This window comes from Musca autumnalis, unplaced genomic scaffold (assembly GCF_047663935.1).
Source record: "Musca autumnalis isolate F117 unplaced genomic scaffold, ASM4766393v1 scaffold_5, whole genome shotgun sequence".
NCBI lineage: Eukaryota > Metazoa > Arthropoda > Insecta > Diptera > Muscidae > Musca > Musca autumnalis.
The window spans coordinates 207,076,384-207,218,170 of NW_027412088.1; the positions used below are offsets into that span (position 1 = coordinate 207,076,384).

The 141,787-nt window shown below is 37.3% G+C and overlaps 1 protein-coding gene across 3 annotated transcripts; it reads right to left on the bottom strand.

The window, feature by feature from the left end:
• Window positions 1–20,104: 20,104 nt before the first annotated feature.
• On the bottom strand, window positions 20,105–119,986 carry Cbp53E (Calbindin 53E). Of its 3 annotated transcripts, none has more exons than XM_073988303.1 (12): window positions 119,687–119,986; window positions 75,520–75,613; window positions 75,159–75,447; window positions 74,930–75,015; window positions 69,924–70,013; window positions 64,401–64,487; window positions 64,017–64,157; window positions 57,340–57,395; window positions 52,268–52,313; window positions 26,926–26,982; window positions 21,712–21,783; window positions 20,105–21,507 (listed from the first exon to the last, which is right to left on the bottom strand). In XM_073988303.1, the coding sequence occupies exons 3-12, from the start codon at window positions 75,334–75,336 to the stop codon at window positions 21,361–21,363; spliced, it is 960 nt and encodes a 319-aa protein (XP_073844404.1). In that variant the 5' UTR covers window positions 75,337–75,447; window positions 75,520–75,613; window positions 119,687–119,986; the 3' UTR covers window positions 20,105–21,360. The 3 variants fall into 3 exon arrangements, with proteins under 3 accessions (XP_073844404.1, XP_073844406.1, XP_073844403.1); XM_073988305.1 differs by having other exon boundaries at window positions 119,511–119,986; XM_073988302.1 differs by lacking the exon at window positions 119,687–119,986 and adding an exon at window positions 89,574–89,775 and having other exon boundaries at window positions 75,159–75,613.
• Window positions 119,987–141,787: the final 21,801 nt, after the last annotated feature.

Consider the following 141,787-nt stretch of genomic DNA (forward strand, 5'->3'; position numbering starts at 1 on the left):
CCTTATCAGCGTGTCGCCTCCGGTTTTGAACAGCTCGGCTGGTAAGCCATCAGCTCCTGCTGCCTTATTATTCTTCAGCCGACTTTTTCTCCCGATACCTCTCTCGTGCGCTACGCGTTGCTACTGATTGTAGAGTAGCCCTATATGCCGCATTTTTCTCTTCGGTAGCAACACGACACTCCTGGTCATACCATGGATTCCTTGGTGGAGGTATCTGGTATCCAAGTATGGATTTTGCGGCTGTTTGCATGGATTGGGCAATATTTTGCCATTGTGCTGATATGTTATCGGGACGAGGAGTGCTTACATTAAGCAATTGGGCTAATTGAGTGGAATATGCTGTGGCTATCTGTTGTGTTTGCAGCTTACCGATGTCCAACTTCCGCGTTGTATCTGTTCATAATTTTTTCTAAGCGCTCGTAAAATATATCTATGGTCTGTTCGTCGTTGTCTTCAGTGGGAGCACTGATGTGAAGCTGGAGACCAGATGTTTTAACCGCCGACCAACTACAAATCCGCAACCAAACTCATGCTCATGGAGCTATAATACAGTGCGTCACCTTTAGGTGTTGTACTTTTCAAGGGGTTTGCGGGGTTCGTCAACTTTAGAGGGGTTTGGTTTTCTTTTCTTTCGTTTTTTCATAGTAGGCTGTTTTTTCTAGGGGAGGATTACTAATCCGACGCCCAAACCCAAGTTTTTAACGTTCTTATGGGTGAACGCGCGGCACATGTTAGCTCACTACCTTTAACGGGTGTTAAAGGCAGTTCCCCAGGTGATACCACGGGAAGGTCAGTGTCCACTTGAGATGAAAGAGGGACCAAGATAAATCCTGGGCTTTGCCATGTTAAAGCCGGTCAGGACCGTTCCTTGGTATCTTCCATCCCCTACGTCACCCAAAAATAATTATGTTTACGTATTGTTGTGTGTTTAGGACGAAGGTCATTATTAGCGAATTGTTTAATTAATTTAATTAATTGATCTGTCACGACATAGGGGGAGTTGTATTGAGAAATGATATGTAGCGAAGTCTCAACATGCTACGCTCGTTTCCTCAGCTCATGAGGCATATCATATGTTAGTGGCTAGACATATTATGTATGTGAATGTGGATAACTTATATTTATGGTTCGTTTTGTGTATACTGTATTGATTGTGTATATCAGTGGAATAAGAGGCCACTGGACCTTTTGATACCTACCACACAATTGTAAAAAATACCCTGGAAACTTCCAAAACTACCTTTGTCATCTACAAAATTTGTATTTATTTTTTTTAAATTTGGGATCTCTTTATAGTACTACCACTTCTCCTGTTAATGTTTTGCACATCCATAGGTTGAAGGCTAAATACCTTCAGTCGGAAAAAACCAAAAATATTACTTGCATTATTTTGTATTCCATCTACTACCAAATGTAAAGTCATAATAGCTTAAAGTTAACTTAACACGAAATGGTTCAGTAAACGTAACAAAAAAAAAAGAAAAACGAATGAAAGAATACAACAACGTGATTTATATTTTACCACCTTTTATGGCTTTTGTCAAATGTTGTTAAGACATGAAAGTCAGCTCAGGCAGTTTGAACCTTAAGTGTCCTGCCTCTGACGCGGCAACATGTGTGGCACAATGACACACAAGTTACCTTTAATCAAAAAAAGCAAATTTCTCTTGCTCTCTCTCCTGGCACCATGAAAAAGAAGAAAAAATGAAAAAATACTGAAGTCAAATTGAAAACGGTATGGAAATTAGGAAACATCTGCATAAAAAATACGTGTTAACACAACTGATATTCACAATGAGGTAGGTATGTAGAAAGGCTGTCAGATAGCTAGCTATATAATATGTATGTGTTTGCAAACGCTGACGGAAACGGAAGTTTGTAATATCATAAAATGTTACATTGTCAGATATAAATTTCTAAAACACACATTTCGTTTTGATTGTAGACTGTTTTCTTAACAAAAAGTGGAGGGACAAATAAACAAAAATTCTTAAGAATTTAAACTCCAGTGCTTCTTTTGCATTTCCTTGTTTTCAGCCTTCTATTGTTATGAATAACTTATGCAACATAATTTCCATTTTTCCGTATTTTTTGATGATATCTTAATGCCGGAGTTTTTCATTCTGGGAAACTATGGTATGTTGCGTTTTTGTGAAATATTTAATGATTTTTAATTCATATTTTTTGTACATTTTTGAAGTTCCTTTGAAGTTGTAAATTTTTAATGATCATAATGAGTATTTGTTGTTTTGTTATTCGCCGTTTAAAAGAGAGAACAGCCTTTTCAAAGTGAGTAGAAAAAGGCTGATTAAGTATGTATAACCGGCCCTATGCTCCACAGTGGTGTGACGGGGTAAAAGTGACACCATATCCTACAAGTGGTACATAAATTTCAGAACAAACAAGTGAGAAGGTCGACTTAGCTTACAGCTAAAAACTGTAAGCTTATGACTTGCCAAAAAACATCGGAGTTATGGATCTGAATGTACTATGAACAGATTCCGAATTTTAAAAGTAAATAGCATATTCGGAGATGAAAAAAAAAAATATTTTGGAAGTATACCGCGGGCTGGAGCGTGATTTTTTAGGTGTTTGAGGGGTAGGTATCAATCAACCCAGTATACAAAAAATAAAGTTTCTCATATAGCAAGAATACTACTTGGGCGGAGTATTTGAAACATTCGTACAATAATCGAGAGACGTATGGAGAATTAAATTATAGTGTTGTAACAACGGCCACAAATACTACCAAAAGCTTTAGTGCAAGAGGTGTATAAATTAGTGGCCCAAATATTGGGGTCCATTTCTCAGGAAGCATTGGTGGCCTAAAACTGCAAAACTGTTGAACTTTTGCGTATGAGGTACATATTTAAACGAATGGAACGACGAGGTCTATATTGAAACTGGATCTAATTATTATTTTAGTATTTTAAAGCTTTTAGTCAATTTTCTCAGGAAGTGTGAACTTGCTCCCGGAAAAATTGTTCCGTCCGGTACGGACCGGGAGGACAACCCGCTTAAAAATAAATCAATAAATCAAGTGCCCGAATGAGTGGATCGATGTGACCCACAATCAAACTTGATCTAAGTTTTGACAAAATATTACGAACTAATAAATTTAGACCAAATCAATAGTTATAGTGAACACCACACAGATACATGATTTTCATCTTTTAAATAAAAAATAAACTGTAAAAGTCCATTGTGGAAAAAAGAAGTTATGTCCGTTTTAAATTGAAAATCCAAGAAACCCCGTTTTTCACTACATTTACCGTTATAAAATCAAAAAACGAAGTGACCCAATGAAACCAAAGGTATTTTCGTCTTCCTTAGACTCCCACAAAACTGAATATATGCATCAGAACCCCTGCAAAAAAAATTTTGTCAACTTTTGTAGCACAGTGTAATCAGTCAAGTTTTCGATACTGTGATTAGGCTCTTAGAGAGCTACTGTTAACCAAACTGTATTCCGAGAGTACCCGAATGTTTCAGGACCGATATCAAGTCCGATTGTCACCAAGCTGACAGCATCCAAATACTTCAGAGCCGAGGCACACAATCGATTACCACCGACAATAACAGCCCGATGACCTTCGAGCCGATCATATTCACTCGATTATCAATTAGCCGACCCGATGGTCGAACCGGAAAAAAAAAATCCGACTACTACCGATCACAATCGTAGATCGAACCGATCATATTAACACGATCTAATCGAACATAACAACCCGATTGCCATCGAGCCATCGAGAGGACTACAACAACCAGATTGCCATCGAACAAACAACAACTACTCGATTATCATGTTCATATTGCATTCATATTCTTGACACATTATTCGGTTTGTGGGTCCTTAGTTCGACCCTGGCAGCAACTGACCTTACCTCAGCCCTAGGCAAAACCACTCCTATTAAGGTACATTTTCACACGCCTTTACGCTTAGGTTTTAGAGACAATTTATCCATGTCCGTCCGCCTATTTGGCTTGCTGGAGCCCACGATAACTCTCGTACGGATAAACCGATTCGATCTAAAATTTGGCCTTCGTAACATTTTGTCCAAACTTACATCAAGTAATACAAAGTTCCCCCACAAAATTTCAAAAATTTTCGGAAAAATGCAGTTTAAGATCCGCTCTCAACTCGTTTTGATTTTTTTGCAACAGGCTGTTGTCAAAGCCCCTATTACGATGGTACCATTTTTTAGGGACATATCCATGCTCCCTAAGAAAATGGTCAGAAAGCTGTAAAAAAGCCTTCGGCCACCATGTATAGTGGGTGAGGCGTACGGCAACTCTCGAACCGGATACTACGTTGGTCCAAACTTTGTATATCGTAATATTGCTGTGAATCTTAGATAAAAACACTGTACAACAAAATTGAACTTTTTTTTAAAATTACATGAAACCCCGCATAGATAATGAAAGAGGGCAGAAGTAGCTGCCATCATTATAGTATATAGGACCATGCCGAAATCATAGATTTTAGGAATCGTATGTATATATTCACTGGACAATAACCGTAGACTATCCCCGCATTTTCACATACAATATCAGGAACCTATGACTTATCCTGGTGACGTTATTTTAGTTTATAGTACTAAAATACGTAATTTTACAAAGTCCGATCTGGGTTATCAATATTTTCCCTATATACATTCACCATAGATATTCACAAAAACAGTTTGAATCGAGCAGACATAATCTTCTGAAAGATTTTATAATGAAAAACATCAATAAAATATATTTGGTGGCCGCAGATAACGAAAATGTGAATAAAAACGGTAGAATATGGTCCTAAATCATATATAAAAAGCGAAAGTTTCTGGAGATGTTAAATATTATAGCTACAAAGTTCTTTTATTCAGAGACTCGTAATGAAATTTGATTTGGAACATTTCTTCTTTTGGCACAATCCCCAAAAAGTGAAGTATTTTAGGGGATTTTGACTCAGTATGGAATAAATTTTAATTAAGAGTCTAAAAGTTTAACAAATAATTTCTACATATAATATGTAATTTTGTAACGTCATTTTCTTAACAAAGTATTTTACTTAGAAATATAGTTTGGTCTGGGACTTACAGTGAAATTTTGCGTAGAATATTTCTTCTTTTAACACCTTTCGTCTAAAACTAAATTTCATGTTACTTTCATGCATCAACTTGAAAAAAGAACAAAACAAATTTATTCAAAAAATATTTGGGTATTTTGTTGGCAAACTTGATGTATATATTTTCTTGATATCTATTGTAAATACATATTTCATTTATTCGGCGACTTATACATATTAAAATTTGATGGAGAATATATTTGTCTTTGACGTCTTCTATCTAGAATGAAGTTTTGTGCGACAAAACTTAATAAACTCAGATAAAGTATTAATAAAGTATTCGGGGACCTGTTTGATCTGATACGATCACATTTTAAAGGAGCTTTTAAACGTTTTTGAAAAGAGGACCAAAATTATAATTTTCAAAAAATATATATTTATTTTTATATTAAAAATATTATATTTTTGAAAATTATAATTTTCAAAAATATAATATTTTTTTGTTTTGTTCAATATTTATTTTGAAAATTATGAGAAATTTTGTTGTAGTTTTTTGTGGGGGTTTTCAGCCATTTGTTAACCGTTTTAAACAAATAATAACTTGTTCGAAAGATATTATTCACCCCTTTAAAAGGAAGAAATCCATTGTGAAATAAAATATAATTTAAAAAAATTAAGTTTCAGTGTTTTATTTAGAAATACACTTAAAACTAGGAAATAATTTGTCGCTTAGCCTCAATAAATATAATGAAAACGCCAATTGTGGGTATTCTCACTAGAAAGAAGGGCGATTGGATTCTTGCCGTGAGCCTCGAAAATATTTCAGTAGTGGAAATATTTTCCTCAAGATTCATCCACCAAGGAATAATGGAAAGAAAACAAGTAAAAAAGTATCAGTCGGCTTTGCCGACAGAGATATACCCTCAGCCTGTGTATATTGAAACATTTACGTATGTATTTAGTGGGTTTTAAAAATTTTGGACGTTGATTAGGATTAAAGATCAAAAGTTTTGCGGAGGAAATACTAAAAGGAATGGATCGACATTGATCGTTATGGAAATGGATCTCCAGCCACAACATATGGTGCTATAGGGGGTTTTTACACTTTCGGGCTGTTTGCTTAAGAAGTATGGACTTGCCCCTAAAAAAACTTTTCCCTTCGTAATTCAGGCAGCGAATGCAAGTTGCTTCAACAAAAATCAAAGTGATTCGATATAAGGTCTTAAAGTGAACTTATCCGAAATTTTGTGTGGGAGGTACCGGATGGAGTGGACAAATATAGTCCATATTTGAACCTGATCTATATCTGGTAGATATATTAGGATGTGTAAAGTATGGACCAATTCGGCCACTCCCTTCAATAGTTACCGTACGAACAATTTTTCCGAACATTTTTGAACTTTTGTGGGGGAGGTACCTGAAGGAGTGGACCGATTTGGCTTATCTTCATACTTAAACTATGTTTGGACAAAATATTACTAAGGACATATTTTGGACCGAATCGGCAGATCCGTTCGAGAGTTATTTTGAGCTCCAACCACCTCACACGGTGTCATAGAGGTTTTTTGCAACTTTCATGCTATTTTCTCAGGAAGTATGGACTTGCCCCTGATGGTACTTGTACCGTCGTATGGAGGGCAGTGAATACATGTTTCTAAAACAAAAATCAAAGCGATTCGAGAGATGGCCCTAAACTGCAGTTTTGCGAAATTTTGTGTGGGAGGTACCCGAAGGAGTGGACCTATTGAGACCATATTGGAACCTCATATTACCCTGGTAGAAAGTTTACGCTATACAAAGTATGGACCAAATCGGTCACTCCCTTCAAGAGTTATCGTGCGCACAAATTGTCCGAACATTTTCGAACTTTTGTGGGGGAGGTATCGGATGGAGTGGACCGATGTAGCTCATCTTCGAACTTAAACTAAGTTTGGGCAAAATATTACGAAAGACAGACAGACAGACGGACGGACATGGCTAGATCGACTCCAAATTGTCTGAAACACATTTCGTCCAAACATACTTGGGGTCTAAAACCATTATTTCGATGAGGCACATTTTCATCGTATCAAAGTGTATATACCCTCCATAGCCTAAAGGCTGAGGGTATAAAAAGGAAAGAAAATTCAGTGTTTTAGGATTTTGGATATAAGAACAGTAATGGTCTTTATTGAATTCGTTGAAATGGAGCGACTTCTTACCAAGAACAACGTTTTATTTGAGAGATTCCATCATAAGAAAGAATATATTTATTGAGGCTGAGCGACAAATTATTTCCTAGTTTTAAGTGCATTTCTAAATAAAACACTGAAAATTAATTTTTTTAAATTATATTTTATTTAAATCTTTTTGACCACTGAGAACTAAATTTTAGTCAATTTAGGCCGAAAATTTAGATAAAAACTTTAAAATGCCTGAAATCGTGTAGTACCGTTATATAAAGGCTATATCAAAACCTGGACTTATGGTGGGGAATTTTCTGTACCATTGGGGACTCCAATTGCCAAGTTACAGCCAATTCTGGCTATAAATGAAGATAAAATCCATAAAACACTTGAAATCGGGTGGTACCATTATATGGGGGCTATATCAAAACCTGGACCTATGTCAACAATTTTTGATGGAGAAGTTTCTGTACCATTGTGGACTCCAAATGCCAAGTTACAGCCAATTCGGCCTCAAAATGAAGATACCGCTATAAGGGGGCTATACCAAAACCTGGACCTATGTTCACAATTTATGGTGGGGAAATGTCTGTATCATTGGAAATGCCAAATGACAGCTAATTCGGGCAAAAATGAAGATACCTGAAATTGGGTGGTACCGCTATATGAGGGCTGTAGGAAAAATTGGGCCCATATTCATGTATTGTCATCCTAATCTGAAAAGTGTGCAAAGTTTCAGTTCGATTGGTCAATTGCAACTCTATCAAAATGGGGTTACCAGAGTTGAAATACAATTTAAATAAAACACCGTTAAACACTATAAAATGGACCAATATTGGTTTTGATTCCATATTCATGTATTGTCATCTAAATCTGAAAAGTGAGCAAAGTTTCAGTTCGATTGGTCAACTGCAACTGTGTTAAAAATGAGTTACCAGATTTGAACTAAACGGACCAAAGCAAGTTAAATAAAAAACACTGTAAACGAGAAAAAAAGTGTCAGTCGGCTTTGCCGACAGAGGTATACCCTCAGCCAATGTGAATTGAAACTTTCATCTACGGACAGATAGAATATATTTAGCGTCTCTTTTTGGCCCTTTTTCAACATTTAAACTTGCCGACAAAAATTTGTTGGAACATTTGTGGGGTACCTCCTTAGGGAGGACCGATATGGGCCATTTTAGAAGTTAAATTAAATTTTGACAAAATATTAAGAGATCCAAAGTTTCGTCCAAATTGGTTGCACCATTCAAGTGATATCGTCCTAACATTTTAGTGAAATTTTTTAAATATTGGGGAGAAGTACCGGAAATTGGGGACCGGTGTTGCCCCATGAAACTAAGTTTGGATAAAATATGACGAAGACGAGAGCCACATATGGTGACATAGGGCTTTTTACACCTTTCGGGATGTTTTCCAAGAAATATGGACCTGCTCCTGAAAAAACTTGTACCGCCGTAATGGTGGTAGCGAATGCAAATCGCTTCAACAAAAATCAAAGTGATTCGAGAGCAGGTCTTAAAATGAACTTATCCGAAATTTGGGTGGGAGGTACCCAAAGGAGTGCACAAATATAGTCGATATTCGAACCTGATCTATATCTGGTAGATATATTAGGATTACATCAGTTGCTCCCTTCAAGAGTTATCGTGCGCATATTCTTTCCGAAGATTTTTTAATTTTTGTGAGGGAGGTACCTGAAGGAGTCGACCGACATGGTTTATCTTCGAACTTAAACTATGTTTGGACAAAATATTACGAAGGCCAAATTTTGGACCGAATTGGCAGATCCGTTCGAAATTTATCTTGCGCTCTAACCACCACACGGTGTCATATCGGGTTTTTTGCAACTTTCAGGCTATTTTCTCAGGAAGTATGGACTTGCCCCTTATGAAGCTTGTACCGTCGTATGGGGGACAGCGAATACAAGTTGCTATAACAAAAATCAAAGCGATTCGAGAGCAGGTCCTAAACTGAACATTTCCGAAATTTTGTGTGAGAGGTACCCCGAAGGAGTGGACCGATTGAGTCCATATTTAAACTTCATCTAAGTCTGGTAGAACTTTCACGATGTACAAAGTGTGGGCCAAATCGGTTAACCCCTTCAAGACTTATCGTACGCACAAATTTTCCGAATATTTTCGAACTTTTGTGGGGGAGGGACTGGAAGGAGTGGACCGATATAACACATCTTCGAACTTAAACTAAGTTTGGGCAAAATATTACGTAAGCCAAATTTTGAAACGAATGGGTTGCTCCGTTCGAGAGTTATCGTGCGCAGCAGCCAACCAGACAGACAGACGGACGGACATGGCTAAATCAACTCCAAATTGTCTGAATCACATTTCGTCCAAACATACTTGGGGTCTAAAACCATTATGTCGATGAGGCACATAATGCTGAGGGTATAAAAAAGAAGATATGTCCGTTTGAAATAGCGTCTTGGTGGCACAACAGAAAATATCAGATGTGGCAATTGTTATAAATAAGACTTCATTTTCGCGAATTCAACAGTGTTTAACATATAACAGTATATTAAACAACAATGTTTGCTTAATAAAATGAATTTAATATCCCCAAATGTATAACACTGTAAATTATCAATGTTAACACATTTGCTTTAATGTAAAAAAAACTCGTCTTCCACACAAAATGAACACTAAAAAGAAATTTTGCAATTTTTGTGAGCTCATTTTTTCACTTTGGTTTTCTGGAATTATTTGTTGGCATACATTCGGTTTGTGGTTTGGTCTTTTTTTTATGTTACCATATTGCTTTGAGCTTTTTGCATGCGTGCGTGTGTATGTGTCTGTATAATTAACAACAATCCATACCGCCAACCAAACCTAACCAAGCAGCCCGCCAAACAACCAACCATCTGCTTCTATTTGCTTTTGATGAAAATTTCATTAAGAATATTTCATTTTAAATGAATTGTTTTGTGAATACATGTGCGTGTGAGTGTGTGTGTTGGAGCAAATATTTAAATTATAATCTGCTGTTTAACAAGGCGTATGATTGATATTAAATGACTGTCATTTATTATGGGAAATTTTGCTATGCAGGAAACATTATGCATGTAGATGAGGGTTTATAATTAATATCATTATAAAGCCATCAGAAATTATATGTTTGGAGATTGGAGAGGAAAATGCAAATGTAAAATGCAACGGGGGGAGTAAGCTTCTGATTTGGGAAAATTAAAGTGTTTTGCATATAAATTATAAAGTACATCAACATAAATTTAATATGTGACAAAGCTACAGTTCATGCTTGAAAATTTATTTTTAGGGGCTTTAACTGTATTTCCAATTTGTTCTTGCTTGAAACTTCATATTTCTCAGACGTCAGGCATCTAAAAAATTTCGACGGGAAATGTCATTTATTGCATTGTTGCAGGACTTGCAAAAATCTAAAAGTTTTGCAATTTTTTTAATTTCCCTTGAAAAATTTGAAATGTTTTACAAGTTTTTGAAACATTGTTTATTATGTTACATTCGGGCACTCATTACCCATATTCTCAACAAAAAAGGCGAATGCAAAATTCATTAAGCAGTCCACAGCATTCTTTGTGGCAATGGATTTTAAAAAACTATTGTGCCAAGTATATTCCTATGAATTAATTTTACAACATATAAAAACTTAACCCTTTCTTTTCGAGATGCTACAATTTCTGGTAAAAGATTGTAGAAAATTTATTGATTCCCATTTGCTCATTCCCTATACTTTGGAGTTAATCTATCATGCCTCAAAAGCCAGGAAAACAAAAATGTAATACGAAAAACTTTTAAATTGTAACTCTTTAATTTTTTTCTATGGATACAACGGGACATTTGTTGATGTATCTGTGCCTAAAGAGGTTTTTGTCATTATATTATTTCCACTCTATAAACGTCTACAACATTCTTCTTCTCTTCTCTCTTCACCCTCAATATGCTAAGCCATTTTCATACATCAGCACTATCGGATAAGTATATCAAAACAAGTAATGAAAAAAAGAAAACAATACAATAGAATTTCCATATTGAAACATCAATATAGAAATTGGCAGCAATTTCAAGCCGTTTCCTTCAACCTCTTTCACAGGACATTTGTACATAAAAGGATTTCTTATTTCAATTTAGACAAAAACTCCATTACTTGTATTTGGCCTATTGACAATATTGACGGGTGTTTGTCAAGCGTTTTTTGCTTGTATAACTATTGTGAATGCAAAATACAATTTCATATTGGTTTCTTGTTCTTATTTTTTTCAAAACAAGAAATTCACTGGCAACGGAGCATAAAAAACAAACCAAATAAAAGAATATCCAAATGTAAAAAGGCATGGAGAAAATAACATACATTATGTTTTTTCCTTTGAAGAAAATGTTTTCCTAATACCCATTAGATGATGTATTGAATGTAAGTTAAATATAAAGGCGGAAATATAAACTGTTTAGGAAAATTGTTTGGAACTACAATTGAAATGCTGACCTATTAAATATTTATACAAAAGTTGAAGGGTTCATCTCATTTATTAAAGTAAGAGGAAGTTTGAAATTTGTATAGCAGCCAAATATTGGTACGAAGTCCGCCTTTTATTATTATTATATTTATTTATTTGTTTATTTATTTATTTTTTTATTTCTTTATTTATTTATTTATTTAATTATTTATTTATTTATTTTTTGTCTGAACTGACAAGATTAAAAATGTTGGTTTCTTAAAGCAGACTTATTGGTTTTGATAACCACACTCTGTCCTCTGTCACTCTGTCGGATAGTGGAATGCCCACTGGATATATTGAGGGGTTGGCAATTAAATAGCCGCTGACAACTCAGAGGATCTGTGGAGAGAGTCTAGGAGTAAATATTCGAGTGCCTAAAAGCCTCAGATCGTGGGTACAGGCATTGATTGGGTTGGCAATGTACCCTAAGAAAACACACTGCTATGAAAAAACGAAAGAAAATACCTTTGAACCTCTCTTATGTTACCGACCCCCGCAGATGTCTTAAGTGATATAATCTGTGAACCTGCAACTGGAATTATCGTAGGGCTTACGCCCTAACGAATGTACTTACAAAGTGTATGGTCGGTATTACTGCTTTTAGGAAGCTTCTGACATACATTGTTTAGACGTTTGTGGGCCTTATTATTACACTGACAGACCCATTCAACACAGTCTACACAAAAAAGAGTATCCTTTTTATAATGCAAGATTACCACATGGACGGGCTTTTGGATCATTCGGGCCATTGTCGAGAGAAGCATGAAAAATAAAGCTATCGAGTTGTAATGAATACAACATAAACTACTAAGAAGTAAAAAGTCGTTAAGTTCAGCCTGGACGAACTTTTTTAGCCTCTACCATAAAATATGTTTAACAAAAATGAAATAATTAGTTTCCGTTCCAATCCACAATTTTAGGTGAACATTTTTTTCGACAAAATCAAAAAATGCCTAAATTATCTAATTTAATCTAAAAAGGTAGAATGTATCAGTCAGATGTGCTGACGAAGATATACCCTCAGCCTCTGACCAATAATGTACATAAAATATATTGGTTTTGTATTACAGTTTGCTTGAAATTAGATGGAATCTCTCTCATTAATATAGTGTGCACATTTTTACTAAGCAAAGTTGTGATTTATAGAGAAATCGAAATATTAAATTAAACTAAATTTGGAAGAAATTAAAAAAAAAAAAAAAACAAGTAAAAAAGTGTCAGTCGGCTTTGCCGGCAGAGATATACCCTCAGCCTGTGTATATTGAAACAATTTTTTTCCCAAAATATTTAGGGGGCTTTAAAAATTTTGGGCGTTTGAACCGACAAAAATGTTGATTAGAATTAAAGATAAAAAGTTTTGGGGATGAGATACTAAAAGGAATGGATCGACATTGACCGTTATGGAAGTGGATCTCCAGCCACAACATATGGTGCAATAGGGTATTTTTACACTCTTCGGGCTGTTTGCTCAAGAAGTATAGACTTGCCCCTAAAAACTTTTACCATCGTAATTAAGGCAGCGAATGCAAGTTGCTTCAACAAAAATCAAAGTGATTCGATATCAGGACTTAAAGTGAACTTATCCGAAATTTTGTGTGGGAGGTACCGGATGGAGTGGACAAATATAGTCCATATTTGAACCTGATCTATATCTGGTAGATATATTAGGATGTGAAAAGTATAGACCAAATCGGCCACTCCCTTCAAGAGTTACCGTACGAACAATTTTTCCGAACATTTTTTAACTTTTGTGGGGGAGGTACCTGAAGGAGTAGACCGATATGGCTTATCTTCGGACTTAAACGATGTTTGGACAAAATAATACTAAGGCCAAATGTTGAACCGAATCGGAAGATCCGTTCTAGAGTTATCTTGCGCTCCAATCACCTCACTCGGTGTCATAGGGGCTTTTTGCAACTTTCAGGCTATTTTCTCAGGAAGTATGGACTTGCCCCTGATGAAACTTGTACCGTCGTATGGAGGGCAGTGAATACAAGTTGCTAAAACAAAAACCAAAGCGATTCAAGAAATAGCCCTAAACTGAACTTTTCCGAAATGTTGTGTGGGAGGTACCCGAAGGAGTGGACCGATTGAGCCCATAGTGAAACCTTATCTCAGTCTTGTACACATTTCACGATGGGCAAAGTATGGACCAAATCGGTTACTCCGTTCAAGAGTTATCGTGCGCACATATTTTCCGAACATTTGCGAAGTTTTGTGTGGGAGGTACCGGACGGAGTGGACCGATATAGCCCATCTTCGAACTTAAACTAAGTTTGGGCAAAATATTGCGAAAGCCAAATTTTGGACCAAATCGGTTCATCCATTCGAGAGTTATCGTGCGCTCCAGCCAGACAGACAGACGGACGGACGGACATTGCTCAATCGACTCCAAATTGTCTGAAACACATTTCGTCCAAACATACTTGGGGCTCTAAAACCATTATTTCGATGAGGCACATTTTGCCCGTATGAAAGTGTATATACCCTCGTTAGCATAAACGGTTGCCCTCGAAAAAATGTACCGTTGTAAAGGGCGGCAAGGACAACCTGCTGAAAAAAAATCAATACCATCCGAGAGGAGCTCTCAAACTTAACTTATTCCGAATTTTGTGTGAGAGGTACCCGAAGGAGTGTACCGATTTAGTCCACATACGAACCTGATCTATACCTGAAAGGAATAATATTATGTGCAAAGTTTGGATCAAATCGATTGCTCGCTTCGAGAGTTATCGTTCACACCATTTTGAAGAAACATTTTCAACTTTTGTGTGGGAGGTACCCGAAGTAGTGACCCATTTTCGAACTTAAACTAAGTTTGGACAAAATATTACGATACCCAAAATTTGGTTCGAATCGGTTGATCCGTTCGTGTTATCGTGCGCCCCAGCCAGGCAGAAGGATGTCTAAATCCACTCCAAATTGTCAGAAACGGTTTTTGTCCAAACATGTTTACTTCGATGAGGTACATTTTTGGTCATATCAAAATGTATATACCGTTTCTAGCCTAAAGGCCATAAATCCGTCAACAAATATTTAAAAAAAGTCTCTCGCTTAAGGGCAAGCATTTTATATGTACAATAATCCCACAAAAACATGTGGGCACCGCTTTCAAAAATGCCATTTCGAGAAAACCGCGTTTAAAACATCGATGTTACATACAAATCACATTGATGTTACATACATACAAATAGAACGTTAATTTCTCAGCCAATTTTTGTCCAATCGACATTTTTGCAGCACATTCCATTCTACCTGTACTTTAAAATGAGATAATACATTTTTTTCGATTTTGTAAAATTTGCAAGTGGCCATAACCCCTTCATCAAAAAATTTAGTGGTGGAGATACCCCATATAGCGGCCAACATATCTTTTCTTCGAAATTGATTTAAACTTAGGCAAAATAATACGTGTAGAGTTATCCTGCGCACCAGCTAGACCGACAGACAGAAGACGGACATTTCTAAATCGTCTCTAAATTGTCTGAAACGGATCTCGTCCAAACACACTTGAAGTCCAAAACCATTGTTTCGATGAGACAAATTTAGTCTTTAGGTTGAGGGTACATATAAAAGACTTCTAGAAGGACATCGGCCTATGTGGAAGACATTCAGAAGATTTCGGTTGATATGGACTAGCTTTATACAGTCTTCCGTCCATATGGAAGATTTTTCGATCTATATGGAGTACATGTAGAAGGTTATATGGAAGGTTTTCAGAAGTCTTTGGTCGAGATGAAAAACCTTTAGAAGGTCTTTGGTCCATGTAGAAGACGTTTAGAAGATTCGGTCTTTATGGAAGACCATAAACCATTTGCGGTTCATATACTCGTAAAGACTTTAGGAACATCTTCGTTCTAAATGGAAGATCCCTAGAAATTCTTTGATTCTTATGAAATTCCTATGGAACGTCTTCGGTCTATATGAAAGCCCTTTAGAATATTATCGGTCTATATGGAAGACCTTTAGAAGGTCGTTTGTCCATATAAAATACCTTTAGAAGGTCTATGGTCTATATGAAAGGTCTTTAGAAGTCTTTGGTCCAAAAAAAAAAAAAAAAAAACTTTCAGAAGGTCTTTGGTTCATGCGTAAAAGGTCTTTCGTCCACATGGAAGATATTTGGAAGGTCTTTGGTCTATATGGAGTACTTCTAGAAGGTCTTTGATCTATATGTAAGACCTCTTCCGTCTAAATGGAAGAACTTTTTAAGGCTATCGGTCTATATGGAAGATATTCTGAAGAATTCGGTCCATACGGAAGACCTTTGAAGGTCTTCGGTCCAAAGAGAAGACCTCTAGAAAGTCTTAAATGTATATGGAAGGTCTTCGGAAGTCTTCGGTCCACATAAAAGACATTGAGAAATTCTACAGTCTATATGGAAGGTCTTCAGAAGTCTTTGGTCGATATAAGAAACCTTTAGAAGGTCTTTGGTCTATATAGAGGACTTCTAGAAGAATCGGTATTTATGGAAGCCCATAAAAGTGTTTGCGGTTCATAAACAAGACCTTAGGAATGTCTTCGTTCTAAATGGAAGACCTCTATAAATTCTTTGGTTCATATGAAGGAAGATCTTCAGTCTATATAATATCTTTAGAATGTCTTTGGTCTACATGGAAGACCTATGGAGGGTACTTGGTCCATATGAAAGACTTTTAGAATGTCTTCGTCTATATGGAAGTCCTTTATAATGCTTTTGGTTTGTATGAAAGACCTTTGGGTCTATACATAAGAAATTTGTAAGGACTTCGATTCATATGATCCACATGGAAGACTTTTAGCTGGTCTTCGGTCTATATGGAAGTCCTTTAGACCTTTTTACAAACATTTTGCACAACAACAGGAGTTTGATAGGGAGCCACTGTGGTGCAGAGGTTAGGACGTCCGCCTTGCCTTGGTGGGCTTCTCTAATGCATTTTTTGTCTACCGACAAAAATTATTTTATTGTTATTATTTCAAAATGTGAATAAAAATTGGCAACACGGTTGCTATCGACAACTTTATTTTGGTTGCTAACATGCCGACAAATTTCGTTAATTACACTGTGCAACAAAATTCATTTTTTTTTTTCAAAATGATGGGAAAAATCTAATAGATTATGAAAGTAGAGCTAAAAATATGAGACACGTGTATCGGCGTTTTAAAAGTTTACGTCGGAAAGTAACCAAAATAGGCGGGGCAAGTTCCGCCCATTTTTAATTTTTTCGAAATATTCGAGTTAAGATATCTTTGAATCCTTGTATTTCAGGTATATAGTGTCTTTGGCAACTTTACGGAGGAGTATGTGGGCATTATTTTTGTTGAAAATCAAAGGGGACAATTTTGAATAAACTCAGATGAAGTCCGACTTTAACCCTAAAACGTGTTTTTTATTTTTAGAGATTCCTGCCGATTAGACAAGAGTTACAGATTTGGTGTATTCTGAGACCTATAGTAAAATTTTATGGCGAACAATTTTGTAGAATATTTGGATTTTATACAATCATATTTTTAAGGAGTTTTTGAAAAAAGGACAAAAAATATTGCCCACATACTCCTCCGTAAAGTTGCCAAAGACAATATACACGAAGTGCAAGGATTCAAAGATATCTTAACTCGAATATTTCGAATATTTCGAGTATTTCAGCCATGAAGAACTTTGTGGTGTGGTGTCATAAGACTCGACGATAAAAAGTAGGTTCCATATTATTGAGCTAATATGTATCAGTGTACACTCATTGATATGACAGAAGTCCCCTTCTCCCTTCATCAATGTTTTGGGAACATATTAACCCATACATACAGGAGTTTGGTAGCAATTCGCACGAATTTGAATGGTATTAGGGAAACGGGCCATTAAACCAAATCGGTCTGTCTTCATTTTTTTTAATTTATAAGAAAATTATACATATTCTAATATTTAAAACTTTCTTTTGTTCTAATCCGTGACAAAATGCCTTTCCTTCATTAGGTGCGTTAAAAAACAAACTTTACATTCCATACCTCCTTTCTTCCCTGTTTAATAATTAATCAAAAGACCTTTTTGTATTTTTTTATTTATTTTTTATTTCACATTTTATTCTTGTTTTGCTTCTTATAATTAAACATGGTTTGTTTTCTTTTTGTATTTATTTATTTCAGCATTTTTAATTAAGAAGAGAGTTCATTGGAATTTGTTGCAGTTGCTGTTGTTGTTATTACGCATATAATTTAGTTTGGTTGTCTTTAGGTTTGTTTTGTTTTTTATTTTCGTTTTGGAAAGCTTTGATATGATATAAAGAGAGAATTAGTTATTGTAGATATATTTTTTTCAACAAGTTTTCTTTTTTGTAGTTTTTAGTGTATTGTATTTGTTTTTCTTTGGAAAACTTAACAAGAAGAGAGTCAAAGGTAGCTTTTAGAGAGGGAAAATTGTTAGGGGGATAGCACCGCATAGTTAATTTAAAGTTTAAGTTTCAATAGAGAAAATTTTCTTAAGTGGAATTTTACTAATATTATAACAAAATTTAAATATATTTTTTGTAACTTAAAAATATTTTTATATTAACATTAAATTTTTCTTTTTGTTGTCATATACTTAACATCAAATATAAATATTTGTTTTTATTATTCTTTTTAAATTAATAAATTGGTTTCTTCTCTGCTTTGTGTTTGTTGTTATTTTGCTATTATCTTAGGGGTTCTTTTGAGGGATTTTCTTGCAGGCATAACATTTATAAAATTTTTATTTTATATTTCAACAGTTTTTTTTTTTTTTTGCTAATTTTTGTTTGTTGTCATTTATTGTGTTCGGTTTCATATTTGTTTGGTTTGCGGCAAATTTTTTTGGAATTTTTACTAAATATTTTTATTTAAATTTTATTTTTATAATTTCAAGGTAGCGTTCTCTCATGTTGTTATTGTTTTAAATTTAATTTATTGATTTGTGTAAGAATGAAAAATGTTTAAGGTCAAAAGGAGCAAATTGTTACAACAGTTGTGATGAAAATAATAGCCATAAGAATATTATTGCGAAGGAGGAAAGACAAAATTTGTCTTTAATACAAGCTCAGAGACCAGTTCAAGGAAAACGAAAAAATCTTAAGCATATTTGGGTAAACGATGGCTAAAAAATTAGTAAATTAAAAGTGTTAAAGAGAGAGAGAGAGTCTCACTACAGTCTCTATTTACCAGAAAACCCAGTCTAGAGCAGAGTGAGGCAGAGAAATGTTTTGGATCTCCCTTGTGCTCTCAATGAGCGTAAATTTGTTGTTGCTCGCAACGTATTAGCATCTACACAGGCTGTGAAAGATAACCAATTTACGCTCACTTAGAGCACATGGGCTCTCTTGTGAGTCACAATGCCTCACAATGGTCTAGAGCATTCCCATTCCATACACTCAAACAGTGACAGCTCCCTAAAGTATGCTAAAGAGAATATGGTGCCTGTCTTTTGCTACTTTAGGGCGCTGTCACTGTTTGATTCAGAGAAGGGCATCTTTGCAAATAAGTATAGTGCAGCGTCAGGCGATTAGGCGCCCGTGTGTGCTGATTTAACGTTGCTCTCTCCACACACACAATTTAACCCATTGAAAAAGCATGCACTCACACAATGACACCCCGTAAGTATGCAATAGAAAAGTATGGTGCCTGACGCTGGTATAGTGAGGGCGCCCACTGAGTTCTTTTTGTATTTGCTTCTCTCTCTCACACTTACAGTGTACGTGAATAAAACAAACGATAAACAACATGTGGCTGTTGTTTTCTTCACCAATACATACAACATACTAAAACATTGATGGAAAATTTGGGCGACGCGGATTTGATTGCATGGTTATTCAATTAGTTCAATTGTGTGTGGAGAGAGAGCACGTGGGCTTCCTCTTATCTATCGCTGACCGAGAGCGCCCAACACCTATTCTCTCTTAATACTTCTATTTCTTTAGGATTTGTGTAAAGCTACCGCTGTTGTGCGGAAGCTTACTCCAACCTACGTGCCTACCAAGTTTATCGGGTGGCTACTGTGCCCCCAACTATCCTACCGAAACCATTGATGGGGAAACCGCAGTGACAAAGCATCTGCGAACTGTACTGCCATAGGTTTATGGGGGTGTTGCTGTGCCAAGATCCTTGCCAAGTGTCCTGTCATCCATATTCACTACTCCTTGCCGTTACCTTTTGACGACCCTGGCCCCCACTGAGCATACCACAGATTCAAGTTGAAAACCTGTCGTCACACATATCCAATTTGTGTAGATTCATTTTCGGCTTGATTCCTAAAGTCCTTGTGCACGATTTTTATTTGCATAACCCGCCCAATGTTACGTTCATAACATAGATTCCTACAGATAACTGGTCCATTAATAAAACATAATTTGAAATTCAGATGGCCTAAATCCTTTGGTTTGCCTAGTAAAATTTCATCTTTATTCATATTCTTCTTCTACATTTTATTCTTTTCATGTATAATTCTCCTTCAAGGGTTTGCCATTATTTCCATCACAACTGTGTGAGAATTGCAATGCATGTTATTTGGGTTTTGGTTTTATCAATTAGCCTTAAATATTTATTGACCGTTAATTGGCTTTATATTTAGCTTAAATTTTTTTTTGTATTTTGGCCTTGGTTTGGTAATTTGCTTTACTTTTTTAGTGTTCAATTTCATTAAAAAAGCATTAATTTTTGAGACACATTTTTGGAAACAAAAAATGAAAATAACTTATTGATTTATTATGACATGGGGTTTCGTAAAGAGATCCTTATTAAATGTCAAAAAAATCTTCAATATATTTTGTTAATACACAAAATGCACTTAACTACCTACATAAGGAGTTTCGGATGGGGGAAGTTATGTCAATGGGTTTTACCAGAATTTTGTTCGAAGTTGAAGGAATAAACTGTGTTCCCTGAAGACATATGGGGTAGGTTAGTAACGAAACGAGGCGTTTGGAAATATATTTGATGTTCATTTTACCCGAAAACAAGTTTTCGGTAAAAGCCAACAAGCAACCCCAAATACGCTCTCTAGAATTATAGAGACAAATGTTGGTTTAATCATTGAAATTTAATATTCAAAATGTCCACATTTCCAAAGTTTCCCCCCACCAAAAATTTATTCATTTCAATTATTTATTACAAAAAATTATCTAAGAAAATTAAACAACAAATACATTTATGTATATCTATTAATTATTAACATAATAAAATCGTTGATTTTTCCATTAATTCGTTCATGTTGCTTTGGTTGTTGTTGTTATTTCATTTATTTATTTTTCTCATTTGTTTAATTGGTTTTCCATACTTAATTTATTATTTTTAATAAAATGGCAAATTCCACATAAAATGTTTCAAAATTATTTTCTTATTTTAAATGGATAATAAATACATACATATACATAAAAAACAATATTATAATATAAAACAAAAACAAACCTTACCTAAATTCTAAAGATTTTTTATATATGTTTTTATCTCCCTTAGCTAAAATATATTTTTTTATTAAAGTATTTGAGTATATTGTTGTTTTGTTTCATTTTATTTTTTGTTGTTCACTTCCTTTTGTAATTTTGCCAAAGAAGAATGACTTTAATCGCCACCAACCGAAAGCAAATAAACAAAAATATTCCAATCATGCTTTAGTAATCATGAATTTCCTTATCTTGATTTGAACAAAAGGATGCTAATACTGCTGCTCTGCTGGGGCCTTACTGTTCATCCTCTGGTGGCATCTTGGCCAAGGTCAGCAAAATCATGGTTAATTCTTTGCGTGAGATTTTGCCATCCTTATCATAGCCCACACCACGTAAAATGGTCTCTTCAAATGCCTTTAAGTCTGAGGCATCATAATCATCCTGGGCGGGCAGGCACAAGTAATGGAAATCATCAAGAAAGTGAAGAAAAATGAATTAGTCTTCGGGCATGAATAATGAAATTATTCAATCAAAGAAATAATTTCATGCTTAAATAACTACCCCCCCCCCCCCTCGTGTTGTAAGTTATTATTGATGTTGTTGTATTAATGTAATCGATAAAAATAACAAAGTCAAGCATCTTACCTTTTTCACCAATTCCAATAAATCCTTAAGAAATCCTTTAAGTTCTTCATTTTCAATTGAACCGCTGCCATCCTTGTGGAAAGGAAGGTAATTGTAAAGAAAGGAAAAATAACGAGAAACAATTAGCAAAACAGAATGAAGAATACTTATGAATGGTTTTGATGATTGATGGAACAATAACAGCATAAATAATGAAAAATTAATTTATATCAAAAACTAAATGGGAGTGGGTATAGGGGAATATATTCCATATATGTTACCGCCGAACTTCACTATAACGAAAGTCTGAATACAAATGTATCTAGGATTTATGGCGATATTTCGACCCTTATCAAGTTTACCTATCATACCAAATTGCAAGGGAAAACGCATGTGAAATTGTAATAATTCTCTATAAACCGTTCGGCGCCTATCTATGCTTCAGACAACGATGCAATACATTATTGTGTAATAATTTGGACATTTTTACTGGAGAAGGTCATACCACTACCTTATGACGACACCATCGGTTTTATGAATAAAACTCCACCGCCGATAACGTCCAACTTTGAAAATAATTGCCAAGGAGGGTCTGTTAGTAAATTGCAGTGGTGGTGGTGTGGTGATAGTGGTATGGACACATAAAATATCCAAACTGTTCAAAAATGGAAACTGAAATTTAGAAGAAAGATAAACAAAAAAATCACCTTTATTTTGAGATATAATGAAAAATAATATTAGCCAATAGATACTAATTTGAACTAATCGTGCAGTTCCAAAAGAAAATAATCTCTGGTCAGACAAAACGTTAGCCTTTATATGTAGGTTAAAAACCTTCGACGACTTTCTCTTCCTCCTCGGAGAAGCCAATCCTGCTTTATAAACCAACGTGGCGCAATGATAACCACATCCGTCCTGTACACGCCTTGAAGATCTGTGGTTCAATCCCTGACCAGAAAATGAACTTTTTCGGCAGTGGCAAATTCTCTTAGCGTCATGTTCTCAAATTCTCTACAAGTTTTGCCGTAAGACACGCCGTTATTACTCGGCGATACAAATAAGGTCCCATATCATTGAGCCAATATAAATTGGCGTCCACATATTGATATGGGAGAAGTCTCCTTTGTTACTTCGGGGATTTTGTGGGAACATATGTACGTATGATGGCTGCCTCTTTGAGGATGTTTAGTAAATCTGTGTCTACATTTAAAATGGAATCTTGAATCGTCATGAATATTTTTTTCTGTAGATGGATACAGGTAGAAAATCTTCCATATTTTTTATAGAGCAAGGGTTTCATCTGCAAAGGGCCAAAAGAGTTGTTATCTGTCGATGACGTACACTGTAAGTAATTTTTTGAGTGATGATTTTGAGTGATAGAATACCAAAAATAAGAAGACACGTGTCCCGGCGTTCTTCTCTATCACTTCAACGTTCGCGGTTATGGGCCCCAAAAGCCTGTGGTCTTGATATCAAAAGGGATCATTTTGTCAGGCTCATATCTACTAAACCGCTGAGAATTTGGATTCACTCATGGAGGCAAAGTTGTTGCTCTCGTCTTAAAGAATAATAATTACGAAGACATAAAATCCATTCAACCTCATCTTCATAGTGAAAATCGGGAAGGTCAAATTTCCGGTATAATGTTATCTCGGATTTTGGTCTACAGATCACAAACCGATCAAAATTGAAGCAAAAAACCAACCATAAAAATGTACCGTATATCTCAAACACACGGTGCGCCTTAACTAATTTTAAATGGAAGGTGGTTACACCTGGGAAGTTTTTGCAGATTCTGAAACTACAATGCTCATAGATGAGAAATATCAAGAAACAAAAAAAAATCGCCGGAGGGCTTTTTAAATAAATCGCGATTTAAGTTCACATTTTTAGGGGTTCTTTAGGTTTTCACGATTTTGCTTAAAAACCACGAGTCCTATGAAAATGGGCATAAAGAAAATGTTGTAGCTGTGAAAATTCTCCACAAGATTGACCTTTATGATATATTTGTAGGTTTTACCGTTTTTGATATATAGAAGTTCAAATTGAGACAATGCACTGACTGTATCGCCTCCTTATAAAACAATGTCATTTCTGCAATTTCCGAAATTAAACTTATATATCTTGAAAGTGGTAAAACCTAGGAAAAAATAAATCATCCAATCTTGTAGATAATTTCCACAGCTTCAACATTATCTTTCTGCCCATTTACATAGGACTGGCGGTTTCCTAGCTAGATCGTGAAAATCTAAAGAACCCCTAAAAATGTGAACTTAAATCGCTATTTATTTGAAAAACACTCCGTCGATTTTTTGTTTCTTGATGTTTCTCATCTATGAGCATTGTAGTTTCAGAATCTGCAACCACAATAATGTCGTAAAGACATCAGTAAGAAAGTTTCTGGAACATACGAACTGTCTATAAACGGTTCTTGAAGGAGAAAATAGCAAAAAAACCTTTTAAAAATGTTCGATTTGTATACTTTTTCTCCGATTCTGGTCGACATATACCGAACCTTCCAAAAATTAAGGATACAATCAACTTCAAAAATTTACCTACCTTTTGACAAGTCTGATTCAAGTCTGTAGAACTCCTCGGGAAGTATGTAAAAAAAACTTTTGAACTCCCTGTAGGAAACCCTGAAACCCTGTAGAATACCTCTGGAGAGGCAGTAGAAGTCTTATGGAAGAACTCCTACCTGTGAAAGCTCTTTAGAAAACCTGTGGAAATTCTTCTACCTGTGGATTGTTTTTTCAAGGTCTGTAGAAGACCTCTGGAAAGCCTATGGAAAACCTATGGGGGTTTTGTTTTTGCAGACATTTGGAGTGGTTGATATATGTAGAAAACCTGTTAAGGAGTTTTTGGGGAAGGTTTTCTATATGTGGAAGACGTGTTCAAGGACTGTAGAGTACCTATGTAGGGGACCTGTGGAAGAGTTTCTATCCTGGGAAGGCATGTGTGAAATTTGTAGGAAAACTGCATAAGGAGAACCTGTAAAAGACCTTGTGGAAGGTTTTCTATATTTGAAAGATCATGCGGAAGGTCTTTTACCTTGGAAATGCGTTTTAAATACTGTAGAAAACGTCTTTTTGTAAGTTGAAGTGTGTCTTCTATAGCAGGTTTCTGTACATGGAAGTCATTCGTATGGAATGTATTCTCAACGTAAAAGCCGAAGAAGACAACACCGGGATTGACAGGGTGAAGAGAAGAGTACTACGCCTCCTGTCAAGAAAGAATTACCACAATTAACAGTGCAAATTCCATTAGGAAAGCTAAATCATATAAGGCGTTGGGTACTGACAGAATATCCATGGTAATGCTAAAACAGTTGGATGAGCCGGGAGTTAAATATCTAACCAAAGTTGACAACTTGTAACTACCCACCACATCGTGGCCGAATTATTGAAAATGTTCCGCAAACACTATCGAGTTTCTTATCATCAGCATGGTTTGCTTAAGCAGCATAGCACTACAACATGGCAGCACTTCATCTCCTCACGTATCAGTCGTAGACTCAACCAGAACAAGGCGTGTGATATGACACTGTTAGCCCCCTTGACTAATCACAAACCTTTATACTGTCAAGGACTCCGACCAAGTTTTAAACGTTAAACGTCGTACATGGAATTCAGGAACAAGAAGATACTCAATTCTCTAGACGGTGGTTGTTGGGGTTAAGATAAAAAACCTTGTTGACCACATATGTATAACGCAATAGGTCTGTTGAAAACTATGGTGTGTTCAGGTGTTCCGCGAATATAAGTCCAAGGAGATGGAATAAAATTCAAACAAGTCAGAACTTCGTCCAGAGAACCCTGTTGCAGTTCTCCTCATTTCATCAATGCTCTCGTTCCCGTACTTGGTCGGGTATTATCGTGAGAATCATCTTTATCACCGTATGGTGGATAGGATTCCCCCATGCAGGATGTTTGGAGGGATTTTTATGATATAGAATGATATGTCCAACGTAAATAAAGAGAAGCACTTGATCAGACAGCCCATGAAGCGGGTTTGTAAGCATACACGTTTAAGTGTTTATATTCCGCACCTTTTCAATTGCCCTGCCGAATCTCCAGTAGCTTTGTGGTTAAGCAGGAAAGCAAACACAAAAAAAGATCTGCTCAAGATATTTGGAGATTTAGATTCACTTTGGCAGTTTTTGTTGTGATGTGTGTTTACTTCTTAATTGTAATGTAAGCCAGCTTAATCACAGATTTGTTGTTTTCAAATTTCAAAAAACAACAAGTTTTAAAAGTGGGTATAGTTAAAATTGATTTACTTTAGGGAAAGGCAGAGAAGACGAGTTTCGTACAACGGCACTTGGACTCATCAGTTCTCTAAGTTCTTTGTATTGAAACAAAGAACTCTTCCCTGATTTTATGACGACTCGAGCTCAAGAATAAATGTGACCGACGAATTCGTTTAAATGCGAATTCAACAGAAACATTCCAAAAACTCTCTTAGCCGCATATGCAAACCAAATTAATTACTTCCACTGTTATGCGTCTCCACATTGCAGAGAATCATCATAACTATTTTGATAGTTTGTCGAAAATAACAACAAGCAAATCGTCCACCGTGCTGTGTGTCTATTTTAGATTCACTTTGGCAGTTTTGTTGTGTAAAAGAAAGAAAGAAGGTCTCATCAATCTCTGGCGAAAAGTAATAATGGAACGAGTAATAAACTTCTCTACTTCGACCTGGCGATAAAAGAGTTCCATATCATATAAATGAGAAAGTTCCCCTTTTTCGTTTCTGGGATATATTTTTTGTCCATTTTGAAATCTGTAATAAATTTTGTCTTTTACCATCTGGACTCTAAGATCTCTAATAATTTTATTTGAGAGGATCATAATTCTAGGTTGTCGAATTAAAACTCTGCTGTTACAAACGTTCTAATATGTTTTTCACTAAAGATAGCATTATGTACACAATTTGTCCATTTTCCACATGTCACTTCCCCTTATTTCACTTCTTATAAAGTTATAAAAAATATGGTCTTGAAAGCAGAAGTTGAAAAACAAAGTCATACAAAGTTGTGTGTTTTGTGCGGATATTCAGTTGAAAGATTTTTTGAAGATTTACTTGTTTTTTATTCCTAACTTCCGCTGGAAATAACAAATCTGATTTCATATTTTTTTGTTTTGTTTTCTAAACACACAGAGAGCAAGAGAGTGGTAACGGGAATGTAACCCAGCAAAAGAATTGAAACATATTCTAAGAACTTTGACTTACTCTGTCATAAAGTGAGAAAACTTTTTCAATATCCTCCTTTGTCAACCTGGCTGCACCCTGTAAATGAAAGCAGAAGGAAAAAGAAAAAAGAGAAAATGTAAAGAAAAGTATGAGTGAAAATTGGAAAAATATCTTTGAACTTTTGTTTTTCAAGGAACAGAACAAAAAAACAAAGTAACAAATTATAAATTATAAAAAATATTTCTTACATTTCTACTCAAGGATATGTATATGGAAGGTGGATAAGGACTTAGTTGGACTTAGTTTATAAAACTTTCGAATATTACACAGAAAATTGACAACTAATGTATAACGCATGCATAACACATATCATACTATCTTATATTAAACACACACACACATACACTACAATATATTCACATATTTCTCATATATCCATTCTACAATCGTAATGAAGCCATAGATTGTTGGTAAAATGAATGAGCGAAAGAAAATTTATGGTTCAGTGGCGAATGAAGGTAGTGAGTGCATAGTTTCCTGCTTTACAATTAAGTTTCATTTATAATTTATTAATACATGAGCAAACTTTACCAAGGTTTTGTACGTGTGTGTGTCCGTGTCATGGTGTACAATGTTAGTAGGAGTTGATGGTAGCTGTTTCTGCTGCTGCTGCTGTAAAAGAGACATGTCTTCGTTTTGCTTGTCCTTGAACTTTCAACATTGAAGCGAAAAAAATTTCACAAAAAACATTGCTGTATTGCCTCCAAATAACGAAGTTTTATTTCACAGATTCGGTACTTTTTTCGTAACACACACAACATTTAGTGTTTGTTGTGGCACCAAACGTTACTGTCACACACATATGTACGTATGAATGTATGTGACATGTATTAAGATTATCTTGTGTCATACCTGCACGGCCATAACACACATCCATACCTTCCTAACTACTACTTCTTTATATGTTCACGTAAAACTTTATATGGTTTGGTGTATAACTGTTTCTTTTACCGTTTTGTTTCTTTTTGGTTTCGGTGAAATAATTTATTTTCATTTGACACTTTAAGCATTACGTGTTCTATTTCCATCTATGAATGAGAGAAGAGGCAAACAAACAAAACAAAAACTCCAAAAATACATTTGTATCGTTCCAAACAAAATGTAACAAACAAAAAACGTATATGTAGAACCTTAAATCCCCGAATATATGAAAGTTGCCTAGAGCCGTAATATACACACACAAGTGCACACTCGAATACAACGCTTCAAAAAAAAAACGCACAAGGTTGAGTTTGAATAATGCTGCCATTACCACAAATGTTACATTTGCATTAAACTCTTTCATGGGTATGAACGTTTGTTGGTGTTTGTTTCAGATATTGGAATACAAGTTTCCAAAAGAAGGTCACTGAATTGATATGAGGAACAAAACAGAAAAAAACAGTTCTGCAGAGGTCTAAATGATCTTCAATTTTGTTTAAAATAGATTTAAATGCCAATCACTCTGATATGTTCTAACGGGATACAGTTCGAGACTAATTTGGTTGCTCAATCATCTTCAGTGGACACTGAACTCCAGTGTGGAGGCACATTTATCACCTGTTAATGTTGGGTAATTAGAACCGATGGTTTCAACTTCTGGTGAAGCTACCTATAGAAAAAAACTCTTACTGAGAAAAAACTATATAGAAGATAAGCAAACGCTATCGCTAACGCTCTAATATTGACAAACTTCGCGAATATTTTGAGTACAGTGAATTTTCACACGAAAGTCAAAACATTCAAAAGAACTTTAACAGTACGAGGAAGAGAGTAAAGGAGGAAAAATTGAGTGGAAATCTTAACCACGTCTCAAAGTTAGACACTGTATTACAGCTCAATCCCACGGCGGCGGGTTCTTATGTACCGGATTGGTCCGAAATCATTGTGTTTTGGCCAGCCACTGTAGGTTTCATCAACAACTGTATTACAGCTGTTATATAGGTTTGGCTGCGGGTTTGTGGTGGTCGGAAGCTTAAACAACTCATTCCGATATAACGCCGTTTTAATGGAAAGATTTTGTAAATTTAAGAAGATTCTGCAACAAAAAGTACATCTTTAAGCTACACAAACCTCTGTTTTCATTCTAACTGTGACAGGTGGGTTTAACACACAAATGGAATTATTTGGTAACATAAATTCCCAAACCAGGAGACACGAAGTCATGTCTAATTAAACGATTACTACTTACTTACTTAGGTGGCCCATTACAGAACATTTGTTCCATTGGCCATTTCTCTCTATTTGTTGCTTCGTACTCTGGAATACCGCGCTATTTCATCTCTTCATCCGCTTGTTTGCGCCATCTATTCCTTGGCCTGCCAATTCTGCGTGCACCGCCAAGCGGCCCGTATTTATACACCTACAACGCAATCGCTGCATCTCGATACGTTTAACAATATTGATGTGGTTGTATAGCAGATACAGTTCGTGGTTCATGCGACGTCGATATTCACCGTCAACGCAGATTGGTCCGTAGATCTTTCGAAGATTTTTTCTCTCAAACACACCAATCACTGCCATGTCTGCTTGCGCAAATACCCAGGCTTCGGAGCCATACATCAGCACGGGTAGTATCAGTGTTTTGTAGAGCGTTATTTTTGTTTAACGAGATGTGGCTTTGTTTTTAAACTGCCTACTTAAACCAATTTAGCATCTGTTGGCCAATACAATTATTCTTTTAATTTCACAACTGATGTCGTTTTTTGTGTTTACGGAGATGTCGAGGTAGACGAAGTCTTTTACTACCTCAAAATTATAGGAACCAACTTCCACAGTTGGTCCGAGCTCAATGGACGAATCGCGCGTCTACACCCATCAACTTGGTATTCTCACCGTTTACCGCCAGACCCAATTTAGAAGATTCTCCTTCAGCCTTCATAAAGGTATCAGTTACTTCTTTTACTGATCGTCCCATGATGTCTATATCATCAGCATATGCAAGTAACATGTGACTATTGGTGTAGATTGTGTCACTTCTTTTGACGTTTGCCTCTCGTATAACCTTTTCCATCAGGATGTTGAAGAGATCACACGAAAGGCTGTCTCCTTGTCTGAAACTTCTTTTGGTACAAAACTCTTCGGAGAGGTTCTTTCCTATTTTAACTGAGGACCTGGTGTCAGTTAAAGTCATTTTACAAAGCCGGATGAGTTTTGCGGGGATACCAAATTCAGACATGGCTTGGAATACCTTTGAAAGCAGCGGGCTGTCGAAGGCTGCTTTATAATCGACAAAAAGGTGGTAGGTGTCGATCTGCAATCCTTGGGTCTTCTCCAGGATTTGCCGCAGGGTAAATATCTGGTCAATGGTGGGCTTGCCAGGTCTAAAGCCGCATTGGTATGGTCAAATTATCTCGTTAACCATGGGCTTTAGTCGTTCGCACAATATCCCTGACACGATCTTGTAGGCAATAGGGAGTAGACTTATGCCCCTATAGTTAGAGCATACAGTCTTATCTCCCTTCTTGTGGACGGGGCACAGGATACTCAGGTTCCAATCGTCGGGTACTCGTTCTTCCTGCCAGATGGTGCTAACTAGCTGATGAATACACCTTATCAGCGTGTCGCCTCCGGTTTTGAACAGCTCGGCTGGTAAGCCATCGGCTCCTGCTGCCTTATTATTCTTCAGCCGATTTATTGCTGTCTTTGCCTCATCTTGGCCGGGTGGTATACATTCAATATCATCTTCTGGGATTGGGACTGTGGTATCTTCGTCGTCTTCGCTGCTATTGGATACCAACAGTTTTGGAAAATGTTCTTTCCATAATCTGTATCAGTTACCAGATTACCTTGCTGGTCTCTACAGGAGGATGTGCCTGTACCAAAGCCATCAGTTTGATGCTTGACTCTTTGGTAGAATTTTCGGACTTCATTCTCGATTTTTTCACACTCCCGCTTTTCCATCTCTCTCTCTCTCTCTTTCCTGTGGAAAATACGTTTCTCCTCTCTCCTTTTCTCCCGATATCTCTCTCGTGCGCTACGCGTTGCTACGGATGGTAAGGTAGCCCTAAATGCCGCATTTTTCTCTTCGGTAGCAGCACGACACTCCTGATCATACCATGAATTCCTTGGTGTAGGTCTCTGGTATCCAAGTATGGATTTTTCGACTGTTTGCATGGAGTGGGCAATACTTTGCCATTGCGCTGATATGTTATTGGGATGAGGAGTGCTTTGATTAAGCAATTGGTCTAGTTGAGTGGAATATGCTGTGGCTATCTGTTGTGATTGCAGCTTACCGATGTCTAACTTTTGTGTTGTGTCTGTTCGTACTTTGTTTGCAACGTTTAACCGGGTGCGTACCTTTGCTGCAACAAGGTAGTGGTCCGAGTCTATGTTTGCTCCTCGGAACGAACGCACATCCAACACGCTTGATGAATGCCTTCCATCTATCACAATGTGATCAATTTGATTTCTTGTTTTCTGATCTGGAGACAGCCAGGTGCCCTTATGGATGTCGAGATGTTGAAATCTGGTGCTGCTAACTACCATGTTTTTTGCCGCTGCGAAGTCTATCAGCCCCATACCATTGTCAGATAGTGTGAAGCTGGAGACCAGGTGTTTTAAGCTCTGATCAACTACAAATCCGCAACCAAACTAATGCTTTATGTCATGGCAGCTATAATACAGTGCGTCACCTTTAGGTGTTGTTGTGACGCCTTTCCCATTCCATCGTATTTCCTGTATGGCAGTAATATCGGCCTTGTACTTTTCAAGTACATCTGCCAATGCGTAAACTGCACCTTCTCTCTAAAGAGTGCGAACATTTCAGGTGCAGATTCGCAGATCATGGTCCTTAAAACGTTTGCGGGGGTCGTCAACTTTAGAGGGATTTGGTTTTCTTTTCTTTCGTTTTTTCATAGTAGGATGTTTTTTCTAGGGGAGGGTTACTAACCCGACGCCCAAACCAAAGTTTTTAATGTTCTTATGGGTGAACGCGCGGCACATGTTAGCTCACTACCTTTAACGGGTGTTAAAGGCAGTTCCCCAGGTGACACCAAGGGGAGGTCAGTGTCCACTTGAGATGAAAGAAGGACCAAGATAAATCCTGGGTATCTTCCATTCCCTACGTCACCCTAATCGATTACAGACCAAATATTCATTTTTCTGAACTTAATGATTCGGATTGCACAAACCTAGTCACGTAGAAATCAACTGATGTACCTGGGTGGAGGAAGCCTGTCCACTAGTCTACACCGACTGAAAACATCTTGTTGTGCTGATGTACCGGAAAAAAATATTCATTTCCTCGTGAAGATTTTATCAGGTGTCTTGTTGCAGGGCGGCATACTGGCAGGTTTGAATCGTATTCCAGTGATTAGCGCTAAAACTTCCATACCCGACTGGTGCGGCATAACTTATCACAGATCGGTCTATTGATTTATAAGAGGTCAACTAGGATTCCCGTAACATTGCTGCAGTAGATTCAGCTAAGGATATTTCCATATTCCTCAAATAAAAGTCTACTATATTGATATTTAACCTGACATCGATGGTAGCAACTGGCGCCAATGTCGTACAATTATCCGCATATATTATGATATCCATGGAATTTCAGAAAAGTGGAGGTTAAACAGTTCCGAAGATATCATCCTGCCTTGTGGAACTTCCTGTTTTACTCTGCGGGTCTTCGACTTCTAATTTCTGAATTCCACAAATGCTGGAGGAAAGTCTTCTCTATATCTTGGAACAGCTTGACATAATTGAGAGTATCGAAGGCTGTCGATAGTTCAAGAGCCACCATTTCTGTTCGGTCGCATGGTTTGTTCTGGTTCAGTCCTCGACTGATATGTGTGGATATGGGGTGTTATGCTGTTGTGGTGCCGCAATCCATGTTGATGCTGGACAGCTAGAAATTGCTTTCCATCATTGGGAGGAGCAATGCCTCTAGAATCTTCGCTATTGGCGACAAGAGGAAGATAGGCCTGTAAAAATCACATCTGCTGGCTGGCGGAACCACTCTGCCAACTTTCCCGGCTTCTGGTACAACATGGGTGGCTAACGACAAATTGAGGAGTTAAATATTCGACTCCAGATTCATCCAGTTTATAAAACATTATCATTGAGACTCCGTATGGGCCCAACGCTTTGGACGACTTCGCGTTTCGAATGACGTCAGCAACATCGCCCGTCGTAAATTGTGGTGGTACCTCATCGGCTGGGAGGGCTTTTCTTATACGGCATAGCTCACTTCTCTTCGCCTTATCACTCTCGGGGTGCTCTATAAACTGCCGGTTAAAATAGCATGCGCACTTCATTGGGTCAGTTACTGCCACACCATTGAAAGTAAGAGTCGCCGGTATCTATCTTCTTTCCTGTAGCAATGTTGCATAGTTTCGTCTATTCACTTTTTCGGCTCTTTACTAGCCTAATGACTTCAATAGAAGGTTCCCTAACTTTTGGGTCTTAGGGTTCACACTCTAATTTACTAGTCCCGTTTGGTCTGATTTCGGTTATTTGACTAACAGGTAAGTAGCGAGCAGCTGCAGCTGTGATGATGTCCCGGAAAATTCTCTCAACTACCAGAGGATCTGAGGGAATGGGCAGCTCCCAGAAGCGGTGATTAGTAAATTATCTGAACATTTTCCTTTTTAGCTTTCCATGGTTCAGAAAAGTACGGCGGTTAGAGTTTATGAAGTCTGGTGGTCTGTTAACGGGGCGATGATAGGAAGATGGTCTGATTCAAGGGAAATGACGGATTGCCGGGATACGTCATTTATCAGACCGGGTGAAGAAATGGTGATGGCTGGAGAGTTGTGGAAATCAACTTTTATTTTCCTAGGAGCGTCTTCGTGCAAAATGTGGAGCTATTAATATGCTCGGCCAGCTCGGTAACCCTCTGGCAATGGACTAGGACGGAATGCCTAAGCTAATGATGAGCATTAAAATCCTCTATGTAGTACCAGACGGTTATTGTCCACCAAAAGCGAATTAATGTCGAGCATATAACGCAGGACACAACTATTCATCGACGGTATGTACAGCTTAAGCTACTCTACTCTGGAATCACTAGATTCCAGCTCAAGCGAGATAGGCCTTAACTGGACAGACTAGTGTATGAGGAAGATAAGACCTCCTTTTCCGCTTCTTATACGATCCTTTGGCAACGTTGCAAGTTACATGTGTCAATGAGCTTTGTTTTCTATATCGCGGCGACAACGATATTTATCCGTCTCATAAAGTCTTCAATTTCTCTGACTTTGTTGAGGAGACCGTTGCAACATGTTGTGTTAGATGCAGCGTTTGTTGCTGTTGGAAAGATTACGGGGGTGTCTCATACTCCGACGATGAAGATGAATTCGACGACGAAGTTGAAGAAGGCAAAGATCAGACCAGCCTCGGAAGTGCACCCATTCCCTAAATTTATTACATCCCGCCGCTGTTGGCATGTGGTGGATGCGAATCTGGTAAACAGAACAGATGGCCGGGTTTTATAACCTCAGCCTTTAGGCTAAAGAGGGTATTTACACTAGACCCCAAGTATCCAAGTATCCGTTTCAGACAATTTTGAGTAGATCTAGCAATGTCCGCCCGTCTGTCTGTCTGTCTGGCTGGCTGGTGCGCACGATAAATCTCGAACGGACCAATCGATTCGGTTCAAATTTTAGGTATCGAAATATTATGTCCAGATTTGATTTAAGTTCGAAGATGGGCCATATAGGTCCACTCCTTCAGGTACCTCACCCACAAATGTTCAAAAATTGTCGCAATACTTGTGCGCACGATAACTCTCGAAGGGAGTAACCGAATTGGACCAAACTTTGCATATGGTAATACTACCTCTAGGCATATATCAGGTTCGAATATGGTTTATATCGGTCCACTCCTTCAGGTACCTCCCACACAAAATTTGGAATAAGTGCAGTTTAGTGACACCTCACGAATCGTTATGAAATTTTTTGTAACAGGATGTTCGTGCGGTCCCCGTTACGTCATTGTAATCTTTTTCGAGGGCAAGTCCCTAGTTCCCGAGATAATGGCGCATAACCTCAAAAAAACGCTGCACTATGTCGCGAGTTCAAACAAACGGTGGCGAAATATAGAAGGAGTTGGCGTTGTCAGATGAATTTTGGTATAAATACTAATAGTTCACTGATAATGTCGAGACTCAATCGGTCCACTGCTTCGGGTACTTCCCACACAAAATTTCGGTAAAGTTCAGTTTAGGGCCTGTTCAAGAATCGCTTTGATTTTTGTTGTAGGAACTTGCCTCCACTGCCCCCCATATAACGGTATAATCTTCATCAGGGGCAAGTCCAGAATCATTCTATCCATTACTCCAGAAAGGTTCCCAGTAATCCACACAAATTATCTAAAGTTCTCTAAAACATGACAACTCCTCATCATTTGCAAAAACAAAACATGTCTACCCTAATGTACACATTCGCACTGCTATCTAGATCCTGCCGCAATGTGTCTGTTACAAGAGTGTCACTGGCACGACCCATGGCGGTTGTATAAATTGTTAATAAAATACAAAAGCCTCACGTTTATTTCCATTTCATTTGTGAAACATGGATTAGCAGCAGTAGTGGCAAAGCTTCACACAAAAGCTACCAAAAACGAACTTGGGAATTGAGGAGATGACCTAAAGATAGGCAAAACAAAAGTGGCTATAATGGAAGTGTCAGAATATAAAATGTAACAACATATTTATGAGCGATGTAATAAAAGTTAACATTTAGATGAAGTTTATTAAACGTAGTTGAATTTCATGGAGAATATGTTCATAGAGATAAACATATGTGTGAGAAGTGGCATTTAGGAAGATTGCGAACATTTTCATCAGCAAATTTTCTACAACGGGTTGTAAGGCATTGTTTTTTCCGCTTGTTTATTTAACTTTGGTATTTTTCGTTGGAAATTTTATATTTTCTTGTTCTGTTACTAAAAATATTCTTTAAAAAATTCATTTTCTTTTGGCCAAATGTGCTGCTTTTCATTGAAACTGAGTTGTTGCCGCAACATCATTTAACTCTAAACCATTTAAGTCACATTTTTCTCGACCGACAATAATAATGAAAAATGTTTAAATACGTGCCAAAACTTGGCAATAACTTGGCTATATTTTAATGGGAGTTTTATACCATGCAATTGATTGTCAGCAATGAGAGAATGTGTGTGCGTGCTTTAGACTTAGACTAAGGCAGTGTTTATAACATTACAGTTATACTCAGATAATAGTACAGTTTTTTAACTTTATACTTTGTAAGGTATTTGAAATAAAGAAGATGCAAATGTTGCGGTTGCAGCTACGACTTTGACAAAAAATTGTGAATTTGTGTGAAATCTGGCTTAATTCCATATTTACATTTGTCTCACCGCAAACTGACAATTGATCCGAGAAAAATTACATATTTTAAATCAGAAATTTGTGCCAATAACATTTTTGACCTAAAGTACATTTTGCACTCACACGAATTACACTTAATCGGAATGACCTGTATATTGACTATCATCTCCCCCTCTCAATTTCCATTCTCATTTAAGTCAGTGATGTGTAATTTCGTAATCCTTAATCGTCTTTTAAGTACTTGCAGAACATTGGGTGAACATCCACAGCTTTTCAGCTGGGTGTGGAGTTCATGCTAGTGTATACTGCATGGGGAGGAACTACAAAATGTGGAATAGAATTTTTATGGTGCTCCATTGCAAATATTTTCAATTTTTAAAGGAAAAAATCCATCCCATTCATTGTGTAAAAAAGTACACAAATGTTAGAATGAATGCTATCTAACATTTGTGTACTTTTTTACACAATGAATGGGATGGCTTTTTTCCAACCAAACTAAAAATTAAAACTTTAATATTGAAATCGAAATTTGGTAGGATGGGTGGGGAGTGGATGATAATGGCCACAGCAATGACCATTGAAATATGTATATGCATGAATAGAGTATTAAAAACATCAGTATGAACAACAAAAAGTTTTTCTTCAAACAAAACATGCTTGTTCATGCACTAAGCTTAATATAAGAGAAATATTTATTTTTTTACTGTTGCAAATGAGAAGGGCGGGGATGTTTTATTTCATTTTAAACAGCAAAAATTTAATTTTAATATTAAAAAATGTTTGGTTTTTGTGTTTGGCTTTGTTCGTAACCGGTTTGTTTGGTATTTTGTTGTGGAAAATATTTATGTATACCTAGTTATAGTGTTATTAAAAAAGAAAAACATAAAGCTCAACACATATCAACTTTGTTTGAATAAATGTTAACAAGTTTGTTTTTGTTGTAAGTAACAAAATAACAAAATGAAAAACATTTGGCTTGTTTTCTGTAAGCGTATCATGTACAAAAGTGTATATAGTTATTTAATGTAGATATAGTTTGGTGTGATATATAACAAGTTTGAATTACATATTTTTATTTTTTTTACTAGAAGTGAATGAATTTAAATGGGACACCAAAAGTTTTCGCACAAGATGGGCTAGTATCCGTTGATAGATGGACAAAGACGATTCAAAACTAATAAAGAAAATATGGCCAATGCAATTTATATCCTTTTAGGTGTAAAATAATGTGCACCGGGCGAATACAATAGGTATACCAACGCCCCCATACGAATATGCGACTACCAATTCGCTCACATGCATTTGGACGTGACCGCCTACTTGGTTAGTAGTGGATCCTATCGAACACTGTTATTTTTCAATGGGCCAAGCAACCGGTTGATAATGCAACTCCACATTCGAACTGAAGCTCTACCCGTGTATGATCATCCCTACGTTTGGTCATCTATAAGAAGGCCTCTCAGTCTTCTATAAAAAGACGTCGTGGTTGTCTATAGGAAGACCGCTTTTTACTAGACCCAAGACCTAGGTTGTTCATCTATAAGAATACCTTTTTTAGGAAGAAGACATATTGCTCTTCTATATGCAGAAATAAGAGATCTTGACCTTCTATAGGAAGACATATTGAACTTTTGTGTATAGACCTCTTACTCGCTTTTTACTAGGCCTAAGACCTAGGTTGGTCTTCTATAAGAATACATTTTTTTGGGAAGAAGACATATTGCTCTTCTATATGCAGACCTCTTCTATAGGATGAACTTTTGTCCTTAAATAAGAGCTCTTGACATTCTATAGGAAGACATATTGAAGTTTTATTTATAGACCTCTTACTCTTCTATAGGAAGAACTTTAAGTCTTGTATAAGAAAATCTATTGGTCTTTAATAAGAGGAAATGTTGGTCTTCAAAATACATCACATGCTACTCATCGTGCGTGTTGGACAATTTATTATACACTTCATGCAAATGACAGTATCAACTTCAGTATCAAAATCCCCATTTCAGTATCAAAATCAAAGTGGCATACAAGCGTAGAAAAGTAAAGAGGAGAAACTAAGAAGCATAAGGTTTAGATATAAAAAACTACCTGAAGAATAATTAAATGAACGAAGTCAATGAGTTACAAAAACAAGCTGCTGAGTTCCGACGACGAGGACACGTTGATAAGATTAATGATTTGCACCATCTGGCTATTGGAGCACACACACATATGTTCATAGATATTCGAGTAGCAACAAGTAGGAAAAGCTTTAAGTTCGGTCGGGCCGAACTTTTTATACCCTCCACCACAAATTTCAGCCATTTCGGTGGATTAATGTGGCCACAACCTTCAAAATACCGAAAATCGGAAGGTACCGTTCTATGGGGGCTATACGATGGCGTGGACCTATACCTAAAAATTTCTGGGGGAAAGTTTAATACCCCCAACGAAGACTAAATACCAAATTTCAGCCATCTCGTTGTGATAATGAGGCCAAAACCTTCAAAATACCGAAAATCGGGAGATATCGCCCTATGGGGGCTATATCAAAACGTGGACCTATATATGGTAACATGGGGCGCCTTCGCCACTGGGGCGGCTACTCCAGCGCCGATTTTCTCGCAAAATACAATTGCTAGAAAAAATCCGTTAAAAGCAAAATTGTGAGTTTAATGAAGATCTATCATCTCCCAAAAGTTGGCAGTTGTGTCATAGGTAAGATAGTGGGCGCACGCGGTTGTGTGTTTTTGGGGTATTGGGAAAAATAATTATGGTAAATATATTTTGTGATATCTTCCTTACCTTCTGTGATATCAAAACACACATTTTATACCGTTAGAAGACAGCTACTGAAGAATATAAATCCCAATAATTCGCATGAAAAAAGCAATTGCATATGTCACAGAGCACAAGCGGAACAAGTGACCAGATAATCCGAATTGCGGTCAACGGTTAAGTCACTCTCGATCCTTGGATAGAAGGATTTTAAGACCTCAATCAAGATTGACGACGTTACGCTGACTGAAGGTATGCAAGTTATTTTAATCGACAATTTGTTGATTCCCCTGGAGTGACTGGACAAAAAGAAGAGTACTGCGTCGCATTAGATCTCTTCCTGCCGAGGAGGAACAGCCAAAATTTACAATGGATGATCCAAAGCCTAAACCCTGGCGGTAACTCCATGGTAATTCGGAAACAGCTGTATGAACCTGGAATCGAATATCTTACAAAAGCTTCTCCTTCTCGCTAGCCACCCTAATGGCGTCCGAAGTCTGGAAAATGGGCAGAGTGCTCCCGCTACTGAAGCCAGGCAAGGATGCCAGCAAAGGTAAATCGTACAGATCGGTTTCGCTTTTGTCGCCCGTAGCAAAGACTCTTGAGGCTTTTTTTTCTCTCCAGCATTAGAAATAGCTCTCCAGTTGCCGATGATCAGAATGGGTTCCGTAAAGTACAGTACACATTGTCAGTTTTAAATGATGATTTTTTGCAATTATCGATATCTGTCCAACCGTCCAGCAACCACAAAATATTTTGTGGTTGCGTGATGAATGGCAATAATGAACGGCCACACTAGCAAGCAACAACAAAGCTGTCATTCAAAACTGACAATGTGTACCCCGCTTAAGCAGCATAACACTACAACTGGGCTGTGCGCCATATCTGTGCAATCGGACAGTGTTGGTGGCGCTCGACTTATCAAAAGTCTTTGATATTTCACACCGAGAACTTCGAACAGACTACCCCCGACCAATTTTGAAACGTTGGATAATCAATTATATGTATGGGCGCCAGTCGAACTAGAATTAAGGAACAATAAATCGAAGACCCGTGGAGTGAAAAAGGGAGTGATATCTCTGGAACTGTTTTATTTCCACCACGGCATTGAGATCGTTAACAGCGCGAGCAGTATGCAAATATCCGCCACTAAATCTATGAGAACAGAGTTGAATGTCATCCGCGTCGTCCGCGCATGCCAGTCACAGCTATCTGCAACAAGCTGAAATATAGGAATAAAGTCCTTAAGGCCCTAGCCGGCAGCACTTGGGGTACTTACTTACTTAGCTGGCCCATTACAGAACATTTGTTCCATAGGCCGAACTATGAAGAGATCTCCATTCCTCTCTATTTGTTGTTTCGCACTCTGGAATACCGCGCCTTTTCATCTCATCATCCACTTGTTTGCGTCATCTATTACTTGGCCTGCCAATTCTGCGTTCACCGCCAAGCGGTCCGTATATATACGCTTTTTTGGCGGGTTCATCATCGCTCATTCTTATGATATGGCCTAGCCAACGCAATCGCTGCATCTCGATACGTTTAACAATACTGATGTCGTTGTATAGCAGATACATCTCGTGGTTCAGGCGACGTTGATATTCACCGTCAACGCAGATTGGTCCGTAGATCTTTCGAATAATTTTTCTCTCAAACACACCAAGCACTGCCATGTCTGCTTGCGCAAGTACCCATGCTTCGGAGCCATACATCAGCACGGGTAGTATCAGTGTTTTGAAGAGCGTTATTTTTGCTTGGCGAGATGTGGCTTTCTTTTTAAACTTCTTACTTAAAGCAAAGTAGCATCTGTTGGCCAATACAATTCTTCTTTTTATTTCACAACTGATGTCGTTTGTTGTGTTTACGGAGGTGCCGAGATAGACGAAGTCTTTTACTACCTCAATATTATAGGAACCAACTTCCACAGTCGGTCCGAGCTCAATGGACGCATTGGGCGTCGACACCACCAACTTGGTCTTCTCACCGTTTACCGCCAGACCCACTTTAGCAGATTCTCCTTCGACCTTAATAAAGGTATCAGTTACTTCTTTTACTGATCGGCTCATGATGTCTATATCATCAGCATAAGCAAGTAACATTTGACTATTGGTGTAGATTGTGCCACTTCTTTTGACGTTAGCCTCTCGTTTAACCTTTTCCAGCAGGATGTTGAAGAGATCACACGAAAGTCTGTCTCCTTGTCTGAAACCTCTTTTGGTACCAAACACTTCGGAGAGGTTCTTTCCTATTTTAACTGAGGACCTCGTGTCAGTTAAAGTCATTCTACAAAGCCGGATGAGATTTGCGGGGATACCAAATTCAGACATGGCTTGGAATACCTTTGAACGCAGCGGGCTGTCGAAGGCTGCTTTATAATCGACAAAAAGGTGGTAGGTGTCGATCTGCATCTCTTGGGTCTTCTCCAGGATTTGCCGCACGGTAAATATCTGGTCAATTGTGGACTTGCCAGGTCTAAAGCCGCATTGGTATGGTCCAATTATCTCGTTGACCATTGACTTTAGTCGTTCGCATAATATCCCTGACACTATCTTATAGGCAATAGGGAGAAGACTTATGCCCCTATAGTTCGAGCATACAGTCTTATCTCCCTTCTTGTGGACGGGGCACAGGATACTCAGGTTCCAATCGACGGGTACTTGTTCTTCCTGCCAAATGGTGCTAACTAGCTGATGAATACACCTTATCAGCGTGTCGCCTCCGGTTTTTAACAGCTCGGCTGGTAAGGCAACGGCCCCTGCTGCCTTATTATTCTTCAGCCGATCTATTGCTGTCTTTACCTCATCTTGGCTGGGCGGTATACGTACATTCAATACCATCTTCTGGGATTGGGACTGTGGTATCTTCGTCGTCTTCGCTGCTATTGGATACCAACAGATTTGAAAAATGTTCTTTCCACACCCTGAGTACACTATCTGTATCAGTTACCAAATTACCTTGCATGTACCAAAGCCATCAGTTTGATGCTTGACTCTTTGGTAGAATTTTCGGACTTAATTCTGGCTCCTGTACATCTCGATTTTTTCACACTTCCGCTTTTCCATCTCTCCTTTTCTCCCTATATCTCTCTCGTGCGCTACGCGTTGCTACGGATTGTAAAGTAGCTCTATATGCCGCATTTTTCTCTTCGGTGGCAGCACGACACTCCTGATCATACCATGGATTCCTTGGTGGACGTCTCTGGTATCCAAGTATGGATTTTGCGGCTGTTTACATGGAGTGGGCAATGCTTTGCCATTGCGCTGTTATGTTATCGGGATGAGGAGTGCTTTGATTATGCAATTGGGCTAGTTGAGTGGAATATGCTGTGGCTATCTGTTGTGATTGCAGCTTACCGATGTCTAACTTTCGTGTTGTGTCTGTTCGTACTTTGTTTGCTACGTTTAGGCGGGTGCGTACCTTTGCTGCAACAAGGTAGAGGTCCGAATCAATGTTTGCGCCTCGAACGCTCGATGAATGTCTTCCATCTATCACAACATTATCAATTTGATTTCTTGTTTTCTGATCTGGAGACAGCCCTTATGGATGTCGAGATGTTGAAATCTGGTACTGCTAACTACCATGTTTTTTGCAGTTGCAAAGTCTATCAGCCTCATACCATTGTCAGATGTTTCACTGTGGAGACTGAATTTCCCGGCTGTTGGGCCAAAAATATTCTCCTTTCCAATTTTGGCATTAAAATCGCCTAGAATGATTTTAATGTCATGGGCAGGGCAGCGGTCATATGTTTCTTCTAAGCTCTCGTAAAATATATCTTTGGTCTGTTCGTCCTTTTCTTCAGTGGGAGCATGAGCGCAAATAAAGCTGATGTTGAAGCATTTAGCTTTTATTCGAATTGCAGCAAGTCTTTCATTCACTGGGGGAAAGCTTGATACCAGAAGTTTTAGCCTCCGACTAACTACGAATCCGCAACCAAACTCATGCTTTACATCATGGCAGCTATAATACATTGCGTCACCTTTAGGTGTTGTTGTGACGCCTTTCCCAATCCATCGAATTCCCTGTATGGCAGTAATATCCGCCTTGTACTTTTCAAAGAGTGCGAACATTCCAGGTGCAGATTCGCAGATCATGGTCCTTAAAACGTTTGCGGGGTTCTTCAACTTTAGAGGGGTTTGTTTTTCTTTTCTTTCGTTTTTTTATAGTAGGCTGTTTTTTCTAGGGGAGGTTTACTAACCCGACGCCCAAACCCAAGTTTTTAACGTTCTTATGGGTGAATGCGCGGCACATGTTAGCTCACTACCTTTAACGGGTGTTAAAGGCAGTTCCCCAGGTGACACCACGGGGAGGTCAGTGTCCACTTGGGATGAAAGAGGGACCAAGATAAATCCGGGGCTTTGCCATGTTAAAACCGGTCAGGACCGTTGCTTGGTATCTTCCATCTGCACTTGGGGTGCAGATGAAAAAACCTTCTTGACCACATAAAAGGTGATAGTTCGGTCTATGGTTATGGGGCGGCAGTGTGGTCCACGAACATAAGTGGAATGCGATGGAACAGTATTCAAACCTGTCAAACCTATATTCAACCTCCCCATGTCATCAGTGGACCATCGGAATGAACAGTCGAAGATTCTTCCAGTACGACATCACAATCGCTGTATAGTGGATAGGATTCCCCAACCCACGCTTTTCAGGAGGGATCTTCATGATATAAGATAGAACCCCTAGATCACCTTTTCAACTTCCCTACCAAACCTACTGAACTGACTCCAGTATCTTTCTGGCTAAAACCAAGTGGAGCAATCGCATTTCTAGATCTGGAGATAGAGTAAGGGTCGGATTAAGCAGGAACACGAACATACCAATGACCTAAATATTCAATACCCACTACATTTGCTATCCCTCACATACCCGATACCACATGAATGATTAAAACCCATAGCCAATTAAATGACTGGACAATATAAATGCGGCATAAAATCTGGCATTTTCACTATATACCAAATATTTAACTACAAGACGAGCGGAAGTACATATTTGAGAGATAAAATCTTCATAAAATGTAGATGGAGAATATCAGCATCATTTGAACTAAACGAATACTCCAGCACAAGTCATTTGAATGAGAACCTGCAGACAATTCACCCTAAAGGGTTAGGCCAAAATATCTAGCGAAAAATTCAGTTGGTGTCAGTTGCAGTAGCTGAATGATACAAGATGCTCGGAACTCTATTGTGAGTGTGGCGTGTTTCAACCTCATATCATTCTTGAACCCTATAGAGTTTGCAAAAACTAAGAAAACTGATCTCTGTTTCCAGTTTTATATTTAATTTAAATATTTACATAAATTAAATCATATAACAAATATTTTATTCAATTAACAACAATATCTATCACACCAAACTAGCTTTTGCAAAAAGAAAATCAACTGAAAAACAATTTAACAATTAACATAACATTTGTAAACGGAATCTGGTATAAAAAACATTTATTAATGGCTTCTTAGAAAAGAACATAATGTCGGCTTTGAAGGTGTTCTTGACTTGAGGTACTTACTTCAATACCTTCCTATTTAGTTTGATTTGATTTGATTGTTTGTTTTTGTTATTAATACATGTTTACATATTTGTTCATCATGTGGTGGTTGTTGTTATTGTTGTAATTTAATTAAGTTATTATTGTTGTTGATGTTTTTGGTGCAGCATACATACATACAAGTATTTATATTGAATATGTGTGTATATTAATGTTGAAGAGTGGATGCGTATAATTAATTAATTAATTTCATTTAATTGAAGTTAATGATAAGTGAGTGGAGAGAAAATGGTGAATGGCAATCAATGATTGACAGGGGGATTTGGGTTTTCATGGTTATGGTTAATTATTTTAATTATGCACAAACCATTGTCGTTTATTTAAAGGCAATTTATGCAGGAAATAAATTTAAAATTTCAATTTGTTTTTTTTTTTTTTTGGAAAGTTAAAAAGACGTGCAGAATAGTATTGAAGTTTTTATTTTTTTTAATAATTATTTTAGAATCAAAGACGCATTAAAGAAAATGAAAAAGACAATTTCAATGCATTTTGTTAAGGGGACAGTGTTAGTGGAGGTGAGTTGGAAGATGCCAAAAAACAGGTTGTGAATGTGAAGAAGGGGGAAATGAAAGGAAAGAAGAAAAAGATTTAAAAATTATAAATTATAATTTTATTTAGTATTTCCTTAGTGAGATTTTTTTACAATTTTGCTTTTAATTTTCATAAAAAGCTCTTTGAGCAATACCTGAGAACAAAAAAAAAAAATAACATAAATTACAATTTTGTGTACAAATTTACAGGAAATAATACAAAATAAGAAGCAATACATTGAACTTGGAAATTATTAAATTTCCCTAATAATAATATTTAATAGTTACAATTCAACTATTATGCTATTTTTCGCCCTCTTTTATTTTTTAATCTTTCTCAAAGATAATAATTACAACAAAAACATACCTCTTTGAAGAGTCACCCTACCGATGTATGTCAACATACATACATATGTAGTATAATAATAATGCCTACTAAATGTCTACGGAAACCAATTGGCCTTATAAATTTGCATGTCCTCCATATACATATTAGTATGTACCTACACATGTACATACATTTATTCCCACTACACCCCCATGTTGTCATATATGAATAAAATGAATGTTAAATATGTATGGACGTTTCTGTGTTTCAGCGAAACAATAGATGTTGAATAATAAAGGAAACGACCACCCATCGGGTTTTTTGCCGACAATACCAAAACGAGAAGAAGAACTAAGGCAAATTGAAACCATACATTTACCAAAATTATTACCAACCATTGCCCAGGGTATCCGTTTCCTTTTGTTTAAGTTCTGATGCTTTGTTTAGTTTGGTTCGGTTTGGACTAGGTTTGAGGTTAATTGGACTGCATGTGAGAAGGTGGCCTTGTGTGTGTGTGTTGCTATGCCATATTCTCAGTGTCCGTTAGTGATATGAAATTTAATACCGGAACCTAAATAAACTATCACAAATTATTAGATGCGAAGGCACAGTGGTTGTGGATGGGGGAGAAAATTGCAAGAACTACAAGTTTGAGAAGACAACAGGAAAAAATATTTTTACGAACCTCTTTGCGTACATCAAGATCGGATTTGATAAAAATGTCTGAATATAGTATTCCTACAGACTTATACGCCTTTGTAAGAGGACATTTTCGACACATAATTCGCAGTTAAAAACTACTTTAATGTCAATTCTACGGTAGCGGGTGCTTTCGTACCGAAAAATGCTATATATAAATTTGGATCAACAAATAGTGGGGAAGCACAGGGGTGTGGAGAGAAAAGTGGACAGGGGAAACATAGGCAGCATGAGATCGTGTATCCAAAAACCTCCTAAAGAATAATAAACACCAGAAACCGAGGGGTTTTCAAATAAATGTTCAATTCAGAAGACATGGTCACATTGACAAGGCGTATCCACCAGATTATTAGTAGAGTTGTGCCAAATGAATTATTTGGAACTATCTACTTTACTATGCACTTCAATGGCCCACAAAATTTGTAAACTGAAATGTAGGAACAAGGTCCTCAAGTCCCTAGCCGGCAGCACTTGGAGTACAGATAAATAAACCTTTTTGACCACGTATAAAGCGATAGGTCGGTCTGTGGTAAGCTATGCGGCGCCTGTTTGGTCCCCGAATTAATGTGACACGCAGTGGGATAAGATTCAAATTTGTCAGAACGCCGCCCTGAGAACAGCAACATGGTGCCTCCTCAAATATACAGTGGACCATATACATGAGGAGGCAAAGATTCTTCCAGTACGACAACATAATAAGATGCTATCGTTGCAGTACTTGCTCGGGTGTTACCGTGAGAGCCATCCCAATCACCATCTACTGGCCACCGATACACCCAGGCATATCAAGAAGGATATTCATGCTCTAGAGACGACGGTCCAACAATATAGGAGAGAACCTCTAGATCAACAGGCATATCAGGCAGGTTTGAACAGCATTCACACGGACACATTTGCTAAGACCACAAGCAAGTATAGTGTGAATGCAGCCATCGGAGCACATCCCCCATCTATCGCAGCTGAAGAGCGTCAGCTGTCACGACAAACCAAAGTAGTTTTGGCTCAATTGCGCTCGCGATTTTGCAGTCGCCTAAATTCCTATTGGGCGGGAATCGGTCGCACCGTCCAAGACATCTGCCCTGTATGCGGCATGGGCCAGCACGATACTAAGCACCTATTCAACTGCCCTGCCAAGCCTACTCATCTAACTCCAGTGGATCTGTGGTTACATCCCATCGAAGTAGTCAACTTCCTGGAACTGGAGACCCAGAGCGAGATTGAACAGGAGAACGAACATACAAACATAATAATAAAACACTGTTACAACAACAACAACAAAATTTGTATGAACAAACTGTGTTATGTTTTGGGAGCAGCATATCCCCGAATGCCTGCTCCGGATTCTTTTGGTCGATGCCGGGAAGGAGGAAAACCCAGGACCAATATATTTGAGCTCGGTTTGTCACAACCGCATCTTCTCCCATATCCAGCTTTCGGTGTGATGCAATAGATATCAGGAGCGGGTGCATCTAAGGGGTTGCTCTGGATTTCTCCATGTTAGGAACTATGACAGGGACCATGCAGCAAGCATGCAGCGTGAACACAGCCACCAGCGAGTGGTCGTCAGTTTAAGAAACTGCCCCGTAGCAACCGCACACGCAGCATTTAACATCAGCCTTTGTTGTTCCAATCCCAGAAAATGCATCCTTTTTGCAATTTAATTGTAATGGACTCCGAGGGATGATCGAGGAAATAGGTCGCGGCGGTGCAGGAAACCAAGCTCAACAACAACTGCAGCTTACAGCGTTGTGATGGATACAACGTATTGAGGAAGAATCGCACCAGAAGTGGAGATTAGCAATCCTATTGCAACAGTCTGTTCAATACAGACCTATCTCGCTTGAGCCTGACCCAAATGACTTGTACATAGGATGTGTGGCGGTAGCAGATTGGTATGGAACTGTCAAGGCAGAGCTACTGTACGTATACATCCAGCCGAAAAATAGCTGCACTTCAGCTTACAAATCTAACACTTGACCACTTTTGGTAGGTTATAACCGTCTGGTCTTGGGGGTTTTAATACGAATCATTAGTTGTGGCATTCGGTTCTCGGAAATGGCCAGAGTGGTACAGCGCTGGCTGAGCAGACTGATAGCTCTATGTTTTGCACGATCAATGAGAACGCTCCCACCAGGATTAGAGAAGAGTGTCACATTTCGCCAGACATAACCATCGTGTCACCTGGGCTGACAAATGATGTCACCTGGCAACCCGTAATTTCTCTTGGATCAGACCATCTCCCTATAATTGTTTCCATAAACAGACCGACCGATTTCATCACCTCTGAACGCCGCACTATCGTCAATCATGGTAAAGCCGATGGACGCGTTTCAGAGACTTCACTAATCACAGCTTCACAGATCTGCCCAATCCTTCTGATGTTTGGGTAGGGGAAAGGACGTTCCGAGACATCATCACTGGTGTGAGACCAAACTTCCCAGCAGAGGCGACGGGAATAGCAAATGAGCGTGATGAGCTTCGTCGAGGTAAAACCAGTGACCCCAGATTCAGGGAGCTGACACTGGACGTTAACAGGTTGGTCGGGGAACAGAAGCTTAACAAGTGGTTAAATCATCTGCAGAGTTGCAACATTGGAGCCGGTATACGTGAATTGTGGGCATCGCTTAAGTCACCCTCTAACCATGGAAAGAAGTAAGATATGACCTCAGTCACGTTTGGCGACGTTATGTTGACTGACCCGAATATGTGCAGGTTATTTCAATTGACAGTTGTCGAGCACCCCGGAACTGACAGGGCGAAGAGAAGAGCATTACGTCACATCAGATCTCTTCCTGCCGAAGATGAACCACCGCAGTTTACAATGGATGAGGATTCCCAACATTCGCCATAACGAACTCGAAATCATTCAAAGCGTTGGGCTCTGATGGAATCTCCATGGTAATTCCCAACTTGTCGCTAGAAACCCTTATTGCTCCCGAAGTCTGGGCCTTAAATGGCCTTGAAGCCTGGCAAGGATGCCAGGCAAAGTGAATCGTACAGGCCGATTTTGCTTTTGTCGCCCGTAGCAAAGACCCTTGAGGCCTTAGTCCTCCTCAGGACTCAACCAGGATAAGCCGTATGATAGAACAGTAATGGTGGCGCTTTTCTAGTGAAAAGCCTTTGATGCTGTCTGGCAATCCACGCTGTTTGAGGACATTGAGCAGACAGCCTGAAACGTTGAATAATGAATTTTATGTGCGAACACCAGCCGTACGTGGAACAAGAAGTCCAAACCCCGTAGACGGTGGCAGTAAGATCCCCAAGGTGGATTGATATCCTCGGAACTGTTTAACACCTATCTCTCCTGTATTTCGACCACTCCAGGCGGCATCGAGATTGTAACGTATGTGGATGAATGCACGATCCTGGCGTCAGGTCCCTTCCCTGATGACATCAGTGAAAGACTGAACTCCTATTTAAGCGATCTTACCACATTTTTCCACGCAAGGAATACGCAGATATCCGCCACTAAATCTACGGCAACTCTGTTCACCACAGTAGATTCTGAGTAGATTCTGACTACTTATTTCAGTGGTTACAAAATAACCAGACATGCCCTTGTTAAAATAATGGGTGGTTTGTAAAGGAGGTTTGTAATGAGGATTTTTGCTGGGCGGCGCAGGTGGGAAGAGAGTTGAATGTCATGGGCTATGGTAGCAGAATTCCGACCACAACAAACTGTCCCAAAATTCTCAGGATCACATTTGACAGCACGTTCACGTCGTCCTCGCATGCCACAGCTATCGGGGACAAACTGAAAAGTAGGAACAAAGTCTTAAGTCCCTAACCGGCAGCACTTGGAGGCAGATAAAGAAACCTTGTTGCCCACATATAACGCAATAGATTGGTCTGTGGTGAGCTATGCGGGGCCAGTTTGGTCCGCGAGCTTATGTGATACGCAATTGAATAATATTCAAACTTGTCAGAATGCCGCCTTGAGAACAGCAACCGTGTGCCTCCTCATGTAGGTGGTCCAACGAAGACATGAGGAGGTACCCTGTTGCTGTTCTCTGGGCGGCATTCTTACAAGTTTGAATATTATTCCATTCCGAATGAATATTATTCCAAACTCGCGGATCAAACTTGTGCCGCAAAGCTCACCAAAGATTCTTCCAATGCAACAACACAATGTGATGCTTTCGTTGCAGTACTTGCTGGGGTGTTATAGTGAGAGCCATCCCAATCACAATCTTGTGGGTAGGCCCGACACACCTAGGCACATCAAGAAAGATCTTCACGTTCTAGAGAACAGTTTGAACAGAAGAACAAACACACAATCATACAATAATAAACACTGTTACAACAACAACAACTTTAACTGTGCTTGTACCCAAACTTCGGACTTCAATTTATTGCAACATGAACGATTTGTGAGTTGATCTGATGACCTTTTGGATAATTGAATAGTTAATTTTAATATGTTGTTGATGGCCTCGTATAAAACACAAGTTTTACTACAAACCACTGTAAATCTAATCTCTAGAGACTAACACTTATCCCTGCAAAGCTTCACACATAAAAGCAAATCCTTAATAGTAGTTTAAATCTCTGTAAAACCAAAAAGTTTGCCTTAATATTATTCACTGGCCTTAAGCCGGAAATCCCTAGGTTTTATATCATCTACGGAGTAAGGTCATTAGATGGAATTCAAAACTAATAAATGTGCTAACTGACCACTTAAACAACAAACACTGCTCACACATTTTCCTAAAATGTATGCATACTTTTAGGAGCCATTTGAATTTTTTATATTAAAACATATTTCTAACTGACCCTTCTTTAAATTTCCTTCATAAATATGAAATAATGTTTGTTTACGAAACAGAAGTAAAGTAAAATTTATTTGTTTACTCTACTAAAAATATTTATCCTTTGTTTGTTAGTTTGTGTAAGAAGACTCGTTTGTAGAGTGTCTCTATTATTTTGCAGTCATTAATTACAGCAACTCAAACACACACTCTCACAATTCTAAAAGAGTAGAGTAAACAATGGAAATTGTTTTATGGCTGCGTACAAATATTCTTGTTGACCTTGAAATGAAGGTACACACACACAAGTAGTGTACCACATCCACACACCACCGTTCTTTAATCTGCACCTTTTTTGTTGATTGTACGAGTACATATTGTATGAAAACCGAATGACATGCATTTTAACTTTAAACAGTGACCCTGGACTGAACTTAGGGAGTAGCGACGACTTATTTATGAGATTTTTATTTTATTCAACACAAAAGTATTCATAATGGAAATAATTTTATTCTATATCAGCTCCTTGAAGGGGTTTCTCTGAGTGGTTGTCAACAATAACCCAAAACAAATAAATACGCAAGTAAACAATTGATGTTTTGTTTATCAAAACAAATTCAAGCACTAAAACCTAAACCATCATCATTTTGAGGACAATGACATTTTCATATTTTGAGTCCGTCTCCCGTCAAGGAGACAGAATAATGAATAAATTAAAATGTTATTTTTTCATAAGCAAATTAATGTCTTGACTAAATCTGCCATAAATATAAACATATTTTTAGGCAAAAAATAATAATTGAAATAAAAATAAACCAAATTGAAAGATAAAAATTTAAGACATTTTTAAGTAAACAGAGGTATTTATATGGAAATATGTTGAAAATACTCATGGAAACATTTTATAGTTGTTGTTGTGTTTTCTTGGAATTTCTAATGGAAGGATTCGTTTTATAGGTTTTCTTGCATATCTACCACTATATAATATGCAGACACATTCGGTTTTGCCTAAAAGTATACATTGTTTGGTATCATAACATTTATTTTCATCCTAAATGTATGCTCTAGAATCCTCTTAGTCTATTGCTGTAGTTTTACTATTTCTCTAAAATGTTCTAGTTGTTCGTTTTTTAATGCTTAAATTAATAACTAAAACAAATAAACTCAGGAATTTAATTCAAATCAAAACTAAAACTTTTCACATAGATTTATTTTTATGGATTTTTATAGCTTTTTATTTGTTTTATTATTTTTGTTAGAAATTAGCATCTAAATAAAGTGCAAATATTAGTTTTTTTTATTTATGCTTTTTATTCTAAACTCAAATGCAAAAATGTTTTGTTTTTTCTTTGTTATTTTCATTATCAAATGCATTTATTTAGGATAGTTTGTGCTTTTGTTAGGATATTTGAGGATTACAAAAGGATATATTTGTACATACCTTGAATACTTGTCGGCAGAGGAAGTTCTCTTTGACTGGAAGTAATCTGAAAGGAAACAAATATCAATCATTTCGGTTGCTATATTAAAACAAGGAGAGTAATTGAAGTTGTGGGAGACTCATAGAATAATATGAGTGTTAGGAAGGAAAGAAGAACAAGAAAATTGTTATTATATTAAACCAATATATGTACATTAGGGTTATGACTTTTTGACATTTTGCCTACTAATACCTAAAGTAACATTAATTTTATTTAAAAAAATCCGCACAAACTACTTTGAATTTTTTTTTTTTTTTTTGAAAAAATTCTATAAAATGAAAATAAAATTTTCTCAAAAAAATATTTCCTGTTGCACGAACGAATGACCTAAAATAACATTTATTTATTTAATTTTTGAAAAAGGTCCCGCACAAACCACTTTTAATTTTTACGATATATGAAATAAAGTTATATATAATATATGTGGTTGCAAAAAAATCATAACCCTAATGTACATACTGTTACGAAAGATACTGGCAGAATTATAATAAATTTAATTTAAAAATTTAAGTTGTAGCGTAAATTTTTTGAGGCAGTGACTTTTTCGAAACTATTTTACAACAACAACTACTGTTAATTTTGATATTGTTTTTATTGCAGTCGCTCTCATATTTGTATTGATCATTTAGTTTTAGCTTAATTATTCTACCCTATTGCGACGTCATTGATTACTACCCCTTCTGTCTCACGGCAGCGGGTTCTCTCGTACCGGACTGACCTGGAACCGCACAACATCCGTGTTCAGGCCAGCGGCTGCCACCTCAGTGCACATATCCCCACTATAAAACAACTCAATGCCATCCACACTGATAAAACACCTGACGCTACTATGGACGTTATAATGCAATGTAATAAATGACCAGCATGACAACAACGGAATACTTCTCAATCACTTTGTGCAACCGTTCACTTAAGTATTTCAGTTTGTGAAGGGACAAGGAGGCTTGCTACTGCAGGGAGCCAGCCATACGGGCTTGAGTACAGTTGTTGTGTTCGTAGTCCGCCAACCGACACGAGAGTGTTTAGAGGCTGGGAAGTATTATTGAGAGCTACCCCTTTGCGCGGTAGCTAATACATTCTCTCCACCTTCGGGTGTTGTTCCACTCCACCTTCGGGTGTTGTTCCACTCCACCTTCGGGTGTTGTTCCACTCCATCTTCGGGTGTTGTTCCACTCCACCTTCGGGTGTTGTTCCACTAGTCAGTACTCGTAGAATACCGTAGAGGCTAACTTAGAACTAACACTAACGAACGACAACCCGAACAGCCGAGCCGAGTGCAGAATCACCGAGTAGCCGAACACCGAATACCCGAGTTGCCGAACAGCTACAGCACCGAATCCCCGAGTAGCCGAACAGCGATCATCAGTTGCCGAACCCCTAACACCGAATCACCGAGTGGCCGAACACGTACGAACTCCGAGTGACCGAACATCAACAACACGAATCACCGAACACTGAACCCTAAACACCGAATCACCGAGTGGCCGAACACATACGAACCCCAGTGGCCGAACACATACGAACCCCGAGTGGCCGAACATCTACAACACGAATCACCTAGTTCCCGATTATCTTCAAATCGCCTACTACCTAACAGCGAATCATCGAGTTCCCGATTATCTTCAAATCGCCTACAACCGAACAGCGAATCACCGAGTTCCCGATCATCCCCAGGCAATTATCCTTCTTATCGTATTTAAACATCAGTAGATTATAAATTAGTTTTACATCAATAAATATCCGTTTTAAACCCCAGGAAAAGGAGATTACTCGTCTTATTATTCCGTAAGGTTTAGTGGGCCCTTATGGCGACCCTGGACACGACTAAGTCTACCCCAGCCTACGACAAAACCACGTTACAATTTGTATCGTTTTTTGTGTTGGGAGCAGCATATCTCGGAATGCCTGAGCCTTCTTATGGTCCATGCAGGGACGGAGGCAAACCCGGGACCAATATATTTGTGCTCTGTTTGTCACATCCGCATCTTGACCCATATTCAACCTTCGGTGAGATGCAGTATATGTCAGGAGTGGCTGTATCTAAGGGGTTACTCTGGACTTGTTCATGTGAGGGACTATGACAGGTGGTGGTTACAACGTACTGAGAAAGTATCGCACTAGAAGTGGAGGTTGGGGATAAGCTTTCCTATTGCACCAATCTGTTAAATACAGACCTATCTCGCTTGAGCCTGACCCTAATGACCCATACATAGAATATATGGGGGTAGCAGTCAGATGTGGAACTGCCGAAGTAGAGTTGCTGAACATATCAATCCCGCCGATAAATAGCTGTATTTCAGGTTATAAGTCTAACATTAGAACGCCTTTGGTAGGTCATAACCATCTGGTCTTGGGGGACTTTAATACGCATCATGAGTTGTGGCATTCGGTCCTCGGAAACGACCAGACGGGTAAAGCGCTGGTTGAGCAGATTAATAGCTCTACGTTTTGCACTGTCAATGAGGAAACCCCTTACCAGAATTCGCAGAGAGTGTCACAGTTCGCCAGAAATAACCATCGTGTCACATGGGCTGACAAACGACCTCACCTGGCAACCCGTAATTTTTTTAGGACCAGGCCATCTCCCTATAACTGTCTCCATTAACAGACCGCCCGATTTCATCACCTAAGAACATCGCACTTTTGTCAATAATGGCAATATCGATTGGCCGAGTTCAGAGAGTTCACTAATCACCGCTTCAGATATCTGCTCATTTCGTTTGATCTTTTGGTAGCGGAAAGGACATTCCGAGACATCATCACTGCTTCAGCCGCTAGCCATATACTTGCTGGTCGAATACCCGAAGTGTGACAAGGCGACGGGATTTGCAAATGAGCGTTATGAGCTTCGTCGAGCCAACCTCAGTGACCCCAGAGTCAAGGAGCTGACACCGGAAGTTAACAGGTTGGTCGGGGAGCATAAGCGGAACAATTGGTTAAATCATCTGAAGAGTTGCAACACTGCTGCCGTTATAAGTGTCCGTCTGATATTCGGGTAGCGGAAAGGACGTTACGAGATACCATTATTGCTGCAGCCTCTCGCATTGTACCTGCTGGTCGAAACCCTACGGCCAAGCTTGAAAGGACGTTACGAGATACCATTGTTGCTGCAGCCTCTCGCATTATACCTCCGGCCAAGCTTGAAACCTTGAAAATCAATTATATGTGTGGACGCCAGTCGTACGAGGTCCAAAACAAGAAGTCCAAACCCCGTAGAGTGAAACAGAGAGTTACCCAAGGTGGGGTGATATCTCTGGAATTGCTCAACCTTTACCTCTCCCTTATTCTGCCCTCTCCAGACAACATCGAGATCGTAACGTATGCGGATGATTGTACGATCCAGGCGTCAGGTACCTTCCCTGATCACATTTGTGAAAGACTGAATTCCTATTCGACCAATCTTACCACCTTTTACCACGTGAGGAATATGCGCCACTAAATCTACGACCACTCTGTTCACCACATGGACGGCGCAAGTGGGAAGAGAGTTGTATGTCGTTGTCGATGGTAGCAAAATTCCGACCACAAACTACCCCAGAACTCTAGGGGACACATTGGACATCTACGACAAGCTGAAAAGTAGGAAGAAGGTCCTCAAGTCCCTAGTCGGAAGCAGTTGTTGTGCAGGTAAAGAAACCTTATTGCCCACTGAGCAAATATCCCATTTATCGCAGCTGAAGAGCGTCACCTGCCACGACTAACCAGAGTAGTTTTGGCTCAACTACGCTCGGGAGGGTGCAGGCGTCTAAACTCCTATTGGGCAAGGATCAAGGGCTCTGTGCAAAACATCTGCTCTGCATGTGGCACAAGCCCGCACAGCACACGGCACCTTTTCAACCAACCTAATCCACTTACTCCAGTGGATCTATGATTACATCAAACCAGCCACGTTCCCGGAACTGGAGATTGACCCAGGGCCAAATTAAGCAGATGAACGAATATACAAGCATGTAATATAACACACTGTTACAACAACAACCCCTGCTCCTCTCTCGTATCCTAGAACATTCTATACTTCAGCGAGCGAGTATAAATACGAGAGAATATCAGGTAGGTGGGTGAGTTGTAAATCAGACCGCGATTTAAAACCATCAGCTAAGTAAAGCAAAGTTTATCCTTAGTTTGTCCTTGGGTGCCACCGTGGTGCGATGGTATGCACACCCGCCTTGCACACTTAAGGTCGTGGGTTCGATTCCCCGGCCAGGCAACACCAAAACACTTTTCAACGGTGCCAAAATACCCCTCAGTAATGTTGGCGACATTTCCTGAGTATTTCAGCCATGTAAAACTTCTCTACAAAAGTGTTGTCGTAGACACGCCGTTCGGACTCGGCAATAAACTGTAGGTCCTATATCATTGAGCTAACATGAATCGGGGTCCACTCACTGATATGACAGAAGTCTCCCTTGTCGCTTATGGGATGTTTGTGGAACAATTATATATATCCTTAGTAAAGCTCTGTGTTAAGTAAATTAAAGTCGTGTCCAAATAAGTGAAGTAACATTAATAAATCATAGAAAGACTCGTAATCTAATGAACCCTCGTTTATTTGGTACAAATCATATCGGGGAATAGAACAAGGTCTGCCCGGGGTTAAGTTTAAACAAAATCCGTAGCAATATGTATGTATTTTTCCATAAAACAGGAACGTATTTTTTATAATACATGCAGAGAACCAATTAAGTGTTTTAAAATTTGAAAATTGAAAAAATATCAATAAAATCGGTTAAAACCATCAAGTTAGAAGACATATTTGAAAGATCCGCTGTACATTACATATTATTATAACCCCTCGTCTCTCAACGCCTTGTCTCACCGACAAATCGACAATTAACGAAAGGAATATTGCTTAATTTAAGTCTAGACTTTGTCCAGCCCAAAATCGAAGTTTAAACCAAATCCAAATATTTCCTATTCCAAAAATAAACTTGTTATTTTTGATCAAATAAACAGTCATGTTAAATGAAAAAAATTAATTGTCCTTCGGCGGAACGTTAATTGCTAAACATATTGAAATTTAAATATAACTTACTTGGCCATTTCGGATAATTGCAAGCGTCCATCTTTATTGGCATCGAAAACTTGGAGCTAAAATTACAACGATAAAGAAGACAAAAACAGTGAATAATGAGATGACCGAATTTTTTATTAAAAAAAAAAACATTTCTTAAGATTAACATTGACATATGTAAGCAGTTTTATTTTTCTTCTTCTTTTCAATTAACACAAAAGGCAAAGATAAAATATGGAATATATTATGAAATTGAAAAAGAAAAAAACAGTAAAAATGGACAAATTCATTAGCATATCTTTAGGCAAGTAGCACGAAATGTGGGCAAGAATAACTTTTTGGTTAAATATTAAGAATAAAAATTTATGTGTTTGTGCATTAAATTTTTGCATAATTGTAGGTGTTGTTGTACCTCTGTTTTTTATCGTTTGCTTATTTTTTATTTCCCTGTTGTTTTATTTGCATACTTTCAGACTTGTTAATTAAAACAAACTGTTGCATATTTAATGCAAAGAACCTGTTTTATTTTTATTTTCCTTTCTTCTGATTTCCTCTTTCTTGAGCAAACACTTTAAATGAACAATATCAGATATACTTTTGCACATCTGTAGGATACTAAGAAAGATTCAAAATGTTCAAGTTTACTCAACTAAAATGTAAGTATCTTAGTTTTAATTGCCTGCCAGGCAAAAAAACATATTCCCTTAAATTTTTTTGTTTCATCCCACGCTGCAGGCAAGTTTTCTTTCCACTGCACTTTGTTTTAGACCAAACGAAAAGAAATCAACACATCTAAGTCAACTGCAGAACACGCACAATTTCATTAAGCCCCCTCCCGATGGCAGACTATACCAGCGCTAAAATTAATTGGGTAAAATATTGTCTGTTTTCTCGCGGCCTTGATGTTTTCAAGCAAGCCAGTAGGAGGTCGCAGACAATAGAGATAATTGATTTTTTCTTTCCTTTTGTATTATTAGTTTTGTACAATGTGGCATTCAGAACAAGAAAATTACTTTATTTTGGTTCACCTATTGTAGGGGAACAGTGTGGTTTTGGCAGAAAACTAAAAGGTAAAGAATGCTCTTATAAAAGGCAAACTAGTCATATCCTATGAGACAACATAGTGGGCTTCTATAAGAGGATTTACTAGCTTTCTAAGAGGGTTCTTAGAGGTCTTCTATCAGAAGATCTGCAGGTCTTCTAAAGAAAGGACATCTGGTCTTCTAAATAAAACCGTGTAGCTATAGCTTATATAAGAAAAGGTCTTCTTTTCTATAGAAGCCTCCTACGGAGGTCTTCTATTCTATAGAAGCCTCCTACGGAGGTCTTCTATTCTATAGAAGCCTCCAACGGAGGTTTTCTATTCTATAGAAGCCTCCAACGGAGGTCTTCTATTCTATAGAAGCCTCCAACGGAGGTCTTCTATTCTATAGAAGCCTCCAACGGAGGTCTTCTATTCTATAGAAGCCTCCAACGGAGGTCTTCTATTCTATAGAAGCCTCCAACGGAGGTATTCTATTCTATAGAAGCCTCCAACGGAGGTCTTCTATTCTATAGAAGCCTCCAACGGAGGTCTTCTATTCTATAGAAGCCTCCAACGGAGGTCTTCTATTCTATAGAAGCCTCCTACGGAGGTCTTCTATTCTATAGAAGCCTTCTAAGGAGGTCTTCTATTCTATAGAAGCCTTCTAAGGAGGTCTTCTATTCTATAGAAGCCTTCTAAGGAGGTCTTCTATTCTCCTACGGAGGTCTTCTATTCTATAGAAGGCTCCTACGGAGGTCTTCTATTCTATAGCAGCCTACTACGGGGGTCTTCTATTCTATAGCAGCCTCCTACGGAGGTCTTCTATTCTATAGAAGCCTCCTACGGAGGTCTTCTATTCTATGGAAGCCTCCTACGGAGGTCTTCTATTCTATAGAAGCCTCCTACGGCGGTCTTCTATTCTATAGAAGCCTCCTACTTCTATTTTATAGAAACCCCTTGTACAAGTCCTCTATTCTATAGAAGCCTCCTAAGGAGGTCTTCAATTCTATAGAAGCCTCTTACGGAGGACTTCTTTTCTATAAAAGCCGCCTACGGAGTTCTCCTATTCTAAAGAAGGCTCCTACGGAGGTCTCCTATTCTATAGAAGGCTCCTACGGAGGTCTTCTATTCTATAGAAGGCTCCAACTGAGGTCTTCTATTCTGTAGAAGCCTCCTACTGAGGTCTTCTATTCTATAGAAGCCTCCTACGGAGGTCTTCTATTCTATAGAAGCCTCCAACGGCGGTTTTCTATTCTATAGAAGCCTCCAACGGAGGTCTTCTATTCTATAGAAGCCTCCTACGGAGGTCTTCTATTCTATAGCAGCCTACTACGGAGGTCTTCTATTCTATAGCAGCCTACTACGGGGGTCCTCTATTCTATAGAAGCCTCCTACGGAGGTCTTCAATTCTATAGAAGCCTCTTACGGAGGACTTTTTTTCTATAAAAGCCGCCTACGTAGTTCTTCTATTCTAAAGAAGCCTCCTACGGACGTCTTCTATTCTATAGAAGCCTCCTACGGAGGTCTCCTATTCTAAAGAAGGCTCCTACGGAGGTCTCCTATTCTATAGAAGGCTCCTACGGAGGTCTTCTATTCTATGGAAGGCTCCTACTGAGGTCTTCTATTCTATAGAAGCCTCCTACGGAGCTCTTCTATTCTATAGAAGCCTCCTACGCAGCTCTTCTATTCTATAGAAGCCTCCTACGGAGATCTTCAATTCTATAGAAGCCTCCTAAGGAGATCTTCTATTCTATAGAAGCCTCCTACGGAGGTCTGCTATTTTATAGAAGCCTCCTACGGAGGTCTTCTATTCTATAGAAGTCTCATACAAAAATTGTATATTCTGTAGAAGTCTCATATTCTGTAGAAGCCTCCTACGGAGGTCTTCTATTCTACAGAAGCCTCCTACTGAGGTCTTCTATTCTATAGAAGCCTCCTACGGAGATCTTCAATTCTATAGAAGCCTCCTACGGAGATCTTCAATTCTATAGAAGCCTCCTGCGGAGATCTTCTATTCTATAGAGGCCTCCTACGGAGGTCTGCTATTCTAAAGCCTCCTACGGAGGTCTTCTATTCTATAGAAGCCTCTTACGGAGGTCTTCTATTCTATAGAAGCCTCCTACGGAGGTCTTCTATTCTATAGAAGCCTCCTACGGAGATTTTCAATTCTATAGAAGCCTCCTACGGAGGTCTTCTATTCTATAGAAGCCTCCTACGGAGGTCTTATATTCCATAGAAGCCTCCTACGGAGCTCTTCTATTCTATAGAAGCCTCCTACGGAGCTCTTCTATCCTATAGAAGCCTCCTAGGGAGATTTTCAATTCTATAGAAGCCTCCTACGGAGATCTTCTATTCTATAGAAGCCTCCTACGGAGGTCTGCTATTTTATAGAAGCCTCTTACGGAGGTCTTCTATTCTATAGAAGCGTCCTACGGAGCTCTTCTATTCTATAGAAGCCTCCTACGGAGGCCTTCTGTTCTATAGAAGCCTCCTACGGAGGTCTTCCATTCTATAGAAGCCTCCTACGGAGGTCTTCTATTCTATAGAAGCCTTCTACGGAAGTCTTCTATTCTATAGAAGCCTCCTACGGAGGTCTTCTATTCTATAGAAGCCTCCTACGGAGGTCTTCTATTCTATAGAAGCCTCCTACGGAGGTCTTCTATTCTATAGAAGCCTCCTACGGAGGTCTTCTATTCTATAGAAGCCTCCTACGGAGGTCTTCTATTCTATAGAAGCCTCCTACGGAGGTCTTCTATTCTATAGAAGCCTCCTACGGAGGTCTTCTATTCTATAGAAGCCTCCTACGGAGGTCTTCTATTCTATAGAAGCCTCCTACGGAGGTCTTCTATTCTATAGAAGCCTCCTACGGAGGTCTTCTATTCTATAGAAGCCTCCTACGGAGGTCTTCTATTCTATAGAAGCCTCCTACGGAGGTCTTCTATTCTATAGAAGCCTCCTACGGAGGTCTTCTATTCTATAGAAGCCTCCTACGGAGGTCTTCTATTCTATAGAAGCCTCCTACGGATGTCTTCTATTCTATAGAAGCCTCCTACGGAGGTCTTCTATTCTATAGAAGCCTCCTACGGAGGTCTTCTATTCTATAGAAGCCTCCTACGGAGGTCTTCTATTCTATAGAAGCCTCCTACGGAGGTCTTCTATTCTATAGAAGCCTCCTACGGAGGTCTTCTATTCTATAGAAGCCTCCTACGGAGGTCTTCTATTCTATAGAAGCCTCCTACGGAGGTCTTCTATTCTATAGAAGCCTCCTACGGAGGTCTTCTATTCTATAGAAGCCTCCTACGGAGGTCTTCTATTCTATTCTATAGAAGCCTGCTACGGAGGTCTTCTTACGGAGTTCTTCTGTCCGATAGAAGCCTCCTACGGAGGTCTTCTATCCGATAGAAGCCTCCTACGGAGGTCTTCTATTCTATAGAAGCCTCCTACGGAGGTCTTCTATAGAAGCCTCCTACGGAGGTCTTCTATTCTATAGAAGCCTCCTACGGAGGTCTTCTATTCTATAGAAGCCTCCTACGGAGGTCTTCTATTCTATAGAAGCCTCCTACGGAGGTCTTCTATTCTATAGAAGCCTCCTACGGAGGTCTTCTATTCTATAGAAGCCTCCTACGGAGGTCTTCTATTCTATAGAAGCCTCCTACGGAGGTCTTCTATTCTATAGAAGCCTCCTACGGAGGTCTTCTATTCTATTGAAGCCTCCTACGGAGGTCTTCTATTCTATTGAAGCCTCCTACGGAGGTCTTCTATTCTATTCTATAGAAGCCTGCTACGGAGGTCTTCTTACGGAGTTCCTACGGAGTTCTTCTGTCCGATAGAAGCCTCCTACGGAGGTCTTCTATCCGATAGAAGCCTCCTACGGAGGTCTTCTATTCTATAGAAGCCCCCTACGGAGGTGTTCTATTCTATAGAAGCCTCCTACGGAGGAGTTCTATTCTATAGAAGCCTCCTACGGAGGTCTTCTATTCTATAAAAGCCTCCTACGGAGGACTTTCATTCTATTCTATAGAAGCCTCCTACGGAGGTCTTTCATTCTATTCTATAGAAGCCTCCTACGGAGGTCTTTCATTCTATTCTATAGAAGCCTCCTACGGAGGTCTTTCATTCTATTCTATAGAAGCCTCCTACGGAGGTCTTCTATTCTATAGAAGCCTCCTACGGAGGTCTTCTATTCTATAGAAGCCTCCTACGGAGGTCTTCTATTCTATAGAAGCCTCCTACGGAGGTCTTCTATTCTATAGAAGCCTCCTACGGAGGTCTTCTATTCTATAGAAGCCTCCTACGGAGGTCTTCTATTCTATAGAAGCCTCCTACGGAGGTCTTCTATTCTATAGAAGCCTCCTACGGAGGTCTTCTATTCTATAGAAGCCTCCTACGGAGGTCTTCTATTCTATAGAAGCCTCCTACGGAGGTCTTCTATTCTATAGAAGCCTCCTACGGAGGTCTTCTACTCTATAGAAGCCTCCTACGGAGGTCTTCTATTCTATAAAAGCCTCCTACGGAGGTCTTTCATTCTATAGAACCCTCATACGGAGGTCTTCTATTCTATATGGAGGCATTTTCTTGTTCTAAAGGAATAACATCTGCTTATGGTCTTCTAAATAAATGGCGCCTGGCCTTCTAGAAGACATTATGGCCTTCTATAACAAAAACGCTGTCTTTAGAAACGCTGTACCGAGTTCTCACAAACACAATGCGATGGAATAAGTTTTTTCTTCTACAACGTTTAAACATTTGAAACCTTTTAAAGGCCATTCAGCAATAAATCCCTCAAAACGTTGATGAAAATATTTACACTTTGTTGTTTTATGTATTACAAAATAAGTATTAAATCACAACAAAATTATTTCCACTTAAAATGTCCACATTGTTTAGCATCTACCTTAAGCCTAAAAGTATACAACAAAATTACAAACACACACACACGTATACATATGTATATGTATGATGAAACTGCTGATAATAAATGATGACACGCATAAAATGCTCAACTAGAACACATGTACGAAGTATGGTAATTGCAGTTATTGTCAGGTTTACAACAAGCAATGTCATTGCAAGTCCATGGTCCCGCCCACAACTAACTAAAAGCAGGATGGAAAACATTGCACCTACATACAGACATGATTTGCATTTTGTATTAAGTGCAAGGCATTATGTTAACAATTCATCTAACTGTTGTCGATGAGTCATTGATGACATGCTGACAATTTATAATGCTAGTGTGTGTGTAAATTGGATTAGCAATGTCGACAGATTTGGGTGTAAAAACAAACCCGGAAAATGCAAGTAAATTAAAAACCAATGCGATTGCAACGTATTATCCAAGGCACAAATATTGCACAGATACGCATATCCCCATGTCAGCAGCATGTTACGAGGCATATTGGATTCAAGTATTTTGTTGCAAATTGAAAAAAATGACACTCATAACACATACACATACATTGTTGTCTCAAACATTGAAAGCTAACAAGCAAAGCACAATCATAAATAATTTATGATATCACAAATCATTTGAAAATGTTTTATGACGTGTACTGATAAACGTTAGGGTTGTGCAGAATATAATTGAAAGTGGAGAATTATGGTTATTGCCAAACACGACAACAGAACAGAATATAGCCCCTTATCCATAACACATATAGGAGTTAAAACTTACCATTGTATCTGTGTATTCGATTAATTTATCTTCAGACACATCATTGATTTTCTTGGCCTCTTTGAGTAAATCCCTTAAGAAGTTTTTAAGTTCATCGGCTTCAATGTAACCTGAATTGTCGGTATCATATTCACGCCAAATCTAATTAGAAAGAGAAGACAATAAATAAGATAAGTATATTAAATTTATTAGTTATTGGTCTAATATAGTTTGCGCCTTGAAGTATGCTTTCATTTTGTAATAACACAGGGAATGCCTTCAATGAGGCTTTTAATGTTTATTATTAATTATTGTTATTATTATTGTTCATAATTTATATTAATTGCAATAATTATCACACACATACATATGTGTGAATAGATATTTCTTTGAATTTGGTCTCACCTTCATAAATTCTACACTTGATTCCAGGGGATTATCGAAACGGAATAGCAATAGGAAATTTTCTTCCATGGGCAGCAATTGGGCCAGCTATAAATAATTGCAAAGTGGATATAATTATTAATTGAGGGAATTTTATTCAGAATATTGCCTGAGAAAAAACAAGAATAATGTATCAGCTGCTCAGCTTTCAGAATTTGCGATAAGAACAAGGTTTTATGTCATTGAACGTAGAACTGTTCTTTTTGATATGAAACACATCACCCCTTGTCACTTCTGGAAAGTGCGGATATGTTGAATTCCTACACCAGAGGTATGGTTTTCTGAAAATATTTCTTTGCAGATACTGTGAGCATTTTCAGAGAAAAATATGGTACAACATCTTCGAGAGATGTTCAACACCCTGTTGTAAACACTGAGACTATAGAAATTGACATGTCTTAAATCCTGAACAATGTTGAGGCTAAACTATTTGCTATAGATTAAAGAATAACCCAGGGGGCTTCTATAGATCAGTAGACCAGCGTAAGGGCCTCCTGTAGACTAGAGGATCACCATATAGTCTTCTATAGTTTATGAGAACACTGTAGTGGTATTTCTATAGTTTAAAAATTCACCGTAAGATTTCTCCATATACTAGGATGCCGGTAACCCCCGTAGGATAAGGTAATACTGCAAAGGTATTATATAAGCCTTCTATAAATTAGATGGCCACTATAGCCTAAGGTTCGTCGTTGGGGTATTCTATACATTAAAGTACCGCAGAAAGAGACCTATATCTATTTTAAGACCACATTAGAGGCGTTCTACAGATTACAAAACCACCAAAATTATCTTCTATACGATAAATGAACATCGCAGGAGTCTTCTGTATAATGGAAAAAATCTCAGTGGTGGTGTTTTAAAGAGTAGAAGACCTCCGTAAACGCATCCAATGGATTATAAATCCACCATATGGGCTTAATATAGATTAGAAGGCCGCCGCACATGTCTTCCCTATATAGGGTGATCACCACAAAAATCTTCCGCAGAAAGAATACGGCTATAAGAGGTACGAGGCTCCTATAGAAGTTTCCGTAAGAGGCTCCTATAATATAGAAAACCTCCGTATGATGGTTCTATAGAATAGAACAAATCCGTAAGTGGTTTCTATACAATAGAAAGCTTCAGTAAGAGGTTTCTATAAAATATCAGACTTTCGATAAAAGAAGCTTCTATAGAATAGGAGGCCTCCAAGGAGGCTGCTATGGAATGTAAGACCACCAACGGAAAGAAGTTTCTATAGAATTGAAGACGTCCGAAGGAGACTTCTATAAAATAGAAGACGCCCGAAGAAGACTTAAATAAAATATAAGACCAATGTAGGAAGCTTTTATAGAATAGAAGACCTCCGTAGAAGACTTCTATATAATAATAGAAGACCTCCGAAGAAGACTTCTAGAGAATAAAAGATTTCCGTAGAAGACTTCTAGAGAATAAAAAATTTCGGTAGAAGATTTCTAGAGAATAGAAGACCTCCGTAGGAGGCTTCTATAGAATAGGAGACCTCCGTAGGAGCCTTCCTTTGAATAGAAGATCTCCTGTAGGAGACTTCTATAGAATAGAAGACCTCCCTAGGAGGCTTCTATAGAATAGAAGACCTCCCTAGGAGGCTTCTATAGAATAGAAGACCTCACTAGGAGGCTTCTATAGAATAGGAGACCTCCGTAGGAGGCTTCTATATAATAGGTAACCTCCGTAGGAGGCTTCTATAGAATAGGTAACCTCCGTAGGAGGCTTCTATAGAATAGGAGACCGCCGTAGGAGGCTTCTATAGAATAGGAGACCTCCGTAGGAGGCTTCCTTTGAATAGAAGATCTCCTGTAGGAGACTTCTATAGAATAGAAGACCTCCATAGAAGGCTTCTATAGAATAGGAAACCTCCGTAGGAGGCTTCTATAGAATAGGTGACCTCCGTAGGAGGCTTCTATAGAATAGGAGACCGCCGTAGGAGGCTTCCATAGAATAGAAGACCTCCGTAGAAGACTTCTAGAATAGAAGACCTCCGTAGGAGGCTTCTATAGAAGAGAATACCTCCGTAGGAGGCTTCTATAGAATAGAATACCTCCGTAGGAGGCCTCTATAGAATAGAAGACCTCCGTAGGAGGCTTCTATAGAATTGAATACCTCCGTAGGAGGCTTCTATAGAATAGAATACCTCCGTAGGAGGCCTCTATAGAATAGAAGACCTCCGTAGGACGCTTCTATAGAATAGGAGACCGCCGTAGGAGGCTTCTATAGAATAGAAGACCTCCGTAGGAGGCTTCAATAGAATAGAAGACCCCCATAGGAGGCTTCTATAAAATAGAAGACCTCCGTAGGAGGCTTATATAGAATAGGAGACCTCCGTAGGAGGCTTCTATAGAATAGGAGACCGCCGTAGGAGGCTTCTATAGAATAGAAGACCTCCGTAGGAGGCTTCAATAGAATAGAAGACCTCCGTAGGGGGCTTCAATAGAATAGAAGACCTCCGTAGGAGGCTTCTATAGAATAGAAGACCTCCCTAGGAGGCTTCTATAGAATAGAAGACCTCCCTAGGAGGCTTCTATAGAATAGGAGACCTCCGTAGGAGGCTTCTATAGAATTGGTGACCTCCGTAGGAGGCTTCTATAGAATAGGAGACCGCCGTAGGAGGCTTCTATAGAATAGAAGACCTACGTAGGAGGCTTCCATAGAATAGAAGACCTCCGTAGAAGACTTCTAGAATAGAAGACCTCCGTAGGAGGCTTCTTTAGAATAGAAGACCTCCGTAGAAGACTTCTAGAATAGAAGACCTCCGTAGGAGGCTTCTCTAGAAAAGAAGACCTCCGTAGGAGGCTTCTATGGAATAGAAGACGTCCGTAGGAGGCTTCTATAGAATATAAGACGTCCGTAGGAGGCTTCTATAGACTAGAAGACCTCCGTACGAGGCTTCTATAGACTAGAAGACCTCCGTAAAATGCTTCTATAGACTATAAGACCTCCATAGGAGGCTTCTATATAATACTTTAAAATAGAAGACCTCCATAAGAGGCTTTTATAGAAGAGAAGGCCTCCGTAGGGGGCTTCCATAGAATAGAAGACCTCGGTAGGAGGCTTCTATAGACTAGAAGACCTCCGTAGGAGGCCTATATGCTAGAAGACCTTCGTAGGAGGATTCTATAGAATAGAAGTCGTCCGTAGGAGGCTTCTATAGATAAGAAGACGTCCGTAGGAGGCTTCTATAGAATAGAAGACGTCCGTAGGAGGCTTCTATAGACTAGAAGACCTCAGTAGGAGGCTTCTATAGAATAGAAGACCTCCGTAGGAATCTTCTATAGAATAGAAGACCTCCGTAGGAGGCTTCTATAGAGGAGGTTTCTACACAATAAAAGACCTCCATATGAGGTGTATATAGAATAGAAGACCTTCGTAGTAGGCTTCTATAGAATAAAAGATCTTCGTAGTATAATTCTATACAATATGAGACTTTCGTTGGAGGCATTTAGAATAGAAGATCTCCGTAGGAGGCTCCTATTTAGAATGAAAGACCTCTCTAGAAGACTTCTATGTAGTATAGGTAACCGCTGTAGCACCTTTTTTTATGGAATAGATGACCACCGTAGCGGGCTTCTATATAAAATAGAAGACCTCCATAAAAAGTTTCTATAGAATAGAAGACCTCCGTAGGAGGTTTCTACAGAAAAAAACCTCCGTTGAAGGCTTCTATAGAATAGAAGGCCTCCGTAGGATGTTTCTACAGAATAGAAGACCTGCGTAGGAAGCTCTTATAAAATAGAAGACCTCCGTAGGAGGCTTCTATAGAATAGAAGACCTCCGTAGGAGGCTCCTATGGAATAGAAGACCTCCGTAGGAGGCTTCTATAGAATAGAAGACCTCCGTAGGAGGCTCCTATAGAATAGAAGACCTCCATAAGAAGTTTCTATAGAATAGAAGACCTCCGTAGGAGGTTTCTACAGAAAAAGACCTCCGTTGAAGGCTTCTATAGAATAGAAGGCCTCCGTAGGATGTTTCTACAGAATAGAAGACCTGCGTAGGAAGCTCTTATAAAATAGAAGACCTCCGTAGGAGACTTCTATAGAATAGAAGACCTCCGTAGGAGGCTTCTATAGAATAGAAGACCTCCGTAGGAGGCTCCTATAGAATAGAAGAACTCCGTAGGAGGCTCCTATAGAATAGAAGAACTCCGTAGGAGGCTCCTATAGAATAGAAGAACTCCGTAGGAGGCTCCTATAGAATAGAAGAACTCCGTTGTAGGCTCCTATAGAATAGAAGACCTCCGTAGGAGGCTTCTATGGAATAGAAGACCTCCATAAGAAGTTTCTATAGAATAGAAGACCTCCGTAGGAGGTTTCTACAGAAAAAGACCTCCGCAGGAGGTTTCTACAGAAAAAGACCTCCGTTGAAGGCTTCTATAGAATAGAAGGCCTCCGTAGGATGTTTCTACAGAATAGAAGACCTGCGTAGGAAGCTCTTATAAAATAGAAGACCTCCGTAGGAGGCTTCTATGGAATAGAAGACCTCCGTAGGAGGCTTCTATAGAATAGGAGACCTCCGTAGGAGGCTTCTATAGAATAGAAGACCTCCGTAGGGGGCTTTTATAGAATATAAGACCTCCGTAAGCGACTTTTATGGAATCGAAGGCCTTCGTATTGGACTTCTATGAAATAAAAGGCTTCCGTAGTAAATTTCTATGGAAAAGAAGGCCTCCGTAGAGGGCTACTATAGAATAGAAGACCTTTGTGGGATGGTTTTGTTGAGTAGAAAAACTCCCTTACAAATTTCTATTTCTATTTAAACAAATATTTTTTTTTTTAATATTGAGCAAATTTAAACTTATTACCGTCGAAAATGTGTTCATCATTACCGCCTACACTTGTAAGCTTTAAGTGCTTTACTCCCTTTATGTCGAATCAATAGATTCAAATTATTATATATTAATTGTCTTTAATTGCTGAATAATTTCCAGTAATGTCCTCTCTGCTATAACCCAAAATCCACCCCCTCCATTACAAATCAATACCATTAGTTATTTATCATTTGCCTATCTTCGGGACAGGCAAACAAATTAACCATTCCAAAAATAATGAAATACCAGAACTCATTTTAGGCATTATTAAAAAGGTTTTACTTCGGTGGCAAAAGAGAAATTGGCAAAGAAAGTGAATCCCAATAAAGTAAAGCAATCTTGCTGTCTAAATAAGAACCTAAGAATATTGATTTGCATTTCATTTAAATTTTAAAGAAAGGGACCGGGAAAACTTTTGTCCCCCTTGTGAGTGGTAAGGATTTCCCTTCATCCATTTCGAGGGAATGCCTGCCACCAGCAGAACTTTATTGAGTAGTAAATGGCAAATATTTGATTTGAAATCAAGCATTTATTGTTTGATTTCCCCCAAATGTAGGCGTCGTAATGTGTTTTGCCAGTAAGCGGCTATGGGTTGGAGTGTTGCTGAATGAATAATGACTATTCTTAGTGCCCCCATTTGCTCTTACGTACGTACGTACCTCTCTAATATCAATTTTACCATCTTGATTGTCATCATAGGCCTCCATAAAACATGATTTCAATTCACCCAGCATTGTGTCGGTTACAGCCTGTAAAGATAGAAGAAAATTTAAAAAAAAAAATCATCACAGTAGAATGAATAAAAGCCCAAGAGTAAACGACAGATAGACAGTCAATAATAAATACACACATAAATAAGAATTTCAAAAATAGAATAATTAAATTACAAGCCAATAGCAGTGACACTTAATATCGATGTGTCAGTGTGCCTTGAAATTGTGCTTGCAGGATCTATTACGTTTTGCCTTGGTCCTGTTCTGCTTATTTTGCACAATTTTCTCGATAAATCATATTTGTCATTCAGGGATTGTGAGCCTTAAGTCGTTCGTGATGCTATTGGCAGTAACAAAACAACAACAAAAATAATAATAATAATGACAGTAGCAATGACAAGTGGAATACGAGGATATGTGGTGATATGCCATGACTATGGTAATTTAAGGATGGACAACAAAAGGGGATATATAACAAAAGTAACAAAACTATTGAATGATTTTCAGCAATTAAACAATGTATGTAGTGTGCGTTTTTAGTAATTCAATATTTTCTTAAAAAATTTGAAATTATTTTAATTTAAGTTGTCTTGAAGTTAACTTAAAACCTGCAAACCAATGTCTGTTGTCATCACTTGCAGTTATCTAATGGAACAGTTTCTCTATGTTTTTTTTTTTTCTTAGAAACAATTTTATCTAGTTATGTCCTATCCCATGCCTTTTTTTCTTTTCTTTGTCACATCCTTTCAGTGTAACAGTGTTAAGAGCTAAGATAAAAAACGACTGGCACATCATAAAGTGGTTGCATGGACCAGCATCAACAGCAGTAGCAATGGTCGTTCCACAAGCTTTAATGCTCCCACACCGTCACCATGGAAAACAAGTAAACGACAGTTGAAAAAGAACAATTTTTTCTTAAAAAAGGGCTAAACTTGTAGTGATGACACATCAACTGACAGTATTGTACTCAGGACCACTTAAAACGCCCTGATATTTTTTTGAACGAAAGCACAAGAAATTCAATAAAATTGTGATCCCACAAAAATAAGGAATGAGGCTTTTACCAGTTGAAATGTTTTTACATCCTAAAATCACATAACAGAGGATTTAAACAAATATTGTGGCTCTTAAAGGGATGGCATGGAAAAGAGAGGAACTAAAATTAAGAAAATGTTTATATCTTTGTATCGGAGTATATTAAAAGACGCGTTTTCAGAGGCAGAGACGGTGTTTAATATCCAAAACATGTTTGTGAATTCCGTCAGATTCAAAATGCTACTTAAGGTCCACGAATAAGAATAAAATATTGTAGGATCGGAAACCTTAGATTTCATGGACATTTAGGTCGGTTGTATTGACAGAATTGACAACACGCATAGGCTCCCTGAATCACTTCTCCAATATGACCCAATACTATATCGCAGCGAATTGAAAATAAGAAAACATAATTTGCTTTGCCGACAGAGATATATTCTCAGCTTATGACTGTATACGAGTAAAAAAACCAATAGCAGGAGCTGTGGGCCTAAATGTTTCAGGGACAGATCCCCAATTTTAAAAATAAATACGATTTTCGTAGGTAAAGGAAGGCGTGTTGGAAATTACCAGTGTAAATATTAAGGCGTTCATAGGGTATCACAAACTCAGGCGCCTAATTTTTCCACTGACAGAGCCACTCAACACAGCCTATACAGTATAACATAACACCTCGTTCTCCGATTTTTCTTCTTAGTCTGGTTCTATCTCCAATTCTAGGAATGTGGCCGCTTCGATAGGTTGTAACAACAAAGTCACTAGAGTTAGCTGCGTAGGTTTGGTAGGACAGTTGGAAATGCCTGTGTCATGCGGACATGTGCGACACACTGCACAGATGTTTTTCACGGTGGCATCAATCTTCTTCTATAGGAATTTAAACGGAAGCACCATCTCAAGCGTAGTTGAGCCGCTATAAGTTTGTCGTGGCAGCTGATGCTGTAATAGATGGAGGATATACTCCGAGGACCGCATTCACACGATAGTTGTGTATGGCATCTGCCAGGGGTTCTGCCTGGTAACGTTAGACAGCCTTTGTAGATCATGAAGATTCCTCCTGGCATGCTGGGGGCCGGGGGTCCTATCCTCCATATGGTAATTAGGAACGAAAACATACCACTGTGTTGCTGCACTGGAGAAATCTTTGTCTTCTCATGTAGATGGTCCACAGAAGACATGATGAGGCACCCTTTTGCAGTCCCTACGTCGCAATTCTGACAGATTTTAATATTTCCAATCTGGAGCCGCATAGCTTACCACAGAACGATCTATAGCGTTATCAACAAGGTTTTTTATCTGCAACCGGCTAAAGACCTTGTCACTACATCTCAGCTTATCGCGGACGACGTAAAAATGCTTTCGAATGTAGCCAATAGAACCTTGTGGTAGTTGGTTGTCGGAATTCTGCAATCGTAGTGAACTGAAAAGCCATAGATTTAGTGGCGCATATTTGTATATTCCTCGAGTGGGGAGGAATAAAGCAACAAACAGCAAACAAATCGTTCCGTACCTTTGCTGTCATCCTTCATGGCTTCAGTAGCGGGACTTCCCTGCCTTTGTGTACGATGTGAGTGGCTAGCGACAGGTTGTCAACTTTGGTGAGGAACTCAACTCTCGGCTAATCCACACCATTACCATTACCGTGGAGATTCCATCAAGGCTCAACGCTTTGGGTCATTTAGCGTTCCTGTTGGCATTCCCAAAAAAAATCTGCTGTAAATTGTGATGGTTCCTCCTCGGCAGGAAGAGATCTAATGGGACGTGGTACTCTTCTCTTAGCCCTGTCACCTCCGGAATGCTCGAAAAACTGTCGATTAAAATAACATGCGCACCTCGGACGAAGCTACCCGAATATCAGAAGAGTTGGGCAGATATTTGAAGTGATGATTAGTGAACACTCTGAATGGTGTCAGGGTTGGCTCGACTAATCTCATCGTTCCTATTTGTTAATCCCGCCACCTCTACTAGGAAATTTGGTCTTACTTCGGACATTCGACCAGCAGGTGTGTTTCTAGCGGCTGCAGCAGTCTCGGAACGTCCTCCCTGCTACAGACAGATTAATGAACTGTCTGAAACTTGGCCAATTATTTTCCCCATGATTGGTGAAAGTGTGGCGTTCAAAATTGATTAACTCGATCGGTATGCTGATGAATAGATATAATTATGGGGAGGTGGCCCGACACAAGAGAAACCACGAGTTCCCAGGATAGGTCTTTTGCCAAGCCAGGAGACACAATGATTATATCTGGCGAACTGTGACACTCAGGTGCAGTTTTTATTGAACTTGGTTTCCTGCACCGCAACGACCTTGATATTCTTCCGACTCATAAAATACACCTTAACTCGGAGTGTATTGAAATTAAATTGCAAAAAACATACTTTTTCAGGGATTGAAGCAGCAACGGCTGGTGTTAAGTGCTGCGTGTGCTGGAAAGTCTCGTATTCAGATGACGACAACGACTCACTGAGGCTGTGTTCACGCGGCATGCAGCAGCATAGTCCTTCTCGTAGTGCCTTACATTGACAAGTCCAGACTAACCCCTGAGATGCACCCATTTCTGTCATCTATAGCATCTCACCGAAGCTTGAGTGCGGTAAATGCGGATGTGAGAAACTGAGCATATTAATATTGGTCCTGAGTTTTCCTTCGTCCCGGCAAGAACCAACAGAATCCGGAGCAAGTATTCCGTGATAAGTAGCTCCGAAAACTATACAAATACAAAGATATGTACACTGAAGAGACAGCCGCTGACCGGAACGCGGGCGTTGTGTGGTTTCAGATCAATCCGGTATCGATGAACCCGCCACCGTGGGATAGTGTGCTCATCAGCAGGACTTTTGGAGCTTTAAAAATTGTACAATCAAAACGATTCGAAAGACAGTCTTGTAAAATTGTGCGAAGGAGTGAACCGATATAGTCCATATTAGATATGGACATTGTCTTGAAGAAATATTGAGATGTGAAAAGTATGGACCGAATCCCTTCGACAGTTATCGTACTCTCCAGTCAGACAGATGGACGGACGGGGCTAAATCTACTTCGAATTGTCTGAAACGGATTTCGCCGAAACACATGTAAGCCCTTTATTTCGATGAGGCACATTTTCGATCGTGTCAAAGTGTATATACCCTCGTTCTTCTAAATCCTCAGCGAGAGAACATATTTTTAAGCAATAGATATAAAGTAATTATTAGTAATATTTCAAATAATAATAAATCCCTTATAATTTCCATTAAATCTCTCTGTCATTAAAATTTCAACATGAAATTAATTCACTTTACTCGTTCAAGGATTCAATTTCCCTACAAGTGGGCTCTATCTCTTAATACCCTCTACACAAATATGCTCTTTTTCAGGCAGCGGCAGCAGCAGCGGCAACAAATTAACATTCCGAAGTGTTTCATGCATACATCATACATATTTTGATGGCACTATTAACACATAATTCCACGAAAAGCCCCATCATCTTTCCCCCCCTCGCCCATCCCCTTGTTGTCAAAATAAAAGGCCAAGCGTTAAGTGCTGGTATTCGAAGGAGATATATCAGTAAACTTGACCCCATTACGTGTCTAATCTGTTCCAATGAAAACGAACCACTTTGCAAATGATGATTTTTTTATTGCTTCGTAATACTTTTGGAATTCGAAACACACAATTATAAAAGCAATTTTAGAAACAGCAAATTTCCTAATAATTACATCATTCAATGATAACAACAACAACAACAAAAAGAACAACGACAAGAATCTCTACTCTTGACACTTAACAAGAGAATTCCATTAGTGAGCGGGTCTTTAACAAACAAAAGGGACAAATATAAATGTAAAATGTAATCAAATTAAGACAAATAAACGAAATGAAAAAAAAAAACATAGTAAAGCAAACCAACAAAATGAGGCAATTGTTTTCTTCTACTCACCTCCGGACTAATATCCGTAGCATTGGCACTTGAAACAAACTCACGCAGAAAACCATCCAATTCTGTGCCCTCAATATAACCATTGCCTGTAAGGAACACAAAAAGAAGAAGGAGGAAAGAGAAAAACATTGTGGACCATTAGAATTCAGTAAACGCCTCCAAAAAGTAGGCTTCAATATTCTGTTTAACATTGTGTCCGCAAAATATGCTACGAGCGCTGCTTACTTACCATCATTATCATAATGGGACCATACATCCATGAATTGATTTGCCGAGAGCTTTTTCAATTCGCGTGATTCTGGATCACGATATTGGCGCATAAAGTTTTGGGCCTTTTCGATTTGGACACGTTTGGCAGCGGCAGCAGCAGCCGAAGCTGCATTACCAGCACCATTTGTGGCTTCCATTTTATTGGTGTGGATGGTAGGTTTGCTGGTTGGTTGGTTGGTTGTTTGGTGGAGGGATGACTTGGTGCAAATTTATTTGTAAGTTAATTTAGGCAAATATTGCGTTACAATCTACAATTTTTATAAGTTTTAAAGGAATATTTCGTGCTTGTTTGCCCAAAACGTTTAGACCAACAACTTTACCAAAAATGAATCGAATGCAGGACGGTTTGAAATTTTGCCAAGTCACGTTTCGTAGAGATGTGACAGTTACACAGCAGCTGGTTTCTTTTTCAAGCTAAAAACAAACACACAAAAAGAAGAAGAAGAAAAACTAGAATTGAGTAATGTTTGGCAAAAGCATGAATACACAGAGATACACACACACATAGATATTTATACAAAGACGTGTACCAACATAAACGGAAATAATTTGATTTGAAATTCGAACATTTTATTTCATACTTCTTTCGTTCTCTCTTTTTCGCCTACTGCCATTGACAATCCGCAATCAATATCAGTTGCAGTTTGGCAAACAGAATACGAATTGATGCTGTAATTTGAGTAGGAAATGATTGATGTCCCCTGGAGCTGTTGCAAAGGCATGTGATGATGTTGAATGTCCTCCTTTTTAGGGCAAATTACAAATTGATGAGGTTATTCTCTCAGGATACACTATTTGCATAAATTCAAGCAAAATGGATCAAAAATGAAGGTAATATTTCCCTGGGAGGACCATAGTCATCATAATTAAAATGGAATTTGTAGAACAATATTATGCATGGGGACAGGATATTTTAATGATTTTTTATTGGAAGATATTTGATGATTGCGGAAGAAGGGGTTGGGAATTTAGGAATTTTTTAAATGCTTTTAGAAGCTGTTGATGAGCACATTTCAAGATTTTCTGATCAGGATATTCAAAACATTTATACATTTTTGGAGCGATCAGAAACATAATATTTGATTTTTGGCTTCAATTGCCTAGGGTTCTTAAAAAGGCAACCCATCCTTAGGAAAGGGTTTTAAAAAGGCACCCTTTCCTTAGGAAAGAGTCTTAAAAGGAAATCATTTCCTTAGGAAAGGGTATCAAAAAGGCATCATTCCCTTAGAAACGGGCCTTAAAAAGCAAACTTTCCTTAGGAAAGGGTCTAAAAAACATACTTTCCTTAGGAAAAGGTATTAAAAAGCATCCTTTCCTTAGGAAATGGTATTAAAAAGCATCCTTTTCGTTAGGAAAGGGTCTTAAAAAGGCACCCTTTTCTTAGGAAAGGTTCTTAAAAAGGCTTACTTTTCTAAGGAAAGGTTCTTAAAAAGCACCCTTTCCTTAGGAAAGGGTCTTAAAAAACAACTTTTCCTTAGGAAAAGGTATTAAAAAGCACCCCTTCCTTAAGAAAGCGTTTTAAAAAGCAACCTTTCCTTAGGAAAGGGACCCAAAAAACACACTTCCCTTAGGAAAGGGTCTTAAAAAGCACAATTTCCTTAGGAAAGGGTCTTAAAAAGGCACCCTTTTCTTAGAAAAGGGTCTTAAAAAGGCAGCCTTTCCTTAGGAAAGAGTCTTAAAAAGCACCCTTTCCTTAGGAAAGGGTCTTAAAAAGCACCCTTTCCTTAGGAAAGGGTCTTAAAAAGCACACTTTCCTTAGGAAAGGGTCTTAAAAAGAACACTTTCCTTAGGGAAGGGTCTTAAAAAGCACCCTTTCCTTAGGAAAGAATCTTAAAAAGCATCCTTTCCTTAGGAAAGTGTCTTAAAAAGCACCCTTTCCTTAGGAAAGTGTCTTTAAAAGCACCCTTTCCTTAGGAAAGTGTCTTAAAAAGCACCCTTTCCTTAGGAAAGGGTCTTAAAAAGCACCCTTTCCTTAGGAAAGGGTCTTAAAAAGCACCCTTTCCTTAGGAAAGGGTCTTAAAAAGCACCCTTTCCTTAGGAAAGTGTCTTAAAAAGCACCCTTTCCTTAGGAAAGTGTCTTAAAAAGCACCCTTTCCTTAGGAAAGTGTCTTAAGAAGCACCCTTTCCTCACGAAAGTGTCTTAAAAAGCACCCTTTCCTCACGAAAGTGTCTTAAAAAGCACCTTTCCTTAGGAAAGTGTCTTAAAAAGCACCCTTTCCTTAGGAAAGGGTCTTAAAAAGCACCCTTTCCTTAGGAAAGGGTCTTAAAAAGCACCCTTTCCTTAGGAAAGGGTCGTAAAAAGCATCCTTTCCTAAGGGTGCTAAGACCCTTTCCTAAGGAAAGGGTGCTTTTTAAGACCCTTTCCTAAGGAAAGCACTCTTTTCTAACGTAGTAGTAGGGTTAAAGCACCCTTTCCTTAGGTAAGGGTCTTAAAAACCACCCTTTCCTTAGGTAAGGGTCTTAAAAACCACCCTTTCCTTAGGTAAGGGTCTTAAAAAGCACACTTTCCTTAGGAAAGGGTCTTAGAAAGCACCCTTTCCTTAGGAAAGGGTCTTAGAAAGCACCCTTTCCTTAGGAAAGGGTCTTAAAAAGCACCCTTTCCTTAGGAAAGGGTCTTAAAAAGCACCCTTTCCTTAGGAAAGGGTCTTAAAAAGCACCCTTTCCTTAGAAAAGGGTCATAAAAAGCACCCTTTCCTTAGAAAAGGGTCATAAAAAGCACCCTTTCCTTAGGAAAGTGTCTTAAAAAGCACCATTTCCTTAGGAAAGGGTCTTAAAAAGGCACCGTTTCCTTAGGAAAGGGTCTTAAAAAGCAACCCTTCCTTAGGAAAGGGTATCAAAAAGCAACCTTTCCTTAGGAAAGGGTCTAAAAAAAAACACCTAAAAAAAACATCTAAAAAAGCACCCTTTCCTTAGGAAAGGGTCTTAAAAAGCACCCTTTCCTTAGGAAAGGGTCTTAAAAAGCACCCTTTCCTTAGGAAAGGGTCTTAAAAAGCACCCTTTCCTTAGGAAAGGGTCTTAAAAAGCACCCTTTCCTTAGGAAAGGGTCTTAAAAAGCACCCTTTCCTTAGGAAAGGGTCTTAAAAAGCACCCTTTCCTTAGGAAAGGGTCTTAAAAAGCACCCTTTCCTTAGGAAAGGGTCTTAAAAAGCACCCTTTCCTTAGGAAAGGGTCTTAAAAAGCACCCTTTCCTTAGGAAAGGGTCTTAAAAAGCACCCTTTCCTTAGGAAAGGGTCTTAAAAAGCACCCTTTCCTTAGGAAAGGGTCTTAAAAAGCACCCTTTCCTTAGGAAAGGGTCTTAAAAAGCACCCTTTCCTTAGGAAAGGGTCTTAAAAAGCACCCTTTCCTTAGGAAAGGGTCTTAAAAAGCACCCTTTCCTTAGGAAAGGGTCTTAAAAAGCACCCTTTCCTTAGGAAAGGGTCTTAAAAAGCACCCTTTCCTTAGGAAAGGGTCTTAAAAAGCACCCTTTCCTTAGGAAAGGGTCTTAAAAAGCACCCTTTCCTTAGGAAAGTGTCTTAAAAAGCACCCTTTCCTTAGGAAAGTGTCTTAAAAAGCACCCTTTCCTTAGGAAAGTGTCTTAAAAAGCACCCTTTCCTTAGGAAAGTGTCTTAAAAAGCACCCTTTCCTTAGGAAAGTGTCTTAAAAAGCACCCTTTCCTTAGGAAAGTGTCTTAAAAAGCACCCTTTCCTTAGGAAAGTGTCTTAAAAAGCACCCTTTCCTTAGGAAAGTGTCTTAAAAAGCACCCTTTCCTTAAGAAAGGGTCTTAAAAAGCACCCTTTCCTTAGAAAAGGGTCATAAAAAGCACCCTTTCCTTAGAAAAGGGTCATAAAAAGCACCCTTTCCTTAGAAAAGGGTCTTAAAAAGCACCCTTTCCTTAGGAAAGTGTCTTAAAAAGCACCCTTTCCTTAGGAAAGGGTATTAAAAAGCACCCTTTCCTTAGGAAAGGGTCTTAAAAAGGCACCGTTTCCTTAGGAAAGGGTCTTAAAAAGCAACCCTTCCTTAGGAAAGGGTATCAAAAAGCAACCTTTCCTTAGGAAAGGGTCTAAAAAAACATCGAAAAAAGCACCCTTTCCTTGGGAAAGGGTCTTAAAAAGCACCCTTTCCTTGGGAAAGGGTCTTAAAAAGCACCCTTTCCTTGGGAAAGGGTCTTAAAAAGCACCCTTTCCTTAGGAAAGGGTCTTAAAAAGCACCCTTTCCTTAGGAAAGGGTGCTTCTTAGGAAGCGTCTAAAAAGGACGCATTGCTTAGGAAAAGGAAAGCCATTACATCGATGAAGTAGATGGCATTATTATAACAGTTATTTTTGTAAATTGTATAACCTTCCAGAAATCTCTTTTCCGAATCAATAGTGAAACTCTTGTTTTTTTAGATCTTAAATTCATTCTTATCATTTAGATGTTATTTGTCGGGTACAGTCACTCATTTTCTTAATCTCTCACATACATATGTATATGTATAGAAAAGTGATTGTAGTCTTTTTGTGAAATCGACGATTACAGCTACCACAGAACTTATCTTCAATAGTACTTCATAAATATTCATAACAATTATAATTCTACTTTAATATTCAACCCCAACTCGAATACGGAATTAATAATTTAAATGATTTAACTTTCCAAGGAAAAAATTAAAAAACTTATTACTTAATTTCGAATTCCCAACACTACTTGCTCGTGCATGTATTTAACATTTCTGTCGATACAAGAGTTTTACAATTCTTTTTCTAAGGTAGGGATTTGAATATTTCAGTTAACCCATTCAACAGCATACAACTATTGAATACAAAACAAAATAAAGGGTAAGGTTAGGGTTTTTGCTATAATACCATTCACATGAAATGTATTCAATTTATTTTACGTGTGAAAGTCACGTTAACATGGAATTTGAATTTCAGGAAATAACATATTGAAATATAACAAGAAATATACATAATTTTGCATATTTTAACAACAGCTGTTGATATTTGAAATTTAAAACTACCCAAGTTGCACGTCAATGTATAGATATGTCAAGGCCATATTTGCAGACAAAAGGCTGTTTGATGTTTGCAAAATTATTTCTAAAATATGACTTGTGGCCTGCCTTTTTCTCTAAGATGATTCGAATTCAAATTAGTATAGTGTAGAAAATATTTGTTTGATTAAAAAGAAAAATGAATCAAAAATGTTTCGAAAAAACAGAATTTTGATAGTAGTTCGAACGAATTTGTATTCGAATCGTCTTAAATAAACAGGCCATTAAAACATATGGATCATGAGAGCGTATAATTAATATTAATGTTTGTCACTGAGGCGAATCATTAATATTTACCTGTCATATTATTTATACGCCCCCTAATACCTTTTAGTGTGCAAATTGAAATACTTATTTACATTGCTTCATCGAAGCGCTTAAATGAAGATATATTTGTTTATTTGCTTAAATGATTTAAAGATAAACAAAATCCTCCCTCCCCGTCAAAAACAACCTGCTGCCAAAGATATTTCCATATCCGACTAAGTACGCGTATATCCGAAAATAACCGTAAATTCCAATTATTTTATTGCATTATCCACCCACTTGGATGGAATTTATTTGCATTTTTTCTTCTCTTTCTCACTTTGATTAAATAAGATTTGCTGACTGTATGAAAAAAGAAAAAACACAGCAGAAGCAAGCTAAAATCTACAGCCACAAAAGTGCGCTTCCTTGTGTTTGGTTTTTTTAATCAGAGGTAAAACCTCATAAAAGAAATGTTGCAGTGACGCTGGTTTTGATTGTACAACTGAAGCTTAATAGCGATGAAAATGAAGACGCTGAGGTAGATGGTAATGATGATTATAGTGGCCCAAAAATATAGCAATAACATTTGAATGTTGCGGAAAACATTAAAATCGTTTCGTTGCTACCTAAGGTAAATACAGGGGAACACTTTGTAGCTGAAATGAGTTGGCAAATTATTTTATTTGTTTACATTATCTTTAGTCAGTATAATTCGAAATGCTTGCAAGGGCAGCATGAATTTGCATATTTTATTTATATAATTGAAAAACACATTTTTTTGTTTAGAAATATTTCCAAGAACTATTAATCCAGAGTATAAATGTTGGTGTAATGGAAGGAACACCCGCCATGTACGCTAATTGCCAGAGTTCGATGAGGCAACATCACATTTTCAACGGTGGCAAAAATAGTAATCTTCACGCCATGTAAAATTTCCCTACAAGTGATGTCTTAAGGATGTCTTAAGGTACGTTGTTCAGACCAGGGCGATCGAACGTTGATTCCATATCATTGAGCAAATATTGATTGCACTGTAATGTTTGTGGTAACATATTGTTAGGAATGTAGCTGGTGGATCTATCTTAATTAAGATGAATATTCATTCATTTAAAAATCTCATTTGTAGCGTATATTTTTATATACCACTAGCAGACCCGGGTGGCGTTACTGGCCCACCGTAATGAGTTTTAATGACAACTTTTTATGGACTTTATGCTTGACAATTCAAAAATAGATATTTTCTACGTCACTTCTACGGTCCATTGTCAAACCGAGGAGGATTTTAAATTTTTCTACAGATTTTGTCTGTTACCTTCCTTTTCTCTTACGGACTTTGTCGGATTTTTCGCCCATTGATGCTGTTTAGTATTTATTATCATGTCCATGTCCCCTGTCTTTATCCTAAAGCGATTTAATTATGAAGGTTAAAAAAATGGTTAAGTCGAATTCTCCCGCTTATTGGGACTTATATGTTTTAGCTTTTCATGGCTGATGGACCGTTAAACCTCACCACCTCACATACCGTTGCCTCGAAAATTAATTTTCAGGTCGATGCACTCATAAGTTTAGCAAATATAGCGATTATAAAACAATATGACCCCGAAATTCGTCCCAAAATAGCATTTTGAACCACGGTACATTCGTGAACATTTTCTGAAAATTCCACAAAATTAGGTTCAGAAGTTTTGGAAAAATAATGTATTGAAAAGACTGGGCATGATCATCAGTTTTCAAGATATAACATATTTAAAAAGTGGGCGTGGTCCGTTATTTTGGCTAAAAATATGTAGCTAAGGTACACACAACCCCACTGCCTCCCAAAATATCCTGAAACCAATATAATCATAAGTTTGGCTTATACATATAGCGTTTAAGAGAAAGGCGTGGCGCTGCTACCCCACCTCCTCCAAAATTCCTAAAATATACATAACAACGGCAAACATTGAGCTTTTGCTGCCAATTTGATGGAAGTCGGTTCAGTAGTATTGGAGATATGACATATTTAAAAAAACAGGCGTGGACGGGCTTTTTTTTATATATCGCATAGGGGAGGTACCCTGCCCCCTCTAGAATTCAATAAAATATGTAGCCTGCTTTTGGGGCCATCTCTGTACATTCCCTGACAATTTCAGAAAAACCGGTTCAGTACTTTTTGCAGAAAAAAATTTAAATGGATAAAAACATAAGTTGGGTTATGACAGCATTTAATTTTTATTAATAAAGATATGGCGTTTTTTAAATATAGCAACGGGAAGTGCCCTATTCCCTTCGAAATTCAGGAAAATATGCATCCTATTTCCAACTGGGGCCATCCCTGTATATTCCCTGAAAATTTCAGGAAAATGGGTTCAGTAGTTTTGTAGATGTAACCTTTAATTTAAAAAGTGGGGGTGGTCAAGTCTTTGGGTCCTAAAAAAGTAGGTAAGGTCGGACACACAACCTTAATTATCTCGCAAATTAATTTCCAAACCGATATATTCGTAATTATTGTAAACCCCTCCGAAATTCAATAAAATTTTTAGCCCATTTTAATTGAGGGCCATTCCTGAACATTCACTGACAATTTTAAAAAAATCGTTTCAGTAGTCTTTGTAAAAAGGATAAACATTTAAAATTGGAAAAAGTGGGCGTGGTCAAATTTTCTTCGCATAACATTTCGAAATGGCGAACAGTTCATAGAAAGAATGATCCATATCGGTCCATCCGTTCTCAACTGATGCCATTACCAACGAACGAAATTTGATTTTTATTTATAAAGATTTATTTTATTTAGCAACAACAACTACTGTGTAGAATTTTCTACAATCAATATTGTTACGGAATTAGATTTAACTAATCTCCGTGTAGACGCTGTTTTATTCCCAAGTACGATTTGTACCATAAATAAAACAGGGTTCGTTTTAGATTACGTTTCTACAATGTTTTATTTACTTTATTACACTTATTCGGAATCGACTTTAATTACTTAGCACACAGCTTGTCTCTAGTTAGCACGCAGCTATTCTTTAACCGATCTGTTCAGTTCAACGCTTAAAACACAACTAACTCGTCATTCCCAGTTCCCCTGTATTTATACCCCAAAGTCTCCCTGTTCGAGAAATATCTAGAACATATGGCAACACCTCGAATCTGTACAACGAACACACAGACGCACATTCGCACTACGCGAACAACCAGACTCACATACATGGGGAAAGATCAATACAGTGGACAAACACAGTAATGACGTAATTACAACAACAAACAAATACACGAAATACAAGAAGTAAAAAACTAAACGATAATTACATGATTATGGCAAAACAAAATAAAAGCACATTAATGAAAGGTAAAGAACTAGAATGATGAAGAGAGTTCTACATGGTAGTTGTTGTTGCTTAAATAAAGTAACTTCGTAATAAAAACTTTACGTTACAATTCAAATTTTTAAATTAACGGAAATTAAACTAAACTAACTTAAACCTATCAGTTACATTCGTAACAATATATAATCGCTTAATCTCAATGTTCCATATTTATTTTGCTATTGTTTTTGTTGTACTCTCTATTTTTGATCACTCAGTCGTAGCTTACGCTGTGACATCATTCATTATTACCCCTTCTACTCTTCGTATCTGTCCATTTGTTGTTTACATTTATCCGTATGTTTGTATATGTATGTGTGGAAGTGCATCTGCGAATTGTGGAGGATGTGCATTTCGTCTGAACATTGTCGAACATCCTAGATTGATTTAATTGAATTAATTGAGCTATCATGACCTAAGGAGTTTTGTATTAAAAAATTATATCTAGCGAAGTCCACACACATCCAACCAATATGCTACGATCTTTTCGCTGGTGGTTTAATTCAGCTCATCATGCGTATTAGATGTGGTGGTAGACAAAGGCTGAGTTGGAAAACTTGTATATATACTAAACTTATTGCAAATTTGCAGTTGTGAAGTATTTTTGAAGTCTTTTTACTATCAAGTCAACCTAGTGTCTCTAGTCATCCTAGAATCCTTCTTCAATACACACACATATAGAAATGGAAGAGGGTTTTAAGATTGAGGTTGCTAGAACAGTCTATGCTTCAGCGAGATAGTATAAATCAGGGGTGCCAAGTTGGTGGTTTTCCCGCTACTTCTGGTGATTTTTGACGTACAAAAACCACTGTTTAAGCTGGAATGTCAACTGTTATAAGGTAAAAATCGCTACAGACCTAGGGTGCGTATGTGGCTGTAACGATTTTTGCCTCGGAACAGTTGGCATCCCTGGTGTAAATACCAGAGAATAGCAGGTGGATAAGTGAGTTTTAATCATACGGCGAAGTATGATCAGCTAGTAAAAAAGTAAATCGTGAATTAAGCAAAGTGTAAACTAAGTAAAGTAAAGCTGTGTGCTTAAAGTAAGGTCACATTAGGCAAATATTTGCTCCAGCGACCGGCAATGTGCGCTTACTGAGAGCAAGGGAGAGTAAATAATGCATTGAAATTTATGCTCACTTGCTCTCAGTAAGCGCAAACCTCTGGTTGCTTAAGCAAATATTTGTCTAATGTGACCTTACCTTTAGTAAATTCTTGTGTAAATAATTAAAGTAAAGTCAATAAAGCATTGTAAAATCTAAACTAAACCTCGGTTTATTTGGTACGAATCGTATCGGGTAATAGAACAATGTCTACACGGAGTTAAGTTAAACCAAATTACGCAACAATATTTTTGTGTAGTATATATTTCTCTTCAATGAGAATATCTTCAGGTTTTCCATAAGAAGGTCTTCTGATCGGCTGTAAGAAAAAGCACAGGTCTTTTATGAGAAGATATCCTGGCCTTCTATGGGAAGTCCAATGGTTTTCTATCGTATAACTATTTGTCTTTTATGGAAGGCTTATTGGGCTTTTTTGAGAAGATCTTCTGATCGTCTATAAAAAGGTAAGAAGAGAAGACATTTGGTGTTCTATGAGGACTGGTTTTCTTCGGTAATACCTTCAGATATTTTACAACAAATTCTACGTCTCGTCTACAATGGTCCTTTGTTCTTCTATGAAAAGATCTTATGGTCTTTTGTGAGAAGAACTGCATCATTTCTGGGAAGATAACCTTCAGGCCTACGTATAGGTTCTCTATGAGAAGGCTTCCTAATATTATATGAATTTTAAAACCTTATAAGAAAAGACCTTCCGGTTTTCTACAATAAAACTTCCCGGCCTTATTTAAGAAGAACTTCTGGACTTGTACACGAAGACCTTATTGTATTGTAACAGTAGACGTTGTCTTTATGAGAACACCTTACATGATGTTCTGCTTTCCTGAGGGAAAATCCTTCTGAATGGAATATTTTCGGGTCTTCTATGAGAAGGCGTCCTTCGAGTTATCTATGAAAATAAAAACTTATTTAAGAAGATCTCTGGTCTTTTATTAAGATACCCTGTGTTGTTCTATCAGAACACCAAGAGACTTCTTTGCGAAAACATTTCGACTTTTTTGAGAAGACATATTATTACCTACGTTATCTCTACGAAGACATTTATATAACCTTACCCTTTAAGCTAAAGAGGGTTTATACACTTTGACAGGACCAAAATTGTGCCTCATCGAAAAAATGGTTTAAGACTCCAAATATGTTTGGACGAAATCCGTTTCAGACAATTTAGAGTTGATTTATCCATGTCCGTCCGTTTTTCTGCGTGGCTGGCTTGTGCGCACGATTACTCTCGAACGGATTAACCGATTTGGTTTACATTTTGGGTATCGTAATAATTTGTCCAAACTTAGTCTTAGATCGAAGAAAGGCTATATCAGTCCACTCCTTCCGGTACCTCCCCAACAAAAGTTCTAACATTTTCTTTAAACTGGAGCGCACGATAACTCTCGAAGGGAGTAACCGAATTGGTCATAACTTTGAATATGGTAATTTTACTTCCAGGCATAGATCAGGTCTGAATATGGACTAAATCGGCATTCTTCCTCGTGTACCTTCCACACAAAATTCGGAAAAAGTGAAGTTTAAGAGCTCCTCTCGATCATTTTAATTTTTTTCAGCAAGTTGTCCTTGCAGCCCCCTTTACGACAGTACAATTTTTTCGAGGGCAAGTCCATACTTCCTGAGATAGGTGCCTAAAAGCTCCAAGAAACCAACTAAAATGGCAAAACCGTAACATAACTCTCGCAGGGAGTTTCTGATTGTCCAAACGTTGTACATCGTATTATTTCATCTAGTCATGTATCAGGCTAGAAGGATGGAATACTGTCCTTCGGGTACGTCCCTCACAAAATTTGGGAAAAGTACAGTTTAACAGCTCATCTCGGATCGTTTTGAAATGTTTTCCCAAAAGTTCTTTTTGTGGGCCCTGTTACGACGGCGCAATTTTTTCGGGGGTAAGTCCATATTTCTTGAGATACAGCACAAGAACTCAAAAAAGCCTGCCTGGACAAACAAAACTGGGTAACACGTAAGATAAACCTCGAAGGGAAAAACCGATTTGGTCGAAACGTTGTACATCGTATTATTTCTTACAGACTCGGATTATGTCCGAAAATTGACTACATCGGACTACTTTTTCGGATTCCCACCCAAAGTTTGGAAAGAGTTCAGTTTAAGGACTCGTTTGTGATCAAAAAACCCCATAGATGACAGAAGTATTGTGTTTACTTATTTTCTATTTATACCCTACACCACCTTGTGGTAAGGGGTATTATGTCTTTGTGCATTAGTTTGTAACATGCAAACGGAAACGAGATAGACCCATAGTTCCTTTTAGGGATATACATAGAATCACTTTCTGAGTCGATTTACGCATGTCCGTCTGTCTGTCCGTCTGTCCATGTATTTTTGTAAACAAAGTACAGGTCGCATTTATTGTCCGATTCGCATGAAAATTGGGGAAGATAGTTTTTTGGTCAAAGGACGAACGCTATTTATTTTGGTAAAAATCGGTTCAGATTTGGATATAGCCCCCATATATATCTTGCCCAATTTAAGGCATTTGGTGCACGAAACACGCTATATGTGTCCGATTTCAATTAAATTTGGAATGTGCAACGGTATTTAGTCTAGAAATAAGTGTGCCAAATTATATAGAAATCGGTTAAAATTTGGCTGTAGCTCCTATATATATTCTCGACCGATTTTAGGTATTTGATGCACGAAACGCGCTATATATGTACGATTTCAATAAAATTTGGAATGTTTGCCGCGATTTGGCCTAGAAATAAGTGTGCCAAGTTATATCGAAATCGGTTCAGATTTGGATATAGCTCCCATATATATTATCGACCGATTTGAGGTATTTGATGCACGAAACACGCTATATACTCGTATGTCCAATTGTGATGAAATTTGGACTATGTGACGGAATTTGGTCTACAAATAAATGTGAAAAATTATATCAAAATCTGTTCTGATTTGGATTTAGCTCCCATATATATTTTACATATTCACAGTGGTGTAGGGTATTATATAGTCGGCCCCGCCCGACTTTGATCCTTTCCTTACTGGTTTTTTATGTGTAGGTCGGAGGCTGAGGGTATATCTCTGTCGGCACAGCTGACTCATAATTTCTTACTTGTTTGGGAAGTTGTTCAGCTTTTCTCTGCGAAGATCTTCTGTTTTTCTATTCAAAACATTTTCTTATATAGGAAGAGCGCCATCAGGACTTCTGTGAAAAATACCTTCTATAAGAATATATTCAGGTCTTCTCTGAGAGGGTGTACTGTACTATATCATCCTATATCCTATAGCCAAATAATACATACCTATTCGACTGTAATCTTAGGCAGTTCATAAACATGACTCCTGCTGCAAACACTGCATTTATTTTTGTTTTTATTTTTGTTGCATTTAAGTCTCTATATTTCCCATCCTTTCTTGATTTCTAAAATGCTCCTAAGAGATTTCGGCAACTACCTTAATTTTTAGAGAAATTATTATTACTTTCTATAACAGTCTCGACGCAACTCAAGGAACACTTATCATTCAATAATCCCATCATTATTTCTACTATTATTGAAAGCTCTCAAATGACAGTAATGACCCACAAAAAGAACAACAACAATTCAATGTAAAGTACCAACGCCAACATTTTCAAAATGGACAATAATACCTTTGGCACTAATGGCCCATCGTCATTGTCATCTTCGTCACACAAAAAATGTTCCTGATATTTCAACGTCATTGTGGTGATGGCAATTTTTGATTTGGTATGTCATGTGTTAAGACCATAGACTTGGCTATCACAAACAGGTAACACAACGACGACATTTGACATGCTGTTGCTGCAACTGAATTTTTGCCGGTATCATCATCGTCGTTGGACATACCTTTGGTTTTCCTTGCTTTTCTAGCCAGGTGTTCGTTCGGTCTTCTGCCATTAGAACAAAACTTTCAATGAGAAATCAATAATGAAAAGCCAACAAAATCAACAACAACACACAGAGAGCAGAAGAAGCAAAACAACAACAAAAATATTGATCAAAAACAGACAACGAAGAATTTAATATCCTTAGCAGGAAAATTGTGTTTGGCATTTTATATTCTTGGAAAATGACCTTTATTCGTTTCATATGTCTAACTGCTGAGTGGAATTTTAGCTATGGGGTTTCCTTGTTTGTTGTTGTTGTGGTTTTTGTATATAATAAGGAGCCGCACAATTTTGTTATCATTACCAAACGGAGGCGTTTTAATAACATAAACAAATAAATAAAGACTCTGCCTTGTAGGCACAAATAAACAAGCAAAGAGAAACGTGAAAATATTTACACCAAGAAAGCAAGGCTAACAAGGATATAACATTCCGATACAAATATTTGTCTTAAATTAATAAATAGACAGACAGCAACAAGTGTTTTTGAAGCATGTTGAGAATTTAATAATGACAAAAACATGGCAGGGCAAGTGGGCTACTGAATCCATTACACGACATGATTCAAAGTTAAAACAATTACTGCACTTGGCCTATATTTTCCACACGACATTGACGGTCATCTATAAATAATTCAGACATTCACTGTTCACCAATAGTAACCAACATTGCCAGGAAAACCATAACCACAACTTACCACACAGTTTTGTCAACATGGGGATAGCATTGCATGTGGACTAGTTAAGTTTAACTAATTTTTACTCACAATCTCACTCACACATTAAACTATGAACCTCTTTTTTGTTAGTTTACTTTATTAATACTTTTTGTGTTGTTATTTTTAGACTATTTTTTTTCGTTGTTTTCCTTGTTCTGTTTTGTTTACTACTTGTTTTGTCGTTGTCTAGTTTTGCCGTTGTCTAGTTTTGCCTTTCGTGTTTTTGTTGCACTGTTTTTGCGGAAACAGACGGAAGTAAACTGAGTCGGCATTGTGTCAAATAAAGATAGTAGGCTAGCTAGCAGGCTGGCTGACTGTTGGTGTGCCTTGTCAAAATGAGGGTGGATGGGCAATTTCATTCGCCATCCTTCCTTCCTTCTTTCGTTTGCCCATAGAAATGTATAAAATGATTAAAAGGCTTTAAAACTAAATAATATAGACATGTTAAGAGGGGTTGAATGTGGAATTTAATGCGGCAATGTGGGTGCGGGGGGTAGTTAAAATGGGATATGGACTTGTATTAAATGATTTTTTAAGCAATTTTTGCCCGTTAGGCCGAAAATTTGAAGAAGATTTGTTTGCAAGTGAAAAAGAAAAACCGAAGATTCCACCAAATTATTTTTATTTAAAGATTTTTTCGGTTTTCTATAAATTATTTGTCTCAATGTAAATTGGTTTGAAGGACTATTACTGAAGAAAATTTTTCTAAAAAAATCACAATTTGATAAATTGTAAGGTAGAGGAGTATCCCTTCCTATTGCAAACCATATACATGTGATTTTCTGCCATAGGTGAGGCAAGAGACACCAAAGACAAATGGAAAATATTTTGATAGATGTGTCAGCAATAGAATTGGGCAATCTAGTTCCTAGTTTACCGGCCAAGTTCCTTAACGTATGAGTGATTTCATACAAACGAACTTATGAAATCAAAACCCTACTAGCACCCTATGTGTTATAATAAGGTAATTTTCCATACGAACTTTCATATAAAAAGCCTTGAGAAAAAAAAAACGAGGGTGTACCCCGAATTATTCTGTGTAAGGGCATTTAATTTTTTCATGATAATACCTCTAGTTGTTCTGTAGAATGGTTCTATATATAGACAGTTTCTTGGTGCTCTATAAGAAGGCACATTGTTTTCTCCTTGACTTCTATCAGGTGTGTTCCTCTGTGGGAAATATTTTTAATCTTCTATAGTAAAACCTATAGACGCAGATTTCTTAGTCTTCTTTAGAAAAGTCTTCCTTTTATTGGAAGAATTTTGGTCTTCTATAGGAATAACTTTTTGGGTGCAACCTTGATGTAATGGTATGCAGAGCACTCTGAATGTCCTGGTTGCCAGGCCAGGCAACATCAAATTTTCAACGGTGACAAAATACCCCTCAGTGTAATGTTCGCCACATTTCCTGTATATTTCAGCATGTACAACTTCTCTACAAATGGTGTCTTAAGATACGCCTTTCGGACTCGGCGCTAATGTGACGGGGTACATTCTGGGATGTTTGTGGAACAATTAGATATATTATAGAAATACCTTTAAATCATAGATGAACAAAACGAGCACTCGCCTTTACGTTTTCGTACCAATCATCATAGAAATGCTCTCTTCTTGTTTATCATTACTTTATATCTTTTATGCATGCGAAGATGTCTTTGTTTTCTTTCGGAAGTGGTCTAGACTTTCACGTGGGACCTGTCTTTCTGTGGAGAGACTTATTGATCAGTTTTCTTTGAAAGACCTATACGAATTATAACCCATACGATTATATTCTTGTTTGTTACTAGGAATACATCTAGGATTTTTTCTAAGAAAACTTATGGGTCTCCAATTAGAAGACCTCAGGATGAACGTCTCTGTATTTTCTTTTGGACTATGGATATTCTAATATATCTTGGTTATTATAGTTTCTAATTTTTCCTAAATACCTCTAGGTCTTATACAATAATACCTTTAGGGATTTTATAGGGATAGAGAGACTTTCAAGTCTTCTATTAGAAGACCCCCAGGTATTTTATTAGAATACCTCAGAGTCTTTACAATGCCTTTGATACGAATACCTCCTGGTCTTGGTAGACATCTAAGTCTATAGGAAGACTTCTGATCTTCTATAAGAAGGCGTCTGGCCTTTAATAGGACGATATTTGTTCTTCTATAGGAAGACTTCTGACCTTCTATAGGGAGAACTCGGCCTTCTATAGGAAAATCTCTGGTCTTCTATAGTAAGACCTCTGCCCCTCTATAGGAAGACTTGTGGCCTTCTATAGGAATATCTGTGGCTTTCTATAGGAAGGCCTCTGTTCTTCTATAGGAAGTCCTCTGGTATTCTACCTAAAAATCTCTAAATGTTCTATCGGAAGAACTCTTTGTTTACTGTAGTAAGACTACTGTGATTCTATAGGAAAACTTCTCTGTCTTTTATAGAAAGTCCTCAACGTTTTTTATAGGAAGAGCTTAAGGGTTCTATAAGAACATCGGTTTATAGAAAGCCCTCCAGTTCTTCTGGAGGGATATTGATAAGCTTCTATAAAAAGATATCATGATCTGCTATAGAAAATATTGAAAGTCTTCTGTTCTTTTATAGGAAGACCTCAAAATTGTGTATGTAAAGACTTCCAAGCTTTCAATAGGATTAAGATTTCCAGGCCATCTATAGGTAGACTTCCAGATCTTCTATAAGAAGACCTCCATGCCTGCTATAGCAATACCTTTGTTTTTTCTATAGAAATACTTCTGTGTATTTTATAGAAAGTCCTTTAGATTTTCCTCTACAACCTTATGGTTTTGTATAGTCTCTAGGTTTTTTAAAGAAAACCATTGGATCTTCACTTGAAAGCCCTCCAGGTATTCTATTTCAATACTTAAAGGTTTCTTTATTTAGTTCCAGGTCTTCCATGAAACGACCAGTAGCTTTTCTATAAGATAACCTTAGATACTTCTACAGTACAGGCGTTCTAATAAAATGTCCCTAAAATTTCTATGGAAAACCTCTAAGTCTCTTACCGGAACAACTATGGGTCTTCTATAGAAAGAACTGAATTATTTATATAGGCATGTCACTATTTTCTATAGCAATATCTCTAAAAGTTCTATAAAATACTTTCATCTCTTTTACAGGAAGATAGGATTACACTAGATCTCATAAGAAGATACCTAGATCTATGATATAGACTCTTTCCGAAAGAAAGGCTGCTCTTTTAGATGCTTTCTGAAAGAAAGGGTGCCCTTTTAGACGCTTTCTGAAAGAAAGAGTGCTCTTTTAGACGCTTTCTGAAAGAAAGGGTGCTCTTTTAGACGCTTTCTGGAAGAAAGGGTGCTCTTTTAGACGCTTTCTGAAAGAAAGGGTGCTCTTTTAGACGCTTTCTGAAAGAAAGGGTGCTCTTTTAGACGCTTTCTGAAAGAAATGGTGCTCTTTTAGACGCTTTCTGAAAGAAAGGGTGCTCTTTTAGACGCTTTCTGAAAGAAAGGGTGCTCTTTTAGACGCTTTCTGAAAGAAATGGTGCTCTTTTAGACGCTTTCTGAAAGAAAGGGTGCTCTTTTAGACGCTTTCTGAAAGAAAGGGTGCTCTTTTAGACGCTTTCTGAAAGAAAGGGTGCTATTTTAGACGCTTTCTGAAAGAAAGGGTGCTCTTTTAGACGCTTTCTGAAAGAAAGGGTGCTCTTTTAGACGCTTTCTGAAAGAAAGGGTGCTCTTTTAGACGCTTTCTGAAAGAAAGGGTGCTCTCTTAGACGCTTTCTGAAAGAAAGGGTGCTCTTTTAGACGCTTTCTGAAAGAAAGGGTGCTCTCTTAGACGCTTTCTGAAAGAAAGGGTGCTCTTTTAGACGCTTTCTGAAAGAAAGGGTGCTTTTTAGACGCTTTCTGAAAGAAAGGGTGCTCTTTTAGACGCTTTCTGAAAGAAAGGGTGCTCTTTTGGGCGCTTTCTGAAAGAAAGGGTGCTCTTTTAGACGCTTTCTGAAAGAAAGGGTGCTCTTTTGGGCGCTTTCTGAAAGAAAGGGTGCTCTTTTAGACGCTTTCTGAAAGAAAGGGTGCTCTTTTAGACGCTTTCTGAAAGAAAGAGTGCTCTTTTAGACGCTTTCTGAAAGAAAGGGTGCTCTTTTAGACGCTTTCTGGAAGAAAGGGTGCTCTTTTAGACGCTTTCTGAAAGAAAGGGTGCTCTTTTAGACGCTTTCTGAAAGAAAGGGTGCTCTTTTAGACGCTTTCTGAAAGAAATGGTGCTCTTTTAGACGCTTTCTGAAAGAAAGGGTGCTCTTTTAGACGCTTTCTGAAAGAAAATGTGCTCTTTTAGACGCTTTCTGAAAGAAAGGGTGCTGTTTAGACGCTTTCTGAAAGATAAGGTGCTCTTTTAGACGCTTTCTGAAAGAAAGGGTGCTCTTTTAGACGCTTTCTGAAAGAAAGGGTGCTCTTTTGGACGCTTTCTGAAAGAAAGGGTGCTCTTTTAGAGACTTTCTGAAAGAAAGGGTGCTCTTTTAGACGCTTTCTGAAAGAAAGGGTGCTCTTTTAGACGCTTTCTGAAAGAAAGGGTGCTCTTTTAGACGCTTTCTGAAAGAAAGGGTGCTATTTTAGACGCTTTCTGAAAGAAAGGGTGCTCTTTTAGACGCTTTCTGAAAGAAAGGGTGCTCTTTTAGACGCTTTCTGAAAGAAAGGGTGCTCTTTTAGACGCTTTCTGAAAGAAAGGGTGCTCTCTTAGACGCTTTCTGAAAGAAAGGGTGCTCTTTTAGACGCTTTCTGAAAGAAAGGGTGCTCTCTTAGACGCTTTCTGAAAGAAAGGGTGCTCTTTCAGACGCTTTCTGAAAGAAAGGGTGCCCTTTTAGACGCTTTCTGAAAGAAAGAGTGCTCTTTTAGACGCTTTCTGGAAGAAAGGGTGCTCTTTTAGACGCTTTCTAAAAGAAAGGGTGCTCTTTTAGACGCTTTCTGAAAGAAATGGTGCTCTTTTAGACGCTTTCTGAAAGAAAGGGTGCTCTTTTAGACGCTTTCTGAAAGAAAGGGTGCTCTTTTAGACGCTTTCTGAAAGAAAGGGTGCTTTTTAGACGCTTTCTGAAAGAAAGGGTGCTCTTTTAGACGCTTTCTGAAAGAAAGGGTGCTCTTTTGGGCGCTTTCTGAAAGAAAGGGTGCTCTTTTAGACGCTTTCTGAAAGAAAGGGTGCTCTTTTGGGCGCTTTCTGAAAGAAAGGGTGCTCTTTTAGACGCTTTCTGAAAGAAAGGGTGCTCTTTTAGACGCTTTCTGAAAGAAAGGGTGCTCTTTTAGACGCTTTCTGAAAGAAAGGGTGCTCTTTTAGACGCTTTCTGAAAGAAAGGGTGCTCTTTTAGACGCTTTCTGAAAGAAAATGTGCTCTTTTAGACGCTTTCTGAAAGAAAGGGTGCTCTTTTAGACGCTTTCTGAAAGAAAATGTGCTCTTTTAGACGCTTTCTGAAAGAAAGGGTGCTCTTTTAGACGCTTTCTGAAAGAAAGGGTGCTCTTTTAGACGCTTTCTGAAAGAAAATGTGCTCTTTTATACGCTTTCTGAAAGAAAGGGTGCTCTTTTAGACGCTTTCTGAAAGAAAGGGTGCTCTTTTAGACGCTTTCTGAAAGAAAGGGTGCTCTTTTAGACGCTTTCTGAAAGAAAGGGTGCTCTTTTAGACGCTTTCTGAAAGAAAGGGTGCTCTTTTAGACGCTTTCTGAAAGAAAGGGTGCTCTTTTAGACGCTTTCTGAAAGAAAATGTGCTCTTTTAGACGCTTTCTGAAAGAAAGTGTACTTTAGATAGAAAGGATGCTTCTATAGGCCCTTTCTAAACGAAAGGGTGCTTCTATAGACTCTTTCTGAAAAAGGGTGCTTCTATAAACCCTTTCTAAAAGAAATTGTGTTTCTTAAAACCCTTTCTGAAAGGCTCTTTCTGAAAGAAATGCTTTCTGAAAGAAAGAGAAAGCAAAATGTTATGCTAAACCTCATGGGTTTCCATAATACGGTCTGATTCGTCGACTTATTCTTCCCTAAAAAAACTTTAGTGATTTCTTAAGTATTGGTCTTCAGTACAAAAGACCCGTAATCTGTACTTTGTAGGTGTCATTTGGTTACGATAGACTTTTATGTCACTTCGTTTCCCCCTACTTCTACTTTTCAGACCACCCTCCTTAGTAGACGGCAAAATAAAAGCAACAACTTTTTTATATACCAAAAAAAAATCAACTTTGTTGCTGCCCCTCTGGCATTGGCATAAAAACGCGCCAGCGCACATTTAAGATTTTGTTTGGTCTTGTTTTCTGTCACTGTCAAGTGTTTGACCTGGTGTCTTTTTTTTTTTTGCTTTTGTTGTTTTATTTACATGGTGTCAAAGTTACTTTGTTATTGCTATTGTTGTTTTAATTTCATTTTAAGTTGTTATTGTTGGGGCCTTTTGTATTGTTTTTTCCTGTTTACGGATATTTATTGCGGTTTTTCTTTTTGGGAAATTCTTTACGAAAGGGAGGGGATGAAAGTAATAGGTTTGGAGAAAGGGAGTAAGGAAAAAGAAGGGCGAAAGTATATTAACAAGTATACCTCCATTGTCCTAGACAAATAAAAATTACTTTTTAATCGAGACAAACGACAACAACTAACATTACAAGTGTACAGATAATCGACAAAAAATCCGCAACAATAACAACAAGAATGATTATGCCTAGTTATGGTTGAGTAGAAAATCAAATTAATTTTTTGGCCATAACAGGCCACACAAAGATTTATCATAATTTCAAGGTTAGCAATCGGTACATTTATTATCATCTCCTTTTGTGGAAATTCTTTTCTCTTTCAATTTGCTAACGGAAAAAAACTATGATAATAATCTCTGCTTAAAGTTTCCAAACAACTATTTGGATTGGTTTTTTGGCATTATGCCCTATAATTATGCAATTTACTTTGGCCGTCTCTTGTTTGCTCTCTACCTTAACATTCGCCATGCTTCGCTTAAGGCGAAATTGATAACAGTATTTGTAGAAGGCATGACTTGCTAGCTGGCACAGCCATTTTTTTGCGAAGATTCCAAAAGTTTTACAAGGCCTTTTTAAGTTTTTTTTTTTGGGAAATAGTTGCACAGTTTTGCGATAAAAGAAGCTCTTAAAATTATGAAATTTATACTTTCAGTTCAGGAAATGGAAGGTAAAGAAGGGGTTTTAAGTGCTAATATAAATCAAGGTGGGAAATTTGTGAACACAAAATTGTTTTCTATTGCTTATATGAGGCAAAGAGCAAGGACATTATTGTCATGAGTATCTTCAGCTTATGGTGATTTGTGATGTGTTATGTAAATGGTACTCAAAATAATTAGTTTTTGCAAAATGCAGGGGTCGGGCTTTAATAAAAAATAAATTCAAATAATGAGAAATATTTTCTATTCCTATGTCTTTTATTATACAAACTTTTATGTTAAGCAACCAACATATTTTGTATTCCATTTGGTTTTCCTTATTATTGTCTGTAGTTGAGGAAAGGCTTAAAAGTTTCGCAAACATTTCTTATTTCCCTTAATCCCATAAAGGAAAAGAAAACTTGCTCGAAATCTCCTCTAACACCATACCTTGCCTTAAATTATTCATAAAGTTTATATTCTATTTCCTCTTGGAATATTTTTTCCAATTCTCTCACAGCCTTTATCAACTATGAAAAATTAATACATCAAAATTAGTAGCTTCTTAACATGTTCATAGAAATTTCAATGATTTGGGATTTTCAATATATTAATTTTTATAAAATGTTCGAATATCCTAAAACATTATTTTGAATGATATGACCCTTGTTTCATAAACAGATGATGCCTGCCACATATTAAACATGCATGACAGACATCCATCAAATTTGAACACATCTACATACATACTGAACAACCATTTCACATTTGGAACGCCACAGCCTTCTTTTGTTTATATAGTTGATGATTTCTTTACATTTCAGCATCATCCTTTCTAAGACAGTTTACTTAATGAAAAATAATACAATATGCACAACAACTGAATGCAATAAAACAACAACCATGACAGCCATTCAAAACTTCTACAAAATAATAGTGAAAAGAAAAAAAACTAAACAAACTCATACACCCACTCAAACACATTCTAATAATCATATGGAAAATGTAGTCTTCTGAAATATTCGTTTTTAGAATGCAAGTTAAGCAGCCAAAAAACCCTGACGATGCTGTCATCTTCTAAACTGTGTTAGTAACACTGGCAACACAACACATCAAGTCAAGTACCAACAACAAGTGGTCCCAAACACACACAGAGATACTTGAAGAATGCTTTTGATGTAAGTGGTTGGGTGAGGTAGAGAAAAAAATGTTAAAACTGTGGCATTACAATTCTGTCTCTTTAACTCTTGAACTTGTTGTTGTTGTTCTTCTTCTTTTTCTCCTTCTTTAGTAACAGTGGCCATAGTTTAAGTTCATAAGTGAACATAGAATTGTTAAAGAATGTTGTTTCTCTTACTAAGGCAAAGGCACACAAATATGTACATATGTACATATATAATCATTCATATACAGAAAAGTGAATTTATAATGCCATCGTCATATGTTTTACTTGAGGGTGGAATAAAACAACAAATGGAATGTAACTATTCACGCATAAATAAAGGAAAAGCATTCATACATATGTATGTTTGTGTGTTTTAAAAAATTGTACCAATGTAATATTAACGATTTATACATTCTTAGTTTCACATGTAATATCTCAAGCCCAAACAACATCCATATGTACATAGTAATGAAGGGAGAAATACATATGAAGGAAATGTAATGGGGATGTTCGGCAAATGGATTTTTTATAGAATTTTTTTCTGAAGGAATTTCACACCAATAATCGTGGAATTTTAAAAGAATTTTTCTGAAGAGAGTACACTCCAAAAATCGTGGATTTAAAAAAAATCTGAAGGACTTCTAGAATTTTTTAAAGGATTTTTTCTGAAAGACTTCCATACCAATAATCGTGGATGTCTTAAAGAATTTTTCCGGAGGACTTCCAGACCAAAAATCGTGGATTTTTTAAAGAATTTTTCTGAAGGACTTCGAGAGCAATAATCTTGGATTGGTTTTAAGCATTTTTCTGAAGGTCTTCCAAACCAATAATCTTAGATTATTTAAAGAATTTTTCTGAAGGACATCCACACCAATAATCTTGGATTTTTAAAGAATTTTTCAAGGACTTCCACACCAATTATCGTGGATTTAAAAAAAAAAAAAAACAAAATCTGTAGGACTTCCACACCAATAATCGTGGATGTTTTAAAGAATTTTTCCGGAGGACTTCCAGACCAACAATCGTGGATTTTTTAAAGATTTTTCTGAAGGGCTTCGAGAGCAATAATCTTGGATTGTTCTTAAGAATTTTTCTGAAGGACTTCCAAACGCATAATCTTTTACACCAATAATAATGGATTTTTAATGAATTTTTCTGAAGGACATCCACACCAATAATCGTGGATTTTTAAAGAATTTTTCAAGGACTTCCACACCAATTATCGTGGTTTTTTAAAAAAGAAATTCTGAAGGACTTCCAGAATTTTTTTAAAGGGTTTTTTTCTGAAAGACTTCCACATCAATAATCGTGGATGTTTTACAGAATTTTTCCGTAGGACTTCCAGACCATCAATCGAGGATTTTTTAAAGAATTTTTCTGAAGGACTTCGAGAGCAATAATCTTGGATTGTTCTTAAGATTTTTTCTGAAGGACTTCCAAACCAATAATCTTAGATTATTTAAAGAATTTTTCTGAAGGACTTCCACACCAATAGTCCTGGATTTTTTAAAGAATTTTTCTAAAAGACTTCCAGTTCTATAATCGTGGATTTTTTAAAGAATTTTTCTGAAGGACTTCTACACCAATAATCGTGGATTTTTTAAAGAATTTTTCTGAAGGACTTCTACACCAATAATCGTGGATTTTTTAAAGAATTTTTCTGAAGGACTTTCACATCAATAATCGTGGATCTATTTAAAGAATTTTTTTAAAGACTTCCACACCAATAATCTTGGATATTTTAAAGAATTTTTCTGAAGGACTTCAACATCAATAACAGTGGATTTTTTAAAGAATTTTTCTGAAGGAAGTCAACGCCAATAATCGTGGATTTTTAAATAATTTTTCTGAAGGACTTCTACACCAATAACCGTGGAATTTTTAAAAGAATTTTTCTGAAGGACTTCTACACCAATAATCGTGGATTTAAAGAATTTTTCTGAAGGACTTCAAGGGCAATAATCTTGGATTGTTCTTAAGAATTTTTCTGAAGCACTTCCAAACCAATAATCTTAGATTATTTAAAGAATTTTTCTAAGGAACTTCCGCACCAATGGTCCTGGATTTTTTAAAGAATTTTTCTGATGGACTTCCAGTCCTATAAACGTGGATTTTTAAAATAATTTTTCTGAAGGACTTCGAGCGCAATAATCTTGGATTATTTTTAAGAATTTTTCTGAAGGACTTCCAAACCAATAATCTTAGATTAATTAAATAATTTTTCTGAAGGACTTCCAAACCAATAGTCCTGGATTTTTTAAAGAATTTTTCTGAAGGACTTCCACACCAATAACCGTGGATTTTTTAAAGAATTTTTCTGAAGGACTTCTACACCAATAATCGTGGATTTTTTAAAGAATTTTTTCGAAAGGACAGACCACTAATCGTGGATTTTTTAAAAATTTGTTTATGAAGGAATTTCAGACCAATAATCCTAGATTTTTTAAAAATTTGTTTATGAAGGCCAATAATCGTGGATTTTTTAAAAATTTGTTTGTGAAGGAATTCCAGACCAATAATCGTGGATTTTTAAAGAAAAAATTTCAATAACTTTCCTACCAATCATCGTGGATTTTTTAAATAACTTTTTCTGAAAGGCTTCCAGACCAAAGAATTTTTCTAAAGAACTTCGTGGATTTAAAAAAAGACTTTTCTGAAGGATTTCCAAAAGTCGTAGATTTTTAAAGAATTTTTTATGAAGAATTTCCAGACCAATAATCGAGGATTGTTAAAGATTTTTTTCCGAAGGACTTTTGTACCAATAATCATCGAATTTTTTGAGAATATTTTCTGAAGTATTTCCAGACTAATAATCGTGGATTTTTTAAATATTTTTCTCGAGGACTTTAAGACGGATAACCGTGGATTTGAAGGGATATTAAAGGTTTGTCACGGTCATCAGCACTTGAAATGAAAATGAGAGTTAAATATTTTCTAAACTTATATTCTAAATACATGACATATGTCCGTCTTGTCTGCCATTGTAACCCTTAAAGGATTATTATTTTATTCAATTTTTATACCCTCAGCCTTTAGGCTATGAAGGGTATATACACTTTCATACGGACAAAATGTGCCTCATCGAAATAATGGTTTTAGACCCCAAGTATGTTTGGACGAAATGTGTTACAGACAATTTGGAGTCGATTGAGCAATGTCCGTCCGTCTGTCTGTCTGTCTGTCTGGCTGGCTGGAGCGCACGATAACTCTCGAACGGATGAACCGATTCGGTTCAAATTTTGGCTTTCGTAATATTTTGCCCAAACTTAGTTTAAGTTCGAAGATGGGCTATATCGATCCACTTCTTCCGGTACCTCCCCCACAAAAGTTCGAAAATCTTCGGAAAATTTGTGCGCACGATTACTCTTGAAGGGAGTAACCGATTTGGTCCATACTTTGCCCATCGTGGAGCGTGTACCAGACTTAGATAAGGTTCCAATATGGGCTCAATCGGTCCACTCCTTCGGGTACCTCCCACACAAAATTTCGGATAAGTTCAGTTTAGGACCATCTCGCGAATCGCTTTGATTTTTGCTTTAGCAACTTGTATTTACTGCCCTCCATATGACGGTATAAGTTTCATCAGGGGCAAGTCCATACTTCCTGAGAAAATAGCCTGAAAGTTGCAAAAAACCCCTATGACACCGTGTGAGGAGGTTGGAGGGCAAAATAACTCTCGGACAGGTCTGCCAATTCGGTCCAAAGTTTGGCCTTAGCAATATTTTGTCCAAACATAGTTTAAGTTCGAAGATAAGCCATATCGGTCCACTCCTTCAGGTACCGCCCCCACTAAAGTTCAAAAATGTTCGGAAAAATTTGTGCGTACGATAACTCTTGAAGAGAGTGGCCGAATTGGACCATACCTTACACATCCTAATATATCTACCAGATATAGATCAGGTTCAAAAATGGACTATATTTGTCCACTCCATCCGGTACCTCCCACACAAAATTTCGGATAAGTTCACTTTAAGACCTGCTTTCGAATCACTTTGATTTTTATTGAAGCAACTTGCATTCGCTGCCTCAATTGCGATGGTAAAAGTTGTTTCAGGGGCAAGTCCATACTTCTTGAGCAAACATCCCTGAAGTTGTAAAAAACCCTTATGGTACCATATGTAGTGGCTGGAGATCCATTCTTTTTAGTATCTCCTCCGCAAAACTTTTGATCTTTAATCCTAATCAAAATTTTTGTCAGTTCAAACGCCCAAAATTTTTAAAAGTCCCTAAATACATGTTTTTTTGGGAAAAAATTGTTTCAATATACGCGGGCTGAGGGTATATCTCTGTCGGCAAAGCCGTCTGATACTTTTTTACTTGTTTTATTGTTTATTCTATACTGCACAACAATTCTCAACTTTCCCATACCTGGCCCACCCTATTGTATAGAAAATTGTTGAAATAAAATACCAGATTGTGTTGAATGCGAATCTAGGCTCTAATGCGTGGTGGGCATACGGTTATTTATGTTTGTGTGTGTTGCTTGTTAACAATGTCATTGTGGATTAACATTCATGTACTCTTCTAGCAGCAGTACTACTATTGTGTGTTTATGTAAACATTAACACACACACACTGACATACAACTCTTGATTTTTTGTGTGTGGTTACTGTTTGTTTTTCTTCTTTTGAATATTGAGAGAGAGGGTGAAAGAAACAAAAACCTGAAAGGAAATCTGTAGCTAACCTTCAATGGTGGGTGCAGTTGTTTCTTTGAAATGTTGAATATGTGAAAGAATGAATGAATGAATTCCATATATGACTTATGAATAAGTATGAATCTATAGCATCCAGCAGCTGCAGCATCAGCTAGTATACAATTCATCTCAATATTTTGTATGCTGTTACTGTTAATGCCATTATAAGGAATGGGCTGTACTTCTGCAAATGAGTAAACAGCCTTCGAAGAAAGGCTTAACGGGAATATGTGAAAAGAATAAATTTTCTGAAAGCGATTTTAAAGTGAATAATAATACTGAATAATTTAATATTGATATGTTGGGAGAAGAACAAATAGAAGGTGGTTCTTTAGAATTTGAAGCATACCCACTTCTTTGTTATATAATTAGAATTTAAGAGAATACAAAGCCAAATTTGATTAATGTGTTAGATATCAATTCTTCAACGGCATAGTAATATAGCGATAATTATAGAATGGAAAATATTAGTAATCACCGATAACAATCGGCAGAGACTATAGTTAAAAATATTATTCGATCACTACTTTACTTTTATACTACTCAAATTACTCCAACAATATACATCTGTCCATATCTACCTTAGGCAAATTTCCCTGTGACAATTGTCATATTGTCGGTGAGTGATAATTGTAACAAGGAAAATTTCCTGATGTAAATATGGAAATATTTGGTTACAATGAATATTATCACTGTTACACATTGTATGTACATCTGTAAATTGCTTGTGATTGGAAAAATATTTGTAATTCCACACATGTTATAATTATATATAATTATTATCTTATTATTGATGTTGTTGTTTTCTTCTATTCATTCACCTACTATTTGCTCAAACAACTACATGAATAATGTAATATTGTCTAATGTGACATGTCATACACGTGCCACGTGTTTTATTATATATGTACATACATACGTGTATGTATTTACATTTAAATTTATATATACATATACACGTGTGAATATAATTCTATGTCTATACCTTTTGCTAATATTGCAACTTTCTAAGAACTTCTGTTGGCAACGTTGATAGCCAGCAAAATATCAATATTTTATTTAGATAACATTGACACTAACAAGGATTTGCCTTGAAAAGAAAAAAAAAAACAAATTTAAAACATGATAAGAAAATTATTTTTAATAGAACAAACGTCGGAAATACTTAAAGATTGGTGAAATTTAAATCAATACATATAAATAAAAGAAGTAAGAAGAGACTAAAGTCGGAACGGCACCGAGTATGTATGTAATACCCTACACCACTAGCACTTTTCATGGATCAAAATTCTATTCTATACTAAAGTTATTTGCCAGTTTGGCCTATAATACCAGATGATTTAAGACTAACTGAACCACTAAAATTAGGTCAAACTCTCGAAATCAAATGTACATAGATTACTTCAAAGTCCTATAGAAAACTCCAGGAATTGGGCCAACAAAATTGAAAGGATACTGCTATGGGCCCCTTCTGAAAGAAAGGGTGCTTCTATAGACCCTTTCTCAGAAAAAGTGTGCTTCTATAGACCCTTTCTCAGAGAAAGGGTGCTTCTATTGACCCCTTCTCAGAAAAAGTGTGCTTGTATAGACCCTTTCTCAAAGAAAGGGTGCTTCTATAGACGCTTTTTCAAGGAGAAGGTGCTTCTATATAACCTTTCTCACAGAAAGGGTGTTTCTATATACCCTTTCTCACAGAAATGGTGCTTCTATATACTCTTTCTCACAGAAAGGGTGCTTCTATAGACCTTTTCTCAAAAAAGGGTACTTCTATGGACCCTTTCTAAAAAAAAGGGTGCCTTTATGGACCCTTTCAGAAAGAAAGGGTGCCTCTATGGACCCTTTCTGAAATAAAGGGTGCCTCTATGGACCCTTTCTGAAATAAAGGGTGCCTCTATGAACCCTATCTGAAATAAAGGGTGCCTCTATGGACCCTTTCTGAAATAAAGGGTGCCTCTATCGACCCTTTCTGAAAGAAAGGGTGGCTCTATGGACCCTTTCTGAAATAAAGGGTGCCTCTATCGACCCTTTCTGAAATAAAAGGTGCCTCTATGGACCCTTTCTGAAAGAAAGAACGCTTCTATGGACCCTTTCTGACCTTTTAACCCTGTCTAAAAGAAAGGGTGCTTCTATAGACCCTTTCTTGAAGAAAGGGTGTTTCTGTAGACCCTTTCTGGAAGAAAGGGTGTTTCTTTAGACCCTTTCTGAAATAAGGCGTGCTTCTATGGACCCTTTATGAAAGAGAGGGCGCTTCTACGGAACCTTTCTGAAAGAAAGGGTGCTTCTATAGACCCTTTCTAAATAAATGGTGCTTCTACGGACCCTTTCTAAAAGAATGGGTGCTACTACGGACCCTTTCTAAAAGAAAGGGTGCTACTACGGACCCTTTCTGACAGAAAGGGTGCTTCTACGGACCCTTCCTGAAAGAATACATCAACGGATCCTTTCTGAAAGAATTTCATACCCTTTCCGAAATAAAGGGTGCTTCTATAGACCCTTTCTGAAAGAAAGGGTGATTCTATAAATCCTTTCTAAAAGAAAGGGTGCTTCTATAGACTCTTTCTAAAAGAAAGGGTGCTTCTATAGACGCTTTCTGAAAGAAAGGGTGATTCTAAAGGCCCTTTCTGAAAGAAAGAGTGCTTCTACAGACCATTTCTAAAAGGAGGAAAGGGAGATTCTATAGACCCTTTCTAAATAAAAGAAAGGGTGATTCTATACACCCTTTCTAACTGAAAGAAAGGGAGCTTCTATAGACCTTTTCTAAATGGAAGAAAGGGACCTTCTATAGACCCTTTCTTAAAGAAAGGGTGCTTCTATAGACAATTTCTTAAAGAAAGGTTTCTTCTATAGACCCTTTCTAAAAGAAAGAAAGTGTGCTTCTATATACCCTTTCTAAAAGAAAGGGTGCTTCTATAGGCCCTTTCTTAAAGAAAGGTTTCTTCTATAGACCATTTCTAAAAGAAAGAAAGGGTGCTTCTATATACCCTTTCTAAATGAAGGGTGCTTCTATATACCCTTTCTAAATGAAGGGTGCTTCTATATACCCTTTCTAAATGAAGGGTGCTTCTATAGGCCCTTTCTGAAAGAAGGGGTGCCTATACAGATCCTTTTTGGAAGAAAGGGCGCTTCTATAGACGCTTTTGGAAAGAAAGTGTGCTTCTATAGACCCTTTTGGAAAGAAGGGATGCTTCTATAGACCCTTTTGGAAAGAAAGGGTGCTTCTATAGACCCTTTTGGAAGGAAAGGGTGCTTCTATAGACCCTTTTGGAAAGAAAGCGTGCTTCTATAGACCCTTTTGGAAAGAAAGCGTGCTTCTATAGACCCTTTTGGAAAGAAAGGGTGCTTCTAAAGGCCCTTTCTGAAAGAAAGAAAGAAAGAAAGAAAGAAAGAGTGCTTCTATAGACCCTTTTGGAAAGAAAGGGTGCTTCTATAGACCCTTTTGGAAAGAAAGGGTGCTTCTATAGACCCTTTTGGAAAGAAAGGGTGCTTCTATAGACCCTTTTGGAAAGAAAGGGTGCTTCTATAGACCCTTTCTGAATGAAAGGGAGCTTCTATAGACCCTTTCTCAAAGAAAGGGTGCTTCTATAGACCCTTTCTTAAAGGAAGCGTTCTTCTATAGACACTTTCTTAAAGAAAGGGTTCTTCTATAGACCCTTTTGGAAAGAAAGGGTGCTTCTATAGACCCTTTTGGAAAGAGAGGGTTCTTCTATAGACCCTTTTGGAAAGAAAGGGTGCTTCTATAGACCCTTTTGGAAAGAGAGGGTTCTTCTATAGACCCTTTTGGAAAGAAAGGGTGCTTCTATAGACCCTTTTGGAAAAAAGGGTGCTTCTATAGACCCTTTTGGAAAGAAAGGGTGTTTCTATAGACCCTTTTGGAAAGAAAGGGTGCTTCTATAGACCCTTTTGGAAAGAAAGGGTGCTTCTATAGACCCTTTTGGAAAGAAAGGGTGCTTCTATAGACCCTTTTGGAAAGAAAGGGTGCTTCTATAGACCCTTTCTGAATGAAAGGGAGCTTTTATAGACCCTTTTGGAAAGAAAGTGTGCTTCTATAGACCCTTTCTGAATGAAAGGGAACTTCTATAGACCCTTTGGAAAGTTTGGAAAGAAAGGGTGCTTCTATAGACCCTTTCTGAATGAAAGGGTGCTTCTATAGACCCTTTCTGAATGAAAGGGAGCTTCTATAGACCATTTCTGAATGAAAGGGAGCGTCTATAGAAAGGGTGCTTCTATAGACCCTTTCTTAACGGAAGCGTTCTTCTATAGACCCTTTTGGAAAGAAAGCGTGCTTCTATAGACCCTTTTGGAAAGAGAGGGTTCTTCTATAGACCCTTTTGGAAAGAAAGTGTGCTTCTATAGACCCTTTTGGAAAAAAAGGGTGCTTCTATAGCCCCTTTTGGAAAGAAAGGGTGCTTCTATAGACCCTTTTGGGAAGAAACTGTGCTTCTATAGACCGTTTTGGAAAGAAAGGGTGTTTCTATAGACCCTTTTTGAAAGAATGGGTGCTTCTATAGACCCTTTTGGAAGGAAAGGGTGCTTCTATAGACCCTTTTGGGAAGAAAGGGTGCTTCTATAGACCCTTTTGGAAAGAAAGGGTGCTTCTATAAACCCTTTTCGAAAGAAAGGGTGCTTCTATAAACCCTTTTGGAAAGAAAGGGTGCTTCTATAGACCCTTTTGGAAAGAAAGGGTGCTTCTATAGACCCTTTTGGAAAGAAGGGGTGCTTCTACGGACCCGTTTCTAAAAGAAGGGGTGCTTCTACGGACCCGTTTCTAAAAGAAAGGGTGCTTCTACGGGCTCTTTTTGAAAGAAAGAGTGCTTCTAGGGTCTGAAAGAAAGGATGCATCTATGGATCCTTTCTAAGAGAATAATTGCTTCTATGTGCTCTTTCTGAAAAAATTGCTTCTATGGACCCTTTCTGAAAGAAACGGTGCTTGTATGGAGCCTTTATGAACAAAAGATTATTTCAAATCACTTGCAGCACTTCTTCACCATCAAACATTTTGCTGATACACATATTGCAATTATATGCCACTATGACGTATATTTTATGAAAACATAATAGCTTGCTTCAGTGCGTATTAATCATACGCCACCAGTCACCTAACAAATTGTGTTCCATTTCAAAAATTCGTTCACAATATATCCCAATCTCTGAATTTCCATAAATTCTTTGTGTGGTTTTTAAATTGCTACGAGATGTCATTAAAAATACTGCCATAAAATTTTACTGGTATTTAAACGATAAAAATATGGAAAGATTTTCTGCGAGCTTTACTGTTTGTATTTCAATAGAAATTAATGAAGTATTTAATAGACTCTTTCATCTCTCGCTTCAAGAATGACATACATACACACATAACATTATGGTCTGGCATGCTAAGAAGATAATGCAAAGAATAAGAACATAACATAAATACTTAAAAAAGAAACAGCTTTTCGCATAAACAAACCAAACCAGAGGGCATAGAAAGCTGTACCAAGAATTACAGATACAAAATCAGTAAATAAGAATTCGGATGGTGGTGTATCAATTTCATTACATTTTATTTTGGATCTTTAAGTAATGAATACAAAATTTAAAATTTTGGGGAGTGATTTTCTTTAAAGAAATTCCGTGCCGGAAAAATCTTTTAAAGAAGATTGGATTCTAGAAAATTTAATGAATTACCAGGAATTGTTTATTAAGGCCACGAAATGATGAAAATGCCATTAAAATCCCATAATTGTATTATGAAAAATTAATTTGCCGAGGGTCATTAAGAAATACATTTAATTATAATTTCTGGGAAAAATAAAATTAAAACATCTGCAGCAGTTAAATTATCAGCTTTAATGGCAATTAACATCAAACACAGATTAAAAAATATTTAATAATAATAATAATAACCTCAATATTGAAGATTATCTCATAATAATGAAAATAATCGTCTTCACAGAAATCATATAATTATCTCTTTTTACATTTCACTGATTAATGATGCTATCTAAAATGAGTTATAAACTACACACACTCATGGCTAGCTGACTGCAGATTCCCAGCGTCGTGTATGATAACACAAAAAAAACATGAATAAATTAACAGAGCTGATGTTTATAATGAATGCATCTCAATTTCGTGCTATTGAAGGTCAATTGCTTTGTTCAACAAACAAACACCCATACGTGTAAACAGCCACCACATGTAGTTCCTATGCAACATACCCAGAGCATTATTCGTAGTCATTGCCATGGTAGAACGTTACCACCTTGCCCTTCTTTGGCAAACTTTTTAACAATTTATTTAATTCGCAGAAACCCCACTTAATCATATACAATACAAATTGAATCTCTTTGATTTTTAATTAAACAAACACGCACACAAAAACAGGATGAAGTGAAAGGAGGAGCTGAAAGAGCTTTTGTTGCAAATTTCCAATTTTGTAAAAATCATAACAACAGCGGCTATAATGACATGATTAAGTGGCAGAATGCATTTAGCTTGACTACCAATACAACGTGTGCAAGCATGCACAGAAATTAGTGTTATATTTATAGGCTGCAATTGAAATATTACAGATATGGTACATCCGTCCGTCCAACTAATGGCAAAGAGCTTCTTAATGAGACAGCGTAGATGATTGTTTGTAAACTAAACGCCCACTTCTGGTCTGCATTGCCGGGCAAATATGAAATATTGCTCTTCATTGTAAGGGGATTTTAATTGGAAAACAAATAGGGAAAAATGTTGAGGTTTAGAAAGATTGAAATTAAAAATAAAACAAAATAAGAAAACCTATAATCAAAACGGGACCGAATATGAGATAACCCACACTACCACCCATGTGCATAAACATTTCACGGATCAACTTCTTTTAGGCAGATACTAAAGCTATTCACCCTGGCTTTTAATACCATATGACAACTATAGTTGAAAAATATTTATAAGAAGGCAATTTCCCATTCGGTCTTCATGAAAAAGCATTAAAAGTAATATGTCGTGAAGCAGGCATTTCGAAGTGAAAAATAACTTAAACACTACCATAAAATGATATCTTCCTTTATGTCTTTATTGTCTATTATTGCCTAAAAACCTCATGATTTTTACTACACGAAAGTCCCCCAAAAAATGAGTTAATAAATACAGTCATAATAATAAAAACAGTGTTTAATATTTAAATTACCATATCAAAATATTTTTAACATTTATGATATCGTAAAATCTTGTTTGCCTTACATTAAAGCAAAAAAAAAAACATTTAATTCAATATCGACGGTATCGAAGGTACCGTTAATACCAATAAACTTTGTTGATTGTTATACAACACCAACAAACACGTTAAGAACACCAAATCATAATCGTTACGGCAAAAGACATGCCACAAAACAACACCAAACACACAAAGTCAACAACATCTGCAGAAAATTATATACCAAATACATAAATACTTATAAAAATTTATTTGTTTCTATGTTGTTGTTATTTTCTTATAAATTTCAGTATAAAAGTTTGTGTGTTTTTGAAAGCTGCCAGTCATAAAGGAAGTTAACGTTACTCTCTTCCTGGCAATAAAACATCTTTAAGGCAGACATTTGCCAGAAAAAATAAAAACAAACTTTGAATTCCCTGGCACAGAGAGAAAAACATTGCCTTTGATTGCTTGTCTCTTTCACTTGAGAGTGCTACATTAAAAATAAATATCACTCATTGCCAAAATTTAAAATATTTTAAAATTAAATATTCACTGTCATAATATTTGAATTTGAAATACAGTTTATTAAAATATGTGGAGAATTCTCAGTGACCAAGGGACATAACCCCTTAGATGATAGGAACTTATGGGCTGTGTTTCTTAAAATCATAAAATTTCACACACGAGTGATAAAGAGGCTCTCTCCTTGACCAAACAATGATTTGTATTAACATTGCAAAGTCTTGGACTTATCCTGGACCCTGATTCAATTTAAGTGAATACTTAAACTTTTATGGTATCACCTCAGGGGCTACCTTTAAACCAGTTTAAAGCATTGGGTGTGTAATCCACTTAAGAAAAAAACTTTCCAGAAAAAAGGAACATCTACAGTAACGATATCCCGAATTAGGACTGTATTATTACCTTACAAAAAGTTTGATGTAATGGGAACAACATATATCAAGATTCACAAGAAGAATGACTTATTTTAAACAAAAAGCTAGAATTAACAAGCCAACGGCCTCAAAATTTAAAGCCCCGACATATAAGAAGCATGGCATTCTTGCTCAAGTCATATCTGATAAAAGACTAAAGACCAAGTTCGACCTTATAAAACGATTTCAGAATCACATTTGAATTAGGTCGAACTTGGTCTTTAGTCATTTACCAAATATGACTTAAGCAAGAATGTCATGCTTTTTATGTGTTGAGGCTTTTAGTTTTATTTTTTTTAATCAGAAGATAGGGATCTATCAATCTGTTTAAGGTCGTAATCGACTCTATGTCAATGTTGTTAATTGGTTACTTTGCACCATCGGACTAGAATAACGCATAATTGAAGATTTGATGTTCTCTTTCCCTCCGCATAAAATATCCAATCGAAATTATGGTCAATCTTGTAAGTAGACCAACTTTAAAATTGGCAAATCCACGATCTCACCCTACCATTAATTCCTAAATTAGACTAATAAAAAGAGTTGATGGTTAAGAAAATTACTTAAAGGTGCTAAAAGGTGTTCTGAACGATAAAAAAAAGTCCTGACTGTTTAAGTTAAACGTTTTCAGATAAAAGGAGCACAATATCAGCCAGTAATTAATAGTCTAAATCGCTTAAAAAAACATTATAATTGTTCAAGAAATTATTGCAAATATTATTATTGCAAAATCAACGAATTAAAGTACGAGTTGCTCGACCACCAACCTTATTCTCCTGATTTAGCTCCCAGTGACTTTTACTTGTTCCCAAATCAAAAAAAAATTCCTTGCTGGCAAGCGTTTTACGTCAAATGAAGATGCAATTACAGTTGTAAACCACTATTTTGAAGGCCTTGAGAAAAACTTTTTTAATCAAGGGAAAGAATTGCTAGAAAAGCGTTGGACTAAGTGTATTGAAGTTTCAGGAGATTATATTAAAAAATAAAAATATTTTTGAAAAACTAACTATTCTCTTTCATTGATAGGCTAAGAAGTTTCCGAACCGCCCTCGTATCTATGTACATACGGAGAATATCAGCATCGTGTAAACCGAGTATTCCGTAAAGTTACAAAAGAAAGATTATTTATTGCTCCTTGAAATTAGATCTAGTTTATGTCCAACTCAGGTTAGCAAAGCTCAGGATGTTTATACCAAAGGGAAGTCTATAGAAACCGCTTTACATGATATTGGTTGACTTGCTCTATATTACGGGAGCGTTTAACAACGTGAAGCTCGAATAAATTCATAACGCTTTGGAGGACTTAAGTGTCTGCCCTATGTTGACAGGTTGGATCGATGAAATGCTTGGCAGTAGAGTCATTAATTCGTGTTTAGGAGAGAGTTCTATAAGGAAATCGATTACTAGGGGCATAACTCAGTTGGAAGTACTTTCATCACTGCTTTCACTCTTAGTAATAAACGATCAGTAGATCTTGAAGGCTTTGGGAATAAGGACGTTACTTATGCTGACGACACACAGTGGGAAAAACACCGATCTAGCGTGCAGAAAACCAAAAAAATGGACTTGAAAAAAATAGATATTTGTTACAAAGTTAACGCTGTCATTTTTTATAGCCTCAGCATTTATGCTAGCGAGGGTATAAACACTTTCATACGGGCAAAATGTGCCTCATCTAAATTATGGTTTTAGACCCCAAGTATGTTTGGACGAAATTCGTTTCAGACAACTTGGAGGTGATTTAGTCCGTCCGTCTGTCTGGCTGGAACGCACGTTAATTCTCGAACGGATCAACCGATTGGGTCCAAAATTTGGCTTTCGTAATATTTTGTCCAAACTTAGTTTAAGTTCTAATATGGGTTATATCGGTCCACTCCTTCGGGTACCTCCCCTACAAAAGTTCGAAAATGTTCAGAAAATTTGTGCGCACTATAACTCGGTTGCCACCGTGGTGCAATGGTATGTACACCCGCCTTGCACACATAAGGTCGTGGGTTCGATTCCCCGGCCAGGCAACATCAAAACACTTTTCAACGGTGGCAAAATACCCCTCAGTAATGTTGGCTACATTTCCTGAGTATTTCAGCCATGTAAAACTTCTCTACAAAAGTGGTGTCTTAAACACGCCGTTCGGACTCGGCGATAAACTGTAGGTCCCATATCATTGAGCTAATATGAATCGGGGTGCACTCATTGATATGAGAGAAGTCTCCCTTGTCCCTTATGGTATGTTTGTGGAACAATTATATAACTATTGAAGGCAGTAACCGATTTGGTCCATGCTTTGCTCATCGTGAAATGTCTACCAGACTTAGATTAGGTTTCAATATGGGCTCAATCGGTCCACTCCTTCGGGTACCTCCCACACAAAATTTCGGAAAATATCAGATTAGGACCAGCTCTCGAATCGCTTTGATTTTTGTTGTGACAACTTGTAATCACTGTCCTCCATACAACGGTACAAGTTTCATCGGGGGCAAGTCCATACTTCCTGAGAAAATAGCCTGAAAAGTGCAAAAAAACACCTGTAACACCGTGTGTAGTGGTTGGAGCGCAATATAAATCTAGAACGAATCTGCTGATTCGATCCAAAATTTGGCCTTTGTAATATTTTGTCCAAACTTAGTTTAGGTTCGAAGATAAGCCATATCGGTCCACTCTTTCAGGTACCTCCCCCATAAAAGTTCAAAAATGTTCGGAAATATTGTGCGCACGATAACTCTTGAAGGGGGTGACCGATTTGGTCCATACTTTACACGTCCTAATATATCTACCAGATATAGATCAGGTTCGAATATGGACTATATTTGTGCAGAAACCTCCCACACAAAACTTAGGATAAGTTCACTTTAAGACCTGCTCTCGAATCACTTCGATTTTTGTAGAAGCAACTTGCATTCGCTGCCTCCATTACAACGGTAAAAATTTTTTCAGGGGCAAATCCATACTTTTTGTGAAAGCAGCCCGAAAGAAACCCTATGTGGCTGGAGAACACGAACTGATCAACCTATTTGGTCCAAATTTTGGCCTTCGTCATATTTTGTCCAAACTTAGTTTCAGTTCGGAGATAGGCAATACCGGCCCACAACATCCGGTACTTCCCCCCATTATTTAAAAAAAAATGTCACTAAAATGCTATGCACAATATCTCTTGAACGAGCTGAGGGTATATCTCTGTCGGCAAAGCCGACTGATACTTTTTTACTTGTTTAACTGTAAAATTGCTATTTTTAATTCTCTTTGTCGGTTATCCAAATGAGCCAAACTTATCGCACTTGGTATAATAAACTGAGCTCGTACTTTTCACGAGAAGAAGGGAAATCTGTAATTCTCCATTAGCGCTTTCAGATGGTATACAATTAAGTCTTTGACCACCAATTGCTATGAAAGAGTAAACTTAAAGAGAGAAAGGCGTTCTACTCCTGTAAACTTTTAATAGGTAAAACAAGGGGGAGGGTTAAGATCTCAGGCGATAAATTGGTTTTATAAGACTGTGGTTTGTCCCGTCTTGGCATACGAATGTATTGTATGGTGGCATACGCACTTTACCAAGTTAAGGCAGGCAAAACTGGATATTGTACAACTCGCAGCTTCGATCCTCATCATCGGCGCTCTAAAAAGCACTCCTCAGGATGCGCTGAAGGCTATGCTGGATATCAAACCTTTGAATATTGAAAATATCACAGTCAGAAGCGTTAGATAAATGAAGATGTGGGGCGAGTTGGGTTTGGACACGCTTCTATCCTTCCCAAAGGAAACTGTCTAAGCCATCTGGAGATCAGTGATTACCTCTCACAATTATTCAAATTCAGAGCAGCTAAGATCTTAATTCCAACTAGGAGTTACTGAATCCATGGAAGACCGTCTATGACCATCTATACCGATGGAGGAGGACAGTAAGGGAGGACTTTCCGTGATGTCAGTCGATTATATAAGTCAACTTAAGTGGTTCTGAGAGGTCGGTAGTGGTATTTGTCAAATCCAAGGTTACTTAACATGTGTACAGATCTGCTGGGAAGTTTACAGAATTAAATAAATTTCTATTAGCTACCTGGACATTAAGAAATCTGTACAACGCCAATATGTCGTTTAATTAATAAACTCGACAACTTCTATACAGATCTAACAGTTTGTGCATTTCAGAACGAATACGGTTGCAAGGTCCCGAGACTTATCTGGCCACTTTTATCGAGTCGTAAAAGTTTTTCATTACTTCTACCCTAGAAGGCGGAGATCAGAATTGCTACAGGAGGCATTACTGGAAACAGCTGTGTAATATCCAGAACTTGTTGGTGTTATGAAAGCAATGTCAATTACTGCTGACTATGTGAAGCTGAGGAGGAGACAGAAGCAATCGAGCACCTACTATGTCAATAATCAATGTTAAACACCAGATATAGACTCTTCGGTAATTGTGAGGTCTCATCTTTCTCATAACTATCAGACCCAGCAGTCATTGTCGTTTTCTCAAGAAATATTAGATGGCTATGGAAAAGTACGATTCGTATATGAAGTCCTCTATCTATTTATACTAATCTTTATACTAATCCTTTATTCTATATTTTCTTTTCTACTTACAGGATGAACACTTTTTTTGTCTCAGAGTAAAGCGGTTGTATTAATTACAGTCACGCATCCTTAAACTTAAACCTAACATACAATGGTGTATAAAAAAAAGCTATTTGTCACGAAAACCAGAAGGGAACTTCGCTTTATATGAGAGTACAGCTGAACTTATCCGTGGCTCACTTAAAATGGGAAGGCTAAACCGTTAATGACAAAATTTCAAGCGAAGTTGAATATCTTGGATGGAGTATAGCAGAGGATCGTTATGCTTGGAAATCTAATAAAATCTAAGCTTGAGCTTGTACGTTAAAAAAACTTAATTGTTGTAACCACGTATGTATGTATGTGCTGCCGGACTTCTCATTGTATTTCATTATAAAATTTCACAATAAAAGGTGTCTGACTATGTAACCATGTATGTGCTGCCGGACTTCTCAGTGTATTTCATTACAAAACTTCACAATAAAAGGTGTCAGACTTTTACATAAGACTATTTCCAATAAGTCTTATGTAGAGATTTCGTATGCACATTTTTATTATATTTACAACATCTCGGTTGAAATCGGGGATGATAACTATATAGAAATTTGGTATTGGAAAAGAACCATATCAGGCTATATTCTTGAGTCTCATGGATTGCCAAAGATAAGACAAAGACAAAATTTCTATTTTTGGCCATAAATCGGTCAAAAAAATTCTTTTTATTTTTATACCCTCAGGCTTTAGGCTATGAAGGGTATATGAAGAAAAGACAAAATTTTTTAGTTTTCCATAAAAAAAAAATTAAAAATTTTTTTTTAAGCTACATGAAAGATTTTTGGTACATAGATTGGGAAAAAAATCCCATTCTTAAATCTGTTCGAGATACTAATTTTGGTTGTTGCGCGCGAAAGTTATGGCGGTTTCAATTCTGATAAAAAGAAAAAAATCTTTAAAAGACTCTAATCATTATATTGAGAAAGTCTCTTAATTAGGGGCTCCCTACATACTATATGTTTACTGAGGTCCCATAACTTTAGTGAAAAAGTTGTAAATTTTCGCGGAAATAAGGAAAGCATTCAAAACAATTGGTAGTTTACAAGTTGTTCTAATAAAATTCAAGCTGTTTATGCATCTGAAAAAAATATGAAAAATATGTACGTAATCTAAACATCGCGAAGATTCAAATGAAACCAAAACTATACAAATCCGTTTAGCGGTTTGCATATTATAGCAAAAAACAAAAAATATATTGAAGAAATTTATAAAATTTTTGTAAGAGAAAATATTTATTAAAATTTATTTTGTGAGTTAGTTGAACAAAATGTAAGAAAAATAGGTCGGAGTTTTTCTTCTATTTTAGTTAAATTTCACGCAATAAATCACATGTTTTATTCTAAACACTTCTCGAAAACACGCTAACATCTAGCAGAAGATATGGATATCTTTCAAATAAATGTTGGTTTCCTTTAAATGGGATATAATCTTGAAATAAAATTGTATCGGATAATGTTCATTTTGAAATGCGTGTAAATCGCGAAATCCTCAAAATCACTTGATGCGCATGCGGTTTACCAATACAGCGAATTCTTCTCTTTTAATTTGTACACATTTGCCAGGATTTAGTTTGGCGGCTAAGTTGTAGCATCGTCTGCAGTTTAGTGTGCAACAAACTGTATAACGCTTATATTTTGCACAAAGTGCATACAATTTTTATGCGCATCCGATTTCACTATCAACCGTGAAAAAATACATCGATCTAAACATATTTCAATAAATTCCATCAAGAACCCTGGATGTAGCATAACACGGTATTTTTTGGATAAATCGGATACAGCTCCCATGCCACTAAATTTTTCAAACCGCTGTTTTCGCACAAACGCGAGTGATGACTCACTTTTTTCATTGAAATGGAAACGATCCACATAAAACGCGAATTAGTCAGCGATATTTTGAAAAACATTTTTCGCAAATTTTTTAATTTTTGCAGTAGCCATTTCCGCCGTTCTAGTAGATGGATTTTTACGATCTGTGATTCATATGATCCGGATCGTCGAAAAACTAAAATATCGCGGGGTACCAGCACACTCAAGACGATATTGTAAATAATGTACCAAAAAAATAGGTTTTTTAGAAAAAATATCGCACTAAATTTTGGCCTTTGGCAGTATATTACACTGCTGCTGTGTGGGCTACATACTCAATATACATATCAGATTATGCAAAATCGCGAGTTCTTTAATCATATAATTGGTTTTTCGAAATATCCGAATGCGCGTCCCAGTTATATAAAAAATACAAAAAACACCTGAAATCCGGCTTCAAAATGTCAGCATCCATAAATGGTGGATGCAGTGGAAATTTTGGAAAGTGATACATTAGAAGTGTAATCTTCATTTTGTATTCTCCTACTTTTACTTTGGACTGATGTCCGTCATTTGAATCGTTTAATCAGAAATCGAATAGCAATGTAAAAAACCTGTTTAGCTACAACGTGTTTTACCTATGTTTTTTCCATTACGCGGTCGTAACTACCACGTAAATTAAATTTTTTTGCTAAATTTTTGAACTTTGTACAAAAACATCTAAATTAATCCAGCAATAGTCATAGTTACTGGTAAACTACAATAGTTCGCGTATTATAATAGTGCAAACCTTGGCTTCATGGAAACTAAAAAATTTTGACTTTTCCTCATATACACTTTCATACGGGCAAAATGTGCCTCATCGAAATAATGGTTTTAGACCCCAAGTATGTTTGGACGAAATGTGTTTCAGACAATTTGGAGTCGATTGAGCAATGTCCGTCCGTCTGTCTGTCTGTCTGTCTGGCTGGCTGGAGCGCACGATAACTCTCGGAGGGATGAACCGATTCGGTTCAAATTTTGGCTTTCGTAATATTTTGTCCAAACTTAGTTTAAGTTCGAAGATGAGCTATATCGGTCCACTCCTTCCGGTACCTCCTCCACAAAAGTTCGAAAATGTTCGGAAAATTTGTACGCACGATAACTCTTGAAGGGTGTAACCGATTTAGTCCATACTTTGCCCATCGTGGAGCGTGTACCAGACTTAAATCAGGTTTTAATATGGACTCAATCGGTCCACTCCGTCGAGTACCTCCCACACAAAATTTTGGAAAAGTTCAGTTTAGGAACATCTCTCGAATCGCTTTGATTTTTGCTTTAGCAACTTGTATTCACTGCCCTCCATACGACGGTATAAGTTTCATCAGGGGCAAGTCCATACTTCCTGAGAAAATAGCCTGAAAGTTGCAAAAAACCCCTATGACAACGTGTGAGGAGGTTGGAGGGCAAAATAACTCTCGAACAGGTCTGCCGATTCGGTCCAAAGTTTGGCCTTAGTAATATTTTGTCCAAACATAGTTTAAGTTCGAAGATAAGCCATATCGGGCCACTCCTTCAGGTACCTCCCCCACAAAAGTTCCAAAATGGTCGGAAAAATTGTGCGTACGATAACTCTTGAAGAGAGTGGCCGAATTGGACCATACTTTACACATCCTAATATATCTACCAGATATAGATCAGGTTCAAATATGGACTATATTTGTCCACTCCATCCGGTAGCTCCCACACAAAATTTCGGATACATGTTCACTTTAAGACCTGCTTTCGAATCACTTTGATTTTTGTTGAAGCAACTTGCATTCGCTTCCTCAATTGCGATGGTAAAAGTTGTTTCAGGGGCAAGTCCATACTTCTTGAGCAAACAGCCCGAAGGGTGTAAAAACCCCCTATGGCACCATATGTAGTGGCTGGAGATCCACTTCCATAATGGTCAATGTCGATCAATTCCTTTTTGTATCTCCTCCGCAAATCGTTTGATCTTTAATCATAATCAACATTTTTGTCGGTTCAACGCCCAAAACTTTTAAAACCCCCTAAATACATACGTTTTTTGGGAAAAAAAGTTTCAATATTATCAGGCTGAGGGTATATCTCTGTCGGCAAAGCCGACTGATACTTTTTTACTTGTTTAAACTTGACCTTTTAACCACAACTAGTTATACTGAAGCATGCATGTAAACGGCTGATAATCTCGCAGGTATTGTCAACTTTATAATTAATTAAAAGCAACACGCAATTTCAATTTAAATCTCATTAAAATTAAGGCGGTAGTCATTGAAAAAAAAAAACAACTGTTTATTGAATGGCGCAAAGCGTTCACTAAGCAAATAGCGACGCTTTAAATGATGTCAGTTATTTATTTTTAAATAGTTTAAAGATTATAAGAAATTCTTCCAAAACCGTTTTGAAAAGGACAAAAGCATTGGAAACTGAAGAATGGTAAAAAGCATATGAAATATTTTTTAAACACCAGAATATATTTGGAACATGATTCAGGATATTATAAATAGTGTAATTTGTGGATTGAAATCCCCCATGCTTACAGTTGAAGTAACGTTGACATTTATTGCGTAGTTATCAAATTTTGTAGCTAATAAAAAACTAAATTTCCGCTTGTTTTTCCCATACCGTTTAATACATTTTTGTATGTTCGTTTTAAATATCTATATATTAAAGTATAGAAAAATGAATCAGAGAAAATCTGAAAATTTATATTTACATTTAGTGTCACAGAAATTCGATTTTTGCTTTAGACGCCTTCAGATTTTTTATTATCTTGCTTTCAAAACACTTTTTATTCCACTTTTAATTTTTATTTATTTTTTTTTTAATTTTTGCACTTTGCAAATTTTCTTTATAAATCAATTTTTATATTGCATTTCTTTTACAAATATAAATGAATTGTGTTTAGTGTGATTTTTTGTTTTAATTTTAAATTTTATTCAAAATATTTTTTGTTAAGAGAAGTTGAGCAACTTTTTCTTTTGTGAACGTTTATCACGAATATCCTGTGCAGACTGATTCGAATTTGCTTGAAAACGTGGCTTTTACGTGAAGTGAATTTAACAAAAAAGAAAACCAACAAGGGAAAATCGTTGTCTATGTGTGTGTGTAAATCCCCACACGATGTGTGACGAACAAAAAAGTAACAACAAATGCGCAAAATAAAAACAAACCAAAAACACAACGCCACTCTCTCTCCCATTTCGATTGAAAAGTATCAATGAAATTGTATTTTATGCCGCACAAAATGAGGATGTTAATGTCTGAGCGTGGTAGGAGAGTGTTTCTAGACTATGTGAGAGAGCAATATAATGTCCTAAAAATTTCCCAAAACAAACCGCATGCAAACATGTTGCTCATTTTATATTGGTAATGTTTGTGGGTGGTTCTGTTTATTGCTTGGCAAATGTGCTCCTAGCAAATCACCCAAACACACATACTGTGACATGCAACAAATGTACAGGGCCAAGAGAAAACAATGTTGGCTATAAGCTGCAACATGTAATAACCTTCTTCTGTAGCCACAACATGTTGCAATTAGCAACAATATAAAAACATACTTTCAGGACAAGAGGAGGAGTAAAAATAGTTTTGCCGGTAGTCTGGGAATAAAATCAAGAAAATGCAAAGGCAAAGAAAAGGCAACACAAAAGATCACTTTTACAGAATACAAGTAACAATTAGGGAACTTTAATAGAATGGAAGTCACCTTAAAAGGTCTTCTGTAAAATGGAAGTCAACTTTAGGGGACTAGAGACTAGAATTAGCCTTTGGGGAACTTCTATAGAGTTGGGGACTCTATAGCACAGAACACGGAAGTTAGGACGTCCACAAATATAAATAGAATAGAAGTCTTCTTTAGGGGATTTTATCAAAATAAAATTCGTATTTAGGGGACTTTTATGAATACAAATGACCTCTACGGGATTTTTACAGAAAAGAAGTCACAAATAGGTGACTTTTAAGGAATTGTCACATTAAGGAGATTTCTATTGAATATTAGTAAGGGGACTTCTATAGAGTAGAAGTCGCCCTAAGGGAAGTTGTTTAGAACAGATGCCGCCTTTAGGGGACACCTATTTTGGGTACTTCTATAGAAGATAAGTCACCTTTAGGGGACTTCTTTAGAATAGAAGTCGCCTTTATGGGACTTCGATAGACTACAAGTCGCCTTTTAAAGGAACTTCTATAGAATAGAAGTCGCCTTTATGAGACTGCTATGGACAAGAAGTCACCTTTAGATGTCTTCTATAGAATGGAAGTTCATTTTAGGAGACTTCTATAGGCTTTAAGTCGCTTTTAGCGTACTTCTATAGAACAGAATTCACGTTTAGTTCAGATGTCCCCTACTCTATAGTCCCCTAAAGGCGACTACTACTCTATAAAAGTTCCCTAAAAGGGAGTTCTTGTCTATAGAGGTCCCCTAAAGGCGACTTCTACTCTATAAAAGTTCCCTAAAAGGGACTTCTTGTCTATAGAAGTCCTCTAAAGACGACGTCTAGTCTATAAAAGTCCCCTAATGGCGACTTCTAGTCTATAGAAGTCCTCTAATGGCGACTTCTAGTCTACAGAAGTCCCCTAATAGCGATTTCTAGTCTATAGAAGTCCCCTATAAATGAATTCTGTTCTATAAAAGTCCCATTCTGGTCTATAGAAGTCCCCTAAAGACAGCTTATATTCCTTAGAAATCCCCCAAAAGTGACTTCTGATCTATAGAATTCACTTAAATTACTCCTAAAGATGACTTCTAGTCTGTAAAACCCCCGAAATATGACTTCTAGTCTACAGAAATCCCCTAAAGACGACGTCTAGGCTACAGAAGCCCCCTAATGGCGACTTCTAGTCTATAGAAGTCCCCTAAAGATGAATTCTGATATACAAAAGTCCCCTAATGGCGACTTCTAGTCTATAGAAGTTCCCTAATTGTGACTTCTAGTCTATATAAGTCCCACAAAAATGACTTCTAGTCTATAGATGTCCGCTAAAGTTAGCTTCTATTCTTTAGAAATCACATAAATAGGGCTTCTGGTCTATAGAAGTCTCCTAAAGCCGACTTCTGGTCTATAAAAGTAGCTTAAAGATGACTTCTGGTCTGTAGAATTCTCCTAATGAAGACTTCTGGTCTAGAGATATCCCCTAATGTCGACTTTTAGTCTATAGAAGGCCCTTAAATATGACTTCTAGGCTATAGAAATCGCCTAAAGATGACTTATAGGCTAAAGAAGTCTCCTAAAGCCGACGCCTGGTCTATAGAAGTCCCCTAATGGTGACTTGTAGTCTATAGAAGTCTCCTAAAGATGACTCCTAGTTTATAGAAGTCCCCTAAAGATGAATTCTGGTCTGTAGAAGTCCCCTAATGGTGACTTCTAGTCTATGGAAGTCCCCTAAAGATAAATTCTGGTTTCTAGGAGTCCCGTAATGGTGACCCCTAAGCGACTTCTAGTCTATGGAAATCCCCTAATGGTGACTTCTAGTCTATAGAAGTCCCCTAAAGCTGACTTCTATTCTATAAAAGTCCCCAAATGGTGACTTCTAGTCTATAGAAGTCCCCTAAAGCTGACTTCTAGTCTATAGAAGTCCCCTAATAGTGACTTCCCTAAAGCCGATTTCTAGTCTATAGATGTCCCCTAAAGATAACTTCTAGTCTATAGAAATCCTCTAAAGTCAACTTCTAGGCTATAAAAGTCCCCTAAAGCCGACATTTAGTTTATAGAAGTCCCCTAAAGATGGCTTCTGGTCTATAGAAGTCCCCTAATGCCGACTTCAAGTCTATAGAAGTCCCCTAAAAATGACTTCTAGTCTATAGAAGCCCCTAAAGGTGACTCCTGGTCACCTTTAGCAGCCTCCTAAAGGCGACTTCTAGTCTAGAGAAGACCCCTAAAAGCGACTTCTAGTGTAGAGAAGACCCCTAAAGGCGACTTTTAGTCTATAAAAGTCCCCTAATGGCGACTTCTAGTCTATAGAAGTCACTTAAAACTGACTTCTGGTCTATAGAAGTCCCCTAAAGATAGCTTCTATTCTTTAGAAATCCCCTAAAGATGACTTCTGGTCTATAGAAGTCTCCCAAAGCCGACTACTGGTCTATAAAATTAGCTTAAAGATGACTTCTGGTCTGTAGAATTCTCCTAAAGAAGAGTTCTGGTCTAGAGATATCCCCTAATGTCGACTTTTAGTCTATAGAAGACCTCTAAAGATGACTTTTAGGCTATAGAAGCCCCTATAGCCGACTTCTAGTCTATAGAAGTCCCCTAATGGTGACTTCTAGTCTATAAAATCTTCTAAAGATGACTTCTAGGCTATAGAAGTCCCCTAAAGCCTACTTCTATTCTATAAAAGTCCCCTAATGGTGAGTTCTATTCTATATAAGTCCCCTGAAGATGACTTCTGGTCTACAGAAGTCCTCTAAAGCTGACTTCTAGTCTATAGAAGTCCCCTAAAGCTGACTTCTAGTCTATGGAAATCCCCTAAAGACGACTTCTAGGCTATAGAAGTCCCCTAAAGCTGACTTCTATTCTATAAAAGTCCCCTAATGGTGACTTCTAGTCTATAGAAGTCCCCTAAAGCTGACTTCTAGTCTATAGAATTCCCCTAATAGTGACTTCCCTAAAGCCGATTTCTAGTCTATAGATGTCCCCTAAAGATAACTTCTAGTCTATAGAAATCCTCTAAAGTCAACTTCTAGGCTATAAAAGTCCCCTAAAGCCGACATTTAGTTTATAGAAGTCCCCTAAAGATGGCTTCTGGTCTATAGAAGTCCCCAAATGCCGACTTCAAGTCTATAGAAGTCCCCTAAAAATGACTTCTGGTCTATAGAAGCCCCTAAAGGTGACTCCTGGTCACCTTTAGCAGCCTCCTAAAGGCGACTTCTAATCTAGAGAAGACCCCTAAAAGCGACTTCTAGTGTAGAGAAGACCCCTAAAGGCGACTTATAGTCTATAAAAGTCCCCTAATGGCGACTTCTAAAACTGACTTCTGGTCTATAGAAGTCCCCTAAAGATAGCTTCTATTCTTTAGAAATCCCCTAAAGATGACTTCTGGTCTATAGAAGTCTCCCAAAGCCGACTACTGGTCTATAAAATTAGCTTAAAGATGACTTCTGGTCTGTAGAATTCTCCTAAAGAAGACTTCTGGTCTAGAGATATCCCCTAATGTCGACTTTTAGTCTATAGAAGACCTCTAAAGATGACTTTTAGGCTATAGAAGCCCCTATAGCCGACTTCTAGTCTATAGAAGTCCCCTAATGGTGACTTCTAGTCTATAAAATCTTCTAAAGATGACTTCTAGGCTATAGAAGTCCCCTTAAGCCTACTTCTATTCTATAAAAGTCCCCTAATGGTGAGTTCTATTCTATAGAAGTCCCCTAAAGATGACTTCTGGTCTACAGAAGTCCTCTAAAGCTGACTTCTAGTCTATAGAAGTCCCCTAAAGCTGACTTCTAGTCTATAGAAGTCCCCTAAATCCGACTTCTAGTCTATAGAAATCCTCTAAAGTCAACTTCTAGGCTATAATAGTCCCCTAAAGCCGACATCTAGTGTATAGAAGTCCCCTAAAGATAGCATCTGGTCTATAGAAGTCCCCTAAAGATGACTTCTGGTCTGTTTTATAGAGGTCACCTAAAAGCGACTTTTGTTTTATAGAAGTCTCCAAAGTCGACTTCCGTTCTATGGAAGTCCACCAGTCTACTGACGTTAAGTTCATTTTAATTTAATGCATTCATTTACTCATTCCCATCTATAGAAGTCTCCTAAAGATGACTTCTACTCTAAAGAAGTCCCCTTAAGATGACTTCTGGTCTATAGAAGTCCCCTAATGCCAACTTGAAGTCTATAGAAGTCCCCTACAAATTACTTCTAGTCTATAGAAGCCCCCTAAAGGTGACTCCTGGCCACCCTTATCAGCCTTCTAAAGGGGCTTCTAGTCTAGAGAAGATCCCTAAAGGCGATTTATAGTCAATAGAAATCCCCTAAAGCGACTTCTAGTCTAAAAAATCCCCTAAAGCCGATTTCTATTCTATAAAAGTCATCTAAAGTCGACATCTAGTCTATAGAAGTCCCCCAGTACCGACTTCTAGTCTATAGAAGTCACCTAAAGATGACTTCTGGTCTAAAGAAGCCCCCTAAAGATGACTTCTAGTCTATAGAAGTCCCCCAAAGGTGACTTCTGCCCTTTAAAAATCTCCTAGGCCATAAAAGTCTTCTACATTCGACTTCTGTTCTGTAGAAGTCCCCTAATGGCGACTTCTGTTCTACAGAAATCATCTGAAGCCGACTTCTGTTTTATAGAGGTCACCTAAAAGCGACTTTTGTTTTATAGAAGTCTCCAAAAGTCAACTTCCGTTCTATGGAAGTCCACCAGTCTACTGGCGTTAAGTTCATTTTAATTTAGGGCATTCATTTACTCATCCCCATCCATCCCATTTCCCATCCTTCTTTCCTTTTACGATAACACTTTATTGCGAAATCCCACAGAAACCACGTCTAAACAACATCTTTTTAGAACATCTTTAAGGCCTCTTGGGTCATTTTCGGTTTGTTAATGTTTGGTCGTTTGTTATTAAAACCGCAATTAATTGCTATTGTTGAAGTTATTCCTGTTGTTGTTGCTGTGTCTTTAGTCACATGCCATTTTGGCCACTAGCAATGTGGCTTTCACTTGGCTCAGTTGCCATTTTAGAGTTTTGGGAATAGGGCAGAACTTGTCTCCTTTGCTTATCTTTTAGTTTATATTTGGAAAACTTCATGAAACATTGTTGTTCGTTGCTTTTGGCCATCCATGTGGTGGTGGGCTGGCCAAAGATTTATTCAACTAATCTTTGTTTTTAATTGTTTGAAGTTTTCCATAGAAAGTGACAAAATAGCTCTATTTATTTAAGATTAGACAATAAGTGACCCGAAAAACAAGGCAAGAGGGTGTTTTCTTCCAAATTTAATTAAAACAAATTAAAATGTGTGATGAACTAAACTTTTTAATCAAGTGGTGGTCACTAGTTCAGGGTTAATTAAATTTTGTGGAAATTAAAAAAATTCAAGACAATTTAATGTAAAGTTCTATGAGTATGATGTGAAATGGCCTTTGGAGTAATTTGCTTCAATAATAAAATCGTAGGGGAATTTATAAATTATTATTGCCTTTGATATTCAGTCCTGTCCTTCAGGCACTTCTTTGTTTAGTTTCAGAATTTCAAATGATGATGCGTCATTTTTATTATCTCTTCCCGGAGAGCAAACATTTACTGATGTTTAATATCAATTATGCCAGAAGCAACACAAACACAGACAATATAAAAATCATTTATTACAAATTTTTGAAAACATTGCTGACGGGATGTTGTCGTTAACAAATCCATCCGCCCTCCCTTTTTTTTGCACGACTCCGACGTCGTTTGTGATTACGACCCTATTTATGATTAATTGCTTCCCAACTTGTTGGTATAATGAGGCAAGCAATAGCAATAATACGTAGTATATGTCGCACTACATCCGTACATGGCCAGCTAGCATTTTCACATTGTTTAGGCCATAATATCAAATCGAAATGGTCCATAAAAAGTTTAATAGAAATATTTGAAGTACAGTCGGTAGTCTTTGATATGCAGCAGTAGTCAGTCGTCTAAAGCAATAAACATAGATTTTATTGTTCATGTTCATCTGCTTCTTCTTTTTCAACACACATAGTTGTACATCTGTATTTAATGTTTTAATTCGCACAACAAACACAAAGAACACAAGTGTTTTACTATGTTTTATCTCTTAACCTACACTTCCACCCGATCTATTCAGCATCTATGTGGTCTGACTTGTCTTTGTAATTTCTCTAATTTATTGAGATGAGGTGCTTATGTTGTGTTAAACCAACAACATAATCCATAAGGAAAATTTAAATTGCTATATTGTGCCATAAATGCACAAAGACACACACATATATATCTACATATAATGTATGTATGTATGTTTGAATTAAAATGCAAAATAAATAAACAAACATAAGACAATGAAAACATGTTACCAACAATAATGCTGCTAATCAAAAACAAACAAAAACACCACACAAAACAAAACATGGAACAGATGAGAATATGGTTTCTTTATGTCTTTAAAATAACTAGAGAAATCAAAGCATAGACGCCCTCATTTTAAAAGTATTTATGCCCTAAACGTTACAATTTGCTTCTTCCGTTTTTATGACTATCAAAAGTTTTATAATTTCGCCAAAACAAAAAAACACATACATATAAACATAAATTCATACTTTAGCATTATCGTTTTTTAAACCCATAAATGTCTACTGCTGAGGCTTTGGCTGTTCCTTTGTTCTTCTGATGAAAGCAACAAGTGGCCTTATTTACTTTCAAAGATTTTCATCCTCCGCTTAAGTTGTGTTTTTTGCTCTTGTTACTGTTTAACAATGTAGGCTGGCACTGCGGCGTAACACCCCAAAAGGGACATTATATATATTTGTATGTACATATATGTGTGCACAATCTTAGCAAGGAAAGATGTTACCCACTATTTAACAGAATATTCACATCTTTAACGAATGTTGTTAATGATTTAAGGGGACAGATATTAATTCAAGCAAAAAAGGAGAAATAAGAAATCAATTTTAATGGAATCTGCTTCCAAAAAAAGTAAATACGCTAACAAAAACGTTCAAAGAATTTTTGGCAAAAATTGGTAATGAACTATTCTTAAGTTTGTAGTCCTTAAAAGAAGCTAATAGTACGTATATATATAACAGGATTTAACAAACCCACTGGGTTTCAAATACCAAACCCTTTTCGTATTTTTTCCTTTTATTATTCCACCTGGGAACATACTCGTAGGGGTTCTATAATACATTTCCATGTTAATCTATCTTGACATATTAATTTTATTTCATCGAAAGATTTATTTTTTTAAAATCAGTTTTAATGGTTCTCCTTCAAGTATTTTTTGGACGTCCGGGTAGACGGCTACCATGTGGGTTCCATTCCAGGGCTATTCTGGTGACACTGTTAGACGGTTTGCGCAGTGTATGGCCAATCCATTTCCATTTTCGTCTGGTAATTTGTTGAAGTATTGGATCTTCCTTTGTCTGTCTTAAGAGTTCGTCGTTTGATATAGTGTTTGGCCAGAACACTTTCAGTATAATACGGACACATTTGTTTACAAATGTTTGCAAATTGTGCGCCAAGCTTTTGGTCATTAGCCAAGTCTCGCTGCCATACAGCAATGTTGATTTGACACAGCTATTAAAAAGTCGAAGTTTCGTATTTTTTGAGATGTGGGCTGATTTCCACGTTCTTCTCAAGCGACCGAATGCTGATCTGGCTTTGTTTATCCGACTGTTAACATCGTCGCTTACTCCACCATCTGCTGACATGATGCTACCGAGGTAGCAGAAGGTTTTGACATATTTTATGGGATTATTGCCAATCATAAAGCTGTTTGCGCTAATATTATTTATTCGCATCGCATATGTTTTTTCAATGATTATTTCTAGGCCGATAGTCTTTGCAATTTTAATGAGGTCGTCTAATTTGCTTTGCATTGATTGAAATTGTGTGACAATAAGTATATGTCATCGGCATAATCAAGATCTTCCAACTGTCGGTCAAAGGTCCAATTAATACCTCTTTTTTTAGAACATAAATATAACATAATCTCATCCAAAACTGCTGCAAATAAAAGGGGGGAGAGGGGGCAACCTTGCTTAACTCCAGCGTTCGTATGGAAGGATTCGCTTGTGAGGCCGCTATGACGAACGTGGAGTATGGTACTCTCGTACATTGATTTGATAATATTTATTATTTTCTGCGGCACCACTTTTGCTGCTAGTGTTGCCTATATAGCATCGCGGTTTATAGAGTCGAAAGCTTTTTTGAAATCTACAAATATGAGATACAGTTCTGTTTTCCATTCTATGGATTGCTCTATCATTATGCGCAGTGTATTAATTTGATCTAAGCAGCTTCGGTTTGGTCGAAACCCTGCTTGTTCGTCACGCAGAGACTTCTCTATGCTTTGCAATCTATAATTTAGAAGGATGGACATTAATTTGTAAATTGTGTTTAAAATGGTTATGCCTCTCCAGTTATCGCAGACAGTTAAACCATTTTTCTTTGGCAGTTTTATGATGGCTGTTTTCGACCATGTAGTTGGAAATTGCTCATTTGCCCAAATGTCTTTTACATAAGGTTCTAAAATTTTTGCTGATGCGGTGGGATTTGTTTGCAGTAGTTCGGGGGGTATGCCGTATTCTCCTGGTGATTTATTGCGCTTTCGTTTCAATATGGCGCCTCTTATCTCTTCTACGGTGGGCGTATGTACATATATCGAAAAGTTAATGGGGGTATTCACATTCAGATGAATAGGGAAATTTTCATTGTTGTCATGATCAATATTACTTATACGTTCGATGTGTTATTTCCATAGATGGATTTGATCCTCAGGATTAGTGACTATCTGTCCGTTGGAATCTTTTAGCCCTCGACTAGCTCGTACACTGTTGTTGCATAATCGGTCTACTAACTGGTGGACTTTCCTGGCATCGTTCGCTCCTGCTGCAGCCTCAGCTTCGATGGCTATGTTTTCGATATATTTTCTTTTATCGGTTCTGGCTGCTTTTTTAACTGCTTTTGCTATTATTTTGTATTGCTGGTTGGTATTGACGTTTCCGAGTAATTTTTCCTTTAGGGTATTCCTTTCCTGTATTAATTTCCAGGTGTTGTCAGATATCCAGATTTTTTCTTGCTTCTTTCTTTCTGTATCCTATTTCCTTTTCCGCGATTGTTTTCAACGCGTTCACTGTTTCCTCCCATGGTTTGTTGTTAGTGGATATACATGTTTCTAGAAGTTCACTGACCATCTTTTTCTTCTGATTATTGTTATTAAGTATCTTCACATCGAGTTGCCTACCTATCTTCTTCGATTTACGTTTATAGTTATGACGGAGCTTTATTTTAATCGTGTCAATTAAACGTTCGTGGTCAGTGTCCATATCTGCTCCTCGTTTTGTGCGAACGTCCTGTAAGGAGCCTCTCAATTTGCGACTGATGCAAAGATGATCAATTTGGGTATGGGTTTGGCTATTTGGGGATGTCCAAGTGTATTTGTGAATATCTTTGTGAGGAAATATGGAACCACCAATTATGAGGTCGATGTTTGGCAGAGTTCTATAAGACGATCACCGTTGTTGTTTTTATGCCTAGGCTATGTTTTTCCATTACGTGCGTAATACCCTTATTTTCGGTTCCGATTTTAGCATTAAAGTCTCCAACGAGCACAATTATGTCGCGGTTAGGGATGTTTCGTAGTGTTGCGTTCAGTTGGTTGTAAAATTCGTCTTTTATTAAGGAGTCAGCATCCTCTGTCGGAGCGTAGCATTGTATAATGGAGACATCATTTGCTTCGGAATCTTGCAGTGAGAGATGTTCGATTTTGTTTTGAGATTACTAATCCGACCCCGCTTTCGCATCTAGTCTCCTTACCGCAGTATATGACCACGTTCCCTTCTTCAGTTATTAGTTCGTTACTTCCGCTCCATCGCATTTCACTGATACCTGTGATATCCAGTTTGAATTTAGCAATTTGAGCTTCTAATTGTGCGAGCCTTGATGGTTCCCGGAGCGTCCTAACATTCCATTGAGCGATTCTTATCCGTTTCTGTGTGCTTAGGTCGTCATCATTATTTTGGTGTTGTTTTCTGTATTACTTGAAGTTTCAGTAATCGATTGAGTTTCGAGTAAGAGATTGGCCCTCTGTAGCCTATGACGATGTTGGGGCTGCCAACTTGCAGGTGCCGTCCCACCTGTTCTAGTGTACACATTTGTATAGCGAATCGTTTGATCCAAGCAGACATCCGCTTTTCGCTGTACAGAAGCCATAGATGTGGATCCCACAACGCCAACTGTTTTTCAAACGCAACCATACCAGCTTTCTAAGCCTCTGCTTGCCATTTGTACTATGGGACCAGCTGCCGTCCCTTAGGCTAAGTTTTGGACACCCTCGGGTATTTTATTTCCCCGATGTCCGCCATAGATATCTATGATGAACGTTCTCCAATTCGCCAATGGGAGGGTCCCGATGGAGTATCTAGCAAACCCCACACCCCTTTGCGTATACGTCAAATAAATCCTCATTAAGAAGATTAACCCTGCTATAATATAAACATGGCCTAAGTTACTCATATTTATAGAGGACCTTTAACAGGTCTTCCATTTATAGAAGACTTTTACGAAGTGTTTTATCTATCGAAGACATTCTACCAATTGAAGATCTGTAGTAAGCGTTTTATCAATTTGAAACCTTTAAAGGTAGTCTATCTACAACTGAACTTAAAGAAGTCTTTTTTATATAGCATGATTTTAGGAGACCCTATCCTATTTGTAGACGACCTTACATAATACATACGTTGCCACTACATTCCCGAAGTTACAAGGGAGACTTCTCGCACATCAATAAGTGCGCGCCGATCCATATTGGTCCAATGACATGGGACCTACTTTCTATAGCCGTGTCCAAACGGCGTGTCTCACAACACGACTTCAATCTCACGGCAGCGGGTTCTTTCGCACCTGATTGACTCGAAACCAAAAGTGTTTCGTCCAGTGGCTGCCAACCCAATATCAAGCCTGTGCTGCTACAACAACAACACCACTTGAGTAGGTTAGAAAGGGGGACGGGTGCAACCGAAACTAATGTCAATGTTTCAAATGCCTAAAATATGCTTTGTAAAATCGCCAACACAGTGCTGCCAATGTTTCAAAATCATTCTTAAGCATAGACACAAACCAATAAAGTGGAATTAATTATTTCTTTGTAGTTTTTACCAGCTGTGCGATTCTCTAACTCATTTTTTGAATTACCGACAAAAATCGGTAACTTTAAAACGCAAAATTATGAATGAAAAGTTCAAATAAAAGTTGACAACACTCTTGCTATCGGTAGAACTTTACGACTACTTTTTATTCATCGCTAACTTACCGAAAATATTTAACCTAAATTATAACATTTAAATTTTACCGATTTTTACAGATGGCGCCACAATAAAAACAGCGTAGGCACAATCCAAAATGTGTACTATGCAAATCTGTAAATCTGTGGTACAGTGGAGTTGCGATAATTCGTAATTTAAGGGACCAGTCAATTTTTACAAATTATCGAGGATTACGATTTAGCGAGATTGCGGATTACTGAGGCTAAAATAATGAAATACGAATTATGGAGGTTTTTTATTTACATGTTGAAAAATTCAGAAACCATTCAACAAAGACCTTTTCTTCATCGGGATATTCAGGTAATTACGACGCTTTGCTATGCTGCTCTTTTTATACCCTCAGCCTTTAGTCTAACGAGTGTATACACACTTTGATACAACCAAAAATGTGCCTCATCGTTTGAATATGGTTCTTATCTGTCCACTCCTTCCGGTACCTTCCCCACAAAAGTTTTACATTGATGTGGTAAAATGGTACGTGCAATATATTTGGTACAAACTTCGGTCTCATAATATTTTGTCCAAACTTAGTTTGGTACGTTCGTACGTTGGTTTGCCATTTTTAAGCTTCACTTTCTTCCACTACTGAGGTATGTGTTCTTACCACGACATGTATTTTGCTTATAAGTCGAAGGGACCAAATTGCGTGTAATTTTTACGAAATATCGCGTTTTTTTCTCAAGGGACAGACATTTTATTACGAATTATCGAAGATTGCGAATTATCGCGATTCTTCTGTATATGTATGTGCCATCTGATGGCCAGCTATAAGATCACTCTCAACATCACCCGTTTGTATCACATTTTGGATTGTGTCTACGTTATCTGTATTGTAGCGCCATCGAATAAAAAATTCAAGAACCTACTCAATTACACCTTTTTGTCATCTCCTTTTGTAGTGCGGTTTTTCCGTAGCATAATTTTAGGTATATGTAAATTTCCACGCACATTTTGAATTCTTCTGTATTGTAGCGCCATCGGATAAAAAATACAAGAACCTACTCAATTACACCTTTTTGTCATCTCCTTTTGTAGTGCGGTTTTTTCGTAGCATAATTTTAGGTATTTGTAAATTCCCACACATTTTGAATTCTGCCAACGATATTTTATTGTGGCGTCATCTGGTGAAAATTACAAAAACATACTCAAAACCATCTTTCTTGGTTTGTGTCTACACTTAAAAATGATTTTAAAATATTGGCAGCACTATTTTGGCGATTTTCCATAGCATACTTTTAGACATTTAACCTTTGACATCACTTTCGGTTGCATCCGTCCTCATTTCTATCCTACTCACTTGTATAGAAGTTTTTAATGGCTGAAATATTCAGTACCTGTAAGCCGATATTACGCAGAGTAGATCTGCCAAGGCATTACGCTGAGGAGATTTGCCAAGGCAGAATGGACGGAGGCGGACGTGCTTACCACTACATAACGGTAGATGACCTAAAGGAGTTTTTAACTATAGAAGATCTGTAGGACGTCTTATCGCAAAGGGGACGTTCGGAAAGTCTTCGAAATATCGGAGAACGTTAAACTTTTGTCTATAGAGTACCTGTATGAAGTCCTTTATCTACAAAATACCTTTTGGAAAAATATTATATATAAAATACCTTTGGGAAGTTTTCTATCTGTAGAGAACTTTTAGGAGGTCTACCTATAGAAGGGCCTTTGGAGATCTCCTATCACTAGAAGAGCTTTAGAGTCCTTCAATCCATTAAAGAGCTTTATAAGACTTCTATTCATAGAAAAGCTTTATTTATTCAAATTTGAAGAAGAGAAGAACTTTAGAAGGTTTTCTACCAATAAAACAGCTTTAGAAGTTATTCCATGTATACAATAGCTATAGACGATCTTACATCTCTAGATAATATTTTGAGGTTTTCTATCAGGTGAAGAGCTTTAGAAGGCCTTCTGCTTAAAAAGAAGATTTTCTACATGTAGAAGGGCTTTTCAAGGTATTCTATACATAGAATAGCTTTAAGAGGCAACTATATATCGCTTAACAAGACAGAAAAGAAAACTCTACAAGTTTTTATGTATAAAAGAGCTTTAGAATGTTCAATAAACGAGCTTTCGAATTTAATAAATCTATAAAATAGATGTAGAAGGTCTTCTATCCATCAAAAAGTTTACAGATCCCTTAAAAATAGAAGAGCTTTAGAAGGTCTTCTACCTATAGACGAGTTTTATAATGTCTTCCACATGTAGATGAGCTTTAGAAGGTCTTCTCTCTATTGGAGGGGTTTCGAAGGTATTCTATCTAAAGGATAACTTTTGAAGGTCTATAAAAAGCTGTAGAAGGTATTTTTTCAATAAAATAGTTTTAGAAGTTAGTCTATCTATTGAAGAGGTTTAAAAGATCATCAACCCTTAGAAAAGCTTTAAAGGTCTTTCATATGTAGAAAAGTTTTAAGTAAAATGTCTTATATCTGCAGAAGTGCTTTAAAAGGTCTTTTATCTATACGAAACCTTATCCTTACGAAAATCTGTAGAAAGTTTTCATCTCTATAAGACCATTTGAAGGTCTTCCATATATATATCTACAGAACAGCTTTAGAAGACAGATTAGTAAACGCTACGAGTTTTGTATCTATTGAATGGCTATAGAGTGTCTTCTAGCTATAAAAGAGTTTTATATGTTAATCTATCTATAGAATAGCCCCTAGAAGGTCTTTTGTCTCTAGTTTTAGAGGTATTCTACAGTAGAAGAGCCTTTATAATTATACGGTCTATAGAAGAGTTTCAGGAGGTATTTTATATATAGAATAGTTTTTCAAGAGAGAAAAAAGAGCATAACTAGGTCTTTTATGCACAGAAGAGCATTAGGGCTGCTTTTATCTGTAGCATTTTTTATATCTCTAGAAAAGGTTTAGAAATTCTAATAATACCAGAAACTGTTTAAAGCAATACACATATATCTATAGAAGAACTTTAAGATGGCCTCTATAAAAGGTCTTATATTTGTGGAAGAACTTTTATTTGTAGAATGCCTTTAAGAAGTATGCAGTCACCTATCTATAAAATATCTTCTATCTAGAGAAAAGCGTTAAGGGATCTTCTTACTACAGAAGACCTTTTAGAGGTATAGAAGAGCTTTTGATGGCCCCCACCTAGGGAATACCTTAGGCCTCTACTATACAATATCTTTTGGAGATGCTTTTGATGGCCCCCACCTAGGGAATACCTTAGGCCTCTACTATACAATATCTTTTGGAGATGCTCCATCTATTGTATACGCTGTTGAATACAAAAAGTTTCGTAGGAACAAAATATGTGTAGCTTTAATTGTGATTTTTATGCCACGAGCCATACATATTATGGGCAAAGCACATACTCTTACACCACAAAATATCAAATTATTTTCTACTACTTTTCTGTGTGTGTTTTAAGTTCATTAGAATATCAACACTTGTTTGAACATTTGCAAAATGAACCTCTCTGCATATTTTACGGTCTCTTCGTTTCTAATTATTTGCAAGTAGAATTGATGGCTGTTTTCTCCCCCTGATTTCTCTACTCATTTTGTGAAAAGAAAGAAAAATATAGCCTGCGGTGACATTTCAATAGAGATTCGATAACAATGGTAGTAGAACACAGACATTCACACACTCCCTTACAAGTTAAAGTCTTATTTCATTGAAGCCAATGCAAATAAGAAAAAAAGAAGAAAAGAATTGGAATAAATCTACTCAACTTACCGCTGCTGATAATGATGTGGCAGCTATGTATATGGATTGCCATCAAAAGCCAAAAACACTTGATTGGCTTATTGCCAATTTCCTGCAGTGCAGAAGCTATGCTTGCTGCTGCTGGTGTCACATTGAATGCAGCAAAATGTGAACCACACTTGGCCATAGATCAAAGCAACGTTTCTGTTTTGGGCAAAGATATTAAAAGGGTTTAAAACAGAAAAATCTCATTAATTCCAACGAAACTTTATAGGGAAAAATTTGTCACACAGGACAATGATTGTTTGCTAGGATTTCAAATTGTTCGACAGGGCGAGAGAATGTGTGTTCGTGTGTTGAATAAACAATTAAATTTTGTGAAAATGTTGTAAGAAATAAATGTGGGTCAATTGTATTTGAAATGCAGTTCAGATATTTTAGTTCCTTGCTTTGTTTTGTTTGTCTCATCGCCTCACAGGGAGGAGTAGGCGGTTTCAAATGCACTTCCTGCACATTTCGTTTTGTTTGGTACAAAGTGACAACATGACAGCCTCAGCAGTTAATTTGATCACGTTCTCCCGCAAGACACAATTGGTGGTACAGCAAAAAAAAAAACGAATTACATCTTTAGTCAATGTTGAGAATGATAATGAAGTTATTGGTTGTGATGTTGGTTTTTTTTCTCTTTTTTTGTTTTAGTGTTTGTGTTTTATGTTCCATTCTTCAATGAATGGCTTACATAAAAAACATACGAACGACATCAAATGCAATGCAAAGAATGTAAATGTTTAAGGCATGTGACATTGAGGCTCATGTTGTTTTATTTAAATTTAAGGTTCAATTCTTCTATAATTTTGAAAATATGAAAATATTTTTATATTTTCCCAAAGATAATTATAAAATGAATTATTTCTAATATGACGTGCATCCACATCAATATTTCCCATAAACTACAAAAAAGTTGAATTTAATTTACACTTAAATTTGGAATACAACAAATTATTTCAAGTTCATGCCACTTGAACACTTCAAATAACAACTTGAGAGCAATCGTATTGTTGGGAACAGCCTAAAAACTAATTTATATATAGGAAATAATTCAATTAAATTTTCGCCACAATTCTCGCAATTGTCAATCATTTAAACAATGAACGTTTAAAGCGGAAGCAGCTACCATTCAAATGAATGAAATGGAATTGACATTTGAACAATTAAATTGCGAAAAATTCAATCACGACAATCGGGAAAGTGTTTAATGTCATGACGAGTAAACAGCAATCTCAACATAATTTATTCTTTTAACAACAAAAATAATGAAAATACAAAAATAATAACAATAAAGATTTATTTTTTCTAATTGATGCCACAAAGCCAAGACAATAAATTCCCTTTAATGCCAAAATTTTTTACCAAAAAAAATAAGAAAATTCCAAAAAACAGAAATCAAAATAATCTGACAGACATCCGCCCGATTAATCGCCCACAAGAACAAACAATCAGCTAGTCACACAACTTGTTTTATTGCCACCAAAAATGTTTCAACAGCGACGAAAGAAAACAAACAATTTCCATTTATTCCAATTCTTTTGTTAATGGTTGTTTTTCTTTGAATTGTTCGCAAGTAATTCGCGCTCTTAAAAACTAAGAACAGCATTCATTGGTCTTCTCCGATGATATTTGCAGCATATTAAAATCGTAAAATGAAAAACTTTTCAACTCCATTTTTCCATTCTTCTTAGCTTAGCAATTTTATGCTAAGAAAACAAATTTAACAAATTGAATAAAAATCCGCTTATTTCGTACAAGAAAAGCACAAATAGAATGCAGGCAATTGAAGTTTTGGTATACTGGTATTTTGTTAGAACAAAACGAAGGGAAAACTTTAATTGAGTATCAGCAAGTTTTCTTCATTCTTTTATTTGGTAGATGATGATGGTTTTCCATCCATCCACATCCATCCATAAGTTGTGAAATATATGTCGTTGTTCTCAAGAAATTGATGTCAACTCAAACAATTTCAAGCCTAATCTTCCCACCATGGTTTCTTTTTGTAAATTTATGTAGATTTATGATTGATATTCAAATAACAGATTGTTAGGAACAAACCAACGATTTGTCATGAAACATTTATTGGTACCGTGGATTCCATTTTTTGCATAAAAAACAAATTGAAAGAAATCTTTAGGAGGTCTTCCATAGATAGAAGTTATTTAGAAGATATTCTTTATATCGTCACCTGAAATGCCTAAAGCCGTAACCCTCAAAGGTTTACGTTGAGGGTTACGTCTTTGGGCATTTCAGTTGACGATATATAGAATACCCTTTAAATATATGTTGTAGCATACTTTTAGGAGAATTTCTATCAGTAAAATTTATCGCTTTCGTCTCCGCTCTCTCCCAAAAAAACTCAATTTACTTTCCCGAGAAATTTGTGTGTCTAAACACAGACTAAGAGCTCTGCGTTCGTTATTACACGCAGAATCCGGCGAAGGCAGCGATTAATGAAAACTTGCACCCGTTTTGTAATGCCGTTGGTGACCTTCCACGTCGTACATCCATACAGCAAAACAGATTTGATTTCGAATATTCGGAGCTTTGTTCGTAGGCTTAAGCTGTTGTTTTAGCAAATTGGCCAGCATTCCAAATGCTGATTTAGCTTTGCTAAATTTTGCTTCTACATCTACTTCTGTGCCACCATCCGGGTCCACCCCAAACAACATAATTGGTCTGCTGAGGTAAAGCTTTGGCCTCCTGCGTGTAGCTGTTGTTCAGTGTTGGTCTTAATATTCATATATTTGGTTTTGGTTGAATTTATTTCTAGGCCTGTGCCTCTCAGGTTATCTTGAAGCTTTATGACAGATTGTGTTAGGTCTCTGGCTCTGTTTGACAGTAGCCAAATGTCATCCGTATAGGCCAAATAATTTAAAATGTGCCATCAATCCGCCATTGTATACCTTTCCGATCAAACGGAGTTGTAGATCGTCACCATAAATGCCAGAAGTCGTATCTCCAAAAAAGTCAAAATTTGTTTTTTGAATCTAATACATAAGACTAAAATACATGCTCCTGCAAAATTTCAAGCTTCTACGTTAAAAACTAACGATCCTATTCAAGAAAAGGCATTTCGGAAAATGGAATAACATTCATTACTTACACCTATTCGTATATCATTGATAATATCCGATATACTCTCCTTCATAAGATTAATATTCCACAAAACAATTTTTCATTTTATATTTTTTTTTGTTTCTCCTGTAAAATTATTTTGTTAGTTACGACTTTTGACATTTATGGTGACGAGATAGTACGTCCTCGATGACAAGCGGAAATAAGATAGGCGAGAGAATGCAACCTTGTCTTACTCGACTCACAAAGGTTGAGATAATTTTCCTTTATGCAAAACGTAGCAGTTTGCTCCATTATATCCAGCTATTTTAGCAGGGTTTTCTGACTATGGAAGAACCTTTAAGGTCGTCTATATATACCTTAAGAAAGTTTATGTTTCTAGAAAAGTACCTTTAGGAGGTCTTCTACCTATATAAGAACCTTCGAAATTCTTCCATATATAGAAGACCTTCTATCTATAGAATGGGTTTAGAAGATCTTCCATCTACAGACAAAATTTTGGAAGTATTTTATCTACAGCATATTTTTAGGAGGATTTCGGTCTATAGAAGATCTTTTTAGGTTTCCCATCTTATGAACTGCTTTTGAATATCTTCTATATGTATATAGAAGAACTTTGGAGGTCTTCTATCTGCAGAAGAAATTTAGGAGATCTTCTATTTTTAGGAGGAGTCTTCCACCTAAAGAAACTATTTAGGGGGTATTATTTTTAAAGTATACATTTAGGATGCTTTCTGTTCATTAGGCTATATTCTTACTCTGACAAACTTTCACCGGTTTTTCTTTAATAGAAAATCCTTTGGAGTTTTTTTTACCAGGTTTTCCTTTATAGAAGGCCTTTTGGCCATCTTCTATATATAGAAGACCTTTAGAGGTATTCTTTCCATAGAACCCCTTCTGGAGAGCTTCTATGTCAATAATTACATTAGGCAATTTTACTTGCGGCATTTGTCAGTTTGTCGGTGAGATAGGGTGTTGAGAGAACTGACAATTGCCTCGAGGAAAATTGCCAAATATAAAAATGGACTATATGTGGTATACTTTTAAGATGTCTTCTATCCATAGAATAGCTATCTACCTATATAAGAACCTTCGAAATTCTTCCATCTATAGAATGGGTTTAGGAGATCTTCCATCTACCGACAACATTATTAAAGCATACCTTTAGGAGAGTTTTTTTTTTCCATTAGGGCTCTTACTCTAAAAAAATTTTAGTAGGCTTTCTTTTATAGAATTTCTTGTTTGTTTCCAATCCAATTTATTCTACTTCGTGCTTACCAAGTTTTTCAGACCACTATCCTCTCAAGCTTAGCGTCATTCTTCCAAGTATCGAAATTATTTTAAAGCCCCTACCTAGTTTCATAAGTTACGAAAATACGAATTGGAATGATTTCAAATATGATGTAACCCAAGGTATTTTGGACCATTATCCGATTACGGATAGAAATTTGACTAACGATGAAATCGATCAATATGTAGATGACTTCACTTCCGTGGTTAATTTGGTCTCTGAATTTCATTCTGAAAAAATTGACTTGCGAAAAAGACAATTTACAGTATCAGACAGAATAAAACAGCTATTCAAAATTAAATATAATTGGCAAAAGGAGCTTAAACGGATTTACCGTATCTCTAATAACAGGCGCAGTCCGGAATATCTGAGATTATCGAAACAGATCCAATTATTAAGTATAATGATAAAAAGACAGGTAGAACTTGAGCAAATTTCGACTTTCCAAGATAAACTTAAGAAAATTAAGCCAGGACCAAAGGCACATAAGGAAGTTTTTAATATTATTGGTCATCGGAGAACCCGTCCGATAGATAAACTTGCCGTTGATGGTACTGTAATAAGTAATGATTCTGAATGCCTCACGCGTTTAAAATCATTTTTTTATAATATTTATAATGACGCTGCTAGCCTTCCTTCCGTAAGTGAAGATTTTGTAAACGGGTATATTGCAAACGTTCCACAAAACTGCCACGTATTTTCCACTGATTCAGATGCTAGAAATCAAAGAGGGTGTGCAAATCTAACAAATTTAAATGAAATTCTAGCCGTTGCTACCACTATTAAAAATAAGAAATCATCCGGGCTTGACACACTTTCTAATTTCATAATTCTTAAACTTCCAACAAAGGCCTTTGAATTCCTAACCATTATCTTTAATAACTGTATTTCAAACGGTTATTTCCCAGAATCTTGGAAAGTCTCTAAAATTGTTCCAATAAAGAAAAAACCCAATAATGATGACATATCTAATTTGAGACCTATATCCTTGTTATCTAATGTTGGTAAACTTTTTGAAATGATTGTACGTATTAAAATGGATGTCGGAGTCACTTTACCGTATATACCTAGTTCACAGTTCGGGTTTCAAAAAGGACATTCCACAGTTGATGCAATGACAAAATTCACTAATGATATCGTTCTGAACCTAAGAGAAAAGAAATGTACCGTTGCAGTTTCCCTAGATGTAGAAAAGGCCTTTGATCATGCCTCCCACTATGGAATATTGACCAAAATGATAAGGATTGGATTCAGCCCTGAGGTTATTAAACTATTTAAGAGCTTTTTAACAAACAGAAAATTTTGCGTTCTATATAAAAACCAGGTGTCCGAGCTGTCAAATATAAGCTCTGGCGTCCCGCAGGTATCTGTGTTAGCGCCGCACTTATACAACATCTTAATGTACGATTTCCCTCATAACCAGGAAAACGCTTCGGGTATTTTGTACGCTGACGACTCCCTTTTGTACTCGCACCACGAGTCACCAATGTGTGCTACTGACAATATCTCACAATACCTACATAATGTTAAACAATTTTACGATGAGTGGGGAATAAAAATTAACACTTCCAAGAGCGAAGCAATTTGCATTAGAAATGCATCTGGAAAATGTAAGCGTTCTGTAGTTCCTGAGAGTAAGGATTTAAAACTAATTTTAAATGGCATTGAAATTCCCTTTAAAGACAAAATTACGTACCTGGGTGTAGAGTTCAACAAACTTTTTAAATTTAATTCACATGCTAGAAAGGCATTA

Coding starts and splice junctions, on each gene's coding strand:
- Cbp53E (XM_073988303.1), bottom strand. CDS start 75,336: ATGGAAGCCACAAATGGTGCTGGTAATGCAGCTTCGGCTGCTGCTGCC. Junction 70,014..74,929: donor CTACGGATATTAGTCCGGAG/GTGAGTAGAAGA, acceptor CTATCTTTACAG/GCTGTAACCGACACAATGCT. Junction 26,983..52,267: donor TCTGCCGACAAGTATTCAAG/GTATGTACAAAT, acceptor TTTCATTTACAG/GGTGCAGCCAGGTTGACAAA.